Raw genomic sequence first — 144,179 nt, 5'->3', positions numbered from 1 at the left:
CCTACTTAATTGCAATGGTCGTTAAATCATAAAATAGACTGCCATACAATATTAGCTATAAATTGCTGATGGGTAATAAACAGTAAGATTTTAAAGCGGTAAGAGTAATTTAGTCCGCAGGTGATACACCAATTCTAATGAGTTTTTGAAGCACGCAGCTGGCAAAAAGTTTCAAATCATCGGCAAAAAGCAACATTCTTTGTCTATTGGATGTCAATTTAACGTTGAATAAACTTTAATCAACGAGCAATTTCAAATTTTGATAACTGTTTTAGAATACCGCCTTTTTACAGATTGAAACGGTGAAGACTTTACATTCGTGGACCCCAAGGCAAAATATATTTCACATCCTTATACATCTCATTAGAATTGTAGCCGTTCACACTTACTTGAATAGAAACTACATAATCGCTTTTACGAGAGACAATCCTTGTAAACTGCTCTTAAATACCACGATGCTCAATTCACTGCGTAACAGTGTTTCCGCTAATTCTACATATTTCGATACAAACTTGGTGAATTGATTTCACACTTTCTTGCATGAAAGATATGCAATGAATACCCTAAGTTCATACCATTTTAACATTTTTATCAAATGCAAAACTGATGTATAGCATTATTTAATCGAGTTAACATAAATCTTACTTTTACATCATGGCTTCAACTGTATCAATTCTCGTTAGCCTCAATGTTTTTTGCAGCCGTCGAGCTACATCAGCTTGCACTGGCCTAACCTTTCCATCAGCTGTTTTGTTCTGAGGGAGACAAAACTATCTTTGAATGACAGTACAATTTTGTTTTGCGCACGGCAAGGTTTTGTAATTCAATGGCATTTCATCTCCATTTGTGGGCTAAGTTTTTTGCATCAAAAAGGTGTAGCAGAACCCTTCCTCTCTTCAGCTATTTCAGCCAAACGAGTGAGATCGGAAAAAGCGACAATCCCAAGTCGCCGACATTTTTTCACGTGCGGTTTTTCTAGCTAACTTGGCTTCATCATTTCGTCGATCTCGCTCGCCTTTCTCTTCTATATAACTTTCTGTCCACTTCTCAAAGAGTCTCCTTTTGCAGCAGTTGAAGTTTGGGAACTTGTTCGTATCTACCAATCCCCACCCAACCACACATTCTTGGCGTTGTTTCAACGTATAGCGACGTTGAAAGAATGTAAAATCGACAACCATTGCTAACCGAAACACTTTACTAACTGACACTTTGTAAAGTTTGCATCAACAAATTTACAATAGCTTCATTTCTCGATCAAGCAACACTGTCAGTTCAGTTCTGATTGAGCTTTTCAACAGTCATGCCCAGTCTAACAGAAATAAATTCCAGATTGTAGGCTACAGGTTTGAGCTCGGTTTTTGAAAGGCAGTTGAAATAGAATGTTCGTGCAAAAACTTCTCTATTCATATTGTCATGGAAACTACGCGCTGCTGTTCTGTTTTAACAAGGTCTTTCTTTTCTTACTTCATGAAAAAATCCTGCAGCAAAATTTTAGCTTCTGACTCCTAAACAATATGAGATCTGTGCAGCAAAGATCAAGGCAGCAAGGAGTTTCGCAATGGACCGTACAAATCTTTGAACTTGACATGGGTCGATAAACTTGAGTTTGCCAAATTTCTTCGCTAGCGCGTTAAATCTGTGTTCAACAGCGTCACTATAACTCGTTCGGCTTGTAATTTGTAAAATGACGTAATCACTAATAGGGCTTGCTCGTCTCTATTCAAGTCAATTTATCAGAGAGAAATCGTTGCCACTTTTTTCATTTATCTTGACACTGTTGGGTGAAACATGGAAATAATTTCTAGTAAAAACGAAACCGTCACAAAAAAATCAACTCAAAACGAAATAAACTCAAGATAAAAAAAATTTGCTTGGAACAAAACGGCATCATCATCATCAGACATGTTTTGCCATATTTTTGAAAAATGTTTTGCTGACCAATCTGAAGCTCAGAAATGAGACAAACATTTGATGTAAGCTTTGTTTTCGTTTGGAGATCATGACGAATTTTTGTTTATTCAAAATAATACAAAAATCAGCAATAATGTACGGTACTTCGATGTATGTTTAGAATAGTAATCGAGAAAAAATTGATGAACAAAATTTCACGTTTGCACTAGTGGTGTAAGCCGGTTGACAAACCACAAAGGAATGTTATGATATTACTTCTAACTTGAAATCGTAAGAGAAACTGATAACTAAAGTTATCAAGCTTTTTTGCAAGAAATTGTCTAGCTCTGCAGCATACGTCATAAGTCAGTAGCGTCGCAGGGGGTCCAGGGGTACATTTGTACTAGGACCCAGGATGATTTCAGGGGCCCGGGACCTTTCCAAGGAACCCTGGAACTTGAAGAAATCACCTGGTATTTTTTTTCCCTTGATTTGGGGCTCAAAGGTCTAATTGGAACTGGGCCCAAAATATCCTCTCAACGGCCCTGGTCATACGCTATTGTTACGATCAACCACCCAGAAAAGAAATCAGCTTTTTTTGACGACACATTACATTGGTTTATTTGAATTCTGGCGGTGCACAGATTTGTATAACATGCTGGAGGAACAGACAGCTCCCAACACATCCAGTTAGAAAACGTTTAGCCCAGGCGGAAAACTTGAAATGTAAAAAAACTCTTTCCTGTCTCTGGGAGTGTACTGGTCGTGGGTGTAGCTGACTGGACAGAGACGGACCAATATCTTCACAAAAATTAAAACTGTTCTTTTCCGCAGTCGCTAAAATTTTGTGTCAATATTGCAATGTTGCATTCAAATACTTCTAGGCTCCTTTTGCTATGTTTCCTCCTGATGGCAAACTTTTTTGTTACTCCTAGAACAGTTTGAAATAGAAATAGCCATGGCCACCTGGAGATGTGGCCTGATTTGTCACATTTTGCAGATTTTGATTACAGCTACTGCTAGTGCTTGACTGACATTTTTTGAGATGTTTTTACTTTTTGCGGTTTTCTAATGACATAAAACTTTTTTGTTGCCTTGGGGAAGCAGTAGCAAATGAGAAAAAGTAAGTTTAAAAACACAAAATCAAACTGTTATTGAAAATTAACAGTCTGACTAAAATCTTCGAAATCAAATTTGCTTTGTTTTTCAACATGTGAGGATGTTAAAACCTATTGTGTCATCTGGGGAAAAGAATAAAGAAAGCGTAAAAATCGAAATTTTAGAAAAATTTATTTAAACGTTCGCCCAAAGTTAGAAAAACCTGGAAGTTTCTGCAAAATGTGACAAATCAGGCCATATCTTTAGGTCGCCATGAAATAGCCTAGGCTATATCGAATTTTCAAAACATGTAGACCGGGAGCCTGCGACCTTCACCCTAGGTGAAAAAGTTATTAATCTTTATTTCCATATAGAGATTTCTTTTCTCTACAGAGATGCCCGGTGGTATGTGGGTAGTTGGGTACTCATAATCTGGAAGTCCGCCGGTGGTGGGTGTGGGAATGGGGGGCATTTTTCATGAGGTCACTTACATAAAGTAAGTGACCTAAAGTAACTTACCTAAAGTAAGTGACCTCCCTAACTTGAGCTAGGACAACTGAAATAGTTACCAGATAAAATCGATTGAAAATTTGTCTGTGAGTGTAAAGCTTCACAAAAATGTATGTGACAGACAAATTTGATGGTGGGTGTCTCCTGACAGACGACTTGGAGTAGGCCCAGTTGACCTTCAAGTTTGCACTAAATCAATAGCAGGAGCGTTGGGTGATTGAAAAGGCAACCGGGCCGCATTCACCACGTTATCATACTTGTAGGTTACGTCGCTGAGTTGAGATATGATCATATTTCAGTTTAGCAGTTCAACACGCCATAGCCTTAAGAAGAGGGGCTATTTCTTTCTAGAGCAGTGTACAATTCATAATCATGAAAGAAATCAAGGATTTCATCTTCAGGGCTACCTCACACTGTCGGCATGCTTTTACGCGCCTTGCCAAAAACAGTGCTTTTGAGCAGTGTCTAAGTATCGAACGTCGCTCTCTGGCTCTCACCACTTGACTATGCAGTATGCAGACGACATCATATTTAGTAAGTTGAATTATAACAACGCCTGCGCGCAGCCTGTTCGGACGTCGTCAGTTTATTGCAAGTATAATATAGCCGGGAGGTAGCCTTCCGATTGCAGTGTGACTCAAAAGTGCACCATTTAACTTCTCCCAACACCTGAAAGTCTAGTCGAAAACTACCTTGCATTGGTGATGCTTTTTTTAACGTCAAATTCATGTAACAGAAGAGCAATAAACAACTTATTTCAACAATGTAACTTAGTGCATTAGCGTGGTTTCATAGATGAAATCTCCCTAGTCCGTATTATTTTTAGCCACTAATGGAAGTATAATATAATACGAAGGACTATTTTTGCTCTGGTATGTTTTAACCATTGGGTTTTGTGGATTAAAATCATGCAGATAAAAACTGTTGGGTGTTTTGCACCTGCGAAAAATAAATATTAGATTAATCCCATTATATTTTCCCATTGCCAGTTTTGACAATGTCAATCATTACACAGAAATATTTTTGAAAGAAAAATATCACTATGACCACAAATCTTTGGTGGAGAATAAACACCAGTTCAAGTTTCAAGCAAAATCTCACCTATGGTAAAACAAATTATATTTTCAAATTTCAACAACGTTAATTTATCTTTAAATTAAGCATGACCAAATCAAAATAAACCCAATAAAATTTTGATAAAGAAGTAATGGTTGAAATCATGGTTGAAATACATACATATGAAATCAAACAATGGCATATAATCATACATTACGTATTCATTTCATGTGTTTGTCTGTAGAGCTTGTAGCCTATTTGTATTTTTTGTTCATTTCATATCCCAGACAGAAAAATCCGTCGTTTTACATAGTAATAATGAAAAATTAGGGTTTAGATTTGTAAAAATTAGGGTTTTGTGCTGACGGGGTCATGCATGTGCAATTGCATACCAGTTCTTCAGATGCTTGACAAGGGCTAACACGTTGTATGGCCGAAAACGTTTACAATTTTTAGTTGATTTCGGTATGTTATTTTAAAATACTGCTTTATTGTTTGATTTTATTCAGGCCTACTTGTAAAATCAAAAGTGCTTGTCAATTAAAGTTATAGGTGTCTACAGAGAAAGTAAATTCTTGAAGCTGAAAGTAAAAGGCAGAAGTATAGCTTATATGCAGTTAGCACTACAATGGTGTTTTGCTTTTTCTGATAAGAGACAAGGTACCGTCGTCGGCTCGTTACCACTTCCATGTCTTCAAGAATTTGTTGCCGCATGTAATACTTTTTAAAGAGCCATTTTATTGAACAGTTATAAGCGTAGTCAATAGCTGACGCTACTCATAAGTCAAAGCTAATAAAGATGTCTGACAATGTGCAGTTTAAATTAAAAAAGTGACCTTATGATCGAGAAAGTATTTCGAAAATAATTGTTGCTTTGCATTAAGAGCGGCTAGAGGTTAAATTACGATTTAATTGTTCTTTAGAGTGATAAAAATTATTGACTTTATTGCAATTTACCTCAAACCAGGGCCGTGTTAACCGACTGAGGGCCTACCTCTAACTAGGAGCCCATTCATATTTAGTTCGTGCAGCGTTTTTCGGCTTGTAAATTCACAAATTTGTTTTCCATTTTTGTGAAATTTTCCGCTCTTTGCTCGCTCAACCACATTTTGTTTACCTCGGCGATATTGGGCATGCATAGTTGGGGGAGTGAAAAGTTTTTGTGTCTAAAAAAAGCTAACAAAATGATGCAATATTTCGAAGTAAACACTGCTCTCTCAAATAGCATAGTTAATTAATAATATTTAAACTGACAAATTTTAGTGTGAATCGAGATAGGTTATGAAGTGAAAATGTTATCTGTGAAGGTGGGGACACCGCACGTAAAATTTTCGAAGTTCTATCTCGCTGAAAGGCTACAACACTAGGTTATATACAAACTTTCAAGATATAAATTATTGAAATCTTTATGTGGTCGTAACTAAAAAAAATCTGAAATGGTAGGCTAACTTAAATTTTAATCCAAATCTTCTACCCCCAATCCAATTTTAATTTGATCAATTTGGTTACATACAAAGTGTGCATCTTGATAAAAAAAAACATTATTGCTTTTTAAAAGTTACCAAAACAAGATAATAGGCTATTGTCAAAATTTTTCGGGGGACAAGCTTCCAACACTCCTTTTTCGTTTTACTTTTTCGGACATTAAGTTTTGTATTCTTCATTTATGTTATAAATTTTACTTTGTCAAAACTCTGGTCTTTCACCAACTTTTTTCCAGATCCGCTACTATATTATCGGTATGGTCTATGATCTATTACAAAATCTTAAAAATGGTTTTTTCTTTGCTAAAATTATGAATGTAAATTTTTCCCCACACTGAAAGACTATGCGGCCCTAAGCGTTTTCTGGTCTTATTTTCAAGACCAATCACTAAACGTAGGGTCCACTAATGGATTTCTGGGGGTAGGGCCCACTAGTTAACTTTTGTGGTTTTGACAACTTTTCCTTTTGTTGATTTTGTTTATGCTCTCTATTATAACATTGTTGTTACTGTTTTATTCCGACAAAGAAAAATAAAATTGAATTTTTTGGATTGCAAGTTGAAATTTTGTAAATGTGGTTTAACATCGCAACCTAGCGGAAAAAGTGAACTGTACATTTCATGATTTATTTTAGTTGAAAGTCTTTTGAGACTTCAGACATATACACGAATTGAAAAGCTAACAAAATTGTATTGCCTTGCTGTAACTTTCGAATTGCCGCTTCAAAGAACTATCGCCTAAATGTCGTACGCAGGAGTCAGGACTAGGACACAGCATTAATCTACAAAGAGTCCGGTCTGTTAGTTTAGTTGGTTAAGTGCCCGACTTTGTACACACAAAAAAAAAAAGATTAAGAGGCGCTGGTTTGCTGGTAAGAGGTTCTGGTTCGGAAGTGAGCTTGAGCAACGCGAAAGGGCAGCTCTTCATTCAGAGATAAGTGTACCTCGTGGATGGAATAGCTCACAGACAACAACTCTTCGACAATCTACATCTTCTCTGTCAATCGCGGTGACCTAGTATGCGTCAGTGGTTCAAAGCCTCTACGACAGCCCACCTTTTTTGTTGTTATAAAATTTAGTTTTTATGGTACCGGTAGGTTACTAGTTTTTTTGTATACTTGCAGATTATAACGTAATAATTCTCACACAACAGACAAAACGTTTTTTCTCCTGCAGAAGAGATGGCTTCAGCAGCTTTTCTTTGATTAAACCCGGCGAGTGTCGTCTCGTCTCGTCTCAATGTTCGATGCTTCCCACTTTCCCTACGCCCGTAATTGATTGATCTGATTTTTATCCTCGGGCTGGGAAAGCTTCTTTGAGAGCTTAATCCTGATAGTTTTGCGTCCTACTTGTAGAGGCTTTGAACCACTGATGCAAACCCAACCACCGGGATCGACAGAGTGAAGTTTCCTCTTGTGTTGAAGCAGTGGTGGCCTTTGGGGTGGGAGAACTGGGCGACCGCCCAGGGCCCACAAAACATTAAGGCCAGCACTGTGTTGAAGTGTTGCTGTCGGCAAATTAGCCTATTTTATCCACTGAGTGCCGCTGAATGGAAAGCAGCTCTGAAATGCGTTGCTTAAGTGTACACCCCGAGAGCTGAACCAGCGCCGCCTGATCTTGAGTCGGGTGCGTAACCACGAAGTTCAAGGGGTGGACTTCTTTAAAACGAGAATTGTTTTCACCTTGATGGTTTGAAATAGCTAGCCTACATCTATGGATAAGCTAGCTATAGTGTTATTTTGAACATCATTATCATCAACCAGCATAGCCGTACGAGACCAAACCATTTTTGGGGGGCAGAGCGTAAATTTGCCCAAATCTGCACGCTTTTATAAAAATTGCCCAAATATAATGTATGCGGTGCATGATAACAGTGAAAACTAACATAACAAGATCACCAGCTAGCTAGAATTTCTTACCCAAGTAATCAAGATAGAACAACTGAATTGGTAACTTTTTTGGTAACTTTGGTAACTTTAACTTTTTTTGGAGGGGAAGAACAAGCACCTTCTCGTGGTCCCTCCCGTCAGTACCATATCTTTAAGAAAAAAGATATGCGAAGCGAAGCTTGTCACACTCGAGCTCTCATACGCCATCATCATCATCATCAACTGAATTCACTCATGGCAAACAAAATTCCAGAATTTTTTTTACATGGATAGCATTCTATCCCATTCGTTGAAACACTAAAACTTGTCCAGGATACTTTTCGAACAGTTCAGGATTAAAATCTTGTGTTGCAGTTTCCCCTTGGCATTGCTTTTTGTTATACAAACTTAAAATCGGCTGCTGAGGACCTTCTGATATTGTAGCATTTGTTGTAGTTGTAATTTCTTCCTGATCATTTGACACACAATTTTCAATAGAATTATTACTTTCTGCTTCGTGGCTTAAATCCATAACTATTAGTTCTTTGTTTATAATCTCGGCAGATAATTCTTCCTCATGCAAATCATGATCTACTATTTCTACATATCTGGCAGATGTCAAATTTACAATTGATACATGAGTGGCCTCAGTATTTTCCATATCCTTATCAGTGTTTGCTTCATTAGCCAATTGTTGACTCTTCATCTGCTCTAAAGCTTGTGTCACTGCTGGAAACATTCTGAGCTCTTGTTGTACCGATACTGAACGTTAACTGCCGTTGCTTTGGATCTTCATTGACTTTTATAAATTTAATGTTACTATCCTCACTGTGCATCCTCTTCAGGTGTTGTTTTTTGTAATCAGAGTAAAACTTTTTTTGCACACTGTACACTGTACAGTGTACATTCTACCTTATAGGCTATCTGTACGATCTTTTTCTAGAATCCATTGCTTATCTTAGCCGTGGCCGAGTGGTTAGCGCGTTGGGCTCGCAGTCGAGAGCCTGCATGTTCGACTCCAGCCACCCGCTCTTGCTGTTGTTTCTCTGGGCAAGAAACTTTACGATAATTGCCTTTACCTAGTGATCGATTTCGAGTAATGGGTAGTACCAAATTTAAGTCATAAGTATAGTAGACAACCGGAAACAGACATTGCCGTCGGCTGCAGCGTGGGTCAGGTGTATGTCGGAAGGCGTACACCGATGCATAGCGCTCAAGTCCGCTTTCCCGCAATGCAGGATAAAGATAAACAAACAAACAAACAAAAAAATCTTAAAAATAACTTATCTGTGTTAAAACACCTCATTGAGGATGCATTCAAGTGCTTTAATTAATTCTCCATTGTATAATATCTATACCAATGAGGTAATATCAAAATTAAGATAGGCATACACATCCAGATATAATGTTTTAGGTATGTTGCTCTCATAGTCAAATTTCTGCAGTACTGCAAGCGCTTGCAAATTGCTGACCTCAGAACCAAGGGCTATAGCCTACATCTGCAGTAAACTATAGTATGCTCCACATAACCAATGCATGCCATCGTGCAGCAGTAACTGTTCAATGCTTGAGCTAAAAACTATAAAAATACGCTTTCTACATTATCACAAGAAACACTTTCTATGCATGCAGCTTGCCAGCATTTTTTTGCAACCAGAAAAAGCAGGTCAAGTTAATGCAAACAACTGGATCTGTCTCCACAGAACAGAAGTCAAGATACTATTGAAAAAAAATGGAGCTGCCATGTTTCACACAAGATCTTGCAAAGCAAATTTTTTGCCAGCTTGCATGGCAGGTTTTGAGTTTGGAAAGCTTTGAAATAAATGAATAGGCTATATTATGATTGGTTTGAGATTATTTATTTCAGCAGTAGCATTTTAAATGTTGGTGAAATTAGCATGACACAGTTGCATAAACAAACCAAATATATATTTTTTTTATTTTGGAGCGCAACTGCATCATTTTAATTTGGGTAGTTTCATAGAAGTAACCAAACAAAGCTAAGCAACACCACAACATTAACATTACATTTAACAGGTATATATAGCATTTTTTTGTTAAATGTTGTGGTGTTGCTTAACTATGTCCGTTTATGGTTGAAAAAGTACTGTAACCTCTCCACCCGAATTGTTTCATAAAAGTATTCACCAGATTTATATAAATTCATATTTTGTAGTTGCCCAAATGAAGATGATGCATTTATGGATATTATGAAAAAAATTAAAGACTTTGTAAATTTTGATACCGAAGCAACTGCATCATGCCAATTTGGGCAGTTTTATAAATAGACTATGGTCAGATAATTTCATAGCCTATTTCTTTGTTGCCCAAATCTAAACGATAGCCTACAGCAGGGGTCACCAAACTACGGCCCGCAAACTGATTTCATCCGGCCCACCACGTGCTGCGGAAATAACAGCTGCACTACAACTGTTAAGGAAAAAAGTTACCAAACTTTTTGTAAAGGACTGACGTTGCTGTTTATCATTAGGCCACCACAATTAGGGACAACCCAGGCCAAATTTGGAAAGATGTACCGGTAATGTTTTTTCAAGAGCACGATGCCCTGTAGTGTATCACAGCAGGAGATAACTTTTCCAGCAACCTTTCGATTTTTATTACAACTTGCTGTTCCACCGCTGACTTTGTTATTTATTGTGCTCAATTTAAGTCAATGGAGATTCTAAATAGTTGTATATCTTTTCGCAGTTTGCATCCGGCCCGCAGCTGTTAATCTCGCAGCAATCCGGCCCTCAGAGAAAAAAGTTTGGTGACCCCTGGCCTACAGTAATGTTTATGGAAAAAAATAATGAATTTGTTCTATTTAGGGAAACTGCTTCACGTTAATTTGGGCAGTTGCATAAACAGACTAATCAGTTTCATCAGATAATTTCATGTTTTCAGCTGCCCAAATCAACACGATGCATTTGTGAAAATTAATAAAATTAGCTATAGAGCAAATTGTGCGTTTTGATTTGGACAGTTTCACAAAAGTATTAGAGACATATTTTGGTGGCTGCCCAAATTGGCATGATGCAGTTGGTTTAAAAATGCATTTCGTACTACAGTTTGATCACCATGCAATACAATACATCAAGACGGATGTGCCAAATGAAAATTTTGCAGCACATTTCTTGTGCAAATAAGGCTGTACTTAGTTTGATAGGTAAAAGATATTAATTTATAGTTTTTCTTAATTTATGCAATTTTGTAGCTTTTCATATAGCAATTTTTGCCCTAATAATTTCAAGATTTTTCCCGAATTTGCGACGTTTTGAAACAACAGGGGGGTGGCTGCCTCCTGGCTGCAACAGCTATGTCAACCAGTCACGCTACCGCCGGCGGATGGCCTCCACATAACTTTCCACACTATTCTGTCTTTTACCGTTCTCATCCATGTGATAACTTAGTAAGGCGAGATTCACACTGAACATAAGTTACAAAATGCTGTCTTCAGCATACAAACAGGTTGCGCCAGAAATCGTATTGCTGGTGTGAGTGGTAAAAGGAAACAAACATGCGCCATTTTTCGTGCGACGTTATTGTGTGCAGTGAAATAATGCAGTGAAATAATGCAGTGAAATAATGCAGTGAAATAGAACATCTAGAAGCATCTCATAAGTCACTTGAATTACACAATAAAGTTAAACAGCTAACATGTTTGAAGAAAGTTGAACAAGCAAACAGATGCATCATGGATAGTGGAGGAAAAATGTTATATGAGGAAGAAGATATAAAGAGTAGATTGGAAGAGTATGTAACAGAATTATATGATGATGATAGAACATGTATGCCTGAAATTACCAATAATGAAGGAGAAGAAATATTGATATCTGAAGTTGAGAAAGCCATTCAAGATCTGAAATGTAATAAAGCTGCAGGAAAGGATAACATTTATCCAGAAATGCTAAAAGCACTCAATGACATAAGTTTAAAACGCATACACAAATTATGTAATGAAATATATATAACTGGATTTATACCTAAAGAAATGAATGAAACTGTTTTTGTCAGACTTCCAAAGAAATCCAAAGCAAAGAACTGCAGTGACTTTAGAACATTAAGTTTGATCAGTCATGTCATTAAGAAATCGAAAATCTATTGAGAATGAGGTTAGCATGACTCAAAGTGGACTTATAATTGGTAAAGGAACACGAGAGGGTATACTTAACTTCAGAACAATTTGTGATAGTTACAATGCAGTAAATAAAGATGTATATGCATGTTTTATTGATTATGAGAAAGCATTTGATAGAGTTAACCATGAGAAACTGATTCATTGTTTGTCCAATATTGGTATGAATGGCAAAGACTTACGTTTTATTATCAATTTGTACTGGAATCAAAAAGCATTTATTAGCATGGAAAAAGATTTGTCTAAAGGAATTGATATCAAGCGTGGAGTACGCCAAGGATGTGTACTTTCTCCATGTCTTTTTAATTTATATACAGAAATGATTTTTCGACCCATTGATGATATGAAAGGAGTAAAAGTTGGTGGCTTGAATATAACAAATTTACGCTATGCTGATGATACTGTTCTGTTGGCTGAATCACAAGAAGATCTTCAAGAAATATTGGACAATGTTAACTCAATTGGTAAAGAATTTAATATGAAAATTAATGCTAAAAAGACCAAATCAATGATAATCTCAAAATCACCAGACACTCCAGTACTCCAAATTATAACTGACAATGAAATTATACAAAAAGTAAAATCTTTTTCATATCTTGGTCATTTAATAACTGAAGATGGGAGATGTGACCATGAAATTCTTAGACGGATAGAAATTGCAAGAACTACATTTGGAAAAATGAAAAATATTTTAACCAATCAACGTTTAAATTTATCAACTCGTCTCAGGATCTTAAAATGCTATATCTGGTCGACCCTATTATACAATTCTGAAACTTGGACAATGTCACAAAAAATGGAGAAACGGATCGATGCCTTCGAGCTCTGGACATACAGGCAAATGTTAAAAATTTCATGGAAACAAAAGATCACTAACGATGAAGTACTCTCCAAATTCAATTCAAGCAAAATGCTCTTACAAACAGTCAAAAGAAGAAAATTGAAGTATTTCGGACACACAATAAGGCAAAATTCATTACAAAAATCATTAATAGAAGGGAAGATAAACGGTAAAAGAAGTAAAGGCAGACCAAGAATGATTTGGACAACAAACATCACAAAATGGACAAAATTAAGTTATGAATGTGCAGTACGCACAGCTCATGGTCGAGAACAATGGCGCATTGTATCCAACCCTCCATACGAGGAAGGAACAAAATGATGATGATGTTATTGTATGCTGAAGCCAGTTTTGTATGTTCGGTGTGAATCTTGCCTAATATGCTACCCAATCTTTTCTTCAGTATCATTCCATCATCTTCTTTTCGATTTCCCTATAGTTCTTGTACTTCTGTTTGCATCTTTCGGCTGCCGTCCAACAGTCCATTCTATGGTTATTTTTGTCCATATGTTGTCTGTCCTTTTTTCTGGTTGCTAATGCTACATTTTCGAAAAATGCAACAAACATAGGCTAATAACATCAGCCACAAAAAATGAAGACGTAGGCTACTAACTCAAACCAATCAAACTAGAACCCTCTTGAAAAACATCATCAAGCGACAAATAAGTTTTTTTGGGCATATCATGAGGAAGGAGCAATTAGAACACATAGTACGTTTTGTGGATCAAAGGGAAACGAGCTCGTGGAAAACAGCAAAATACTTTTCTCAATATCCTCAAGGTCAAGGTTCATCTTCACGTTCCAAACTCAACAATTTTTAATACAGTTAAATGCCGGGATAACTAGAAAGAACTAACACCTATAGGCCTACATGAACGCCGAAGCCTGGAACTGGCATGGTAGGCTATACAAGGAAGAAGATTGCTACATGTGCCGCCTCCCAATTGCCACTTTAGATTTGTTGTTGTTTCAATGACGTCTTTGATAAATGATAGTCATGTGTTTTCTGTTTTGATTCTGATAAACTCATTTCTAAGCTTGACTTTTCTGGTTATGTTTATTGCTTTTTTACATGACTCTGGAAACTTATGTACGATTTTATGTATATTGCAGATTTAATTCCTGATGAGGACACACGTACGTCGTACGTGTCGAAAACGTTAGAGTTTATTTTAATTATGTTATATTTTGGTGTGTAGTAAAGTATGTTAAACCCGCTCAGGCATAGCCGTACGAGACCAAACCATTTTTGGGGGGCAGAACCTAAATTTGCCCAAATCTGCACGCTTTTATAGAAATTGCCCAAATAGCCTATGCGGTGCATGATAACAGTGAAAAACTAACATAACAAGATCACCAGCGAGCTAGAATTTCTTACCCAAGTAATCAAGATAGAACAACTGAATTCATCTTTGAATATACCTTGCTTGTGCATTGCTCGATGCTTCTGCACTTTGGCATGGTAGGTAGGAGTAACATTTAGTAGTAGGCTACGTATCATATACTTCAGCAGTAGCATTTTAAATGTTGGTGAAATTAACATGACACCAGGCGCGGATTTATGGGGGGGGCCCAGGGGGCTCGGGCCCCCCCCGAAATTTTGTGAAAAATTATAGAAATTGTATGTTTCCGCATCAAATGGTTTGATATGCTTCTAAACAGCTGATATTAGTCCCTCGGCATCACAATTGATGAAAATGGTTGTTTTAATGTCTATTTTATAGCATATCGTATATGTCGTAGTATCATTGTTCATATATGTTTAGCTTTTTCTTTCTTTTTAATTGATTTTCAAATTTTCTGGCCCCCCCCGAAAAAAACTCTTAGATTCGCGCCTGCATGACACAGTTGCATATACAAACTAAATATTTATTTTTTATTTTGGGGCGCAACTGCATCATTTTAATTTGGGTAGTTTTATAAAAGTAACCAAACAAAGTTAAGCAACACCACAACATTAACATTACATTACATTAAACAGGTACAGTAGAACATTTTTTCGTTAAATGTTGTGGTGTTGCTTAGCTATGTCCGTTTATGGTTGAAAAAGTACTGTAACCTCTCCACCCGAATTGTTTTATAAAAGTATTCACCAGATTTATATAAATTCATATTTTGTAGTTGCCCAAATCAAGATGATGCATTTATGGATATTAGGCCTATGAAAAAAATTAAAGACTATGTAAATTTTGATGCCGAGGCAACTGCATCATGCCAATTTGGGCAGTATTATAAATAGACTATGATCAGATAACTTCATATTTTCTTGTTGCCCAAATCTAAACGATACAGTTAATGGGAAAAAATAATGAATTTGTTCATTTTGGGGAAACTGCCTCACGCTAATTTGGGCAGTTGCATAAACAGACTAATCAGAAAATGTCATGTTTTCAGCTGCCCAAATCAACACGATGCATTTGTGAAAATTAATAAAATTAGCTATATAGCAAATTTTGTGTTTTGATTTGGGCAGACTCACAAAAGTATTAGAGCCATATTTTGGTGGCTGCCCAAATTGGCATGATGCAGTTGGTTAAATGCATTTCGTAGCCTACTACAGTTTGATCACCATACAATACATCAATACGGGTGCGCCAAATGAAAATTTTGCGGCACATTTTTTGTGCAAATAAGAGGCTGTACGTAGTTTGATAGGTAAAAGATATTAATTTGTAGTTTTTCTTAATTCATGCAATTTTGAAGCTTTTCATATAGCAATTTTTGCCCTAATAATTTCAAGATTTTGCCCGAATTTGCGATGTTTTGAAACAACAGGGGGGGGCAGCTGCCCCCCCTTCCCCCCTGGCTCGTACGGCTATGCGCTCAGGTAACTATGTTTTATTTCTCTATGGTTCAACAAAGCAAACTCTCTACCCAAGCTTTATAATGCATTTTGAAGAGCAAATTTAAAAAGGCCAAATTTAAGGCTAAATCTAAAAAAAGGCCAAATGTATAATTTGTAAGGCCAACAGACTCTTAAAAAAGGACAATCTGGCAACCCTGTTTCTGTAAGCTGTATGTATACTATTTGTAACTTTATCATTTGTCAGAAGCTTGTCAAACAAGAGCTAACGAGACTGTTCAGCGCAAGGTGGGTAGGAGAATGCCCTTTTCAGGGCACAGCAGTGCTCGCACTGTCGAAAAGTATCGGCGACCCACCGTAGGCTACTGCAGCTGAACACCGAGGACATCACGGCCAGCAAGCTCAGCATCATCGAGCACCTGGTCACCAAGCATCAAGCCCTCATCATCCTCCTCCAGGACTCCAGGAGACCCATCTTGCGTGGGTCCGGCTTAACCAGTGGCGTAGCCAAGGGGGGGGGGGGGGGGGGGTTGGGGGTTACAACCCCCCCCTTTGGCACGCGTGTGACGTCACGATATTGAGAATGATGCTTTCAGTTTAAAAAAAAATTGCCTAATTTTAAACAAAATTGCATTAAAAGAGCGAGTTTTGCCAATACCAAACATTCAAACATCTCAGCCAGGAATTAGCAACAAAAAATCACAGTGACTTAGCTTTTTTTCCAAAAAATGCCGAAGAAAACATGATCTTATCCTCTTGCTATGCTACCGGACAACACCATTTTACAGGAATATTCGTACCCACACTTTTGTTGAAAATGCTCTCAGAATGCACCAAATTCAAAGTAATTTTTCAAAATTTTCTGGAGGAGGCCCCCCAGACCCCCCGCCGTTGGGTGGTCAAACCCCCCCCCTTTCAAAATTTCTGGCTACGCTACTGGGATTAACCACCTACGAACCGGCGTCGGTCGCTTGCGCTCAGACATGTGCAGATGGGGCCTGACTTCCTCACCGGGATGCAAGTGTGGTGCCACAGACCGGACAGTAGACCATGTCGTCCATGACTGCCCAATCCACTAACCACCACATGGAACGCTTGGACTGAAGGCCCTGGATGACGAGACTGTCGACTGGCTGATGACCTCATGCCCAAACATATACAGTCGACTCCGCTTAATTCGAACACTTTGGTTCCGCTCACTTTTGGCCGAATTAAGCGGAGAAACGGCTTTGTCCGAATTAAGCGGAAAATCAATTGTTCGTTTCATGTTAGGCTATGCGTAAAGGCAGACAACGCATTAAAAATACCGTGCTGCTGTTGCGTAATAAATAAATTGCAGCTGCGCTATAGGCCTACTGCAGTAATTGGCACTGATCGCATAAAACGCACAAGAATTATCCCTTCTGGTTAGTTGTATTCACTAGCGTACGCAGGGTGGGCCATTGGGCCATGCCCCTCCTTAAAAATGTTTTAGTAACTTAGTTAACGACGTAGATAAAGGCATTTAATACGTTTTGGATTGCACTCTCAAAGCAATTAACAATGTTTTTCTATAGTATAGACTAAGCCAATGCGAAATACATGGCCCAATCCACCAACCCCACCCCAAGTATGCCAATGTAGCATAGTGTTCTGTAAGCCTATTATAGTGAGAAAGAAAAGGATAAAGTCTAAACTAAAACCATACTAGGATATCATGAAGACGTCTGAGATATCAATGGCCAGTGGCGTAGCTAAGGGGGTTTGGGGGTTACAACCCCCCTTTGGCACGCGTGTGACGTCACGATATTGAGAATGATGCTTTCAGTCTATTTATGCTTGGGAATGATGCTTTCAGTCTAAAAAGACTTGCCTAATTTTAAACAAAACTCCATTAAAAGAGCGAGTTTTGCCAATACCAAGCATTCAAACATCTCAGCCAGAAATTAGCAACAAGAAAACATAGAGACTTAACTTTATTTCCGAAAAATGACGAAGAAAACATGAACTTATCTATTTGCTATGCCACCTGACAGCACCTTTTTACCGGAATATTCATACCCACATTTTTGTTGAAAATGCTCTCAGAATGCACCAAATTCAAAGTAATTTTTCACATTTTTCTGGGAGAGGCCCCTCAAGCTTAGACCTCCGCCGCTGGGTGTCGTTTTAGGCGAAAACGCCGTCGGGCTTCGCCCGTCGGTCGCCAATCTCCCTCCCCCTTTCAAAATTCCTGGCTACGCTACTGTCAATGGCCTCCCCCTTGAGAAAATCCTGAGTACACCACTGGTTGTATTGTAGCCAGGCCCGCAACCAGCAAATATTTTCGGGGGGGGGGGGAGCATTTAATTTTTATCAAAAAACAAACATTAAAATGATGCATTGTGACATTTTTATGTTAATGTCCACGCCCATTGATAGAGTGTGTGGCACTACCATGTTACGGTTCAGTGGTCATAACTTATGTCAATCACGTTTTTGTTTAGTACAGCATTAAAGGAAACTAGCCTTTGTAACCTTTTCTCATTTAGCTATGACTACCAGTACCCAAGGAAGAAAATTACAATATCACAGTAATGTGTTCAGTTGGTTACAAGTAAAATACAACATCTGTAGGCTACGAACTGCATTGGCACGACTGGAGTCATAAATTAATCAATAACATATATTTACATCAACATAAACAAACAGATACATATGAATAAACTCAACACGGTAATTACAAATTACAATCCTGAAACATTTTGTTGGCTCAGCAAGTTTTTATGTTTGTAGGCCCAAAGAAGTTGACTTTGCAAATGCAAAATGACATTTTAATTTAGAGCATAATGTCTAACTTTCTACTTGATTTGGCAAGTTCGTATAACACCAATTCCGCGCTTGGAATTTGAGTACGATGGATTTGCATGAGAGCTGGTCCAGAAAGCCTGTCCTGCCCCATAGTGCTTCTAAGGTAACTTTTCAAGCGTCGTAGACAGCTAAATGTTCTTTCTGCAGAAGTAATTGTGACTGGAAGTGTAGCCAAAATTATCAAGAGTTTGTAAATGTTTGGATAAAACTCTTTTTGGGATTCTATTGCTGACACCGCATCAATCGCACTTGCTGGCCTTTCACTTTCAAGAATTCATTTAAAATCAGATTTACAAATGCCTAAGCCCAACTGAGTAGCTTATTCACCACGCTATCGCAGCTGCTTTTGATCTCGAATTATTTAGTTGTTTTTAAACGCTTTTTATGGTGATGATGGATGCTGACATTATGTATACGCTAACGAAACAGATAATGATAAATGAGGATGCCAGCCTAATTTATCGAACAAAATTGTTAGTAGCCTATAGCTTCCAACCAGCGTAGCCTACTTTCGGTTTCGATAGTCTACACACTCTACACTACTACAGTACGTGCACGGACATTTTGCCGAAAGGACATTTTGCCGAAAGACATTTTGCCGAAAGACATTTTGCCGAAAGGACATTTTGCCGACAGGACTAATTACCGAATTCTATAATTTCGTCAATTTGTCTAATCGGCATTTAGTCCTTTCGGCAATTAGTCTTTCGGCAAAATGAGTTTCGAAAAAATGTCTATTCGGCAAAATGTCTTTCGCCAAAATGTCCTTTCGGCAAAATGTCCTTTCGACAAAATGTCCGGGTACTCTACAGGCCTACAGTATGGCTGTACGTGTACGGCGTATAGTAGGGCCTACAGTTCATTAAAACGCTTAAAAAATTTTCAAAAAATTTCGGGGGGGCAAATGCCCCCCATGCCCCCCCTGGTTGCGGGCTTGATTGTAGCCTACAGTATTTCGATACCAAGAGATTCAACGAATATATCACTGTGTAACACACACATATAAGGTTGAAATAGTAGGCTACAGTAATTCTTCAAATACTGTGTCCTGTGTCCGAATTGACGGGAGTTTTTTACTTGCCATTTTTACTTTTGTTCCGTTCCCTACCAATTTGGCCGAATAAAGCTGTTGTCTGGGTTATCCGGTGTCCGAATTAAGCGGAGTCGACTGGAGTCCGGAAGAACACAGCTCAAGTCATACGACGAAGAAGAATACTTTATCATTGCTATCAGGCGCGATACTAAGAGTTTTTTTCGGGGGGGGGCCAGAAAATTTGAAAATCAATTAAAAAGAAAGAAAAAGCTAAACAGATATGAACAATGATACTACGACATATACGATATGCTAGAAAATAGACATTAAAACAACCATTTTCATCAATTGTGATGCCGAGGGACTAATATCAGCTGTTTAGAAGCATATCAAACCATTTGATGCGGAAACATACAATTTTTCACAAAATTTCGGGGGGGCCCGGGCCCCCTGGGCCCCCCCCATAAATCCGCGCCTGATTGCTATAGCTATTCGATAAAGAAAAATTAAATTGAATCGCGAATTAAAAAAAGTAACTGCGGTCTGTGTTGATTATATCAAAACAATTTCCACTTGAGACGCGCGGTCTCTGTGGCGCAATCGGTTAGCGCGTTCGGCTGTTAACCGAAAGGTTGGTGGTTCGAGCCCACCCAGGGACGCGGTTTTTTTGAAAATGTCGTTTGTGCTGTACTCAATTTCTTTTTTTTTTGTCAGAATGCAGAAACATGTAATTGTGAAAAAAAGTAACAAAACCAACAAAAGGAAAAGGTGGCAAATCCTGTATAGCTTACATAGACAGCCAACGCAACCTCCACTCCATTTCTCGTAATCTCTGCTCTCCATCTTGACATAGAACGTCGATTGCAGCAAGTCATAACCACAGAGCCGTGTGAGTAATATCTCCCCCCCGCAAAATCCCTATGTAGGGCTGTAGGGAACCCAGCATGGGGCTAAGGGGGCTCAAGCCCTCCCTAAACCTGCCACCAAAAATGAAGTTTTTCTATATTCCCCTTTTATATGAATAAGGTTAGATATGAATAAGACACAACAATACAACAGGGCTGAGCATTATAACAATATATTTTAAATATTTACAAATAGTTTTAATCGTCGAATGTTTTCGGCATAATTTGAGCCCTTATCAGGAACCTGAAAATAGTTATAAAAATGCAATAAATTTCAACTTCTTGAAGGTAAAATTACATTAGGAAGGAAAAGGCAACTACATCATAAATAACTACAGAAAAATTGCACCACAGAGAACGTGATAGGCTACATCAAGAAAATGTTGAGGAGAATGGACGCGACTCCAGCAAATAATTGTTTAAGTCAGGGTGGTCCAAGACTGCAAACATGAAGGGCCACATTAGGGTCTGAGAAAAACTTCACGGGCCGCATAGTGAGAAATGATAACGCGTTGCTGAAAGTAGAAACGTTGTTAAATAAACACTTAACTAGGTTGCGATTTTGAACTTCTTTTCTATAGATTTCGATCTGTTTTAGCTACATTCTTACTGTTCGCAGGCTATGAACATTAACAAATCTTGTCGCTGACAAAATACAGTTGCAACGAAAGGACTGAGTTTGCTGTTCTGATCGACCTAATGTTTTGCTGCACGCCTAACTCACTTTTTAATCTCTGCTTGCGCCTCAAAAAGTGATTTTCAGCTAGTAAAAAAGATACGATACAATGGATACATAACACGTCAACAAAATAGCAAACCAAAACAATTTATTGTTTTTTGCTTTTGCATATAGTGTCGATCTCTGGCTTAAATTCAGTGGTCGACAGACGTAAGCACGCATCCAGGGTTTCATCAGCCATTCTGTTCCGTGTGTCGCTTTTCAATCGCTTCATAACGGAGAAAGTGCTGTGCTTTCACATATGTAGCCTATGTGCTACCAAACATGGAACATATACGTGAAAGAAGAAAAAGGTCTGACTGCAATTCACATAGTTCTTGCTGAACGTAAGATGGTTGGGACTCTATGACTATTTCCATTGGATTGTTGAAAAGCTCCATTTGTGCTTTCAGAAAATCAAAGTCAGCGAATCAGTCGTTAAACTCATCGATGATGTCACCAATTGTGTTATAAAATGCAGAAAAATCGATACTTTTTCTTTCACCAAATACTTCACTGCATGCAAGAAAATGGGTAGGTCTGACCAGTGGCGTAGCCAAGGGGGGGGGTTTTGGGGGTTACAACCCCCCCCCCCTTTGGCACGCGTATGACGTCACGATATTGAGAATGATGCTTTCAGTCTAAAAAAAAATTGCCTAATTTTAAACAAAATTGCATTAAAAGAGCGAGTTTTGCCAATACCAAACATTCAAACATCTCAGCCAGGAATTAGCAACAAGAAAACACAGAGACTTAGCTTTTTTTCCGAAAAATGCCGAAGAAAACATGATCTTATCCTTTTGCTATGCTACCGGACAGCACCATTTTACAGGAATATTCGTACCCACATTTTTGTTGAAAATGCTCTCAGAATGCACCAAATTCAAAGTGATTTTTCAAAATTTTCTGGGGGAGGCCCCCCAGACCCCCCGCCGTTGGGTGGCCAAAACCCCCCCCTTTCAAAATTCCTGGCTACGCTACTGGGTCTGACTGCTTCATTCCTTTGCAAAGAAGCTTTAAATACCACAAGTTTCTTGCGAAAACCTTCAATGTGTCCAACCAATTGAGAAATATTTTGTTTCCTACCTTGCAGTTTCATGTTTAGGATATTGAAGTGATTACTAATGTCTATGATTACTATTGACCCGATTATGCGCGACTTATTTCCGGTTGTGGCGAATGTAATGTATTTATAAAACGTAGGTGTATTTTTAAACCTTGGATTTAGCACTGATAATTGCGGCATGCACAAAGTGTTCGCGGGCCGCACAAAAGCTTCACGCGGGCCGAATGTGGCCCGCGTGCCAGGGTTTGGACCACCCTGGTTTAAGTTATTTAAATTTGGGTTGTAGCGTTTCATGGTTTGACACTGCTTCCTGAATTTTAGTGTCAAATTGGGATTTTCCTTTTTGTAAAATTTTAAATGAGTCAGCAGAGAATTTTTGATCTGTGCAAAAAGAACACTCTATGCAGGCGCGGATCTAGGAGTTTTTTTTCGGGGGGAGGAGGGGGGTAGAAAATTTGAAAATCAATTAAAAAGAAAGAAAAAAGTAAAACAGATATAAACAGTGGTACTACGACATATACGATATAGACTTGGACAACTAGAATTTTTGTAGTCTTTCGAAATTAGATTAGAATTATAATTAGAGTAATTTAAGCTTTTACAAATTAGACTAGGATTAGAGTTAGAGCTACCCAAGTTTTCACAGATTAGAGTAGAATTTAAACTAGATTAGAATTAGTGGGCACATATCTTTTTTTAGTTGGATAAAAACGCCAATGTGGCAACTTGGAATCAAAGTGTCATTCCACCATCACAGCGCCAAAACCACTTAGCCTACGTCATAATATACATTGTAACGTCAGTGAATTGATCGAATTGTTCATGGCTTAGCTGCTTAGCTCAAGGAATGGAATGACACTTTGATCTTGATCGTTTTATTGCATTTTCTTTGAATAACGTTGCTAAGACCGCAGTATCCTTCCTTTTGCCAAAAAATACTGTTGGACAAACTAAAATTTTTAGAAAAACTGGAGATTGGATAAGAACTACAACTGGAGCAAACAAGTTTTTACCGAATTAGAATTACCGACATTTCGCTCTAATTTATCGAATTAGGCAACTAGAATTATCCAGTTGTCCAAGTCTGATACGATATGCTACAAAATAGACATTAAAACAGCCATTTTCATCTATTGTGAATGATTAAAAAATAAATTTAGCTTGAATAAAAATTGGTATGCTATGCATGCAAAGTAAACTTGAAATCTGGTTTGAAACCATGTATGCAGTGTCCCTGACCAATTGGATATTTGTATGTTTGCAGGCATTTTATAGCCTACAGTTATTGATTGAAATTATAATAAAGACTAAACACTATAAAACAGCCATTCAAAGTTTCAGATTGTTTCAACTGACGTCATTTGGTTCAGCGTTGGTCAGTGGCAGATTTAGGGCAAAATTTTAGGGGGCGCCAAAGAAGTATGGAACAACCTCGTCGCAAATGGGTTGTGAGAATTTTTTGCGTTTTTTATCAATAAAATTGCCTATCTAAGTCAGGTAGGCTACCAGTCATTCCCACATGACAAATCAATAGCCTACCACAAGTGACAATCAGTTGTAAAGTTGAAGCAATGCCATAATGCCGCTCGTGGCAATTAAAAGCAATAACGAACGTGAAATGATAATTTAGGTATTTTCCACTAAAACTTTAGGTTATACAACAGTGATTGCTCCAAGTGAATGAAAAGGGGTAACTACCAAAATCCATTTCAATAATTTACCAACCTAGAGTGCCTGAAGCTCACTGGTGCATAGCCTAAAAACATGCATTATAAAAAACATTCAAACGGTGAGGCCTAGGTGTACTTAGTACAAGTGAGTGGTACTCAGCTAAGATATTGCGGATAAAAAAATAATTCAAATATGAACAAAGCGCTAGAAGTGATAGCGCCGTCAACTATTTTGCCGATTTTAAGTGTCAAGCGCTATGCGTCATTTTTTGTTTTCATGGAAAATCTCGTTTCACAATAAGAGTTTCACAATGTATTCTGGCCAGCGCGATTCATCCGAATTACTCGCTTTCGCGTCAGTTGGAATGGCTCCATGGAATACAAGCGGAAGAAGTTCGCAAAATGGTGATCACTCATATCGTGAGCAGTATCGAGAACGAGGGATCAGAGAGAGAAAGCGAAAAATCAGTGAATATCATCGCGGAGGTTGAAGATATTTTATTTCAAGAGCTCTATGCCTCTGAAAAGAGCGATGTTGTTGCAGTGGACCTAAAGATAAGATTTAAAATAAGATTTAGGAGTCGGCTTATCAGGGCACACTCGCTTTAGCCTGTCTGGTGTCTAATGTTTTTTGACTGTGTAAAAAATAAAAAATAGTAAAGAAATAAATAGTACAATAGATATACTCAATAAATAGCTAATTAAATCATGCAAGGCCATGTTTAGGCTAGGCTATCTATGGTATCGGGGATATTTACATTCTATATCCCTGTATGATACTATGTAAATACGTCAAACGAAATTTTGAGTTGTTATGTGAAAAACCCTATTCAAATACAAAGTAAAAACGGGAATAAATCTTGTTTGCAAAACAATGTTGTCGTTATTTAATCTCAGCACTTTTTTTCACTTTCACATGAGGGCAATACAGAGTCAAAGCAATAGGAACACATGGATTAAACATTATAAAAACAATATCAATCAATCATCAATCATTTTATTTTTCGTCATTAACGCGTCCGGGACGAAAAAGATACTAACTACAAAAATCGATATAAACCTACCAGCACGTTAACGAACGGGAAAAGGTGGCAAAACCTTGAAAGGTTTAAAACGTGCCTGAATGAAAAATTATGCAGTAGGCTATATATCAGTAGTTAGCACGGCCACAAAACCCAAAAACATGAAGGGGCATATGGAGATTGATTGAATATGGAATGTGATAGTGGAAATTTTTATTCTCTATTCTCAGAATGAGTTTTTTTGGAAATATAATCCTTGCAGTTTTGCACACTTGTGCAGACTTTAAACCGCAATCTAGGCTATAGCCTACCCGGAAATCGGAGCCACAATACAGACCTAATTGACAGAGGGAAATTGTAACTTGAAGCGTTGTTGACTTAAGATTATTTCTCTTCGCGACCACTCTGGAGGTATCACAACTGATTCAGCCCTCGATGAACAATGATGTTCTAGAATCTAGAATCTCGTTGGATCGATCTCGTGCGCCTTGTCAAAGTTAAACTGTTTGATGTATCGTTGAAAATTATGTGGAAATGTAAATCTTTGAGCTCCTTTTCGCCGTTTTCCGCGTTAACTTCTACACTAGAAGTCGTTGAATAAAAAAATATCTTTTAGTTGCTCAAGCACACACACCAAGTGTTGAAGGATCGCTATACGATTTTACAGACTTTTGTTTGCAAAGCCGGATTCTTAATCGTTTAAATGAGGGATCCGGGAAGACATAGCTTTGGCGGTAAGTGGCTATTGGTATTTTTTGACTTCCTTTTTCTGAATGAGCCATTAGTGATGAGTGATGACTCAAACTAACTTAATTAGTTTCGTAAAGCAAAAACGTTGTTATAAAAAACTATTTCGTTTCTTTTAGATGCCAAATTCTTCGTCTGGGTTTTGGTTTCAAATTAAACTTTCTCTCAAAATTGGCTCCAAAACTATGGCAACCTCGACGCGGCACGTTTTGCATGTGAAGTTGGGATTTTCCTTGACAGGGCCTCTAGCTTCCGAACGCTTGAAATAAATGCATCTGTTGCATGTAGTGCAGTAAATCGAGCTCCCACATCCTAGTAGCCTATTGACTCGCCGGCATACACGATACACCCCACATGGAAATTTTTAAGAATTTTCCGATTATTTCCCACCTCGGTCGGCTTTTTTGCAAAGCGCTGAAAGCAGCCTAAAAATAAAGCAAAGAAGAAACTTTCAATCCGTGATAAACCAAATTAATATGGTTCTGGTAACAAGTGACCTGTTTGCCTGGAGGCGTTTTCTACCTACCAGCTATTAGAATTGAGCTAAACAACACGTAAACAAATATGATATTCTAGAAGATTGGAAACAATCGTAAACTTTGTTGACGGAGTTTTCGAGAAGGGTCAAGTTATTTCAACATGTTTTTTTACGTTTGCACCATATGGTAGAACTAGCATTCTGCGGCTGAAGTCAATAAACATTGCAACAAAATTTTATTAGGATTTTATTGTCATCTGTTACATTTTGACATGTGGCAATGCTTTTTATAACATTTCATTGGTAATTGGTCACCAGAAAACAACCTTGGGTGAATTTCCGAGGTATTTTTTGTATTAGGTTATGTCTGATTAAAGCTCATTCAAAATGAAAATTGAATCAAAATGTTAATCAATCAAAATGTTAAGCTTTTGTAGAAAGTAATCATTATCGCATTGCTACGCTAGACACATACAAAGTGCTTTCTGCTCGGCAGCTAACATCACAACTCTTACAACTCATTATAACGCACGACGGCAGACCAATATAGCAATTGGCAATTGTCTATCACGTTTTTTGTTTTCTTAGGCCTATGGACGCAAATTTGTAACTTTTTTTCTATTTTACATGTGCTTTAATTTTTTTAATTTTTCAAGGGGTTGCAACCGTGCTAAAATCCTTGTAGGCCTATTTAGTAAGTCATTTCTCTCTCGAGCACGCTTTAACGTTTGCGTTTTGTCACTTCTACCTTTTTCCAGAGTCCTACTAGGCTATGTCATGCCAAGTAATATTGTTTCTTTTTTGCTTTGATGGTCGGAAACAAGAAACATCATGATGATGATGATATAGGTCTAAACACTCATTTATTAGCATAACAAGAGACCAAGGGCTATTCTACACCAAGTTGAATTTTTTCAACCTCCATTGAGTTTGCATGAGAAATCAAAGTATCCCTAAGCAGTGACAAGGAAGATTAATACCAAACACTATTTCCAAAACAATTAGAAAATTCTCAAAAAGAAAAGAAATCTAAGAAACGTTTTCCCTCTTGCATCAATCAATCAAGTTTATTTTAATGCACAATTGCACGAAATATAACATTCTACTTAAACAATAAATACTATTAATACTACAAAAAGTAATCAATGCCAAGCAATAAGGCCAAGCAGAGCAATCAATTACATCAAATTCTATTCGAATAAAGACCTTCTGATGATCTCCCTTTTAGGGTGAAACATGGGTAGAGGTTTTAGAAAGCATTAACTATATTTGACGTAACATATTTATTACTTATATTCGCATGGAAGCTACACCATGAAGCCACCGAATGCGGTTATCTAAGTCAAGGTGCTCCCACGGTATAAAAGGATTTCCCGCCAGCTAAAGTTAAATGTATTTTTGCTAACTGGATTCGCCCCATCGGTAAATTAGCACGTGTTTCTTAGAAGATCACTAAATAAAAAAAATATGTGGAGAGTGGTGGCCCAACTTCATAAAAATTTAGCTCAGGTCTAATTTCTGCAATGCAAGCTAAACGATTCGAAAAGTCGCAAAAACGTAAATCATTTGCAATTGAAAATCGAACACGTGGAACCTGCAACACGTCAGCAATTGTTATCGCTTTCCTTCTACTCACATTGAACTGCGTGTCACTTATGATTACAGACACACAAATTGTTAATGAATTAAAACTTTAAGTTCCTCTAACTAAGCCAATGCGATGCAAATTCCCCGTTTGGTTGAAGTTAAAAACTACCCGATTGATATTTGTCAGGTTTTCTGAGAAGATTAGAAAAATATATCAAAATAGCTTAAAAGCGTGACCACATGCAAATTGTGGTTGGACTTAATACGTTGTAGCCTACTGGTTTGCAAAGGCTATGTTGTGTATTGCAGCCTAAGTCAAAGATTTTCAAACTGGGATGAGCTAACCTTGCAGGGGTCCGTGAAATAGTTCCGGGATCCGAGATAAGTTTTTTAGATAATAATGAACTATCATGTTGAATGTAATTGGGTTGGGTATACCCAAAACCCAAACTAAGTTATAAAACACTAAACACCTACACTGAGTTTTTGTAAGCCAGGCCGCAATCTAGCGGCTGTTTGCAACTCACTGGTGTGCTTGTCTAAAATTATGTCACAAACTGATCTACGTGAGAAAAGACAACAGCATCCTTCCTTCTAAGGAAGTTGTTTTGTGATTAGCCTTCCAAAGACTAATTGTGTCAAAGAGCGTTAGCTCATATTCATACGGTGTGACGTAACATGACAGGTATGAGTAATTAGAATAACTGCAACGATTAACATTTTTTTGGTTTGTAGGCTAATTAAAAAAAAAATTCTTGCGAGTCCGAACACTGTGCAGTACATTGTGTCACAAATAAGGGTCGATGTTACAGCCTGTACGCGTTCATGTGCTTTGCCAATCAAACTCATTTGACATCATTTGAATACAGCACAAAACAGCATTTTTTCAATTAAGGTAGACTGTACACAACTTTACCCCACCCACGGCCTACTAGAACACGGCCAAGTATGTTGCTATTTGAGAAAATTTCTAAGAGTCTGAATTGTTACAATTATAGCTATGACAAACCTGTCATCTTCCCATTTCCAGAAGTAAGTAAAATGAGCAATATTTGCACCTAGACATATGTTTGGCTTGTTTAACCGGAGATTAGGTATGTATGTTAAGCACAACTTATGCAATAACAATGTAAAAGATGTAAGATTTTCCAACTGCAACCTGGAGGTAGTATCGTTTGGTGTGTCGCTTGTGGTGAAATTGCATGTTCCATTTAAAATATCAAGGATTTTGTGTGGATTCTATGTTGTAAGCTGTTTATTTGATGTGCTAATTTAAATTTTAGTTCGTTTTGTTTTCCACCAAGTTTAATTTTGCAAGTAAAATGTGGCTATTGGCAAAAAATCCTGCTATACAAAAAACCTAACGACTGTATGATGAGACTACCTCCAGGATGTAGTTGGAAAATTTTACATATTTTACATCATTATCCCATAAGTTGTGCTTAACATACATATCTAATCTCTGGAAAAACAAGCCAAACATATGTCTAGATGCAAATATTGCTCATTTTACTTACTTTTGGAAATGGGAAGATGCCAGGTTTGTGATAGCTATGATTGTAACAATTCAGACTCTTATAAATTTCCTCAAATAGCAACATATTTGGCCGTGTTCTAGTAGGCCGTGCCCCACCCCTTTTTAATTTTAAGACAATTTTGCGCTTCCGAAATTCGTAAATGTATTTTTCGTCTGTCACACATGAGCAGTTTTCTCCTGTTAATAAAAAGCTTGGAGCAACGACAGTGGCGCTTTGTAGGATCAAAAGCCTCTAAAGGTCAGTCCGTTTTTTAAACAATGTAACTTATTGAAGAAATAATGTTTACGACTACATGAAGAAAATCACGGTAAAAACAGCTGGTTTCGCGATTGAAAATGAAGTGACGTGCCAATTAACTAAAATCACAACAAAATCATGGCGTGGTTTTGTGATGCTTTCTCGTTCAAGTGCGTGCCTTCACACACGAAACAAATCGTCTAGTTGCAGTGTGGTGAGTGCACAATAAACCTCAAAGTTAATCTCTTACTTATTATTATCTTTTCACCGGTGCTAGTATACTTAAGTTTATGTTTTACAGCCAGCACAACGGGGACTGAGCATTTAACTTAAAAGTACTTTTGATTCTTTCTTAGTTCCCTAGAGCTGAAAGAAACCATCGCGTATTTTGTGGAGTCTTCTCGATCCAGTGGCAGATCCAGGGGTACTTGATTACTAAACAAACATGTAATTTTTCCATTGTTGCAAAATTTTCTTGCTCGTTTACTCGCTCAATTCTAATTCTTCAATCAAGTCCGCGACATTGGGCACGCATAGTTTCAGCTGTGGATTCACGACGCAGCAGCGGATTTAGAAAACAAAAATTGAATGGAAAGCACCAGAATTTTAACGATGCGAAAATTCTTAGGGAAGTAAATAACATAAATCTTTAGATCCTGAAAAAGGAGAGACATATTGCAGATGTACTTCGTTTTTTTAGTTTATTAAACCCTAATAAATGGTCGTCTCAGACAAGAGATGTGGGTTTGTGCTACCTGGATCAGCTACTGAGGTTGAAATATTTCACGTGCCCCTCAAACTCGAAGGAAAAATGAAAGTATTCCGAGATAAAAACATTGCTCACGCAATTGGTTAACAAATAAATTGATCGGTTATGATTTGAACCAGGCTCAGACTAACCACTTTACTGTCTTACAGAGAACTGATTGTGGTTGCACGACAAGTAGCTAAAGCAATGTAGTTTATTTGGTTTTTTCAAGCGTTTTTTAGCGGTAAAAGCGAGGAAAACAGCATTTATTATCATTTATTTTCAAGCAAAGGAAAGAGCAATATATTGTCTTTGCAAAGGACCACACATTAAAAGTCAATTCATTTTAATGGTGGCATTAAGATAATCCTGGTATTTTAAACGATTCAATTTGCAAGTTTACAAAATATTATTTTTGTCTAATAACTTTTATCATTGCAACATTTCTAGACCAATGTACTGTAACTATGATAGAATGGTAGTAATGGTACACATTTTTACCTGGGCGTGTAAATCTCACCATTGTTTGTTCTAAATGAAGAAAAAGGCTCGATCAACCGGTGACGTCAGTATGTGAACAAGTTATTTAAGTCGCGGATGGCAGCAGCATTGTTCATTCAAAGCGAAAACTAAGCCAGAACTAAGCCAGAAACCGAACAGCAAATTGTGAAATCGAATACTCAGCAAGCAAACATGGCTTCAACAAGAAACAAACGACCATGTGAGTAGTGCTCTGCTCTGCTTCATGTTTAAACTTCACAAAAACGATTTGAAACTTTTTATTTATGCTTTGTTTGGAGAATGTAAACACAATAATGCAATGTTTTGTGCTAGTTGAAATGGCAAAATGTAGATGTATTTCAGCAGAACTGTAATATTGCTAAACCTACTTTTTAACTTAATCGTTCAAGTAGCCTACAAGTTGCAAGCTTGCCTAAGTTACATCTCTATCGAAAACGTGTCTAACTTTGTCTTGTACGTTTAGATAAGTTTCCCACAACGTTTTGACAACATATTGATACAAAATGTCGTGACTTATAGCCCATTTAAGACGGTAAACATCAATTTAATATTTCGTTTTTAAATTAAACTGTTGATTTTTTTACAGCTCAATCAGCCGTTGTAGAAACCGATGGGCTCTGTGCAAATTCAGTAGATGACCATGGTCTTAAAACAAGAAAAGCACCAAGATTGTCTCAAGATAACAAAAAAACATCAATTTCTACTTCGATCCAAGATCTTTTTCTCGAAGCAGAAGATGTGGCAAATGGCTCAAACCCAGACCTCGTCTTTGAAGAAGAAACGAAGGAAAACAAATCGAAACCATACAATGACTTGCTCAATACAAAGGAAGCAAAGCGAAAAATGTCTCAATATTTGCAAGAGGAATTCATTGACAACATCAACGAAGAACCAGAAAAAGAACAGATAGTTGAAGATACCATTAAACCTTCGACAGCTGAAGAAGTAAAAGCAACTGTCGTCGAACATGGCACGTGCAACGTCACAAATTCTACAACCAATCAGCAATGGACGAAAAGCAGAATTTTAAAAGCTGACATCGGAGCAACGGATCTTTTTTATTGGAAACTTTATTCAACTATTGTCGGTATGGACTGCTACATTTTCGGGGCTACAATCAGGGGTTCCACAAAATATGTCACCCATCAAGCTGAAGGAGCGGCATTTCAATTTGAGGCCTCTGCAGTTCCGCCACAGGATATAGATGTGGACAATGGGGGTGAAGCTAACGACCTAAGGGCGTTTTTTTGGGTAGCTGGTAAAAATGGTGATGGTGGTTATTTGCAATTGGCCTCTGACCGAAATCTTGCAGCACGTCTTGATGCGTCAAAGAAACCACCTTTGGTCATTGCCGACACACTCGACGGAGTTCCAGATCAATGGACATTGACTCTTTTGACCCTTTTGTAATTTATTCTTAAAAGTAAGCGTGATTGAAAGGATAAAAACCATGTCATTATTATTTTTTCGAGAACATTTTATTGGCACAAGTGTTTTAGTGTATATTTTATTGTTTATTTAAATTTGCCACTGCTTCAATGTAACCTCCTCACTACTGTGCTTTTATCGCTCTTCAGCTCAAAGCAACTCTAGTATGAAAAGTGTTTAAGCATTTTCTTAAACATGATTTCAAAATATTGATCAGCATCAAATGAGTGTAAAATTTAATTTTTAATTTGAATCACCAAAACAACTAGGTCAAGTACAAGTTTAAAGTCTTCTTTACTTTATGTAATGTTTATTTAATAGGCTGTATTTAATTGATTATAAAACGTTAATAATCTTGCAAAAAAGGTTAAAGTCGTAAACATTATCACACTATAAGCGTTGCCTAAAAACGTTTTTCTATTTTTGTATTGTTTCTGCAGTATAAACAAGTAGTTTTATCTTATTTAACGCTGCGAAAGTTTTGTTTGTTTATAAAAAAAACTTTTTGTAAACTGTCATGACATTCTTATGTGATATTTAGCAAGTTTATCATATATGCGTTTTTTCAAGTAATATTTTGTTCTGATCAGTTTTTGTAGATTTTGTGGATTTCCAATTAAAAGAAAACAAAAACCGCATTGGATAAAGCGTCACTATTGTTTTCTTGCGGTGCAGATTACTAAGTATAAACAAGGGTCATGTCTGACACAGAAGCAGTCATGCGAATAGGCAAACATCACTTGCAGTTATTTACTTTCCAACTTTTCTTCACAGTCTTCTTCGTGCTTATTATTCCTTTTCTTGCTTTGGTTCAGCCCACATTTAAATTTGAGACCAATCTACTGTGGATCACCTGATGGTTGGAATTAGTTTAAATCTTTGCCTCCATCGATACAACTGAACACATCAAAACAAAGACATTTTGGCGTAGGTATATGTGTTTCAGCCATCAGAAAATACCTCATAAGAAGCCGCATTCTTTCTGTTTGAAATAAGCAGCCACCCACACTCTACGAAGTGTACTTACAATGCCTGACTAAACATTGGATTAGCCATTAACTACCTAGCCTATTCTATTTGACAAACAGTAACGCTCATTCAATTATTTTTATGAAACATTAAACACTTGATGTTGTAAAAATGCAATTTGATGGTTGAAGACCAAGCCTTGTGTAATGTGTAGGCTACAAATAATGGATTTACGAATTTATAAGGGCAGCTTAAACAAGAAAAATGTTTGCTTCCTAAGGCCTTGAATGTGCCGTAGAAATAATAAGCAAAGAGACACACAAATCGTAGTTTTAAATCCTGAAACAATAAGGTAGCACTAGCCCATCGGCCAAATTTGAAGCAAAAACTCACTTGAAAAAATGATAATCGGAATGTTTTATTCTGCTCCTATTGCGACAACACACGACAAGAAGCAGCGAAGTTACATTTTAGTTTTCAAGCCAGCTCCTCTCCTTATTTTGGCACACCATTAAGCGTTTTTGCCAAGACACATCCACGTGCTCTTGAGCGATCTAAAACCTACGTTGCTTCGAATGTAGCGCAGACCTTACCGCAACGCAGCCGAGAATTCAAAACTGACAGTTCATTTGGAAGACAAAAACGCACAACTTTGTTTCTTCATTGAAGATAGGCTGTAAACAACTAAAGGAAAATAAAGTTTTCTTTAACCTAAAGATGATTAAGGCTCAAGAACCTTTTACACAACCTGTTTACCTCCATCTCCTTTTTAATTTTACGACGATTTTGTGCTCCCGAGATCCTTATGCTTTTTATTGCGAGTTTTCAAAATTGCAAAGGAACGGATTTATTTCTAAAGAAATCAAAAGTGAATTTTTTAACATAAAGCATAAAACATAAAGTGAGTTTTTCAACATAATTTTAAGAAAACCAAAACAAAAAATAAATTTCAAAGGGACTACATTTGGTCTCCACATCGCCGGATGGAAACTCCAATACAAATTAACACGATTACATCAATAATGCAATTAGAGTAATGTCGACCATACTGGAACTGAAATTTTAACGAAAAGAATTTGCCACGTCAAAACCTTTAATATGTTTCTGAGTCAATATGCAAACAGTTATCATTTATCAATTGAAAGCGATTGCAATGGGTATTCCCCGTTCGGTTAAAGCCATAAGCCGTCCGTTTGGTATTTGTCAGGTTTTTTAAAGCTGTAATGATGTGATGCAATCGCTTTGGTAACTTTTCCAAATTACTTTGTGACAGGCTACATTTTAACCGGGCATGTACTGTAAATGTTTGTACTAGGGTAAGCTATCTTCTGGTTCGAATCAACTTTTTGCGTTCGAAAAGCAAAGAATAAACATCTGTTTTGCTGACCACTTAACTTTACCTTAATTTTAAAACTTAGGATAATATGCTAACGCTTTGTTTGAAATTCTTGACCGACAAATTCCAACTGACTTATCGCAGAGACACTTAGCGTTTCGATGGTTGCTGAGGGACCGTCTGGAGAACAACTTAGACCTAGTGGCCAACCAATGAACTCCATGTCCTTGAAACCAAAACATCTCCACAAGACACCTTCTCAGAAAAGAAATATTCAAAAAATGCTGGCACAGGCAATTGCGCACAAGGTAATCTCTTACAAAAAGCATAAGTTGTCTCGAAATAATGAATTGGATGCTCCACAGTAAAAAATACGCGGTATTTTGTTTACCCGGTGTCCTTCAAAAACGTATCGGTTCGGAAAAATTACTTCCTGCCTGGGTCGAAAAATATCATCTAGACTAGAGTCTAGACTAGAGCTAGACCCTATCAGTATCACCGCGGTCATTCGTAAAACACATCTTGTTGGGCTTGAGATTCACTACGTCTGAAGCTTTGCTTATCCGTTTGGGTAATTGCAACCCAAGTATAGAAAGTTTGGTCAAGGCCTTAAGGTTCAAAGAACCAGATTAGAGGTACACTATGCAGAAGTTATTCTAGCCACTTTAATCCAAGCTACATTGGTTCAAACTTTAAAGAGTATTTTGCGTTGACAAATGACGATTAATTATTTACTATAAGTTTCACGCTTTAAAACGTTTTTTTTAGATGCATTCTAAGCAATGTAAGCATGCCTAAAATTACGGAACATTTCTCATAAATGTTGGAACAAATTTATTCATCCATTAGCGTAGGCTACTTTGTACTTTGTTTTAACTGTATGTCATTAAACAAAAATGAAACGTTCTTTGCGGATTTTCAAACTCAATTGTTGATAACTAAAGTGTAAATTTGCCAACAATGCAGAAACGGCAATTTTAGGTTTTGAGTTGTTTCTTCAAGTAAAAGTTTTTGCTAGAAATTCGGCCAGTGGGCCAGTGCTATCTTGTGGTTCCTTAAGGATTTAAAACTACAATACTGTAAGTGTAAGCCTACATGTGTTTTTTGAATATTTTTTCTATGGCGCATTCAAAGCCTTATGAAACAAACATGTTCTTTATTTTAAGAAACTACTTTTTGTACACAAGGTTTTGTCTTCAACATTCAAATAGCATTTTGACAATATCAAGTGTCTAATGCTGTTTAAAACAATTAAATGTAAGTCACTGTTTGCTAAATAAACTAGGTGGTGAATGGCTAATCCAATGCTCAATTGAGCATTGTAACTAGTCTTCGTTGACTTTAGGTGGTCGCTTATCCAAAACACTAACAACTGGGCTTCCTATAAAAGATATTTTCTGATGGCTAAAGCACATATTCTTCCGCCACGTTATCAGCTGATCGGGTTTATCTCAACATTAAATGTAGGCCTAGCCCGTGGCCAAGTAGTCGAATGTACGAGTAAACATAAGTTGTCCAGTTTTTGTTTTACTTTATTCCGAATTGTGCAGACCAAATCAACAACATCCAATCATACTAAAATAAACATGAAACAACGCACAAAACTTTTAAAATACTTACAATTAGTTAAAATTACAAAAATTTGATGCTTTTTTATTTTTTTTTTTACAAACAAAAATTCCTACAAAGTTAAAAAAATTAAAATTACTTGTTTTACAACAACGATGCATAAATAAAAAGCGTTTTTAGGCAATGCTTAAAGTGTAATTATGTTTACGACTTAAACCTTTTTTGCAAATTATTAGAAGTAGTTGATCAGTTAAACATAGCCTACTAAATATTTTTTTTGCAAACCAAACAAGTAAACTTTAAACTTGTACTTGGTTTCGTTACTTCAGTATTTCACTGCATCATAAGATTCAAAATAGCAAGCAAATTTTACACTTTTTTGATGCTGATCAATATTTTGAAATCATGCTTAAGAAATGCTTAAACACTTTTCATACTAGAGTTGCTTTGAGCTGAAGACTGAGTGAAGAGCGTTAAGAAACACACTAGTGAGGAGGTTACATTGAAGCAGTTGTAAACTTAAATAGACTATAAAATACACACTAAAACACTTGTGTCAATAAACGTTTCTCAAAAGAACAGTAAGAACATAGTTTTAATTTAGTCTATTTAAAGTCAATTTCCACTGATCTGAAACTCCGTCGAGTGTGTCAGCAAAGATCTCAGGATTTTCAGGTGGTGTTGATGCATCAAGGTGTGCTGCAAGAGTTTGGTCAGAGGCCAATAGCAAATGACCACCATCACCATCTTCAGCAGCTACCCAATAAAACGCCCTTAGGTCGTCAGCTTCACCCCCATTGTCCGCATCTATATCCTGTGGCAGAACTGTAGATGTCTCAAATTGAAATGCCGCTCCTTCAGCTTGATGAGTGACATATCTTGTGGAACCCCTGGTTGTAGCACCAAAAATGTAGAAATCCATACCGACAATGGTTGAATAAAGTTTCCAATAAAAAAGATCCGTTGTTCCGCTGTTAGCTTTCAGGGTTATGCTACTCGTCCATTGCTGATTGGTTGTAGTGTTTGTAACATTGCAAGTACCATATTCGAAGGCAGTTGCTTTTACTTGTTCAGCTGTCGAAGGCTTAATGGTATCTTCAACTATTTGTTCTTTTTCTGGTTCTTCGTTGATGTTGTCAATGAATTCCTCTTGCAAATATTGAGAAATTTTTCGCTTTGCTTCTTTTGTATTGAGCAAGTCATTGTATGGTTTCGATTTGTTTTCCTTCGTTTCTTCTTCAAAGACGAGGTCTGGGTTTGAGCCATTTGCCACATCTTCTGCTTCGAGAAAAAGATCTTGGATCGAAGTAGAAATTGATGTTTTTTTGTTATTTTGAGACAATCTTGGTGCTTTTCTTGTTTTAAGACCATGGTCATCTACTGAATTTGCACAGAGCCCATCGGTTTCTACAACGGCTGATTGAGCTGTAAAAAAATCAACAGTTTGATTTAAAAACGAAATATTAAATTGATGTTTACCGTCTTAATGGGGTATAAGTCACGAAATATTGTATCAATATTTTGTCAAAAAGTTGTGGGCAACTTAATCAAACATACAAAGCAAAGTTAGACACGTTTTCAATAGAGATGTAACTTAGACAAGCTTGCAACTTGTAGGCTACTTGAACGATTGAGCCAGAAATTAGTTTTAGCAATATTACAGTTCTGCTGAATCACATATACATTTTGCCAATTCAACTAGCGCAAGAAATTGCATTATTGTGCTTACAATCTCCAAACAAAGCAGCATACTGTACATAAAAAGTTTCAAATCTGTTTTATGATATGAAGCAGAGCAATACTCACATGGTCGTTTCGTTCTTGTTGAAGCCATGTTTGCTTGCTGAGTTTTTGATGTCACAATTTTCAATTCGGTTTACTTGCTTTGTTGGTTGGTTTTCACTTTGAATGAACAATGCTGCCATCCGTGATTTAAATAGCCTGTTCACATACTGACGTCACCTGCTTATCGCCCCTTTTTTCTTTATTTTCAACAAACAATATTATGATGGCATTTAGACGACTAGCTAAAAACGTAAATCATTCTATCATCGTTACATCATACTGTAATGTTGCAATGACAAAATGAAAGTTATTAGACAAAAATACTTTGAGTTCCAACGCTGGAACAGGAATATGTTGGAGTTTTTTTTTAATATGACGTGGAATATGCTGTTATTATTTTGTAAAGTGGCAAAACGAATCGTTTAAAATTCCACGATATTTTCTATGTACACGTCATAATGCACTCGTTAAAATAAATTGACTTTTAATGTGTCTGGTCCTGTGCAAAGACACTACATTGCCACTTTTTCGCTTAAAAGCAATTGATAACTAATAAATGCTGTCTTCCTCGCTTATACTACTAAAAATAGCTTGAAATAACCAAGCAAACTACACTTACTCGAGAAAGGTCACATTGCTGCACTAGTAAGTTTGTCATGAAAACACGTAGTTTTCAATCAAAACAAAGTTATTTCTAATAAGACAAAGGATCTTGAGTGAAAAAAATCGATGCAAACGGTTGATCAAATACAGTGGTGAATCTACAAAAAAATTAGGTAATTTTTCTTTCAAGACCACAGAAAAATTTCAATGCCGCAATTTTTATGTCGAAGCCTTGCATGGGCCAGTGTTTTGTATTCTTTCAGTAAAAATGCTAAACTTTGCAGAAGTGGCTCCCCTTGCTTAGCCCATAATGTATAAGGCATATTGTACCTCATAACTCACGCACGACAGTAGGTCAATTTAATTGTTAACTAATTGAGTGAGCAATATGTTAACTTCGCAATATTGCATTGTTTTCTTAGTATTTGAGAGGCATGAAAAGCGCTTCTTTCTCTTTAAACCACTGCTAAAACCCTGCGTGCTCAACGCCGCTTACATAACGAATTGGAATTGAGCAAGCAAAGCGAGAAAATTTTGCAATAATGAAGAAAAATTATATGTTTTTTCTGTGACGATCTTTCCTTCCTTCTCTGGATCCGCTACTGGATCAAGAGGACTCCACAAGAGTACGCAGTGGTTTCCATCCAGGAAAATCAGGAAAGGAATCAGGCTGTTACAATCATCCAGGCTGGGATTTAAAAGTACCTTTAAATCATGGTAGAGGTCACCATGCTTTAAATGCTCTGTCCACGTTGTGCTTGCTGGCTGTAAGACATGAACCTAAGTATACTAGCACCGGTGAAAAGATGATAACAAGAAAGATGTTAACCTGTTAGATTACTTGTACACTCACCACACTGCAACTAGACGATTTGTTTCGTGTATGAAAGCACGCACTTGAAGAAGAAAGCATCACAAAACCACGCCATGATTTTGTTGTGATTTCAGTTAATTGGCACGTCGCTTCATTTTCAAACGCGAAACCAGCTGTTTTTACCGTGATTTTGTTCACGTAGTCGCAGTGGATGCTCATTATATAATCTGTTATGTGTAGCTTCAAGTGTAAACTCTACTTGCCATGAAGTAGCAACAAGTAGTTCCAAATTGTGCCAAAAAAGTTTATTTTCCAATAATAAGTTACACTCATACACTGTTTAAACGTTCAAAAAATGGACTGACCTTTATGGTCTGTTAATCCCACAAAGCGCCACTGTTGTTGCCAAAAGCTTCTTTGCAAATGCAAAGTTGCAAACAGGAGAAAACTGCTCATGTGTGATAGACGAACAAAACAAAATTTTACGAGTTTTCCACAGATGTAATTTTGTAAAGGTAGCAATTTTATAAACAAGGCTACCAAAACACTATTACTTGGCAAAACATCTGTACGGCATATGTCAAGAAAGTCATCCCTTTTGTTAATTCACATCATTAAAAAGCTAAATATACACTGGTAAAAAGATTAGAAGTACCTCAATTGACAAAGGAAGAAAATATTTCTCAGCAGATGTTCATGTCTTGTCTTGGTATGTTCATGGCTTCCGTGGATGACTCAATGTGTCTTCTGGGTTTATTGTTTACCACAAAATATTCTAAAAACAGGATTTTTGTTGAGTTTTTGTAACAGCATTGTGGGCTACTTGTTGCGTGATGGTTCTGTGTGGTGAGCGTACATTTTACTTTCAATAAACGAAATGTTGAACATGTTAGGAATGCCAGAATTGAGCCAAAAAGTGTCGAACAAGCTTTCTCACAATACTATCCATTAAATAACGCATGTAGCCTAACAGTCTGTCGCACGCTCAAAATAACGGATATGCTAACCTTCAAGAAAAATACGGGTTGTAATTGCATATGACCTCAGTGTGCTTTCAATTCATCACAACAAAAATTTCCACATAAAAATACAGGTGATCTGGTCTGGAAATTTTAGTTTGCTTGATTATGGAGTACTTACTTTAATTATTTATTTCTGTACTGCTTATTTGTTAGTGAATTACAACCAGATTTTGACCGTAACAACCAAGGCCAAGAGAGTAATTTGGACGTGGTACGAGCGAAGAACCAGAACCATCAAAACAAGTGATTTAGGAAAAAAACAATAAATCTCCAAAAGTATTTGGTGCTTTTTATATTCTCAAGGCCTCTGAATAAACTTTGGGTTTTTAAGGGATTCTGAGCCTGAGTATAAAAGCATGCTCTGGATCCCTGGTCAATGTAGCCTAAATGACAATAATAGATGGGCTAATGACGAAAATTACGTGGCAAAGTAGTTGAAGCATTGAAGCTTAATTCTGTACAGTGGACAATAACGAACAGGTATTGTGTTGTTTTTGTGATTCATGACATTACACACGTTTTACGTTATCGATTGTGCAATTTGAGCGTTTTCCTGTCTAGTAGGAAGAACTATTGGCTACTGCACGACTACTCTTCATCGTCAATAAATAGCTCAGAAATTTACTGTAGGCTACGTATGCTTAGTGGGTTTTTATCAAACCTTCAAATGTTTACACAATTTTTTTCATTGGTAGACAGTTAGTAGGTAGCCTACTGCTAAGCTTCCATTTTGGATCAAGTAACATATTGAATCATAATTTTTAACTGTTAAAAACGCGTTTTTCTCATTACTTTTGTCTATGTTTTCTATTGAATATCACGAGTTCTGGGGTTGAAACAACTCGGTAGCTACCCTTAAACATGCTTTAGTCTTTTATCACGAAGTGACCTTTGAATCGAAACGACAAGTGATGATTTCAAACTACGCCAAAACATAACGAGCAACTTTAGTTCTTTCGTTGCTTCCCTGCTTCAAATGTTAATTTGGCACACACTTAGACTATTCATAGATCTTTTCCTTGAAAATCGTTTAGATAATTACTTTTCGTGTCAACTTGCTGAACAAGAATTGCTGTACAATGACTCGTTTGAAAGATAGATTGATTTTGAATCTGTATCCTTGGACTGGAAAAGCTTCTGATAGAGGATGTCTGGTAGTTTCGCATACTTGAAGAGGCTTTGAACCACTGACGCAAGCTCGGTTACCAACATTGGCAGACTGAAGTTTTGCATTCTTGAAATGTTGTTGTCTGTGAAATTTTTCTTCCACTAAGCGCCTCTGTATGAGGAAGCAATCTTTAAAATAAGTTGCTTGAGCGCACACCCGAGAGCCGCATGAACTCTATTTGATCTTGCGGTTTCTTCATACACGTAGTTGGGTGCTTAACCAACTGAGTTTTGGACAGACAAGATATATTGTACTTTCAGTAAACCTGCTAGATTAGCATTAGCACGCCTTTAATTGCGTGACAAAATACTTTAAAAGCTTCTTTTTACTTTCGTTCATCAGCATTCTATCATTACAGTAGCCTACTGTTTATTTTAGATGTAGAAACCAAAGTTAGGTTGTTTCAATGTTTGTAAATGTCACAAAAACGTAAATAGGCTGGGATCTGAAGTTTTCAAATTACAACAAAACTTTCTTTTGCAGGAAGTCCAACAAAATTTAAATGTTGCAACATTAAGTTTTAAAATTAAAAAAGGAAGTGAGAAATTGTCATTTTTAACCAAACTATTTGCAGTTTTGCGTAGTTTGTAGCAAAGATTGTCTTTATTTTCCAGTTATTGCTAAAATAATAAAAAGCGATCGTCGTAAAAGAAATAGTGCTTCTTGCTGTCAATAGATTTAAATACTTTTTTATTCCTGTGTCGTCACTATGTAATTTTTGAAACGTCATAATTGGATTTTGTCTTGTCCAGGCAGTAGCCTATAATTCTGAAACGACTTTTATGGAGCTGGTAAAAAAATGTGTAAACGGGCTATATGACGTCCTTTTGCAGAAAGATGTCAATTCTGGTAATTTTGACAAGCAATTTGAAAAAACGCGGGAAGTTTTAAGAAACAGGCTTGTTTAGGCTACATCTAGTTATTTTTGATTGTTCCAACTAACGTTTAAATGAGGTAACTTTTGAAAGTAATATTAAATAGGACTTTTAAAACCTTATAAAAGTTACCGAAAGAGGGGTAAATTTTCTCTTTACCAACGCTCCACAAATTCTATTTAAATACGGTATTGAAGAAGGGACTTTTACGATGGTAAAAGCTTTATCAATGAATTGTACTGGTTTTCGCACCTGGCTGGTTGTATTTGCTTGATCTGTACGGTGTCCAGTCGTTTGGTGGCAACTTAAATGCAAAATCCTTGCAAAGTTATAATTCTCTGCCACATCGAGAACACACATGTCAAGATCCACCAGCATCTTCGTAATTGCACACGAAAAAATTGCAAAACTGTAGAAACAGGGACAGCTACGGAGAGCTTAGGAGAGTAATTATTTAATGGCCCCTCAAAAAATTTTTCTTGACCCCCCAAAAATGGTTTTGAATGCTATTACAACGTTTTAATGACATTGTATCACATGTTGAATGACATTTCATAAATGCGTGGCTGCATTCAGTAGCTATATTTTTAAACAGATTTTTTGTTTTAAGTTAGGCCATTTGCGGCAAAAATTGATGTCACATTTCGCGAAATTGAGTTAAGTGCACATTTGTAGTCAGGAAAGCATAAAATATGATCTGTCAGAACTTTCAAGTTGAAGTTTATTTGAATTCGACGAAAACGATGCCGCCCATTTTTGGCAAAGTCGAATCGTTTTTGGGAAAAAGCTGGTATGTGCGTAGGGTTGCTGTCAGAAAAACTAATGTGGCTGAGTTCGCCAAAACAAAGTAGGCAGTACAAACATAATTTTAGATTTTTCAATATCTGTAGAGCAGGAAATTTCTATGGGATGTTTAGAGTAAGCTAATCAAAGTTGTTGCGCTTTTGATCTTGAATTACCAAAGCAAAAATTAAGAATATTAAAAAAATGATCACAATCTGTCACCTTCTTCTTTTTCAAATCCATAGACGTGGCCAACACGCTAATTTGCACTCAGTTGTGATTTATTTAATTACTCTATGACGTAACTATTGTTTTTGTCTGTCCTTTAAAATTTAAATGGCATTAGCAGTAGCTTAGGCGGCCTAGGCTAAGCGGCCTGCACATAAACAATTTACATTTCAAACTTAAGCGTGCGCGGCAATTACATATTTTGAAGATTTTATTTCAAAGTAGGCAAGGCATGCGTTTAAAACCATTGCAGTTGCTTCGTGTCAGACCTGGCCATAGCATGGAACTCATTAGGCTGCACCATGACCCGTGACAAAAACGTACACCCTGACGTCATCAGCAAATATTATTATTTCAAATCGACACTTCGGTTTTTTGAGAAACTAAAATGGTCAAAAATTCTTCCGATACTTTTTTCCGTACATTTTAAATGGTTCAAAGGAAAGTTTTTGAAAAAAAGTTCATACGAACTTTTTTGCATAAAAATTATTAGGTAGAAAGTTGATATGTGAAATTTTCGTGCAAAAAGTTGATGAGCCGCAACATAGGGGGAAAATTTGATAAGACCACATTTTATTCGAATATACACAAAAACTACAGCATCTAAAAAGTTAAAACTTACACACCTAAAATGTTAAAATGTATCAAAAATCTTCGTCAAACACTCATACTCTCAGTAAAATCTTTAAATGTATAAAATTGTTGAGCATTTCATTGAAAACTTCAAACGTCGTTTTCTCAAAATGCCAAAATGCGACATTAACTTTTGCCGCCAACGGCTTCAAATATTAAAATGTTTGCTCTTCACCAAAAGTTGCTTTTGCTACCTAAAAATATTCTTTCTAGCTATGTCACTGTGTAGAAAGTTTAGAGTTTAGAAAACTGTGTAGAAAGTTTAGAGTTTAGAAATAAAGTCGACGTCTTAATCCAAGAATAGGTTGTTTTCCATTGTTTCCAACTTTGCACCTCGCGATATTTGAAGTTTTGCAGATCAATGTTAAAATCTTTAAAGTAGCCAAGTTGAGAGATTGTCATTTTGCGGCTCTTACTTAGGTAAATAATACGAATTTAAGTTCAATTTTGAGTTTGAAATGCTGATTTCAGTAGTAATTATGTCAAATTGCTGTGTTTTAACATAATTTACAATTGTACTAGATTAATTTTCACATTAGTTACTTTTTAATTTAACCAGTTGGTGAGCCATTGACAAGCAAGGTGTAGGCCAACTGGAGTAAAGCGTGTTTTAAGACAACAAAATCCGTCACTCTTACATTGATTCAACGTTGTCTGGGATTGCTTAAGAAGATACTTCGCTTTCAGTGGACGTTACATTTACAGTTTATGATGCTGATTGAAGGTTGAAAGACGTTAAAGTTGGGTTGGCCTACCCCTTTTCGTTTCGTAAGATTTTCTCCTATTTGTCGAGTTAGTCTTTTGACAAACGGAAATTGAGCAAACATACTTTTATCTGGAATAAAACAAAACAATGTAAATTCCTTCTTGAGAGAAAGGGCTGAAAAAGCTTATGGAGTGTCATGCATGGCATAACTCGTCGCTTTTCGAATGTTGCATAAGATAAGGCGAAGAAGACGTAATTCTTTTGAAGCTCGTTTCCACGTGCTTGAAAGAGACTTTCTCTTTTGTGTCACTGTAGGGTCAAATTTTATTCCCATAATGTAATGCTCAGCAAACTTGTGGCTTATCTATTGAGGGCATACAACTTGAAAAACCCAAGTGTCTTTAAGTATCCTACCACTGTGTTTAAGTTAAAACTAGAAAAACATTACCTCACAAAACACTCTCATTCCATCTTTGTTTTGGGTAATTATCTTGAAATTTGATCTGCTTAAAAGGCACTGCGTTTGCGCAAGATCACGGTCTGGCTTTTGACATAGCTCTCGCTAGTAAAAAGTTAGATAATTTATTAGTGCATTAGCCATTACTTAACACAAAACGGAAAAATTGCAACTTTAAACGTACAGAATAGTTAAAAAACGTTTCTGTTCATGCTTGGTTTCATTCCAAGCTCATCAAAATCTCGTTGGAAAAACCCTCAAGAAGGCCTTCAATAACAACTTCAGAATGTTATTTACGATTGTGGGCTGTTTTTACGCTCATTGAAAAGAAGAAAGTGTGAACCAAACATATTGATTTCTTGAGCTTTAAGTGGAGACAAGATTTCACAGGTGTTTTTTTTATGACGTTCAACAAAAAACAGTGTAAGAAGATATTTTTATTTTCAAATAGTTTGTGACGACTTTAGCAAATTAGTTTGCTCGCATCGTTTGGTTTTTTGACAATTTCTAATAAATTTCCAAAAATTTCTATAAAGGATGCTGGAAATTTAAAAATAGTTACCGTTCTATTATGCAATAACCAAAACCTAATAGAACTGTATATAGCACTTCTGATTTGGCTGCATCAAACGAGCATAAATAACTTTTAAAAATAATGTTTAAATATATTACTCATTACATGGGGCAGCCAACCGCAAACAGGAAGGGCTAGCGCCTTGCGTTCTTTTTTTGGTTGGTCATTCGCAAGAGCGGTAAATTCCCTCGAAAATGCAAAGACTTCCTGCAAGTTTAATAAAATGCAGAGCCATACGTAAAGTCTGCTAAGTTCGTCATTATAATGTCATATTGTTTACGTGCGACCTGTGTATGTAAGCAAGGGAGATTGATGGCACAAAAATTTTTGACGGTTAAAAACTAAAATTATGATGTATTTGCGACTGGAGGTTTAAAGGGTTTTAGACAAATATGGATTGAAATTGTCCATATTGTTCACAGGCCTAATTCACTGTCGGCAAGGCATTAATCTATTTAATCGGTCAAAGCTTGTGGTCATAATACCATCATCGTTATCATTGTTATTATTACCAGTTACAAGAAAAGAGTCTGCATATTTTTTTTAAATTACTTATTTGAAGATTCCCAGTGTACGTTTTATGTTGCCAGACCAAAGGAAATTATATTTAATGGCATATTTTCAGACACATTTGAAAAAATATTGTAGTTCTACTAAACATGTGAAATCTTTACTAGAACACATCGGGCTTGTCCAGGACCGGATCCCAGAAGCAGCTTTATGAGGGAAGGGACGATTTCAATAAAACATAATGATGTGTAGGTGCAGTAATCCGACTTTGCAAATATACCGTGAATAACGTTACTTTTTTTGTGGGGGTGGGGGCGATTACCTCATTAACCCCCTGGATCTACCACCAGACTTTTCTCAATACTTTATCTCGGAACAAGGTTTTGCAACGTGCGTATCAGAGCGTTCGAAATTACTTCCTTCTCTGATTCAGTTGGCCCAGTTGTGTGATTTGTCGAAAAACACACATAGAAACAGTTAAAGCAGTGGTTTGTCGTGGTGTTCTAATGGTTGCCTTAAAAGGCCTTCTCCGAGAACATATCAAAAGCATGTAGCTGCAGCCTAAAAATGCACTTAACGACAGAAAAGATTGGCGTTTTTTCCTTTCCGTGCGCTGAATCGAAATCTTCAACAAGCAGACAGTCAATAACATGAACACAACAATTAAAGAAACAAAGCTATTTTGAAATTGTAACTTTCCTGAAACCGATACGATCAAGATGGAAGTTCACGCTTCATTTTGCGAGCTTTGTAAAACTTGTTCGAGTAATTGCACGATTTGGAAACAACTTCTGGTATTTCCAGTTTTGGTGGGAAATAAACTACTTTCAAGTTTTCCACAAACTTCAAAAGAATGTGACGAAATAGGGGTTTGCGGCAATGACTTTGATGGCGCATTTGGCTAGTGCATCACAACGTCTACTATAAAAGTTTTATTTGGCAACCAATAGCAGTAAGTGAGCTGAAAATCAAGGCATATTTTGCACTGTCCCTTTCGGCTGCCTCCCTAAATGGGCTGTTGGCCAGGTAGACTTAAAGAAGTCGGCCACTCCACCCAAAAATGAAAAGTTCCTATCAATAAATTAAAACAAGGTCTTTGCTCGATTTTTGAATTAATTTCGTACTGTAACGAGTTTTCCCTTTCATAACTGTTTTGAACGTACCCTGTAACGCCCTTGTACCGCCCTGTAACGAAGTGAACGCCCTGTACTGTACTGAACGCCCTGTACTGTACGTACCTGTTCCGCCCTGTAACGTTGTGAACGTACCCTGTAACGCCTTTGTACTTGTACCCTGTAACGTACCCTGTAACGCCCTTTTGAACGTACCCTGTAACGCCCTTGTTTTAAAAAAAGTAGTACCCTGTTTTTGAGTAGAAAACGTTAATTGGAAAAAAAGAAGAGTGTACAATAAGTGTACATACATAGAAATTAAACTGGGGTTTCCTTAGGGGACTAAAACAATTCTCCGGGCCGCCTTTAGGTCCCACATAGCATGGCCCTGAGCGACAAGCTTTCGGCATGATTACTAAATATCAATCGGTTGCAAGTAAAATTTTTGTATATTTCACTTTCAGTTCCACAAATTGAACATTGGAAAGTTTTCAAAAAGCACACTTTCCGCTTTCATCTCACTATTCTATATGTTTCCTGGTAACGTAGCCTAGTCATGTCTGCGCTTCAATCGCTAGTCCCCCCGACCCACAAGGGCGAATCTGCCCCAAAATCTGGTCAGTGCATAACTGCATATCCGTGCTCGTTGGCTTATAACGTCAACACTTTTTCCGTAGGTAAAGTATACAATATATTTGTACCATGGCGCCTTCTATTATAGCTCGCCGTGATTTGTACTTACGTTTCTTTTTTTTACACCAATTATTTGAACCTTCGCTCCAGATTTTAAAAAATTTTCTTCTCCCACGAGAGTTTAAATTTTCCTTGTAGCTAAGCTTCTCTTCCTCGTGGGAGACCCCAAAGTTTATCCGCTCTGCCTACGGGCAGACCGGGTATAGGAATCAAAGCTACCTGTGTTACGGTCACGTGATGGAAACATGGGCGCTGCTCGGCTTTAAACCTACTGTCGGTACCAGTCACCCCACACCGGATCCTTTTGCATTTGCGGAAAGCTAAGCCCGTCTCCCTGGCCCGCTCCGCCACTACAAATTTTGCGGACGAGTCCTATAAAAATATTTGATCCACACTTTCCTTCCACAGGTACCTAGACTCCCCAGCCTGGCCCCCGCGACCTAAGCTGGTGGACTTCCCTTTCGAGTGCACCTCCACACCAAAATCGCGCCACGCCCGCCTCCGCGGAGCGTGATAGGCCTGTTTTTTAAAGTCCGACGTTGCTATGTTTATTGTGTTCTTCTCGCCGTGTCAGTTATTTTGTACTCGTGCGCTATTGATCAAAATAAAACAGTTCATCACCGTAAATGACCGCCACGAACCGTGGATCCCATCCTGCCATCCCAAGTCCTTCCGAAAGTCTTCAACAAACTCCCACCCTTGAGAGAAGAGAGTGGTGCTGCCAAATAAAGCCCGCTGCGGAGTCGGGAGAAATAAAAGCAACCTTTTCCGACGGAAGATGATTCCTGACCCAATGTGTGATTGCGGCCTAGACAATCAGACTATGAAGCACATCCTCACCAACTGCCCTCTTAGCCCTTCATGTGATGACAACGACCTCAGAAACATCACAAACAATGCTCTCACCTGGTTCCGACACTGGCGTGACAAGTTATGAATGAATGAACGAGCCGTGGACAAAAAAAAACAAAAAAAACGTTGATTTGGATTAAACAAAAGTTCTCAACTGACCCGCTGTCCAAACAAAGGTTTCAACATTATAATCTAAATTACAAACAAATATATTATAATTGAAAAAAATCAACTCAAACGTTTTCGACACGTACGTGTGTCCTCATCAGGAATTCCTTAAATCTGCAATGTACATTAAATGAAAATTGTAAGATGAATATTGACTATGCACTAGGCTATAGCTGTAAGTAGTTTTTGTTTGTCTATGGTTCAACAAAGCAAACTCACTAGTCACAACCTAAGCTTTATTATAATCTAAGTTATATAAAAAATTAAAAAAGTTAATAACAGTAGTATAGTGACTGCTTTAATTTATCTGAAAAGAATATACGCTAACTTGGATTTAATACGATGATTTTACAAAAGGAAAACATCCTTTGAACCTAGTTTCGATAAAAATTGCCGTTTTCACAGAGGGTAAAATTCCAGTTGCTTTTTGATGTGCCAAATTAAACATTAACAAATCATACCAAAGACAGGAAAATCAACTTCCTTTACTAAATTAGGTCTTCAGCAGAATTATTATTCATTGAGTCACGCATTTTAGGTATCTTACGTTAATCCGTGGGATGAACATTGAAAAAGTGTACTGAAATGTTGGTATAAAGTCCAACATCGCAATAGGATTGCTTGAACGGTTTAGAAACTTAAAGTAGAAGTTTCGCTGATTGCAATTCGGTTTCATGTGACAAGATATGAATGACATATAAGTTTCCTTTTGCCAGCTTCCTTTTGAACAGGTCACGCAGAGCGATATGCCAACAATGTGTGCCATAAATTTAGCGCAAATACAATTTCCTTGTGGCATTATGATTCTTTAACTGGAAAAACCCACTCATGCCAAAAGAACAGACACAATCTTTTGTTGTATTGTGTTTGTGGTAGTCCTGTAACGCATTCGTAACGGTTTTTCTTTCACTTGCAAAAATGCTTGATAATTAAACGATAATAACTTAAACGCAATGCGGCTGCAGGCGTGTGCAAACAGGACAAACATGAAATGCATTACGTACGCAGTGTTCTAAGAATGAGCAAGCTATCTCATTATGAGCCTCACTAAACACGTAAGTGCCGGTAGAACCATAGCCGTAGGAGAGTAAAACATTTTGGGGGGGGAGAACAAAGTGTACTCAATTTTGTCGTTGCAAATATACTTTCAAAAATGCAACATTCCCCACAATCTCTGAGATGGTGTAGCCTATAGTCTAATACAGGGGTCGGAAATTTTTAGGTGAGAGAGCCATAAAAGCTACATGTTTTAAAATGTATTTCCCCAAAAAAGATATACTGCTTTAACACTTGATACTACTAACATGTAGCGGCAGGTAATGGTTGTAAAAGTGGAGCCATATGTTCAATGAAGATGCGAAAAGTAACGGGGGTCGAGGGTACCTCCCCCAGAAATTTTTGAAAAAATGCAATTAATTTGGTGCATTCTGAGCGTATTTTCAGCTTTAACTTGTAATTAAAAGTTAGACAAAGTTTTCTGTGAGCATGTGCGTCGCGAAGAGCCATATCTGCCTCTCGAGCCAAGGGTTCCCAACCCTCTGGTCTAATAACTCCACAGTCATCAACTTGGTAGTGTATGATACACAGGCAACACAGGCAACAAAACGTTCAACTTAGGTAAACTAGGCGGACTTCACTTTAGGAATATTACAGACCTGTCTGTGTCCCAATTGCCGTAAATAAACCAATAAATTGATTCTTTCTTGTATCAAATTTGCACCATTGAACAAAAATACTTTTAGTCTTTGATGTAATATTACAATGAAATCTTAGTCAAAGTTCTTTCAGTACCATCGTTACGTCAATAATGACATTTTTGCCCAAATATATTTGCAAATAACTGCATTAGTAAGATATATAGACAAAAAAAATCAAAAAATCTAAGCAGGTTTCCTTTGCTAAAGCAGAATCCGTATAAGGTCACCAGTACCCAGGCGGCTTTCAAAATTGTACCGAAGAATAAATGTAGACTAGTAGGCCTATAATGCACGGTGCACATGTGTCCTAATGGATATCTAAACTAAGCTTAGGCCTACATGTGTTTACCAATTGCATTCTTTTACACTTAATTTCTGCAGATACTGCATCGAAGCTTAATATTCTGCGTAAATTGAAATACCAAATGCAAAAGCTTTCAAAATTGATGATGCTACATTTTACATTCCTAGGAAAGTGTCAATGTTATTGAAAATACAACACAAAACAAAGTTCCTAAACTGGTAAAATGTTGAAAGCTCATGGTAAATATTGATTTGTCCAAATAACTAGACATTTTTGCCAAAAAATTTTTATTAATAACCGCAGTAGTTAGTAGGATATAAAAAAACGCAAAAAACTCAAAAGGTTACCAGTGCCCATAATGTATTTGATAACACATTTTACATTCATTGGAAAATATCAATGCATCTCGTAAATTACAACAATTATGTAAAGTTTGTAAACTGGTGAGATGTCAAAACATCATGGTAAGATTGATTTGCCCAAATAACTGGACGTTTTTTCCCAAATTGGTAACGTTATTTTTCAGCGGGGGAGCGATCCCCTTTGCCCCCCATCTCCTACGGCTATGGGCAGAACTGATCAATAGCAGCATAGCGTGGGCCATACCTGTTTAATCAGCTTTGAACAAAAGGAAAACAAGATTTGACCGCTTTTTCTGACCCCGGGAGCAGAAATAACCTACTCTATAACACTGAGCAATATCCGATGTTTGTTTAGACTATTAATCATGTATGCGCGAGCTTATTAGAAAAAGGTAGGAGGTCAAATTTTATGTATACAAGCTATATCTTTATTTTACATTAATAGTCGAATGTTTTAAAAGCGGAAAAAGCTTGAAGCCCAAATTATGCAATATATGATACCATAGCAATTTCCATTTCGAAATTAGTGGCAACTGAACCTAAATGTGCTTTCTTTCTGTCGAGAAGAAAAGAAACTATACCACGTTTTCTTTATACTGCATAGCTTCCTTCCTGCTGTCAAATCATGAATCAGGAAAAAGAAGCTTCTCGAATCTATGGAATTACCAATAGAAGTCGTGTTTAGAATCGATGTTTAGTTGCGCTGACTAACATTACTTCTAATTAACGCCGTCTCTTTGGAATGTTTTCTCTAAAAATATTTGTGATGTAATTGTTTTGTATCTTTTGTTCTGTTTGGAATTCGGGTATTTTTTGAAATCTGCTATGATTCAGATTATTTTTAAACAGATAGCTAGATCTGAAAAACCTGGAATAATAAGACTTAAAGTCAATATTACTGTAGTCTATACCATCATAAAGTTGACAAGATTTGAATTTATTCAATGGAATTAATGTAGTTTATGCGTAGCCTATGCTTGTTGAATAATTGACTTTTTTTGTTCAATAATTTTTTTTAACTTGTTTCGTCATGGTGACGTTCTGAACCATTTGCTTTGCAATACGGCCTGTAAAAAAGAATTCAGTTTGTTTGCAAATGTTTTATAGTGTTCGGTAATGGTCTATTGTTAAACCTGATTTGCAGACAAACCATTACACACCGTACCTCCCTCAAACCGGTTGACGTCGGTTTATAAAAAAATCATTGGCAACTTTTTCCACTTTTTTCCGATTGTCCACCATCACTCGCTAAACCAAAGGTTCTCGATTGGAAGGAAATTTGCCGTGGGAATAACTGTATTTAGACACAAAAAAGAATGCATTATGACATCTAAATTCTAATTCGAAAGTAGTTGATAAAGGTTAATTACTCATCATGGGGTAAATGTGAAGAAAGAAGAAATCATGATGTAGCTTGTGCTTGGATATGTGCGATTTTTAACCTACACTGGAGCATGTTCTGGTCGTCTGCCAACTATACTTTTCTATTTCCACTCATGAAATTAGTATAATTTTAAAAACTAATTTTAATAATCGTGGAAAGTATCTTGTTCTCTATAGTTGGTCAGATTTGAAAACTCTCTTTAATTGATTTCAGTTTTGCATATTGTTTGGCAGCGGAGCAATTTAATAGATTTTATTGTGGTTTGGCGACGAAATGTTTGTAGATAAACGCTTTGGTTATTCCTCATACTCTCCGTGCAGACAATAGCTCTAGCTGCACTGTTTCAGAAACTAAAAAGTCCCCGCAGGCAGTGGCGTAGCCAGGAATTTTGAAAGGGGAGGGGGGTTTGTCGGCCGGCGGGCGAAGCCCGACGGCGTGTTTGCCTGAGACGACACAGAAATTTTTGAAAAATTGCTTTGAATTTGATGCATTCTGAGAGTCTTTTCAACAAAAAGGTGGGTATAAATATTCCTGTAAAATGGTGCTGTCTGGTGACACAGCAAAATGATAAGATCATGTTTTCTTCGGCATTTTTCGGAAATAAAGTTAAGTCTCTATGTTTTCTTGTTGCTAATTCCTGGCTGAGATATTTGCATGTTTGGTATTGGCGAAACTCGCTCTTTTAATGCAGTTTTGTTTAAAATTAGGCAAAATTCGTTTTAGAGACATAAAGAGACTGAAAGCATCATTCTCAATATCGTGACGTCACAAGCGTGCCAAAGGGGGGTTGAAACCCCCCCAAAAAAAACCTTGGCTACGCCATTGCTTGAGGAAAAACGGGCAGTAAGCAGGGCCTCCAAGAGCCCTGCCGGGCCCCGGTGCAGATGTTGCTGCCGGGCCCCCCAGCGCGACATGTCGCGTGATATCTCACCAATCACAAGCAAAATTTGCGGTGCGCGTTCTTACAAAAGATAAATTAGGTTAAAGTATTAACACTCCATTATTTCACAAACAATGCACTATTGTAAATATAACTTTAAATTCACAGATGCACACCAGTTATACACAAAGATAAAATGCTGTAAAATGCTAAAACACTACATAGTGTAAATATAGCCTGAATAGCGTTGTCAGATATGGAATTCTGCCCTAATTTGAGGAAAAGTTTATAGCTGTTGAAAACAAAAACTTGTATTTTGGATATTTTTTTTAGTCCTGGGCAAAGATCAAAACCCTAACCTTTCCTAACTCTAACCCTTCCTAACTCTAGCAACACCTGATTGTAACCATGGCAACAAGTGGGTAAAATCAGCCATTTCGAAGATAAAAATTGCAATACTATCCGACATGGCTGACATAGCTTTGCATATGCGTGCTTACAGCTTTACATTAACATACAATACCATTTTTGACCTTGAAATCTGCAGAGACTTGGGCAGAAAACTTAGGATGAATGCGTTGCTTATTGTTCATGACATTAAGAAATACCAACTTCAATATAAGAAATACCAACTTCATATAAGAAACACCAACTTCAAAATATTAAAAAAAATTTATGCGAAATTGACCTTAACACGTAAATTTAAACATTTTATTGGCCCCCTGAACGCAAAAAAATGAAGATATTGTTGTTCTAAAAAAGGGCATACCCATCAGAGGGCCCATTCAAAATACAAAACTAATATTTTTACAAAAAACAATATTTTATGCAAAATCGACCTGAGCACGCAAATTTAAACATTTGGTCGGGCCCCTCCAAAATTTTGTAATTTTAAAAAAGGGCATAGCCTAGGCTATCCATAGGGGGCCCCCATTCGACATACGGAACTAATATAAAAATAATATTTTATGCAAAATTGTTGAAATCAATCTTTTTATCGCGTGAATTTAGACATTTTGTCGGGCCCCCTTGAACTCACCGGGCCCCGGTGCAATGCACCGGTTGTCTCCCCCTCTTGTGGGCCCTGGCAGTAAGTTTCAAATACATGTCACCGCAGATTTAAGTAGGCTAACCACCTTCACAGTTGCCTGCTAGAGCCTTCATTTTTATTCTCAGTAGAATTGGTTTCAATGCTAGATCCGGTCACACTTTGTAGTTTTAAAAAATAGTAGGTTTTTTTCTCTTTCGAAAATTTGTTTTGAAATAACCTTAGTCGACAAAGACGAATCAGCATCCCGAGAAGTTTTCCTTTGATGTCAGTATCCAATGCACAACGAAAAAAGCGTCAAAGTTGAATATTGGCGGATAGGCCTACTTGAGCAGTTGAAACGCTCATTCTGGGTAGAGCTAACGGATCCACAAAGTTACTGAACCTTCTAATCTTCCAATTTTTTACGTTTATGAGAATGAAGCTCTAGACGCCAGCTAGTGGCGTTATTTTGCATGACAAACAACAAAAAGAAGCAAAAACATATTCCAACAGCGAACAATTTATATATTAAACAACAGCACGGTCGCACCCTGATACTTTGGCAGGTAGGAACTTTGATAAGCAATTTTCTGTTACGGTTTATCGTTAATATCAAGTTCTTCAAAGAAGCTATAACATGGCCATAAGGAGAAGATGTTTGTCAAAAATTTTCTACTATAAGCAATCTAACATAAGGAATCCTTTAATAGAAGTGTTCTTCTGAGCCCTGATTATGGCCGTTTTGTAGCGCTTCTTGGACTGGTAGCCTAGCCTGTAGGCTATATTTTCACCAGACCGGGCAGACCTACTTTTCCAACCTGATTGATTGACTCGTTGTAGTCAAACTGAGGAACCTTCTTTGAAAGCTTAGGCTAATCCTGGCAGTTTCATATAATTTTAAAGGCTTTTAACTTGGCTACTGGCAGGGCCGGATTTAGATAATGGGGGCCCGGGGCACTTCTAGATCGGGGGAGCCCATGTGCAAAAAAAATTTTGCGCCTATGGCGCAAAAAACTACCTCTACGTCTACAATAGCATTAATCCAGCACTGCACAGCATTTTGCAGAAACTTTAAAGGCTGAAAGGGAAAAAATAACACAAAATCACATTTTTTTCACGTAGGAGAGCACTTCAAAAGTCGGGGGGACCGGGGCACCTGCACCTTCTGCCCCTCCCCCTAAATCCGGGCCTGGCTACTGGCACAAGCCTGGTCACAGAAGCGAATATTGAATTTTGAAGTGTTGTCCTTGAATTGTTTCATCTAAGGCCAAAGTGGCGCTGAATAAGAACTTTCCTTGAAATTACGTTGCTCAAGAGCATACCCAGAAAGTCAAACTAGCAACACTTGATCTTGACGTTTCTCATTGACGAAGTCGAGAGCTTAATAACTTCAGCAATCAGGACGGACTCAATGAAGATTTGCACCAGATGAAGTGGGTGTCTTGAAATAGCCTATTACAAGTGATGACTCACGGGGGCTACGTGTAAAAGTTGCACCTCTCTTGTATTTGAAATGTTGTGTCTTGCAAGTTGCAAATAATTCCAGGGATCATGATGTCATTTGCATCATTTTTTTTCTAAAACACGGAAGGTTGACTGACATCGATTGGTTGATTTGACCTTTATCCTCGGACTGGGAAACAGGGTATGGGATGGAATGGAATGGAAGACGTTTTTTCCATCTTCCATCCTTAGATTTTCTTCCATTCTATCTCCATTCCATCTTAGAAATCTTCCATTCCATCTCAGAAATCTCTTCCATCTTCCATTCCATTTTTACATTTTGTGATCTCCGCGTTGAATATGCCACAAATAAATCTAAAAACCATAAGCTAAATTCAAGCTAAAAATTTAACAGCAGTATTTTTCTAAGGATTAGTACGATGGAATGCTGTCGAACGTCAAGAAGTTTTCTCCTCTTGGGAGAAGTGTGAATCATTTATTGCTTTCTGATGGGCCAATTCTGCCTAACGACAGTAGGTTTGACAAATAGCCTACGCGTCAAGCAACAGTCCCGTTGGTTTAATACGAACCGAAAATCGAATTATTTCAGCAAGCGACGTAGGCTAATATTTTGCATGTCTTGATAAAGCGTTAGAAAGTTAATGATGGAATTGGGATGGAATGATGGAAGATTGTCTTCCATCCCATCATCAAGATCTTCCATTCCTTTCCATCCTTGTCATTTTCCATCTTCCATACCAAAATCTGTCTTCCATTCCATTCCATCCGATCCCATTCTCTGCTGGGAAAGCCACTTACTGATTTGTTGCTAGCTCAGTCGTTAGCCTACTTGCTCAACTGCCATTTGCTTAATTCACAATTGCTGACTTGTAGGAAACTCCATGATAAGAGCTGACATGGTGTTCAACTGTTCATAGGAAAATGTAGTTTTTTAGTAGTAGGCATAGTGGTAGTAGGAGTAGTAGTTTAAAACTTTTAGTTTATTTCTCTAGGACTAGGCTATAGGCTACGGCTAACTTGCTCTAGCACACGAGCACGAGAGTCGAACCAGCGCCTCGTGATTTTGATTCAAGCGCGTAACCACTGAGCTAACAGGCCTACCTTACATATATATATTTATAGTTTGGTTTAGTTTTGAATCTTTATCCTCAATGGAGAGCAGTCCGTAGAATGCGTTGCTCAGGGGTGCCGGAACGGTTTTTGATTGGGGGGGGCAGCTTTTGAAAAAAGTGCACTTTTGTTGTTGAAAGGCCAATTTTTTTTGTAAGTTTTAAGATAACATAGGCTATAGCCAGTGGCGTACGCAGGGGGGGGGGCCATTGGGCCATGCCCCGCCCCCCCCCTTAAAAATGGTTTAGTAGTTAACGACGTAGATTAAGGCATTTAATGTGTTTTGCATTGCTCTGTCAAAGCAATCACTGTAACAATGTTGTTTTATAGACTAAGCCAATAGCAAATACATGGCCCAATCCACCTACCCCACCCCAGGTATGCCAATGTAGAATAGTGTTCTGTAAGCCTATTATAGTGATTAGTGAGAGAAATGGATAAAGTCTAAACTAAAACCATACTGGAATATTATGAAGACGTCTGGGATATCAATGGCCAGTGGCGTAGCCAAGGGGGGGAGGGGGTTGCAACCCCCCCTTTGGCACGCGTGTGACGTCACAATATTGGGAATGATGCTTTCAGTCTCTTTATGCGAATGATGCTTTCAGTCTAAAAAAAACTTGCCTAATTTTAAACAAAACTGCATTAAAAGAGCGAGTTTTGCCAATACCAAACATTTAAACATCTCAGCCAGGAATTAACAACAAGAAAACATAGAGACTTAGCTTTATTTCCGAAAAATGTCGAAGAAAACATGATCTTATCCTTTTGCTATGCCACCTGACAGCACCATTTTACAGGAATATTTATACCCACATTTTTGTTGAAAATGCTCTCAGAATGCACCAAATTCAAAGTAGTTTTTCAAAATTTTCTGGGGGAGGCCCCCAGACCCCCCGCCGCTGGGTGTCGTCTCAAGCAAAAACGCCGTCGGGCTCCGCCCGCCGGTCGTCAAAGCTTTCAAAATTCCTGGCTACGCTACTCTCAATGGCCCCCCCCCCCCTTGAGAAAATCCTGCGTACGCCACTGGCTATAGCGATAATGCTCATCCATCAGCTCATCATCGAGTAATGATACAAGTGTCCGGTAGCCTATACAAAGAATAATGGCAAGGAAGATCATAATGCTATGTTATAATGATGTAGGGCCTTGTAGGCTAACCTACTGTGATACAGGATTTTGTGTCGTGAATATTAATTTGAGGCAGAAATGAAAGATTATAATTAGGCTAAACGCAAGTAGCTGAAATTATTACAGTATGTATTGTATTGCAAAATGTGCAGTAGCTTACATAACCTTAAAAGAGCACCATTGCCCCCCTGACCCCCCATCCACAGAAAATTTGAGTGCTAGGGGGCAGGGTTGCCAGATACTCAAGCTATAGTAAGGCCAAATCCATTATAAAATAAGGCCAAAAAAAGGCCAAATTTTTTATTTACTTCTAAGGCTAAATAAACGCTAACAACTTAATTGAAATAATTTTTTGAAAATGTCATTTTACAATCAAATATGACAGATAATAATTTAGCACTGTCAGAGCATAATGACCGGTTCGTTTGCATAATTTGATTAATGAAAAATTACTGTAGTAGCAGATAAACTAGAAACCACTATTACTTCAATTCATGAACAGTGCTATTCGGAACATCTAGCTAAGCAATAAGCATGAATTTGTCTTATTGAGTATATGTACCAGGGATGTCTACAACTACAGGATTGGAAACTATTTTCAGGGCTATACATGAATACAAAAGAATTATTAAAATAAAACACTGTTTGTATCAACTAAAGAATGTATAAAATTCAATTTTGCAATAACAATATAAAATATAGTCTTCACTCACATCAAAACTTATTTGCTGGGTTTTTTTTTTTTGGTCATTTATCAGTCATTGACCGATTTTTTAGCAAAATGTCCGAAAAAAATGTAGTCAATTTGGTCAAAATGTCCGAAAATATATATAGTCAACTGACTATTAATGACCAAAAATGACTAAAAATGATCGAAATAAATAAAAAATGACCGAATTTTTTCAAGCCATTTCGGACAAATGACCGAAAAGTCTCAGCAAAAAAAAATCCCAGCTTATTTGATGTATAGAAGTTTAAAACCACAAATCTAAAAAATCAAAAATAAACGAATGCAAAGATTTCCTGTCGTTCTGTAGCATTTTGCGTATTGCAAACCGGATCAGAAGTACGGTAAACGTGGAGTGTTCAAAAATCAGTGAAATGTGTTGTCGTAGGCTTTTATAATAAACTTATTCACAGACCAACCCAGTACGAAATCAATACGTTTAAGATTTCATAAGAACTAAAACTAATACTCGGTTTTGAAATTATTTAGCAGCAAACAAAATACGACAAAATTGAACAAATGGAATGCAAACACATCACATTAACAAACAAGGCAAGTGTATATTATACTTTACGGTTTACGGCAGGTGCAACTTAATAAAACTGCCCTGTCCACCGCTAACACATTCTCTACTCTCTACCAATGTCTCTACTCACTAATTAAAATTAAAACGAATATAGGTCAGCCTCTAAGTGATGATAAGTGATACTTTTATATTACAATTGAAATTGAATTTCCTTAAAATAATACTTTCTAAATCGGTCAAAACTTGCAGCCATAAAAAGGGCCAAATAAGGCCAGATTTTCTGGCCTTATTTGCATCAATTTTTGTAGGCCAACTGCAATTTAAAAAGGCCAGTTTTCTGGAATTTGGCCTAAAAAAAGGCCATCTGGCAACCCTGCTAGGGGGCATCCGCACGGGTAGCCACTTTAACAAGTCGAAATTCTGCCACTGAAATTGACTACAATGCAAGCGCCAACCAATCAGAAAGTGTTATAAGAGGCTACCGTCCAATTGTGACCCTTCTAGCACTCACCCAGAGAGTTAATGCTTGTTTTGAACTTTATTTGGTAATTACAGAAGAAAAAGAGCAATAGCAGTGGTGAGAATCGAACACGCGTCAATGAAATTATTACTTTCTATCCCTAACCCTAACCCCTAAGCCAACCAGCTGACAAAAAATCAATCACTTAATTTGCTTTCTATGATCTTCTTTTCGCCATTTTTTACGTCACTTAAACCGTAGCTTATGATTGGTTGGCGGTTTCATTCTAATCAATTTCAGTGGCAGAATTTCGACTTGTTAAAGTGGCTACCATCCGCACGAGTCAGTGACTCTGTCTGGGATTCTTGGAAAAGTTGCCAGTTCCGTGGTTTTCGAGGAAAATTTTAACAGTTGTGATTTGTATGTATCTCGGCAGCCGATTGTAACATGAATTCACAGTGATAGACGCCGGTTTTTCAGTCATGAGGCTGGGATCGTTGGTATTGCACCACCTGATTTATGCCACAAGAACTTTCAACTACCGCTGTGATTGATTCATCTGGTTTCCCTTTATTTTAAACAAAATTTTATTAAAAAATGTCATATTTTGTAGAAATGGTTGTTTTTGATAACTTACTTTGCCCAAAATTTTTTGTTTTGATATCATTTTTGTGTCAACCAACCTACTTTTAGGCTTGTTTTCAACTTTTAAAAAAGTGCTTTTGATAGTCCGTTACGTAATTTCAATATGAGTGTAACTGTGTACCGGTATATTAGTTTGTTTTTGTGATGTTGGGTTAAGTCGTGTTCTCATTGCTTTAAGAATTGGCGCTCCAGTTGTTCCAGGAACGAGGAGGCGACTGATTCTTAAATCTTAACTAATTCATCAACTTATTTTAAAGTATCAGGTTTGGTGGCCGTGCTTAACTATATTTATTGATGCATACCGCAATATTAGATCCATTCATGCACGTCTTAAACCATTAAGGTTTTGCCCCCTTTTCCTTTTGTTAGTTTTGTTACTGTATTTCTTTTTCACAATATCATTTCTTTTGCATTCTGACAAAGAAAAATAAATTGAATTGAATTGAATTGAATACTGCAGCTTTTCAGAAGCCATATTAGGCTAAAAATTAAAAAAAATATCTGGCAACGCTGACTGAAAGTGTTCGCAATTTTTGTGAGAGATTGTCAAATCAGATTGGACATCACAGGATGTCAAGTTTTCACTTCACTCACTTGTCAACTAAATAACTAGCATAGGCTAAATTAAATAGCATAGGCTGTTGAATAGTTGATCTGCTTATTATTACGATTTTATTGCAAACAACATTGTCCACAGTAGCCTAAACACACACCAAGCAGTGTAGTTAATTAGGCTAGAGATTAACACTTACCGGTACTGTTTGTCATATACTGTTTTTTCGTTGTGATGGTCAGAACTAAAAACAAACTAAACTAAACGGCCACAAAAATGCGTAGCCTAACGATTGAGTCACTTCGGGTTCGAATTTAGTTTAAAAATTTAAGAAACACCTCTTGGTGGTATCGAACTCATATCCTTGGGAGTAAGAGCCAGACAAAGATTGCACACGCCACAGATTCACTTGGCAAAAGCGGTTGAATTTAGAAGTTATATATGCACTTTTTTTCATTTGTTTTTTCGAGAAAGAAGAAAAAAGACGCACCAGCGCGCATGCGCAGTAAAAGCGACGTAAAGATTAAAAAAAGGCATGGAACGGCTGTACGGCGCCGTAAATGGCTTTACGGCGCCGTAAATGTAGCCACTTCCTACTTTGTTTGCCCCAATAGCTCAGTTGGTTAGCGCTTGAATTCATGAACGAAGAAGCTTCAAGACCAAGTGGCGCTGGTTTGACTCTCGGGGTGTGCGCTTCAGCAACGCATTCTACAGACTGCTCTCCATTCAGCGGCGCCTAATGGATAGAATAATTCTCCGCCAACAAGACTTCAACAATCGGAAATTTCACTCTGTCAATCTTGGTAACCGAACCTGTGTCAGTAGTTCAAAGCCTCGTAATAAAATACCATTGCAGGGGTGTATCCGGCGAGTAACCTTGGAAGGGACGATTTCAACCAAACGCAATGATATGTACGGTAGGTCTACATTAATTGTCTCTGAGGTTAATTATTGTTGCTGTGAACAAAACCTTTATTTTATTTTAAGGTTAATTCATTCTTTGACTGATTTATTAACTGTAGCAATCTTTACCTTCAAACTGAGAAAGCTTTTGTATCGCCTAATCCTGGCAGTTTTGTATACTTGTAAATGCATTAAACTACCAACAGTCCAACACAGGCCCTCAGCCGTCACGGAGATTTTGTGAGTATCTGCTTGTTAAAGCGTTGTCTGTGAATTATTTCATTCTACAATGCATTGTGTAAATGCACACTGCTGAATTGCTTGTAAGCATCCATTTTTATGCGTAGCTTTTGCCTATCAAGTTTAGCTTTGAAAAGCACGTTGAATAACAAGAGAAGTTTGACCCCTTTTGCAATCGCCAATACAAACTTGTTCATTGATTTCATCATTGTAGTAGGCTATTAACGTTAATTTTTTTAGATAAATGTTTAGGTCAATTTGTATGAATTCCAGTTATATAATTCAACAATCATGAAAAAATTCTTTGCACAAACTCCAGGGAGTGAGTTTTTGGGGAAAGTATTAAGGGTGTCGAGGTACCATGTCACAATAGAAGAAATTTTAGCTGAAGGTGGATTTTCTGTTGTATTTTTGGGTAAACTTTCTTCTGGCCAAAAAGTTGCCCTTAAACGTATGTTTGTCAACAATAAAGAAGCCCTGCAGGTTTGTCGAAGAGAAATTGATATTATGAAGCAGCACAATGGTCACAAAAATATAGTTCGTTTGCTGGATGCAAGTATCAGTTCTTCGGGCGGTAACAGTGGCATTTTTGAAGTTTTACTTTTGATGGAGTGTTGTAGAGCTGGCCATGTGGTGCAACTGATGAATTTAAAATTAGATACCAAATTTTCTCAAAATGAAGTGCTAAAGATTTTTTGCGATGTAGTTGAAGCTGTTGCAGCATTGCATGGATCCCAACCTCCAATTATTCATCGTGACTTGAAAGTTGAGAATGTACTTCTAAATGATTCTGGAAACTATGTTCTGTGTGATTTTGGAAGTGCTACTACTGAATTACTAGATCCGAAAAATCAAGAAGCAAGGCAAAGGGTTGAAGAAGAAATTACAAAATACACCACCCTTTCTTACCGGGCCCCAGAAATGGTAGACCTTTTTATGGGAAAAGTCATTGGAACTGCTGCTGATATTTGGGCTTTGGGATGTTTACTTTATAAACTATGCTTTTTTGATCTTCCATTTGGAGAAAGCACCTTGTCTATTCAAAATGGATCATTTACGGTTCCTGATGATTCTAAATTTAGCAAGGAAATTCATTGCCTAATCAGGTATATGCTTGAGCCCAAGCCAGAGGAAAGGCCAGACATTTATCAAGTTGCTCATTTTTCTTTTCTTGCAGCAAGGACCAAAAATCCTATAAAAAACATTCATAACTCCAAAATACCTAACCAGCTGCCATGCCCACTGACTTCTAGTCAAGCTGAGGCACAAAAAGAACTGCTTAAGAAGGAAGCTCAAGCTAAGTTAGGAATGTTGAGTGTGGATACTCCACGAGAAACAAGTATTGCTCCTCGGAAACGACCTCAAGGAAAGCTTTCAATGCCTCATGCTTCTACCAAGCCTTTGCCTGAAGCAGCTTCAAAGAGGGAGCCTGCAAAATCAGTGGTGCAGCAGCAAAGCCAAGCAAATGCAAGGCACCAACAGCCACAACCAGTCTCTAGAGAAAACCCCACTCAAGATGTAAACATGACAAGGCAGATGGAACCTATCATGTTCCAACCACAACCTCAGCCACCTGCTCAGAACCTGACTAGTGAGTTCAATCCTAAGCTTGTATTGCAGTTGACCAAATTAATGGAAGAAGAGCAAAAAATCATGCAACATCTTGGGCCCGTCAGTCAGCGCATTCTGGTCACAGCTCAGCGAATGGGAGCCCTGCAGCAGCAAGCGACTCAGCAACCAGCCCTGATGCAAGTGATGCAACCTCAAATGATTCAATTGCAACAAGAACATTCTATTCTTACCCAAAACTGTCAAGAATTAAAAATAAAGCTTGAGCATGTTCAACTTTCTATATTACAAATTAAACAATTGATTGCCCAACAAGCTGCTAACCAATTGCAGATGAAGACCATGAGTGAACGTCTTCAGCAACAGAAGCGAATTCAAGAACAACAGCTTTTGCAAGAAAAGATGCGCCAAGAGCAACTGCTAAAACAAGAAAAGGCTCAACAAGAACAACTGTTAAGACAACAAATGCAGCAACAATATTTAGAGCAACAGCAACTTCTATCGCAACAACAAGCTGCTTATGCTCAAGCAGTTGCGCAGGCCAAAGCAAGTCAAGCAACACCCAATAAGCCTCCCCCAACAATTTCCAGGGGGCAAACACATGGGAACATCAATCTCCTGCCTATTACATTTGGTGGGGGTATCACAGAAAATGTCGTACAAACTCCTCCTGTCATGGATGATAGCTTGAAAAGACATAAAAGGTCACAAAGTGATGTTCCAAGAAGTGTTGCTCAACAAAAACAAAACAGAGAGTCGTTGAGTGTTGAAAGAAATTTAACAATTGTTGATAAGCCAAGAAGTTCAAGTAGTAATAACTTAACGCCAGAACTTCAAACTTGGAACCCATTTGATGGTGATAGTTTTCAGGAAGTTAAACAAGACAGTAGAACTGATCAGGAGTTTGATGATTTTCTGACTATGCGTCATCCATCTACAGAGAAAAGGCAGCAAAATCCTGTCATTGAGAACACTGGAGAAGCTCAATATTTCCAAACCAACACAGCTGAATTTGGAAGTGACAATTTTGTTTCTAGCATACCTGAAGCCGATGAAAGTTTGAAAGAACTTGAAATTGAGCAAAAATCTGTGGATATCAGACTTATGCAAAATATTCTTCAAGCTGGAGGTGATGTTACCACCCCAGCATTTCAGCAGGAGCAAGGGCTTGAACAACAGCAGTTCCAAAAACCTCAGGCAGACACTTCGGTCAGTGTTGCCTCGGGAATGACTGCTGATGGATTAAGAGTATTTGGAGTGATAAAACAAGATGAAAATGTGCAGTCACAACATTCAAATTCACAAGAAGAGAAAAAAACTTCAGAAACTGACTGTTTTGGAGAAAAACCATTTGCTGCAATGGGAAGTGATGATATTCCTGCTGTAGCGCATCCCAGGTCATTGTCTAATGGTTCTGATATCTTTAGCAATGCTCCTTTTCCACCAACAGATGAGAAAAATGCACCAGATTTATTTGGTCTTACTCCTTTTGATTATTCATTGAAAGAAGATCAGACATTTCCAACCTCATCAACTGCTGTTGAAACACAACCCCATAATCCATTTGATGCTGCCCCTTTTAAAGTTCAAACTCATGAAAACGTTATGCCTAAAGCTACTGAAAAAGACTTATTTGGTACATCCCCATTCATGCCACATAAAGATCTGGATAATCAGACTCAAAAGTTGAATCGTAAACCAGCTATTCGTCATCATCCAGACATAAAAAGTGCATCAACAAGTTCCATAGACTTTGCGCAACAGAAAGAGAACGTTAACTCTCAATACCGAAGAAATCGGGCGAGAAGGCCTTCCCGAAGTAGTAGTGAAAGCAGTAGTGGTGGCACAACTCGCAGGTCAAAAGTAAAGAGTGCCAATCAAAAAAACAGCCCGAACTTGCGTACTGCCACCAAAGAAAATGACTTCAGATCATCCGATGCTGCACAATCTTCTGAAAGCACCGATTTATTTGGATTAGCTCCATGGTCAAACAGTGATATTAATGTTAAATGAATACAAATTGTTGGTTTTTTGTTAAGCCATCAATTACCTGAATGACAATTTAGTCGTTTGTGATTCTTATTCTATTGGCCAGTTTAATGACTTAACGAATGTTAACAATGCTAGCTGTGTATTTTTTCCTGTTAATTTTGCTGCTTATTCTATTTTATTGTTAAATAACCAAGCTGTGTTTATGTAGGCTACTTTCGTTGCTCATTTTCCTAAACAAGCAGAAAATGATAAATACGTGATGCTTATCATAAGTTAGAGTTTGAACAAGGCGTCCTGATGCAAAACTTATTAAAATACTGTCTGGAATGTACTACAAACATAAAAACAATGTTAAAATTTTATTGTCATGTTGTGTTGCTGTATTCATGACCTTACCAAATGATCTTTTTTACAGCTTATTATGTTGAATTGTACTTTATTATTTGATTGATGAACATTATTCTGTCACTGCTTTCTGCCAGTATGGTAGTAAAGGCATTACTTGTGCCATTGTGTGCTTTAAATGCATGGGATATGAAATACATATTATTTATATTATTAACTATGATAGGCTACATCATCAAATATGATTGAGATGATTTCATAATATGTTTTATCTCTTTTGTTATCTCTGATACAAATAGGGAAACTAAGTAATATAACAGCGGTGTGAAAGAATTAAACTTTTTTCTGGTTTGTTTTGATTTTCTAACTGTTGTTTTTCGTAATGGCATAATTTATTTGATTATTGGATTTTTTTCCATGCGATTGGTGGTTTCTGAATTTAGGGTACCTGAAAAGCATTCAGTAGGTTTGTGAAGACATTAAGTTTAGGAAAATCACCAACTTAAAAGTGTAGTAGTTCACAGACTTGAAAGTTTGGGGAAATATAATTTCAATCAAATTTGAAATATGCATTGTTTGCAAACCAAGCATTTCAGACTAAAAACTTGACTTAACACAAAACAAGAAAATAACTTTGATGAGATGCTTTATTCTTTTTCCTTTTATAATAATTTCATTAAAGTTAAATGGACTGTCCTTCTCAAAACAAATATTTTTATGTGAGAGTTGTCAATGCAGTTGTGAGATATATATTGATCGCTCTATGCTCATTTCTTGATTCATAAACATAATAAATTTGAAAAAAAGGATTACATTTGCAGGTTCACTCAGATTTAATTCTACATATATATGGTATGTTTTCAACTGCTTTTTAAAATAAAGACATGTTGTTCTATTTATACATTCTTCACACATGTTCAGTTGGTTGTAACCATTCTTTTTCATTGATTCAGTTTATTATATATATAATCCATATATTTTGATTTTACTGCAACTATCCTTGCCGTCACAAATCCATCTGCTCAATCGCCTCATAAATTTATGTCTAGTTGCTTGCACAGCCCTTGAGATCCTTGCAAAACAGATTTTTTTTATTGTTTTTGTGTTGCATGCTATGTATTTCAATACATACATATACAGGAAAATCCTGCAGAGAAATTTGCATACCGGCTACTTTATCGCAGTAGGATTATGTTGCTCAAACAATTACAATTCAATTTGCAAGACTATTTTAGCCTAATCTGATTAAATCCTCCATTAACTATAATGCATAAAAGCACACAGAAAAAGCGAGGAGTGTATTCATGCAAGCTATGCATTACTAGATAAAAAAAAATCACCAAACACCTTAAAGTACACCTAATTTCTTCCTTCATGGCGGCAATAACTGCGTTTTTGCGTTCTTGGTTAAAACACACAAGATTCTTTACAACCTGTTTTTCTGATCAACTGAATTCGTCTGCAAATGAAATTGAAACTTCATGCTACCTGCAAAAAGATGTGATTAACTGATTATGTGTATAATGTCACACCATTTACTGATAACTATTTGAATGCATTGTGTCTATTACTGTTGGTGATGACGGTTTATAAAAACGAAATTTAAGGTGGTAGTATTTGCATTGATCACATGCCATTACTTTACTGTTTGTTTGAGAAAATATGTTAAGTAAGTTTGCTTTCATTTTTCAATTATTTGTTTTCAATTGTAAAGTAGAAGTTATGTCAAAATTGCATTATAAATTTTGATACAACACATAGGTGGTGTGCTATATGTGGATTGTGGATTGCACTAGAGAAGTTTTGTAGTCAAGTATTTTGATGCTAAAAATGTAATTAACAATAACAAGCTGTCCTGATGAAGTCTTAATATTTAACAATCCTTGTGTTTCTAAAATTTTTCGTTCATTTTCTGGTATGTTTAGCTATGCAGCCAACATAAGTCTAAATGTTTAGATACAGTCATCGTTAGTTATAGTCACTTCATAACACAAGCTGTCATTGCTGATATGTATACTCAATTATGATGTTGTAAGGTGGGCTAAGAATAGATGCATACAGCATAGGTTACATTTATTTCTTTAACTTTTATCAGTATAGATAGACCTATGTAATGTATACCGTTAACCTGTTTAGTAGCTGACAGCCATGCTGATTACTTGGGTCTGCTACTATTCGGTGAGCTCCTAACCCCTAACCCTAAAACGGCAATGATAATTAGGCTACAGTACCCGATAATTTAAAAATAAAAAATTGAAAAAATCACCGAATAGGGATCAAGCTCACCGAATCGGACTCACCGAAACGGGCCATTCCGTGATTACTCATATGCAGATATATTATATATACATACACACACAAAAAGAGCTAATTAGTGTGTGTCCATTAAAGCATCAGTTGTTGTAGGCTACTTTCCAGTAAAACTTGGTGAAGCAGTGTCAATGCTCATTGCTGTTATTGTGTTTGTGTACGATCGTTTCATGAATTGAAATCTTGAAGTCTTGAATTGAATAAACAGATTGTGTGGCAGCTGATACATGTGCTCATGAAATTGTTGCTTTGAAATCAACACAGCTCATTCCTTTCACTTTATTGTAAACATCTTACAATGTAACTCACTCGTTTCTCTAATTAAACCGGTTATAATGAATGATAGGCTGTACAATATATAGGTATGGCTTTTGCTCAATAAAATTATTTAAATTCAAAAGAGATAAGGACAATTAACAATGAGTTTATTTATTGCATTTGATATTTGACTACATCCACATAACTGTTTCATGAGAATTGAATTGCTGATCAAAATAGAAAGATGTTTATTTTGAGAGTTTCATTGTTTTAAGCACCCTTGTAGATGATAAGAGTGCTATTTTGTGAATATTATATGGTATATAAAGAGTAAGTTTAGCTTTTTAACAAACGCAAAATCGCTTACTGGTATTTTTTCGACAAAAAACAGCTGAAATGTATTTATTTGGTAAAAGATTTGTACTAAAATTCTACCTGTTCTGATGGTAATTGATCATACCACCCACCTGGGTTCACAATGCAACTCAGACCAGAAGAAATTTATTTTCTTTTTTGTATGCTTTGTTTACATTTATTTTATGAAATCGTATAGTTTGTTTTATGTCAATGTGATAAAATTCAAGCTTCCAACTGTTTAGTGCTTTTCTGCTTTACACCAGTTGAACAGCTATGTGCATTGTGCATACACTTCTGAGCATGGTGTAAATGCATCTCAGAAGACATTCGACTGTTTTGAGTACTTTGTAACTGCTTCTGTTTCTTTGTTTATATATAATTGAAATCTTTTCAGTTCATTCAACGTTATTTTTTCATGTACAATACAAATTGTTAACTTGCTTTCTGTTTCAACTGTTGCATATTGTACCATCTTTTCTCCTATGTTTCGTGTTGTGTTGAACCCTTGACATTTACCGTATATAATTCACATTCACCATTACATACCGTACATTATATAATGTTGACGACTTTCATACATTAGAGTTGCAGCATTTTTTTGACATTAAGCGTTACGTTGTATTAAAGGAATTTATGGCTGACTCTGCTCCTTCAGATGAAGCAAAGGACTTTGCCAGTATGGATGATGTTCCTTTGCTCCCATCACAAACCTTTGTTAAGGAAAACAGACAAAGGTAAGAGTATGAAGATAATTGATTTTTACCATTTAACTGTAGGGGGTTGTAAATTGGACACTGGGTGCTGATTGAGTTTTGCAAACTTTTAAATTGCTCAGGGCACATATAACGGGTCTGCTACTATTTGGTGAGTCCGATTCGGTGAGTTCGATTTGGTGAGTTCCTAACCTCTAACCCTAACCCTAAAACGGCAATGATAATTAGGCTACGGTACCCGATAATTTAAAAAAAAATTGAAAAAATCCCCCGTTAAGGGATCGGACTCACCGAAACGGGCCATTCCGCATATAACAGACCATTTATACTCTTTACAGTATCCATTCCAGCAACTTTTATTTTCTTTTAAAGAAAATCATTTTGACTTAGAATAAGTTAGCTATAATATATCTTTATTTTTAGTTATATACAGTACATTAAAAATTCGAAGACAAGCAAATTATATAGATAGTGTGGTTTAGTGCTTCAATATCAAACAAACACAACTACTACAATAACAATCAAATCACTTTGAAAAAAAAAGTTTAACATTTGTAAGCATTTTCATAAAAATAAACCACTAGTCATTGTGTTGTTTTTTGTCATCTTAATCATACAGACTAACAACCCTGCAAGGTGTAGTGATAGATTGTGTGTTGAAACAATTCAGAGGGATGGAAGTCTTGTTGATGTTTTAGTGTCATGCTTTTACTCACAGTTTTTTTAGCATGTTTAAAATTGGATTCTACTCAACTGAATTTTTAGTTTAGTGAATCCTTTCTTTTTCTGATGACATGCAACTACCTAAAAGTCAATGCTAAACTTGTTATTTTATTATTAGTTTATTTCCAAGTTCAGTTTCACCGTCGGATTTATGTTTTCATGAATAAAACTTGTCTCAAAAGATTTTTGTTTCTTTGTGCAACAAACAACCTTTACTTGAAGTATTCTTGCCATCTGATTGGTTCAAACTGTATATATGTAAGTAAAAAAAATCAACTTTGAAAGTTAATTTATTGCGTTGCTGAGGTAATGTCTTTGTTTCATGCAATGGAGTACACTGCTCAAAACACGTTTCATGACTGCTGTGGGACAATGCCAATTGTCCACATTTTTTCTCAAACTTTCAATCTAATGGTGTTTTCAATGTTGGTTCAATGTAGAAAACAAGCTATGAGAAAGATGCTTCAACGTATATGATGGGAACTGTCAGACATTTGTCGATTATATGCCAAGATTTCTCTCAGACTTTGGAAACGGAAATGCATGACCATGGCAGATTGGTGCAAAGTTCCCAGGTAGCAAATCAGTCGCTTTTGACATTGATTCAACGTCTGCAGACGTTGAATCAATGTCAAAAGCGACTGATTTGCTGGCTGGGATGTTGTCATCAAACTCCAACAGAAAATTTGTGAATGTCGTAGTTGTAACAAGGATTAGTTAAAATTTGATATACCAATACTGAGACAGTGCTTGCAGGCAACAGTTTTTATTGAAGAAAAAATACAACCTGAATCAAATATTAATCACTTTGTGCTGTGTCTTTGTCAAACCTACTTCTCAAAGCTGTAGCAAAAACCACGTGTTGCACTATATTGTATGAGTACTGTGGTAAAACCAAGTCGTTTATTAAATAAAGTTTTGCACAAAAAGATGCTTTGACCATCAAACTACACAATTTTTGAATTGACTAAAATATTTAAAATTGTAAATTAAGTTTGGAGTCTTTAAGCTCTAAGTCTCGAACTCCGGCATCCTTTAAGTTCAGCAAGAGTATGCTGACATCCTCTATTGTACTCTTCCTATGTTATTGTGGAATAAAACGTCAACGGTATGCTTAACTTTGGTGTTTCATCACTTTGACACTGTACAGTGTACACGTCAATTATTTCTATTTTAACTTTAAATCAACTTGCTTAGCAAAGATAGCTACAAATATTGGGACTTCCACTGTTACTTGAATATCAAGTAACGCTAACCGGGTAGACATGAGAAATAGTAGCGACTCATAGCCTGCAGTACATTGACCTGAAAAGGGATTGCATGATCTTGGTATGTCGTAGGTACATAAGCTTTCCTCACCTGGTAAGCTGACTTGTGCTGGTATTAATGTAATGCAAACATTTCAACGATCTTGTTTGTTGTTAGAGATATGGTTGCTTCTTATATATCAGTGTTTCCCAACCTGGGGATAAATTACCCCCGGGGGGTAATTTGCCTGTTTTCGGCGGGTAACGAGACCGGAGGTTGTAAACTTTATAAAAGCGAAGGAATGGAACAGTCGTCTTTACAAGGAACTGTGCAAGAAGATGGGAGAAATATACGAAGTATTACTGTACCACACAGAAGTACGATGGCTGTCTCATGGCAAAGGATAACCCGTCTGGTCGAACTTCGTGAGGCTGTCCATGTTTTTCTGATAGAAAAGAAGTCCGACTTGACTGAATACTTCTCTAACCAACAGTGGATTTCCCAGCTGTGCTACCTGGCTGATATCTTTGGTGAATCGAACAAAGGCAATCTTTTAATTCAAGGCAAGAATGTAACTGTGATCGACACCAAAGTAGCCGGAGCAGCATTTATCGCTAAGGTTAAATTGTGGAACAAGCGAGTTGGAAGAAGCACAGTTTTAGACGTTTGACATGTATCTCGGAGGCAATGGACTTGAGTTGACAGCGGCGTTGAAGAAGGACATAGCTGACCACTTAGGCCAGCTAGCCAAGAAGATGGACAACTACTTTCCGAGTTTGAACACGGCTAGTTTTCAATGGTGCACTGAGCCCTTCACATGTGATGACAGCCAGGTGGATGATGACGACTGTTCGGCCAAAGAAGAATTTATCACTCTCCGAATTAACAAAGCGTTGAAACTTGATTTCAATGGGATAGGCTTAGAAACCTTCTGGTTTAGCAGACTCCAGGACGCACCAACATTAGCGACACGGGCATTAAATATCCTGACATCTTTTTCAACAACGTATCGCTGTGAACAAGGATTTTTAACTGTCTTGGGAAGGAACACAAAGAATCGCAATCGCCAGGATGTCGAAAGCGACACAAGAATTGTCCTCAGTAGCCTACCACAAAGCCCAGGATCACAAAGCTGGCGCCTGAAGTCCAGGCCTGACCTTCGCATTGAATGTTTACCACGCATTGTTATCTTGTATTCAGTATTGTATTGCATTTTGATTGTCATAGTAAGCCTTTTGAAATACATAGCAATAAACATTTTTGTTTTTGAAAATTGATCGTGGGGGTAATTGGCTCACTTCAGGGTGGAGATTAGGGCAACAGCCAAAAAAAGGTTGGGAACCACTGTTATATATATATAATAGTCTTTTTTTATTATGTTATATGTACTTATAGTATTCTTTTTATTCTTTTAGCAATCTCGTCATGTTTCTCTCATCAGCTGTGATGTTGCTTGGAGCCATCTCTACAGGAGCAATGCTTGGTCTGTCTTCTCCTCTCATCCCTAGCATCCAACATGACACATCAACATCAGCTATCCCTATTGGGACAACTGAGGCTTCGTGGATTGGAGTGCGTTGTTAAATTAGCACCGTTCTTGTTGAAATATGTTTTAGTTTACTTTTTAGACTTTAGGATAACAAGTTTCAGTGGGCGTTCCGTGCAAGTTGCAGCTACAGTGTATTAATTAAGCATACCTAGTGATCGTAATGACTTGTCGGCAGACTTCTAATTTCCTTTGGGGCGTGCAATCTTGCGGTCTTTCATTCCAATGACTGGGTTATCTACTGATAGCTGTCCAGTTACTGAGGGTGACTGTGTAAAAGTAGTTGCTGGTGACGAGAAACGGGAGCAAGTCTTTTAGGCGCAGACAGTTGGGCGCCGGTCAAATCGGCGCGCACACTGTGGCGTCTGGATATTAGGTGCGGAGCACTGTGGCACCCGTTTATTTAGGTGCTATTCCTAATAAAGTCTGCAGATTGTATCAGCTTAGCAGGTAGGGAAATGCTTTTCACACAAAATATTAACTTGAACAGAAAAATATGTTGTTTTGTTAATGCGCGTGCATTTATTTGTTGTTAGTCACGGCTTCACTGAGTGAAAGCTGTTTCATCCGGCAATACTTCACACAAAATGTTGTGTTGAACAGAAAAATATGTCATGGCTTGGGTGAGTGAAGCTGCTTAAATCGGCAATGCTTTTCACACAAAATGTTATATTGAACAGAAAAATACCGATATTAGATATTTGTAGCATCCCTTTTTCTTAGTCCTTTTTGTGTTTTGAATATTTATTAAAATACTATAGCTATGTAGTATCATATAATTGTTATGAGGTACCGTATGTTACATAACAATGAATTGAAGTAATTAACAATGTATAACAATGTTACATAACAATGAATTGAAGCAGTATTAACTTTATACATTTATGAATAAAATGACTTTTAAGAGTCTCCTACAAGTCAGCAGTTGTGAACTGAGCAAGCGACAACTGAGCAAGTGACAACTGAGTTAGCAACTTTTCAGCAAGTGGCTGAAGTTGGTAAATGATGAAACTGTGTAAGTAACAACTGAGCAAGCCATAACTTGGCATGTCATAACTAAATCAGCAAATTCAGTTTTCCAAGCGATCACCAAGCAAGTCCGACGTGAGCACGTAAATCTTATTTGTCGACTTGGTAGTAACTGAATTGCTCAGTTGTCGCATGCTGAGTGGCCCACCGACCGATCTTTAAAGTTTGTATTTTTTTCTTTACATATTTCATTGAAAACTAGCTTACTTTTTTAGTTTGTAAATTGTGCTCTTTGTCTTAGTCTCTGGTGTCTGTCGGAGGAATAGCTGGTGGACTGACGGCTGGTCTCGTCATGCAGTGGCTGGGAAGAAAATTTACATCTATTCTATCGAGTATCCCTTATTTGGGGGGTTTGCTGGTGAGATCCCACGGCTATCATATGATAGCTTTCTTTATGCATGTGCCGATTGTGCTGCATGCATCTTACACTACTGTAGTTTTCACTTGCTTTTGAATGCTGTAAAGTTTAGGAAATGTGTTCGCAATGAAATAAATTAGCAGCAACTTTGTTTCAACAACGTAAACTCTCTTCTCTCCCCCTTTCTCTCTTTCTCTCTCTCTCTCTCTCTCTCTCTCTCCATTTTGCTTTAAAGAAGCCTGGTTTTCATCCCGAAACATCAGGTTCGACCAGTTGTCTGTAGTGACTCCTCCATTTATCTTTATTGTTGACATCTTCAGTTTTCAAGTTTCCTTTGGTTCCAACAACATGATGAAAAAACAAAATGGTACTACCTGTAAGTTGTGGACTGAGGACGTACAACCATCTGCCAAGTAGGGCCTTTACAATGCCCACTCTATGAGCCAAAATAAAAACCACCAGTCAATATTCAAGCTTAATGTTAACATGATACCTTTGTCTTTCAGCTAATAACCTACGCACAAAACGTTTGGATGATATATATTGGGCGATTCATCTCTGGTATCGGAGTGGCTTTCACCAGTCTTGTCGTTCCGGTAAGGCCGACTGACCTCAAAGTTACAAGACAAGCTTGAATTGTTTTCTACTTTGATACTGTGACCTTTGCCATGCCTTTGCTTATTATTCATCTCTTTCCATAATAATTATTTAAAATTTTGTATAAGTTCTGTTCTTCGTCTATTGAAATGATGATACATATTTTCTCGACATTCCAAGCAGCTCTCTTATTTTATTTGGAAATTAATAAACGACGTAATAAAAAGAAAAACTTAACAATATTTTTTGTGACATTTCTAGACCTATGTGGCAGAGGTGTCTCCACATGCCTGGCGTGGTTTACTTGGCTCTTGCAACCAGTTGGCGATCACACTCGGAATATTATTGGTTTATACAATTGGTAAGTTGAGCTGCACACTATCCCAGACAGCAAATTCCATCATTTTTATATTATTTACATTCTGCAGACGTTGAATCAATGTAAAAATAACGGGTTTGTTGCCTGAGTGTTGGTAGCTCATTTGAATTGAATGATGTAATATGGTGAATCACTGAGATGTGACATTTAAAAGGTTGAATGAAGTGTTCAAAGTAAAAAAAAATATTTATTATATATTATTATTGTAACTGTCTCCGCCGCCAGTGTAGCCAAATCGTTTGGCATCCGCTGGCTTCGATCAGTCTTTCAACAAGGTTGATAGGATCTCCATTCTGTTTTGTCCTTTGCGATGTTTTGCAATCGATGGAGATGTGGTGTGCTGAGCAAGGATCCCAGGCCAGCTTTTCTGATGTCAGATCTCAGCAGTTGTAATAAATTGGTACGGTGACGTCCGGTTCGGCCTTGGTACTTTTTGCTGCCAATTATTGCAAATTCAAGGGCTTTCTGAGGAGGTGAGTCCTGGTGAAGTCTCAGAATGTGTCCAAACATGTTCCATCTCATGGTGGAGATCTTGCAAGACAATGGTTCACTGTTGCATATTTTGTAGAGATTTTTGTTCGAGATAAGACTGTTTGGCCAAGTATGACCAGTTATGACACGTAAATGTCTTCGATGACAGGCATCCAATCTTTCAAGACTTGCTTTGGTAACAGACCAGCTATTACAGTTGTAGATCATAATTGGGATGCAGTACGCGTTGTACAATCTTAGTCGCAACTGTAATGGGATTCTCGATCTCTTGCTCCATAGTTTCCAGTGTGATCTGAAAGCGACATTGCCTAAATTGCAGCGGGATTTGACATCGGCAGTGCTGCACAATAATGATCCCAAAAGTTTGTGTGTACGCCATTTTTCGTTTCCTCGAATCGGTAGGCTATCAGTATCAGTTTCATTTGTGTCTGCAAGAAATATGTGGGTGAATTCAGTTTTAGTCTCATTCATGAAAAGATTGTAGTTTTTCAGGTTCTTTGTAGCAATAGATTGTAGCATATCAAGTGGCTGTCTTTCCTCATCCAGAAACTCAACATCGTCTGCATACTCCATTTCCAAAGGCATGCATGTGTCAGATATAGGGGGGTTTGGTCTGGAGGACTGCTCTCGCACTGAGCTCAATGCTGCAGATAGGTAGCAGGTGAAGAGTATTGGGGAGAGGCTGTCTCCTTGAGGGGAACCGATGGTAGTCTCAAAGTTTGCGGACATTTCGTTGTTAATGCGCACATACAGTTTCGTGCCAGCTAGCAGGGCGCGGGTTAGTCGCAGTTCATCTTCATCACAGCCAGCTTGGTCTAAAATTTGAAGGATTTTTTTGCGTTTGATGGTGTCAAAGGCTTTGGACATATCTATTCCCATTTTGTGGAAGTCCCATTTTCTAGCCATTACCACTGAAACGAGCATACGTTGTGCCCAGACAATGTCAGCACAGCTTCTGCCACGTTTGAAACCGCTTTGGAAGGGTCCAGTGAAGCTGTCAATTTTGTCTCTAATCCGATGCAAAATGATGATGGAGAGGATTTTTCTGATGCTATTGAGGAGCACAATGGGTCGAAGATTAGCTGGTGGTCCTTTTGGTTTCTTGGGTTTTGGTATAGCAATTAGTATGCCTTCGCCGATGGTGTCAATTATATAAGCTTACATTTTGAAATCGACTTTTTTCAAAGCTTAATTTGATTAGATTTTTTGATGCTATCCTAGTAACCTAATACTAAAATTTGCAATCAAGTTTCTGCTAATAGCTGCACTGCTGCAGTTTTCTCTGTTACTGTATATAAACTACATTTATTCTTTTTACTAATTGGTAATTGCCCATCAGGGATAGCGTCCGCAGACGTTGAATTTGTGTAAAAATGGCGGATTTTGCTGTTTGGGTTACCACTGGTTTGCTCAGTTGCACAATCAGAGAGTTGAACTATTATTACTTGATCTTTTCATTTACTTGTTACATAAGTACATGAACACATTACAAACAGCATCATTTCAATCTAACACAAAAATGAAACTTGCCTAACCCTTGCTTTGGCATCACAAGTCTTATGCCAATTTAACCAGACTAACTAGTAACTATGCTAGATTTCTAAAGAAATTACTGACTCTTGGGAGTAAAATGGTTGGAAAGCCTGATCAATCTGATCAAAAAGTAGAGTTTGCTAAACATTATGAGTTCAGTATCTACATTGTGGGCTCTTTATTTTTTGATCACTGACTTTGTTGTGAAACATTGGGTGTTTTTATTAAAATTTCTCAAAGTTTTGTGTTTGATTATTCACAAATACACACACGGCTTTTGCTTTGTATTTTGGCCATTTTTTATCATTCAAATTATTATCAGTAACTAGAAATAGATGTATGATTGAGTAGAGTGACAATGAAACGCAGTTTTGTCAAACTGTTTCGACAAGAGAAGGATTCCAATACTATTTTTTACCTTTTTGATACGTTTGCTTATATCTTGTTAACGTTGTCAGGTGGTTTTTTAACTTGGAGATGGTTGGCTTTGAGCTTCGCGTGTATACCAGTCCTGTATGCATTTCTTTGCCTTTTCATACCGGAAACACCTCGCCACTTGTACATGAAGAATGAAATAGACCACTCCAAGGCTGTATTGCAACGTCTAAGAGGCCAAAACGTAAGTTTATTGTGATTTGAACGCTCAATTACGCGTTATGCTTCCTTGTACGCACTATCATTTTGATGTCACTGTTCCCAGTCATCGCAATTTCCTTTTTTCCGAATGATTCTCAACGTTGAATCGATGTTAAAAAACAAATATTGTTTGTTAAGTGCAAGATGCACTTTGGTTTTAATCAAATCAAACTGTTGGTGTATTTCAGTAAAGCAAACAATCTCGTTTATTTGGATCCGCTGTCGTATTTGTTTTCTTGTTTGTTTCTGCAGTGGCATAATGGCGAGTTCCCGTTCTATGTTTGTCATTTGTAAGTGTCATGTGAGTGTGAAATTATGTGTTCTTTATATGCAGTGGAATAAACACTGCCAGAATTTCTGCGGGTCCTGAACTGATTTGAATGTGGTTTAGTGTAAAAGACTCTTAACTAATTTGTATGCTCGTTTGTTGTTGCACAATGGGGTTGTGCGATCCACTCGGTGGCGCTACAACTGGGTCCTAGCAACACGCTCGCAGTGATTGCTTCAAGCTTTAGCACGCTTTGCGTAACGCGCGTATAGCTGATATGGGTGGGATGGGAGTGCAGTGTTGTGTTGATGTGAAGGCAAGAAGGTGCATATTACAAAGTTTGATACATTTTAGGCTTGATTAACGTTGCTGTGGCTATAAAAGCAAATAAGTAAACAGGCTTTTCGAACACATTGCATGACAAGGTATCGACTTGTGGTGACAGGCAGAGAGGGAGACAGAGCAGTTTTTGAAGCTATAATCCTTTAATAATGTCCTTGAAGTCTATGATTGTGCTGTCCCTTCCTTGTAATAATAAATTGAGATGATTTAACTCCGTAAACATGTCAGTTAAATAAGCAAGATTTTCTTCAAAATTATCAGCATTCATCACATCAATCAATTTTTTTTCAATCATGCCATTTTGTTTTTGGATTTGTTTGGCAGTTTGCTTCTTTTGCATTTCACTATCAATTTTATGCTGCATAAATGCCTTTACTTCTCTTCTTAGCTGAAATAATCGATTCAAAGCATTGCCTTTTGATTCAAAGCATTTGTCTTTTGATGACATTAAATAAAAACTCTTCTTTAATGTCATCTTTTATTTTGTAATGGACGTAAACTAGCATCTGTGCACAAGATCGAACTCCAGTGGACTCATCCACTGCAATGCTGAACAAGCCAGATTCTTTAATTTCCTTCACAACAGTCTCCTTAACATTGTCTGCCATTTCAAAAATTTGTCTCTGCACTTTTGTTGGATAGTGAAACTTGCATACCCTGCCACCACCTTTTATATAGGCTACCAAGTACTTATAGGCTACTTGCATACAACCATTTATATAGGCTACCAAGTAGCCTACTTGCATGTTTAACTGTATGATGATTGATGAATCAACCATGTTTGATGGGTGTGCGGAGCACACACTCTGAATATACGCCTCTGCAATATCCAGGGTTGCCATCGACATGGACCCCAAAATAAGGACAACAGAAAAATTAAATTTTCATACAAAATAAAACAAACGTTTTTGAACAAATCTCAGCATTTATACGAGCCATTATATATCACATGCCATATTGTTTGCCAGAAACAATGTGTTCCAGCAACTCATTGTTCGTAAAAAAATACTTTGTGCATCTCACGACAACTCAGGTCTAGGTTTACTTTTACTGTAGTGGGGATTTGGCTGTCATTCTGCTAAGTTTATTCACTAATTGTTGAAAATAAGGACTCAAATCAAAAAGAAGGACATTTCCTAGCAATAAGGACAGTAATATTTTCTAAGATAGAGTTCTTCAAAATAAGGACAAATCTTAGAAATAAGGACGGTATGGCAACCCTGGCAATATCCCTGGAATGGGGTGATTTACCGATTAGGTCCGTGTTGTGTACCGTCTTCCTGGCGTTCAATTAAAAAATGGTTTTCGATTTCGCCATTTACTCGACAAACCTCCTAAGAAACTCTGGTTGCTAAGCGATCTGTTTCTGACGGCCCTCCCTACTGTACACTTAGTTAATTACAAGCACTTTTGCAACTTTATGAGATGTTTTCTTTATTTTTATATCACTCTTCGTTCCAACTTTCTAAAAACAAACATGTTTTGATAACTACAATGCATATCCGAATCATATTTTAAGTTATTCTTTCGCCCACGTATAACCAAGCGCTGTACAACGCATCGTCTATATGTTGCGCAAGGCTAGTTCTCGTCTAGAAGGACCCAGTTGTACCGCCGCTAGTGGTTTCGTGGTATCCTGTCGCACAACCCCATTGTAAAGCTACAGCTTTTTCGTACAGTTTTCGAAGACGAAGAATTTTCAAATGTTTTGTAAGCACTAAGCACTAATCAGACTATCTATTATTAGCCATACTTCAACAATCGATGAATTATATATCTGCAGTTGTTTAAACTCTAAATATGTCTTTTCTTGTTGCAACAGCTCTCCCGTGATTTGTCACAACCTAATATCCGCCATTTTCAAGTTTTCGAGATAAACGACTTTTTGTGTTTATAGCTGTAAAATTAACAAGGTAAAACACTCGAAGTTGACCTTTGGAAGGCTGGAGCGGACAACCAAACAAAATTTTTAAGAATGAAATTTGAGCCAGGTTTTTGTTTGTTTATTAAAATATGGCTTATATTTGGTTTTGCCAGATAACTAGTTATAAAAAAAGTATTATGTTTGTATGATAAAACCTAATATATACTTTTGATGTTGACTTTAACCGCCTTATTGGCTTATTTAATGTTATGTTTTTGTATGATAAAGCCTCATATAAGCTAAATGTTAACTTTGACCACACTATGTTGGCTTTGTAAGCCTAAATCAAACCTAAAGTACCGGTAAGCCTCTGGATTTCTCTCAGAACTGTGTATCATTTCATCACTGTAATCTCTAGATGACTTTGCTGATATCACAAAAGCCTGCTAGGTTAAAGGCTATCGCTGATTCAAAATTAGTTGCTGGTAGCCTACTTAATAACCATACCTTCAGTTAAGGCAGAGGTGACGAACCTGCGGGCCGCATGCGGCCCGTCAAAGAGTTTTGTGAGGCCCGCAAAACGATTTGACAATCGCTCATGCATTAAAGACAAAAGACATCTCAAAGCTGTTTTATGCATTCACTGGTACACCTTTCCTTTGCTATTTTCTTGCCCTAAACACTAACTTTCAGGGTTTAAAGTTAGAAAATGGGAAAGCTATAAGGCAAAGTTGTTAACACTATTTACCAACTTCACCTTGTATTTTTGGTCGATTCCAATCTATGACGTCATAGAATTTTGACAAGCGCTAAGTTGTGTGGCCCGATAACTCATGTGTAATTGACAAAGTGGTCCGCGACCGCAAAAAAGTTCGTCACCCCTGATTTAAGGCTACCGTACTACATTGGCTGCACAGCATCTGGGACGGTTGATTAAAAATGACCAAACACACTGAGTAGCGTACTCACGGGCCTCTGCTTTAAAATCTTAATAATCATATGCAAGCTAAGTTATTTAGCGTACCGTAAAGTCAACTAAGCCCTCAGTAGCCTATACACCAGTAGGCTACGAAAAATCAAACTGATCGGCGAGACGTAAATGATACGGCATTTAATGAAAAGAAAAGCTAGTGTGTTCGGATGGACATTTTTAGGCTAGCCTACATAATTAAGCTTACTTAGTGCTTGACAACATTTTCGCCCAATCTACTTTATCAAACGCTTTTAAATCCGCTTCATGCAACTCAAGAGATGTAAGATGTTGTGAAATAGCCTGCTGCAATTGCTTCTGAAATTATGGCTGTCACGTGACGATATCCTGTTACGTGATTGGAGTAGATGAATATGTTAGGTTTCAGAAAATTATTCTTGCACAGATTAGAATATGTTAGGTTTTACCCACCAATTATCTCGAAAACCATATGATACTACATTAGAGCACAAATTTTTGTCAGGAGATGCATGAAGTCTTTAAACGTAGAAAAATGCAAAAAAGTCATTTTCGACAAAATGGCGCATATTAGGTCTACCAAAATCACGGGAGAGCTGCGAAGGTGATTTGCTGAAGAACCCCCAAAAATATGCAAATCAAAACATTTGATGCTTTTCACAATAAGCTTTTACTGTCGAACAGATTTGAAATTTATGTTTTTCTCCGAAAACAATGTTTGATGATTCTAATTAACCGAACAACGCCAATTGGCAGGAAACAATGTTGCAAACTGACTGTTGGTTCACTTATGGTTTCACATGACCTATGATTCACTGCGTTGTTTTTGTCTCAAAACTTTTTAACATCCTGTATGCTAGATGCCACCGCTTTCTAGCAACATGAAAATACCAGTCGTGCTGACTGACGAATCTTTATAAAAATTGGTTGTATGTTTCATCATATCTTTAAGGTACCAAAAGATGTTACCTTCACAAGCTTAGTTGTACCATGAAAAACACTACTTTTTTGTTGTTGTAGCAAGTTGGGATTGTAATATGACAAAACGTAACTTTGAGATTAGTCGACAGTCAGTTTACTTTTATCTTGGGAGAATGGGAGAAGTACCCAACCATTTCATCTCTTTATTTAGTTTATGTTTTTTGTGTATTTTCTCACCATAGGATTAGGCCAGACTGTCCTATTTAACATGAATTTTCAATCTGTAGCAAGTGTTGGTAATTGTGGCAACGTTATGTCCTAGCCTGAAAATGAAAGTCTTTTCTAAAGCTTCATCCTGCCATATGCCATACTTGACTATCTACAATCCAGACAGCAAGATTTGTCATTTTTACATTTACAATGTAAAAATGACGTGTTTTGCTAGCTGGGAAACGTTAGTACATTTTGCATTGATCGAGATTGACAATCTGAACTATGCTTTCAATATGAATATACTGTACATACAATATATACATTTCCATCGATGAACTTAAATAATTAGGTTAATTGTTTTTGCTTAACTACACGCCCCTATATTTTTTTGTGGTTTGATCTAGCGCAGTCCGAGCTTCACCAAAATCACCATTGCAGTAGAATAATGAAATATCATCGGTGTTGTGGGCATGCTATCTACTGGCATGAACCTCATTCGTTTGTGTTGACTCTTACAAGGTTTCATCACATTTTCCTGGCGTAGTAAGTTGGCATCTGGTGCGGTACATACTTATGTTGCATGTGGTACCTGGTGCAGTAGATATGTTACGAGTGCGTTAGTGGCGTACAATGGAATAAAATGATAATCGATCTAAAACTTGTTTTACCCTCAACACTCAACAGGCTGATATCGAGGATGAACTGCGGCAGTTACACGAATGCGCTGCTGCAAACTTCACCGAGGCCACATGGGCAGAGCTGGTGACGAGCAGGTCAATAAGAACGCCACTGCTCCTCTCATTAGGAACAATGTTTTTCCAGCAGTTCAGCGGAATCAATTGCATCATGTTCTATTCTCAAAGCATATTCGAGGTACAGAATTACCTTTCTCGTTTCGAAGCGTGGAACAGTTTCACCTCTTTAATCGAGTCTTGTCTTATTTTATCATATGCTATGTAGAATATTATATGCTATATTTATTCAATGTAAAAACGACGAATTTTGCTGTGTCTTGGCATGTCGTACCGTTGTAGCTTTTCCTGAATAGAAACTGCGTCTAGATTGAGGTTGAGTGAAGTTCCGGATGCCCCATCAGGAAGAGATGATGAAAGATTTAACGACTCCGAAACCGAGACGTAATGCTTTCATTGCTGGCTACGTGACCTAGTGGTGTGAGCAATTTCCCAACGCTTGAACAACGTCGGTTCGATACTCACCCAGAGTACTTGCTTGTGTCTTGAAATGCGGTCAATGTTTACTATGCATTTTCTCTTTTGCATAATCCTCACTGCTCGACCATTAAACTCATTTCACTTTTAATAAAAGGATAGACTCTCGGCCCCAGACGCTCACACGACGACGACGACGACTTTTAATCTACCACGTTGTTTCATAGTTAATTGTGTGCTAAGTGAAAATTGAGCTTTAATTGAAAACACATTCATTATCTTTATCGTCTTTGTTTAGGAAGCTGGCTTTAAAACTGCCGCACAACTCCATACCTCGCTTATATTGGTGGCCGGAATACAAGTGATCTTTACATTAATTTCTTGCATCCTTGTTGATAGAACAGGTAAGGTTAAACAACTGTTGTGGATATGTTGTTTCTTGTTTTGTGGTTTTAGGTTTCACAAAACACCCACTTACTCTGGCCGGTGCGTTAAGGTTATGTATTTCAATGGTTTTTCAATGTATCATTCATTCGTTTGTGGCGTTTTGAAAAGCGCTTACTGTGACTATTTCTTTTGTTCAATACAAGCGAAATATACATAATCTGCTGCCTATCATAGCCTAACTCATATTTTAAAGAGGCCATTTGGTCAGCCAATGCGTTAAAATAAACTAAAAACATTAAACCATGACCTGTTACATTTTTAACGGCCTTGTTTGCTTGTACAGTATGATATTTTGAAATAAATAGTTACACGTTTAATTTTGTAGCTCTAATGAAGCTCTTCTCCAAACATGCACCATATCTTGTTTGTTAGACCTATCTTGCTGTACGTACTACCCTAAATTTGACCACAGTGTGTGTTATCTGCGTGCTACATCGAAAATCAAGACAAGATTTACTTTTGAATACAACGTCCAAGTTTAAAAGCTATTCAATCGCTGGTGCTGTGTGTCGTTTGCTCGGTCAACTCTGGGTTCGGTTTAACCGAAGCGCAGTCTTTGCATGCATTAAGTTACGTTTATTTGATGTAAAATAACGTCGTATCAGTTCAAATTTACTAACAACACACACACACCTAACCCTACAGGCCGCAAAGTCTTGTGGACGGTGAGCTCGGTTGCAATGTGCATCAGCATGGCTGCTTTTGGGACTTACTTTCAACTCAAAGCTTCTGGGCATCAAGGTGAGCTATGCAGTTGGAGACTAGTTCGCCGAGGAACTAATTTTGATGAAGAACAATATCTGCCGACGGCGCCGCTGTTTCGACCTTCTGTGCCTCTTGGGAGTACTGATGCCCCAGCTAACAAAATTGGTCCTTTTTACTTTGAAACAACGTCTAGACGTGGTACCAATGTTAAAAGGGCTCATTTGCTAATGTGCACATGCGAAAGTGAGGAATGGCTGTGTTTTCCTTCGATGGTCAGTTTTGTTAACTACTTTTTACCATTTGCAAGCTTTATGTTCTGGAACTGCACAAGTTCCAATTATTTTGGAAAACTAGTCTTTTTCGTGGAGTGGCTATTTCATTCAACTCTTTTGTCCAAATAACGTTGATTCAACGTCTAGTGACGTTGATTCAAAAGAAAAACTTTATTTTGTTAATTGCAAAGCAGAGCTGTGGTTATGTCACTGTCGTGGTCCTGCCAGCAAAACGCCATCCTTTTTGTATTTATTCAACGTTGAATCAAAGTTAAAAAAACAACAGCTGGCAAACATAGTTACCAGAAATGCGCTGATTACTAACAAAACATTTTGAGCGGAGTTAAAAAAGGTGCCAGGAGAGAGTAAATAAACCACTATGGCAGCGATTATAATAATTCAGTTAAGAGGCTTTACATGTTGTTGTCCCTTCTCTACCATTATAATGAAGTTGATAGATTTGTTTGTTGACTTGCTTGAAGATTCCACCTACAAATTGTTAACTCCTATTTCTTCATCACTTCCCAGACAGCAAAATCCGTCTGCAGACGTTGAATCAATGTAAATAGGACGGATTTTGCTGTCTGAGTGGTTTGTCTTTTGGAAATGTTATGGGTTATTTTGATATTTGACACTGGTTTCAATTTGTGGTTAAGTCAGAAAATCGGTCCGTTTTGCATTGGTTTTACGTCTTCAGACGTTTAAGTTTTTTTGATTTTGACGTTGAATCAATGCAAAAAAGAATTGATTTTTTGGCTGGTGAGCTGTAAGATATGAATTCTTTTGCATCAGTTTCACATTCCGTCAACTGCAAAGCAACATTTTTTTTTGCAGACAACTTGTCTTGGTTAGCTCTTGGTAGCTTGATGACCTACATGGCGAGCTTTTCCATCGGTCTTGGTCCCTTGCCGTGGCTTTTGATGGTGGAGCTGTTACCACTACGAGCCAAGGGAAAGTGTGGCGGAATCGCTACTATGTTCAATCTTTTGTTTTGCTTTATTGTGACGAAAGAATTTAATGACGTACAGGTACGAGTACGACGCATATTTATGTATAATTTGGCTACTTCTTGATTGCATTGTTTTGAAATGCAAGAATAGAACTCGCTATCGTTTCTGCGTGCACGTATATTCAACGTAAACTAACATAAACGTTTAATTGCAAGGTTCTTTTTGTCCATCTTATCAAATCCATGTTTGCTACACCATTAGGCAAGTTCTGGCTCTGTACGGTGTACAAGTTTCATGTTGTAATATCTGGACTCTGCACTTTACTTCTGTAATGAAATAAATTTCTTTTATTTCAAGTTTACAGAGGTTAGGGCTTGGACATAACCTGCAGTAGTTACTGCAATTTTCCCACTTCCACATGCTTGTCATTGCAGCCATACGTTTGAAACATTAGTCATTGAATTTGCTGTTCATTGAATTATTTTAATAGGGATCTAGGTAGATTACAGTAATCAATTATCTGATGTAGTTGCAATTAAAGTTTAATCGTAAACTATCAGCAATCGTCACGTTTAAAACGCATTATACTACGTCAAACCATGCGTCCCACTTTTAGGCTTCAATGATGTTATTTAAAAGCTAACTGAAATGTTTTTCAGTTTATTTCTGATCTGATCTGCATTTGTCAGCTCGCTGACACCAGACTCCTTTAATGAAGCTTGGCACAGTGTAAATTCTTAGCCGGCTTGGTACAGTGACGTATTAATAAACAACAATTTGTGACGCTAAGCGAATTGCTTGCCCTTAAACGTTTGCTACATCATTGGCATAATTGAGCTCGTTTCTCCGATATTGCTTTAAAAATACGTGCTCTTTAAGTGTGTTGCACATGGTCTGCAAGATGTTAAGAAGACGACATTTCAATAAACGTTTGTACTCACAAGCTCTTAGGCCACTGGCCACCGAAAGAAAATACCGGTTTTAATCAGCAACAAACTGTTTGTCTTGTTTATTGCAGCGTGTTTTCTCTTGGTTCGAAACTCGAGAGGTTATTAGTTTGAATCCATGCTTGGTTGTTTTTTTTTCATGCTGACGTATGACCGCTCCTGTCATGCAAAACGAAGACAAACGCTGATGAATTTTTAGCTTAAAAAGATAAGAGCGGTGGGATGCGATTTTTGTCGCGCCCCTTTCTAAAAAAAGCTTTAAAAATATCTCACACACAAAGTTAATTTATCTCAGAACTTGATAACCACGCAAGGGACATTTTGGCTTTTTGGAGGAATCTGTCTAGCCTCTGTCTTCTATGGAGTCCTTCTGCTTCCGGAGACTAAAGGAAGAAGCTTGGAGGAGATTCAATGCCATTTCGATAGTGAGCAAGATGAAAACACCCGACAGGGTTATGAGAAGATTGGGGATTAATTCTTTCAGCATTGCTTTGGGTAACCCGAGAAAAATCAAGGGCTAAAGTGCTTGATTTTTAACTTCAATTGATGCCACATTACAACTGTTAGTTCCTGGTAGTTTATAATTTGCAACCGTGTTACCAATCTCCTTTCTATTTATATTAACTCAACGTCTTTCCCTATGGCGTTCTGCATTGTTTTTTCTGAGCTGAGCAAGAGCAATTAGTTTACCTGGCTGATCTCAGATGCAATTTTGAAAGGGTTTGTCAATTAATTTACAACGTGGGTCTTGTAAAGCAAACTCAATGTTGTTCAGCTTTTTTTTCTGGGCGTGGATTGTTTCTCAAATGGAATTAGACAAAATGTTCTATAACCACCCAGTGGTCCCTAATTATTAATTTTTCTACGTCTTTAAGATGTTTACTAGCATAATATTACACCTAGTGCAAAATAATTTCCGTAGCATAGTTATCCCAGCTAATAAAATCTGGTCTTTTTATTGATTCAACGTCTGCGGACGTTAAATCGATGTAAAACGTGCGCCAATTTTCATTACCTCTCCAATACAACTGTTACAATCGAGCATGTAATGTGTTTTAGTGCCGAAACTGCGTTGCTAAAAACCAGCCGACCTAGTAGTCATTTAACACTAATGCAATGTCTGAGGACGTCTTTTTGGTTTGGCGATAGCAGTATTTCTTGTGTCATTTTATTTGATTGATTTCAGTCCGTGTTGATTTTTTCGTTCTACCTCAGTTTTTGTGCATGAATTCGTGATCCAAAAAACTTAGAAGCTGTTTTTCATTATATTTCTGTAAATTTCTGTAAATATATCAGTTTGTTAGTGTTATTTTCTTCTGCTTTTTATGATTTTTCTAATTTTTTTCTCTCGAAATATCAAAATTTTTGATTAACACCCAGTAGCCAACGTTGCCATTTCTACATCCCTGGACTTTGAAACGGTGTAAAAATGGCAAATTTTGCAAACTTGGTCTATGCAAAGTCTTGTTTCCACCCGTAATTGGGTGGTGTTGCAATCCAAAGATTCTGTTTCTTCGTGTAAACTAACCAGACACTAATTCAATGTAAAACATAACTGATTTGCTGTCTATGTAAAAAGTACATCATCAACTAACACCAAAATTTCCTCGCTAAAAGCAGTCTTTGTGGTACAGTTGATCGTTGTATAATTGGACACTTGCCCTTTTACTTGCAAGATCAGCTTTTTGGTGACGTTTATAGCCTGACGTCTTTAAATCCAAGAAAATGTGCTTACGAAGTAATGATGTGGCTTGGGTTCGTTGTAATTAACAGATGGCATTTCGTAACCTTCTAAAAATACAAAGTCCAGTGGCAAATGAGCAAAAGGTCATTTAATTCGTTAAGTAATGTATTCTCTTTCACGTCACAAAATATCAAATTTTAGTGCGAGGATATTAAATTACATTCACGTCGTTTTATGATGTTTAAACAGCTTTTAAATGGTGGAAATGACTTCAATAACTTCACTCAGATTTCACAGGAATTAGGTTACATTATGTTACAAAGATTTGGCTTCAGTTGTTGGCAATTACGTAATAGAGTAGGCCCACTTGTCCTCGCAACCAGATTTACCCAGTCATAAAACCGAGTCTTTTTTACATTGATATGACGTCTGCAGACGTTGTTTCATGGTAAAAAAAGACTATTTTTTCTAGTTGGGTACCTCCTCATTCATCCATTAGATTTGTCTTCAGCATGAAGTCACATGCTTTTTGTATATCACGTGGTGTCTACGTCATATGTCCCATCATGTTATGACTGATTCTGCACTTTCTGTTGTATGTTGCAATGTGGCGCATTTTTAGGTACTGTAACTTGTCTAAAAAATAGCATTACAACATTGTTTTATGCTATTTTAGCGTTTGTTTTGTTGTACCAAGAAACGCTTGCCAAGAAAATACACGACGTGCAACCCACAGAAAAGTGATGATTTGTTTTGTGCAAGACTGACTTGCCCACCAATTCTGAATCTCAACATATTTCTGCTATCCATTGTTTCCTGTGACGTAGCTGCTTACGCAGTAGCGGCATACGCAATGCAAAGGCGTTACCTGCATGCTCTGTACCAACGTATGCACAACATGGTATTTCACTGGTGTGTTTGGTTTTTTGAAATTGCGTTTTCATCATCAGCTATGCAAGCGTTTCAGGAATTTTCTTCAGGTAGTAATTTGAATGGTTTTGAAGCTCATAAAACAAACCACATTTTATGTTATAGTAACGTCATATCACGTTGAAACGTTTTAACTTTACAACTAACAACAAGTATGTCCTTTTGTTTCAAAGTAGTCTATTGAAAAACATTACGTTGTGGTATCCGTTACATTTCGACCCAATTGCAACCTAATTTCTTGTTGCTCCTCATAACGTTGCATCTAAACAATTACCTAACCCGCTATTGCAATCATTAATTATTTGAGATGTTTGATTTCCGCACCAAGGTATTATGTCCTTTATTGTATGATAACAGTTTGCTAATAATTTAATACGTTTGACCTGCTTTGGATGACTGTGATATTATTCAAAATAAGGTGGCATTGTTTTTACTGTGTCCATACTGATGCCTAGCAGTTAAATTATTATTTGAACGGACGGGAAGCAAATCTTAGCATGTCACTGGGATGTCTTGGCAAGAGGCAAACACGTACCTTTTGTAGGTGTCGAACCGGCGACCTTTTGATCGTTTGTCAGATGTTCACGTCACTGGTGAAAACAATGCTAACTAAAGTACAGAACACTGAGTGAATGATTAAAGTGTAAAAATATATGCATTTTGAGTACCTGCTGTAATTTGATTTCATATTTTCTGCGAATTATGATGTTGTAACGTTGTACATGAGTACTGGTCAAAAGAACAAAATTCTGTTATTGACTTGGTATTTATTTTGTGGCTGGTTTATTTGTTTGCAAACGAAACATGGCTATTGATCAGGAAGTCGTGGTTCACTTTTCAGTCCAGCCTAATCGTTTTGAAATAAGCGATGGATACTTCTCATATTTCGGTAATCATCGCACTGCAATAAAAATTTCAAAAATATTTTTTAGGAAAATTAAACTGATTGTATTTGAATTTAAAATTTATTTCAAACATTTTCAGCAATTAACACTCTTGAAGATTTCTTGCCATATTATTGCATTTCAAATTGTTCTGTGGTTATTCTAATTTAACATTTCCTTAACAAATTGGTATCCTTTTTAGACATTGAAATGCCTGATCACGCTGAAACGATTGTGCATTCATAATAAACTTGAGACTTGATGTTTTTGAACTGCATTTTGACTTCACCAAATGTTTTTCATTTATTTAATTTTTTACGTTGAAGCTAATTTACTTTATGGTTGGTTTAGAATCTTTATCCTCGGACTGACAAAGCCTTGATTGGTTATTTCTGGTAGTTTCGCATACTTGTAGAGGCGTTTGATGCAGAGCCGGTTACCGAGATTGACCGTGAAGTTTTCGATTGTTGAAGTGTTGTTGGCGGGGAATTATGCCATCCACTAGGTGCCGCTAAATGGAGAGCAGTCCTTGTACGCGTTGCTCAAACGCACACCGAAAGCCGAACCAGCGCCACTTGATCTGGAGTCGAGCGCGTAACCACTGAGCTAACTGGGCGGGCCTTTATCTTTGAATTGAAGATCCGAGGTGTGTTTAATGCTGTCGCTTATACTTTCAGGAAGTCAAAAATAGCTGTTTTCACTACTTAACCATTTGCATTACAAAGATATAAGTTTAGTGTTAGGTAGCCTATTTCAATCTTTAATTGTGCACTACTTTCATTGCATAGTATCTCTGTGTAGTGCAACCCACAAGGCTCCATCCTATTCCACGTATATTAAAATGATCAACCAAAATCCCCAACGCACGCAGTTTCATCTATGCCGGCGTCTTCTGCTTGCCCAATCAACAAACTTCCTTGTGAGCGAATAGACCGGTAACAAAAACGCTTGCTGAGTATTCCACCTACCGCAACTACTGGAACTTAGGCTACGTTGCAAAGTCTTTGAAAACCAAGCTAGCGCGCCTTCACATGAATATCCCTCCCTTTTCTCCAGGGACAGGGTGAAAGGGATTAAAACAATTGCTGCGCGGAAACAATCGGCCACCCCCACTAGTGGGGAGCAAACCGACGATGGATTATGATGATGATAATCACTACCAAGTACCAGGTATACAATATAGGCTACCCCCTTCTATCTATACATTGCGTAGTACTGGATAGGACCTTGTTCTAGAATTGAAGACACATCTGGTCTCAAAACGAAGTTCTGCTCTTTAGCCTCCCGCAAAAGATTAGAAACTCGAACTGGGAAGATAAAACAAACAGCTCCATGCTCCGACTGGGAAATGCTGCGCTCCGGTGACTCAAATCAAGCAACACAAAGTTATGACCTTTTGTCAGGATAGTTCTGCTCAAATTGACATCCTTGAAACCTCAACAGAATTTACTCTTTGTACTCATCCGTTTTGCTTTACAACGCTTTATTACGTTCCTACGCAAAGCGTAAATTACAGGAACCCGGCCAGCAAAAGACCATTTTTACAACTTTTGCTCACTGGAAATATCTCAGCCGCCTTACATCAAAGGATGACTATTCGAAGCTGCTAGGACACTTCAACAAATAAATATTGAACAAGCGAAGAGAAACTTCATGCACCCCAGCTAGCAAAACCAGTTCTTTACACACTTCTAAAGAACGGAATTTGCTGACTTGGGTAGAAGTTGACACAATTGACTAACGGGTAATACAATTAGCACCGAGTCTTAGTAAGCAGGAGTATCAGTGTGACTCACCCTTAATATAAGAAAACACTTGTTGCAGGGGAAGCGAAACTGGAGTGATAGAAAACAAAACCGCGTTGATGACTTGCAAGATAATTTGAAAATAATTTTCTTTTACATACAAAAAAAAACTTCAGCAAAAGTAAACATAGATTTACTTCTTTTTAGCAAAAATGTTGGCAGAGCAAATAAAATGATACAAGGAAATGTAAGCTACTTGGCCTAAGTTTAATTAGCTACGGTACTGGAGATGTCATCAAGCGAAACCAGACAAAGGCGTTTTTCGTCGAAACAATTTTTGTATTGCCAGGCTTTTACTAAAGCTTCACAAGCAGAAGTGAAAGCCTGATAAGAAAAAACTTCCAAGTGCAAACGTTGTCAAGGGAAGATAAACGAAAGACACGTCCATTCATAACGACTGTCCCTTCGTTACATCAACTTGCAAAAATACCATTTCCTACCTTATACCTCAAGTACGGATGGAAAAGTGCAACATTTTTTAATGGCAAACATAAAACTGGACGGAAAAAAGTGCCTGAGATTCTGTGAGGAACAGAGTTGTCCTACAAAAGTTAAAAACAGTGTGCTTCTGAACCGAAGGATAGGCCAGAGGAATTGAGGGTAGGCTATAAACAGGATGGAAATACCAGAATTGAGAAATGTTTCAAATGATGTGTGAAAAAACTTTGAAAAAAAACAATTAGGAACGAAAGAATCCCAGAAATGACTCAAGTACAAAACAGCCATTAGTTTCTCTGAAGCTACAATTTGCGTGGTTATGGTCATGTAGCACACATGACTAATGACCAGGCTTTGACGATGGCAAAGAAGACTTTTGTGCAGCCGAAGAAAGTTAGCAAACTAAAAAAGTGATGGACAGAGTTGGTGAGATAAGACATTAGTACAAGGAAATCGAGTAGTGTGGACGACCAGGAAGCATGGCAAAGGGGCTGTAAAAACTGGCGGCTCCCTGCTGCTAACGAGGACAAGTGCCAAAGATGGCACAAATGGATGATAGTGATGATCATTTTTTGTGCAAACACGTTAGTTGTCGATATCATCATCATAAAAACATTGAAACGTTATTTCACCACCTAATGACAAGTGGGGTAGGATTTGCACAAGTTCCATTTGTTAATCCCTCACCTTAGCATTTAATTTATAAATTGTAATGGAAAACCCAAATAGGCTACATGATAATAACCGGCATCTGGAAGGGATGTTGTCTGGAGGCAAAAAAATTGTCAGTGGGTATTATTTTTGCCAAGCCAAATCTCCATCATTAGCCAACTTATTACAAAAAATACAATGATTTAACCTGATATTTTGCTTTTGCATGTTCAGTTGGAAATAGACTGAAGTTATTGAACAGTGCGGGTAACTTCAATGGGCACGGTAATGCAAGCTGAAGGAACTTACAACCTTCAGGCTGTCAGCATTTTAGGCTACATGACTTATGGCAAGTCCAGACGTTATTTCAACATCTATAAAGGGCAAGTTTTATCATCACCTAACCTTAAAACGAAAATGAGTTTAAAAAAAATAACATTGATATGAATATACAGTAAGGAGGGGTTCCTCCTTATTTCATTTACAAAAAGGCGATGCATAAAAAGTTGGCTGACTTGGAGAAAACGAAAACGACTTCAAACTTGCATTCATGATTGCAGCGATAAGACAATCATGCTGCAGCTTATGAAATCACAAAAATGCATTGGCATTTGGCAATTACTTCACAAAGCAATGTTTGTTTGTTTAATTAGTGAATGGCACTCATTCAAGCTGGCGACTGCAGGAAAGTCAGAGTCTGCTTCACGTTAAAACATAGACTATCACTTAAATTGCTCTTTGATACAATTCAATAAAAGTTGGTCTTTGTGCAGAGAAATGAGAAAATAAATTAAATTGACAATACTGTACGACATAAAACTTTAACGTTTTGTCTTAACAACTGCAAACCCACGACCATTATTATTTCATAAAAACTTTTCATGGTACAATTAACTTTTTTGACCATGATGAAAATGTTCAAAAGTTTAACGCTGAGTTTAACAAAAATCTGTTACAAAAAACTTAACGCAAGACGGACAAAACATTGCATCACGAAAAACACAAACAATGTTTATTAAAAATACAACACTACTCCACATTTTTACATTAAAAAAAAACACAAAACGCTAAAATTGGCAAATGCATCAACTGATTAATAAAAGAAGTCAGAAGTCAGACTTTTACTTCAGTGCAATATATGCTAAAAGCACCCAATCTCCATCGCGTAAACAACAGGTTGCTGCGACGTTTAAAAAAACGTTAGTTTGCAAAACCGAAATCGTTTCTTTTCACCTTGGCTTCATCTTCGTCGTCCGGTATGCAAATAGTTACGGCCGCGGTGGTCATGGCTGTAGTCTGGTAAAGTTCCTTGTTTTCTGAGCCATGTTGCTTTGTTGACTGATGGCTGCCCGAAGGCTTTGATTTCTTTGACCTACAAGAAGACACTTGCATTTCATGGTGAAGGTTTAACACATCAAGCCAAGAACAACCCAAAACTGTTACCAAAGGAAATACATCTGTTAAGAGTAAAACGATTTTAAAAATTTGAATGCAACAATAAAAAGAAAATTATATTTTTTGCTGCTTTTCGGATCTCATGCGACTGAGAAGATTAGAACAAGATCATATCTAATCAAAAAAGATAATAAAGAGCCTAAAATGTAGATACCATCATACTCATGTTCAGCAAACATTTCTAAAACTGACCTGTTTTTATCCTCAATGCTACTACAATGATTTAATAGGCTAGTAGCCTACTGAAGATGAGAACAGTTTAGCTTTAGAAACGTTTGCTGAACATGAGTTTAGCAATAGTGTCCACATTTATATTTTTGATTAGATTAACTAGGCGTTCACACCATTCTGCTCCTAAGATCTCACCTATTTCGCAACTCTGATGAACTTCCCAGCTCGTTGCTTGCCAGTGTTTTCCAAATTGCCGTCTCCGATACGTCTTTACTCAAATTTACACGATTGGAGCTATCCGGGCTGAAATTGAGCAAAAAAATGAGTCAACCACACCGGTGCGTGTGAAACCAGCATTCGAATTTTGAAAGTCATTTTTGCATGCCGCAAGATGGCTTTTGATCAAAACTACTAAGGACAGGTGATATTTGGCTTACTATTGGTGGTTTTGACGCGTAGAAACGAAAGCTTGTCCTTTGCAACTGCTCTTCTGAACCTAGTCAACTTTTTTTTCAAAACAGACTAATAGCGTCACCTAATTGAGCATTTATTGTTTCGCGCTACACTTGAAAAGTCTCAATTCAAGATGATAAAATTTGCTGGCTGTGGTCCAGGTACTTACTTGTACTTTAGCCCAGCGACAGGGATCTTCAAAACCTTCCCTCCATTTATTGGGACATCTACTGTCCCGGGACAATGTAACGCCATCTGCGAAAAGACATCAAAATCTTTTTTGTTTTGTTTATTTGCATGTTTTAAAAATGGCGATGCGCACATTAAGCATAACGACAAAACGTACTTTTTGGAAACCATACGTTCCAATTGTTCTAAAAAGAATTCTTAGAAGAAATTGTCTCTTTGAATCTATTTGTCAAAACGGACATTTTGCAAATGGAAAAAACAAAGAATATGATATGGAAGTATGGAACCATTGATGCATTCTGTTTTGACAGTCAAAGATTGTTCATTTTTGGTTGATTGAGTCATGGCCATCTGGAGATGCGGCCTGATTTGCCACATTTTGCAGATTTTGATTGCAGCTACTGTTAGTGTATAACTGACATTTTTTTATTTTTTTTTTACTTTTTGCTGTCTTCTAATGATATAAAAGCTTTTTGTTACCTTGGGGAAGCAGTAGCAAATGAGAAAAAGTAAGTTTAAAAATGCTGAAACAGACTGTTATTGAAAAATTGACAGTCTGACTAAAATCTTCGAAATCAAATTTTCTTTGTTTTTCAGCATCTGAGGATGTTACAACTTATTGTGTCATCTGGGGAAAACAGTAAAGAAAGCGTTAAAATATATTTTAGAAAAATTCATTTAAACAGTCGCCAAAAGTTAGCAAAATTTGAAAATTTCTGCAAAATATGACAAATCAGGCCGTATCTTTAGGTAGCCATGATTGAGTTTAGAACTTAATTGGTAACATATTCACCTTTTTCACGTTGGACTAACGTAACATAACAGTTAAAATCAATTTTATGAAGATTTCAGATTACAAAAATATTGTTGCTATAAAATTTTACCTTAGCAGTAAGTTCTTCTTTCTCTTTTTTCTTACGGGCATCCTCTTTCTTCTTCTTCGTCAGCTCCGGAATAATATCATCCAGCCACATCAGATCTTGCTGGGAGAAGATGACATAATCAAACGCCTTTCGGATTCCAACCAAAGCTGCGACCTGGAAACACACAAAAGCAGTACCGTAGCTAAAACATGTATCTTGTCCATAAAATACATATTTAGATACATTTGTCCTAAAAATCTTACCATCATTGGGAATATGATAGACACGGGGGATGTGGACTTGATTACCCATAAAATAACTAATCCGGTGCCCTGAAAGGCAGTGAAAAGATACACTTTTGGAAGAGGAACATGTCTCAGATAGATGAAATCCGGTTGATGCTTAGGAGGCATCAAAAAGAGTTTCAATCTGTCAAAGAATTGGACTCCTGGAAAATAAAAAAACACGATCTGGTTAAAAAGTCAACATTTTATTCGCATCAAGCAGTAATTTGAAAAAGCGCACAAATCACAATGTTTCTTTTTATAATAAAATAAAATTGATTAAAAACATCGCATATCGCAAAAATATGCTCTCTCGAATTTATTCAACGTCTACCCAAGCACAAATTTGACAAAAACATCATCTTACCTTTCAGAGATGACACTCCCATGTATAAAAACACACCGTAAAGAACTGGCATCGGGATGTATGCTAAGACGGGAGTCAGGAAGACTGATAATCCGATCATCAGGAAGATCATGATTCCTGTGACTCTTTGCTCCCGGACTCCCAAGAATTTAGCCGATTCTCCAGGAGCGGAAGTCTCGGACTCCATTTTCAAGGAGTTAACATGGGTGATGCTAAGCACAGTAGCAGCTACAAACCAGGGAAGACCCAACACGGAACAGATGATGAGCATGATGGCAACCACGAGAAGATCCAAGTGATACCCACATCCTTTCTGTAAAACAACACTTTCTCTAACAACCTAAAAATACTTCTAGTTATCTCAACGTAATAAAATACCACTTTTGATCTGATGCTCGCCCTTCATTTCCGAAGATGGCAAATGATACTGAATCAAGCTTTAGTGTAGGCTATGGTCAGTGTGCATGAGTGTGTAGATGACTGATGAGGCCTATCTGTGCGATGAAGCTTCTGTTGCAGGATGGACACGGGAAGGATGGTTATTGAGACAGTTATTGAATGATCCAGGATATCGAACCCATGTCTTTCCATCTAGAGGGGGAGTCACTAACCACTAATCCACCGAGCAAGTAAAGCATGATAATTTAAAGGGAATTTCCACACTGCTAGTGTAGCGGATGCAAAAAAAATACGATCCAAAAAACTCTCAATCCAATCTTATGTCGCTAAAAAGAATTCGTTTATGCCTTAAAACTTCTTCGTTAATTTGAAATTATTCTGATCAGCCAAATTTACATTTCGTTTTTCTTCTACTATAAATACTTGTAGGCTTACTTTATTCTGGCGATAGCTCCTGTAGAGAGTCAGACGACAACCTGCAACTTAGAGCTACCATGAACATTGAGCAACCATCTACTCACAATCTTCAAGTTTTGTGCCACCAATCAAGTCTTCAAAAAGCCAATGCAAAATTTTTTCACAGCCTACCTTTAATTTATTTTCTTTCCTGTTCACAATAACGGCAGTGATCTGTTGGTCCATAAAGATGAGAATGGTGGCCAAGAGGGCTGGTGCGATGGCCACTATAGCTGACCACCACGGGTTTTTGCCAAATGGATCTATCGACCATTTGCGATCTTCTCTGGTTGGCTGAAAAGAAACATTTTTCTGTGACGTGAAAAAATATTTAACCTTATATTAACCACTGTAGCAAATCTGTTGTAGTATTTCTTCAGTAAATTTTTGTAACTCTGTATTAGCTTTGCTTTTCCCTTATTACCCAATGCAACAAAATTACCACGAATTAGAATGGAGGGGTCAAGCATCCCCAAAAAGTTAACTGGTGGAAATTGTTTATTGTACCTATAGTAAAAATATTTCTCTGAAGAAATATTTCTTTAAAGAAATATTTTGTATCCAATTATAAATTTGTCTGGCAGCGTGTTATATTTATAAGCAATCAAAAAGTACCGCAGTCTACTTTGGAAGTGGTCCAACTGACATTGCACCTGTCAGTTCAAAAAACAAGCCTCACCCTAAAGGACTCCGGAACGATCAGCTTCGAAGTGTTGATACCCATCAGAAGGTCAAAGACCACCATCGCAGCAATACCAATCGTTACAGCAAAGTCACTGATGATTGAACGAATCTGGATGAAAATGCAAAATTTAAAAGAAGAATGTAGTTGAATGAGTTTCGCTTTTAGCAGCATGATCGTTGCTTACTTCACAGTGTAGATTCAAACGATCTGTTATAGCCTGATGCTGCGGGTTCTTTTTGGCAATATCAAATTACACTAGCTTTCGGAACACAGTTCCCTTGTCATGTGCTATGACGAATGGTGTTGAAGTCAGTGAGTGGTTTTTTAAAGTGGCTCTTTGGTTTAGCTTGAGGCTGCCGGCTGTTGAGTTTCTGTGCTGTTAGGCGTTATTGCTGTGAGGTTTTGTTGGATCAGTTGATTAGTAGATTAGGTGACGTAGTTCTTCCCTTTCGGCGCGGTTGTTGATTTTAGGATTTTGTTTGCTAATGAATATGGCCTCTTTGAAACGTAATTGTACCGCGTCATTTTTTCTTCCAATAATTTTAAACTCAAAGTCTGCTTGGCATTGTTGTTGGTGATCAAATACCGAACTTTTATCCGAGCTGAGATGTTCTTTGAGCTGAGTTCCTCAAAGAACATCTCAGCTCGGATAAAAGTTCGGTATTTGATCACCAACAACAATGCCAAGCAGACTTTGAGTTTAAAATTATTGGAAGAAAAAATGACGCGGTACAATTACGTTTCAAAGAGACCATATTCATTAGCAAACAAAATCCTAAAATCAACAACCGCGCCGAAAGGGAAGAACTACGTCACCTAATCTACTAATCAACTGATCCAACAAAACCTCACAGCAATAACGCCTAACAGCACAGAAACTCAACAGCCGGCAGCCTCAAGCTAAAACAAAGAGCCATTTTAAAAAAAACCACTCACTGACTTCAACACCATTCGTCATAGCACATGACTAGGAACCAGCTCAGTGGCCGAGTGGTTTCGCCTTCGCCTCTGGTGCTGGTAGACCTGAGATCGATTCCAGGTCGGGTCAAACCAAAGACTTTAAAAACGGTACCGATTGTGTTCTATCCTGCATAGCGCAGTGAGAATGAGTCGGGTAATAATGTGATAACATCGTAAACCTGATACAAATTAAAAAATGAGCCCTGTCGCTAAAAGACCTTAGCTGTTGTAGAGCGACAATAAATAAAACCATAACATTACATGACTAGGGAACTGTGTTCCGAAAGCTAGTGTAATTTGATATTGCCAAAAAGAACCTGCAGCATCAGGCTATAACAGATCGTTTGAATCTACACTGTGAATTAAAAGAAGAAGCTTCCACACGAATCGGTGTGTGCGTTGATCAAAAGTGTGTGCTCTGGTGCAAAAGAAAAAAAAAAGAAGTTTTTTCTAAGAGAGGTGGAGAACTACTGTATGCCATGTACCTTGGTTGGAAAGTATCTTGTTGTTTTAATGCCTTTGAGAAACATTGAGATGGTGAAGGTCCCGAAGAAAAGGATGATGGACATGAAGATAGCATCCGGAGTGTAAGGACAGGATTCTCCAACCAAAGAGCCGCAACTATAGCTAAGGCATTGCTGAAAATATTGAAAATGATATCGTGTTACAAATTGCTTATCACCGCTCATAAGTCTTGCTCCCCAATTCCTATCTTAGTATTCATTGTAGGAAGTCTTCTCAAGCAATCTTGCTGCACAACCGTCTTCAAACTTTATTCATAAAACCCTGAATACCAACACCAGCTCAGGGGTGCATGGTTTCAGTGCTCGCCTATAAATTGGTAGATTGGAGTTTGATGCCCCATTAAGTCATATAAAAAACTTTAAAAAATGACACTGAATCACGTTCCTGTTGTAACACTCAGCATTGAGTGAATCGGATTCCATGGCATAATGAGACTGTTTGCCAGCCGTAATGGCGCACTTAAAAAGAATCTGACCGCTACTGCTAATCTTTTCGGTACCCTATGTACGTTCTTTACACATTCTACTTTGTAGAAATTTGTATCCTCAGACTGGCAAAGCTTCTTTCAAGCTTAATTAAAGCAGTTTCTCGTACTTGCAGAGGCTCTGACAACTAACGCAGGCCCGGCCACCGAGATGGACAAATGAAGTCACTGTAATCTTGCCATTTCTTTGTTCACAATATAACTTGTCGCTTAACCGTATGAGCTATTTGCGCAAACTGTGAACTTCAGAGGTGTGCCCGCGTATGACACAGATTATTTAAAGTAACGGTTAGATAAGAAATCCATATGATAGATTACATATTCACTAATGACAGGACTAATTCTTTTCCGACTTTTATTATTATTTTCATATTAGGAAAAAACCCACCGTTCTCGTTGCATTGTCCCAGGAGATAGAACTGATGTCAGAGACGTCCGTTATATTGTCGTGGTAAACACAAAAATAGGAGGAAGTATTATCAGTAGTAAAAAGTAGACCTGAAAAAAATTTGTGCTTCAAAAATTTTTATAAGGGGGCTGGGAAAATTTATTAAACTCAGGGCAGAGAATTTTGCCAAATTAGCCAAAAAAGAATCAGCCAAATTAGTCAAAAACTATTAACTTTCTACCAATTGACTTTCTGTGGCTTCTTGTTCATCCATTGTTTTGCTGCAAATCACATTTGTAGACAAAAATGAAGCTCAAATTAGTAGAAAGCTGGCTGCGTCGAAATGCAATCATAATTTAGGCTTTGCTCCATTGGAGCAACACATACTGTGTACAATCACCAATGTTGCCTCGAAGGAAGAAAATTGTCACGAAAAAAGCAGTCAGTGACGTGGCTAGAAAGAATATTTTAGGAGGGCGATTGCCCCCAAGCCCCCCAAAAGCTACGTCCCCGAAAGAAATGAGACGTAACGGTAAACCTTACCTGGCTGGTATCGTTTGTGAGAAGCGGCTAGTTTATCATTGGATTGCCTTATCATATCTGTGAAGTTGTTGCTATAGGTTACATTCAAGGAGGTGATGTTTGGCGGATCACACTCGCAGCTGAAATGAAATGGACTTGTTTCAGCTGGCAGAATATAAATTATTGAACCAATTAGACATTAAGCGTGATTCAGATTCGTTAACTATATTCAGAAACTTCATCATCATCAGATGAAGAAGACTCACCCATAGTTGATGATCTGCTCCGGATCCCAACCATACCAGATCTGTAGTTTATCTCCTTCGTGAACCAGTTTCTATAAACAAACAAGACACGGTCAAGAATTTGAAGTGGGACTAAGCCAAAAGGATTTTGTTTTACAAGGTGAGCTACAAATAGCAAATCCTTGTTTCAAGGTTGTTGGTTTGCTCAAAGATGTCTTACCGTACAAATACTTAATTCGTTTCAATCAATTAGTCCAAATACAAGCTGATAATTATGGTCGATGTAGCCTAATACGATTAGCCTTTAATAATCTACTAAAAACTACAGTGAACCATAAATCCTTTCTAATTTTGCTTTCTAATAGCGAATTAACCTTTGGCATTATTTTCAGATGCCGTTGTGTAGCCTACATGATGACATCACAGTTTTATGATATCCCAAACTTACCTTAAACGCTTCGTAAACGAAAATTAAGGAAATAAGCGCGGAGAAAGATTCCTCTGTGTAGCGTGTGACGTAAGAGATGAGACTGCTAGCGTCAGATGCCACTACAAATAAAATCTTTTGTTACCATTTTCTTTCTAATCTGTGCATATAAAATATTATGCTAATCTTAAGAAGCGGAGGATTAGAAAAAGCTTGTTCTGTCACTCAGTGCAAACGTTATTTGACGTTTTAAAGATAAATTTGTAAACACGATACTAAATAACGGAGAAAATGCCTGAGACAAGGCAGTTGACTTACCTAAAAGAATACATAAAATCCCGGTCCAAACTCCCACCCACAAACGAAACGAAATATACTCCAAGCCAACGAGTCTGTAAAAGACGAAACATTTTGTAATGCAAACGGCTCTAACCAAAAAGAGGTAATGTATGATATACACTACAGTGTATTTAAATACTAACAGTGTTTTTAAATTACAGTGTATTTAAAATACTACAGTGTTTTTAAATTGGCTTACATTTATAACACTGAAGATGAAGACAGTATAGTTTTCGAAACGTTTGTTTGCTGAACATGAGTTTGGTATCTACATTTTGGGCTCTTTATTTTTTGATTACACTACAGTGTTATATATAATAATAAACATTATGTTTCATTTAATGCACATTGTGACAACATAAAAGGCGGCTACTCATATTATGCAACATAAAAGACAACTGAAACGAGCGAAGAGATAAGTAATTATTGAGTCAATGCAAAGGCTTCGGCTTATTACTGACAGATTTTGTTCCACCATATACAAATATTGTGCATCACTAGATGTCGCTATGAACACATATGACATTATCATTCTGCTACGACCTAGTGAAAGCTACTGTGAAAGACTGTGAAAGCTAGTTTGTAGTAGCCTTTTACTGTATCCGATTCTTGCTGTTTCAGGGTAGGTAATTACAAGGCAGTGAGTTTGTCATTACGAAACTTAAAACATATCTGGCTAGTAAGCATGAAAAATTCCATCCACAATGTATTATAAAGTATTTTAATGTCAAAATGCATATAGTGATTAAATTCCACATAAATAACCCACTTACCCACAAATTTCAAACATGATTTTCTCAAACACAAGAATGGGTCCTGTGCTTCCTATAATGGTCAAAGGTTGACCGGCGAAAAGGTGAAACGCTATTCCTGAGATAGCGCCACCAAATATTGACTCCATTGTACCCTGAAAAATCACAATTTTTAAATGTAGGCTATGTTATCAATATACATTCGCATGGAGAAAAAATTGTCTAAGCATGTAATTCTGCACTGTTGTTTCTCACATCTTCAAATGAGCATGTTCAAAATCTATGCTTCGTAAGTAGCACACAATGCACAAGTAAATACCCTACGTGCTGAAGTGGGGCTCAATATGTAATCACACAATTTTTTTTATTCTGAAACATGCTACGGATTTAGCGTGTGCTTACGTTTACTGTAGGCTAAGCATGAATCTAGACTGTCCGTACATAAATCGTATTTGCTCTGTCATTTACGTTACACAAATCTAATTAAACGAAAACATTTTAGTTGCAACATAAATTTTTAGAATAATTTCTTCACAATAGTAATAGCCCACGCTCACTTAAAAGAAATTTTTTGGACTGACTGTTGCCTAAAAAGTAGTGAAAACGAAAATAAAATCGTCCCACGCCGAGATCTCAAACGTAACCAGGCTTACTACATTTCAAAAACAAACTCACAATGTAATTTTCCGTAGCGTCTCCCAGAAGACCCCCAAATGTGACAATGGGGGTTAAAATGGCGAAATAAAGAAATATGAAAGAGGCAAGGCACTGGATGCTTAAGCAGTCCGTGAAGTCAGACAGGTAGAAAGGAGCTTTCCTTTTGATGTCATTGATCAAACCTCCGAACAACCTAAAATAATATAAATTCCAGACTTTATCGTAACTTGGTGTCTATTTAAGCAACCTAACAACACAAAGTAATGATATTTTGGCATTTTCAATAAAGTAAAATTAAGTTGTTGAACTCACAAAAGCAGATAACTGCCCTAGGACGTTCTTAAATCAGATTTTGTTTAATTTTAAAACAACCAGACTAAACAGAGTAACTGGAAGCAAATGTAGGCCTACAGAAGTCGTCAAGTAACTGTTCATCGGCTTGGAGGCATAGGCTATACGTCATAACCAAAATAGTACAATTTCAATAGTGCGGTCATCCATCACTTCAAAAAGGCTGACATCAACAGGTTTGGGTAGGACAGACTGTTTGCAACAACTTGTAACAGATATTTATGAAATATGACGAACATCGATGACATCACAGCTGTAAATATTATCAAGCGCTGTCAAAAAGCACCATACGACAAGTAAACAAAACCTGTTTTTGATCACGTTTAGTGTAAACTAAAATTATACACCATATGCCTGTAAACAGTAGCCTTGAAAAAAAAACTGTTCTTGCTGAATTGATGGGGGTAGCCTTTATTAACCATGGCTATTTGGTGTGACTCTCTTCAGAAGATGAATATTTTTTTCTTACCAATAATTTGTTCCTGACATATTCTACCATACTCTAGATGGGGATATTCAAAACACAAATATTCGATATATTTAAAATTTCTAATAATCATATAACTTCGAAAATAATAAAGTACTTTTGCTGCTCCATTAATCAAACGCGTTATTGACATCCAAGTAATTGGGTCGACATGTATATTGTTATTCGAGTTCGACCCAAATACTTTGTTTTCTGTCATGTGTTAGTACATTACTGTTCACTGCTGTGTTACATACTGCTAAGTTATAATTACTGTATAATTCAATAATGTTATGAGATGTTTCTCGGTGGATGTAATTTGCGTTAAGCGGTGTACTGTATGTTGTTACAATGGGCGAACAATGTAAAATGATGACTAATTTATTGACCAATGCTTGCGCTTCTTTTCATATGTTTAAGCCTCTGGGGCTGAGGATCTGCCCTTTTTTCATCCTTGCTGTGGATGGGAGAGACATTGAGACGCTGTGAGGGAGCAGTCTAACTCTGATCTTATGCTTTATCATGCTATTTAAACAATTTTCATCAAAGTTGTGATGTAAAGTAGTTGCACGCAATTATTGAGCCTATGACGATACAATACGTCAGAAGCAAAGAGCATTCAAAGATGCTGCTGTTTTTATGCAAATATTCGCCTTGACAAAATGCACACCCCTGCATGACTAAATTTACACTTTTGTCATTAAAGTTATCGTTGATTTAATCTCATAATCTGTTGTCAAACTAAATGACTTGTAAAAACAAAGCAAACAGCTATCAATAAATGGAAGGCATTCAGATCAAATATAAGGGACTTTGGCCACAGAACACATATGTTGAAATAACTGGTTTTGCTTCTCAAAGAATTTTATCAATTAAGTTACAAATACGTTTTTATTTTTAAGCAAAAATTTCAGGCGGTTCTTTATTTTTGAAATTTGGCAACTCTGAAAGAGGCGAGTGTTTTTATGTGGATTAAATAATTAATTGAAATTATTTAATTTCTGCTCAATAAATCAAATCATATTTCAAAATGATTGATTGAACGTCATAAAAATGTCACTGATGTATAAATTGCATCACTTTCCGTTTAGCAACTTTATTTATAACACAAAACCCGGAAACCAGGGGCATTTGAAATTACGTCACTTTCAGTTTAACAATTCAAATCCTAGTAAAAAAATTGTACCTTGTATATTCCGCATTTAAATTGACGTGTTTTTGAGCAAATTTTAGATTCATTTTCTTGGTAGACTGACATGCATTTCTACGTTGATTTGTATGTTAATATATATTTTTCTATTTTTCAAGTTGTTTCTTGTTATAAGGAAATTTGTCAAGACTCCATCTTTGTGACGCTTAGTAAAAACTGTCGAGTAATTTGCACTTTGGACAAATATTCGTCATCAAGGAAAGGTCTCTCACAACAGCACAAAGAAAAGATCGCTTTGTTTGGGATTTTGTTTCAAATGTCAATGTAGCATGTCGTTTAAGATGTTAATTGAATTGAAAAACTTGCCAAGCAAAAGTATTCCTGTAAAATTTACGATGAGGATTTTTGGCTCCAATGCAGGCTATAAAGTTTATTTTTAGAAGTTTCAAAATGCTTGTTCACAAATCTGTCAACGATGACTTCTGTGTAACCCTTCGTTTCATTCGTAAACAAGATGCTAAAGATGCCAAACAAAGCAAAAATTCCATCTAGTAAATACTGCCATTTGACATCGTTTTAAAACGTTAAAAACGGCAAGTTGTGATAGATATCAAAATATTTCTGCCGAACCTTCCTGTACTTTGCAATTCTGGTGATACACCATGTCCCACCGGTTCATCTTTGTCCTCTCCTGCACCTCCAGCAGCTCCATTTGCATTGATCATAAGACGTTGTTTCTATGTCAAAAAAACAAACTACATTTGATGAAGAAACTATATACAATGGTTGTATTTTTCATTTGATTAGAAATAGTTTTATTCGCTACTACTGGCATCCTGACCTGATTGCCAGGAAGATCTTTCGGAGGCTCGATTCGGATGTTGGAATCCCACTCGCCAGGAGGAAGGACAGTAACCTGATCCAAGAACTCATCTATTCCAGAGAGGAGATCTTTTCTTGTCTTTGCCTTGTAGGCGACTTCATGAAAGACCTGGTGCAAAAATTAATTTCTAAGCTGAAAGGCAACATTGCTTGACGGTTTGTGCATATTTCTTTGAACAACTAGAGCTTACTTGACTTCATTTTTTCAACTGCATGATCATAAGATAAGAGATAAATATTCCATGGAATTTCCTTCAATTTTTCATGCAACAACATTCGAAATTATGTAATAAGGTATATTGGTAGATTTCATCAAAACGAAAAGCTGTTTAAATTTCTGCTGCTTGTAGATGACTGTGCTAACAGAAGCGGATTTGAGAAACTGACATGAATTTAAAAAAAAAAAACGGAAAAAGGTATTTGAAGAAGTAGTTGAAAGATAAAATTTAAATGTAAACAAAATAATATAACAAAACATTTGGCTTCGTTTCTGCCCAACATGTGATTTTACATGCATCAATAAGTCGCAAGCGGGCCGAATACTTTAAACCCAATTAATATATATTTGAAACCTAAAATAAGCTAAGAGTCCAAATTTTATCGCTTGCTTATTAAAGTTTTGGTGTCTGCAGAAGGTTTTCTTCGCTCTATGCGTCCGCACATTCATGCAAAGAAACTCAAATCCAGAAGCAAAGTCGAGAGTATGAATTTATGCCTAAATCTGGCTCGAAATTTTTTTCAAACAAGCCCGAACCGAAAATTTTGACTCATTTATAAGTCTGAAACACGGTGTTGCCAAGCGTTACCTCATCAGCCATTAGTGTTGAAATTGAACGACCGATTTCATGATACTGTTTGTAGTTTCCACTTGGCCCAAGAAGCACAAAAATAAAACGAGATGGAATGGGCACTTCTGCCAAGCGACCTGTCAAGAAGAGTAAAAAAGCAATTTACTTAACAGATGTGAAATCAATTAGACATTTGGCTCTGTTGTTGATCTAAGATTGGTTTATTTATTTAATGAAAACATCTAGAAACGTAAAATAAACATCAAAATTCTGCTTTTAAAACTAAAAATGTGCTACCAATATTAGAACCGCTGACAAAGTTAAACAATTCCATCTAATTTTATTGTACTCACAAAAAGCTTTAAATAGATGTTAGCACTCAAAATGCTGACACCAACAGCAACCAAACAATGTAAACACACAAGCACAAAATTGCTCACATAAGTGGGTGCTGTCTTGGAGTCTCACAAAAGCCACAATGCGTTGTTCGAGAAAGTCAACTTCTCCCACCATTACTGTGAATGCCTCAGCACCGCTAGGAATTTTCTTCATGAAGTACGGGACCTGAATAAGTGAATATATTGATTAATGATTAGTCATGACGCTGGTCCACAAAAAAATCACTTAGTTTGTTTTTTGCTTTTTTTTTCATTTTTACATGCAGTCACAAAAAGTTAAATAACAACATCAGAATTTTTAAGTTATTTTGGCAGCCGATTGTAGCATCGAATAGACAGCGATAGACACGTGTTTCGCCCATGAGGCTGGGCTCATCAGTATCGCACCGTATTCTTGCCACTTGAGTAATCGACCGCCGCTTTACCAGTCAGTTTAACTCTTATCTTTGTGGAAAGAAAGAGCCAACAAAACCAGCAGGTGCCAGGGGTAGGTCAATGTGAAGAAAGGCGTTCTTCCCGGCTATCAGCACAAGGCTGATTACTCACTAGCACAGCGAGCTGCAGTGACGCTTCGCTAACCAGAACGGTGTAGCTTCCACGCCAGCCATTGAGACCTCCAATTAAACGTTTAAGTTCTTCACATTGACCTACCCCTGGCACCTGCTGGTTTTGTTGGCTCTTTCTTTCCACAAAGATAAGAGTTAAACTGACTGGTAAAGCGGCGGTCGATTACTCAAGTGGCAAGAATACGGTGCGATACTGATGAGCCCAGCCTCATGGGCGAAACACGTGTCTATCGCTGTCTATTCGATGCTACAATCGGCTGCCAAAATAACTTAAACGTTTAATTGGAGGTCTCAATGGCTGGCGTGGAAGCTACACCGTTCTGGTTAGCGAAGCGTCACTGCAGCTCGCTGTGCTAGTGAGTAATCAGCCTTGTGCTGATAGCCGGGAAGAACGCATTTCTTCACAACATCAGAATTGATGTTGTTTCTTCACAAAGGCAAGCGAAAAATGAAAAAACAATGCTTATAAATAGGACCGTCCGGTTATGGCTTTATAACTTTACGTAACTTTATGTTAATAACAATGTAAAAGTAACACGTAAATTACCGATGATTTATACTCCAACAGATTTGCAAACTTGTGTCCTTTCAGAAATTCGAAATACATAAATCTCTAACTTCAGTTCATTACACCGCATAAAAACGTTAGTATGTTAAAGAAATAAACATCCAACCTTGTTCTTTTTATCGTTGTCAGTAAAACTAGAATGTTCTCCGTTTGCCAGGCCAGTAAAAGACGAATTATTTCCACTGGCGAGGCTTTTGTTTCGATTCATTAACGAAGGCGCAGTGGTGTTATGGGTTAAACCTATGCAAAAATACATTGCTTCAGACTCCACAGGCATAGCGATGTGTAACGTCTAACCCTGACAGCAAAATCCGTCATTTTTACATTGTAAAAACGACAATGTAATTTATGATTATGTATGTAAATTTTTTATGTCGTAAAAGTCTTTTTATAATGTAAAAATGATGGATTTTGCGGTCAGAAATGCAGGCTAAGGTAAGTTTAACAATGACGAAGCTAAAAAACTGTAAGGCCGAAATTTTCACGGTAAAACAGTGATATAGTCAGTTACTTTGTTCGGTTTGTAGACAGAAATCATGACTTTTTCAAGTCATAAATACAGTTCAGAATAATTGTCACACTTTGACAGATCTAGATTTTTAGTAGAAACGCAACAGTTATACTAACTACCGAATCCAGAACTAAATCAAATGCTCCGTAAACATATCCAAAAGTTCCAGGTCAAATTTCAGCTTTACTGAGATCCCAGCAAGCAAAAATCGCCTTTTCAGACTGATTTCCTATTTGTAGACGTTAAAAGAGGCAGATTTTTATAGCTGGGTTAAAGCCTTGAATGCAATTTGCAATTTGTTTCTCACAAATCAAGCAACGTTTTGCTTTACATCAAAACTCATCGTTTTATGTCTAACGGACGTCACAATAACAAAAAGCTGATGAACGTGGCATTCAATAGAACACTTACCGTGTGTTTTAAGATGAGATTCAGAATCTTTTCGGGCCATAAAGTCAGCCACGGATTTGATGGCAGTGACCCCCTTCTTTTTCTCTCCTTGGTGCTCGTGGCCACTCAAAAAGATCGCTCGAAGTTTATTCATGACGTCATCATCATGAGGGAGTTGCCCTTGGGATAGCATCTGTTCCAAAATGAGATCTACAAAGAGAGTGATACAAATGATAGCAAAAGAACTGCAGATTTGTCTATATCTTAGCATTTGCATGTACTGTATTTTACCAGCTAACTACATTAATTTGCAGCTAAATTATGCATTTTGTTTACTGATGCAGTGGTCAATTGAAAGTTGCCAATAGGAAATTAAAAGTAATATTGAGTTAACGTGCTCCTGGCAACTACAACACCAAAAATAAGATAACGGTTCTAATTAGATTAATAATTCCGAAATACCAACTTTCGTTGTGAAGCAATAAGCATATGTTTTTGTAACTTCTGTAATCTATTTTTGAAACCAATTAAATATCAGCTAAAACAACATAAGCATATTAGACATATTAACACAGTTAAGTTTGTGATTTAAATACATCTCGGTCAAAAGTTTGGATTCAACCAGCAAACAATTAAACTTCCGCTTACTATCCGGTTAAAATTGTGAAACACAATATTTTCATGAATTCCCAACGGGGGTGCTTGTTATTATTAAAAACACTACTCAGAGAAATGTCTTCAGCTCAGTCATTTTCAGCTCACAAAATCAGTTATTTATTACTTGAAAACAAGGTCCACTAAAAAGAGATTCCTCGTACATTGGTGATAATTTCTTAAACAGGGTGCTAAGAGGTTTATGTTTGGACTAACTAGCTTTTTCAAAGCTGTTCTTGTTAACAAAGACGTCGCAGAGTGAAATAAAATACCTTTTACAAATGAATGCACTTTGTTTGTAGATCATGCAAGATCTAAGCCTAAGGACATAGCTTAAGGCCGTAGCAAAAAGTAAACTTTGCTTTAAAATCATCAAGCAGCCTCAGTTCTGTAAACGAATAATGATATTCAATTTGACAAATCTGTCATCATCATCGTTATCATTATTCTCATCCTTTGGTAGCCTGTTTCAGGCAGTGAAGAGCGAAGGCCTCCTCCTTTTCTTTAAACGGCTCTGTAAATTGCATCAAATCTTTCTCGGTTCAAAAAGCTAATGAGCTCGTTTGCCTCAATTAGGAAAATCTAAAGTAGAATTTTTCAAAGCAAAAAAACTATCAAGATAAGATGAAGGAGTAAACAAGCTCATGGAACCCTCAAGACAAGAAATAAAGAAAAAACCTAATGACAATCTCAGTCACTCGGTTTTTGTTTTTCACAAACTCTTTGCCAGAAAGCTGCGATAACCGTCGCAGCCATTTCAATGCAGATGAAATATTTTATCAAGTCAGCCAGAAAGAAACACACCTCGGAGCAACTCAGTAGACCAGGGCCAGTGCTTCCGTTGGGAAAAGAGTAAATTGGGCCGCCAAAGATTATGGTTTAACCACACTGACTTGTAGCGGAAGCCCTATTCCCTACGTGTGCTTTCTAAAACAGTACAGTATCCCTATGTTCTGACATCATAATCAATTGCTTTCATTTGAATCTGTGATACTTGGAAACATTAACTTGGAGATGCTACCATGACGTCATGGTAAGGAAGCAAATCACATGGCAACTGCAAGGGCAATATGGTTGTGAAATAAAAATTAAGAAAATCCTGAATATTTGTGTATTTAGTGTCGTAAACGAAGGTCGCAAGTAATATTCATGTTCAAAATTATTCTCTTATGGTCCGTTGAACTCTTTTGATTTCAAAACAAGTTTTCAAAGTGTGCAAATATTAGTTCTTAGGGGACAAAATAGAACAAAATTCGAAATATACGAGTACGGTACCTGCGATTTGTGTAAATTCGTTTGCGGCCATGTCCAGTTGTACCACGCCATTCATCACGCATGAACGCAACTCGAAAAGGCTGTGCAAACTCAATGTGGACACATGAGGTTTACTCCATCTGTCTCCACCTTCCTCCACGCATTCTTCAAACTTGATCCATCTTAAGATGAAATTTAATGTTAAAAACATTTATCAAGATGAAAAAATTGCAAAAAAATAAACCGAAAACGTTATTGCGACCACAGTTAGCAAGAATTTTGTATTTATTAGGTTACAACAGACATTGATCCAATTTATGTTTTTGGTATGAACAAAGATTACCAGCATCATGCAAGCATAGAACAAACGCTCAAATAAAAAGCTTAGTTTGAACTTTGTCTACATCAGGTCAAACTTTATTCCTCTTCAACTTAACAGGGGAAAGAACGGTCCCATAACAAACTAAATTTAATAGAAAACTTTCTTCCTACAAAATAATGACGACTTCGATGCCATTTCCAGAGCAATATGAATATTTGGAGTAGTTTTTCTTAAACATGACATCTTGTGTTTTAGACATTTTTTAAAATTACTTTGCATTTAATGAAAATTAGGATTGCATAGATATAGTCCTAAATCACCACAAATATAAGTGGCTTCAGTAACTCAGCTAAAAACGTTCTCCAGCCTTTTCGGCAGTCTAATATGCCGTTGAATAGCTTGAGGCTGTGTAGCACGGTTCACTTTATCATTATATAATGGTGAGGTTGCAAATTGCTACGTCGTATGAGGGTTTTATCCATTCTTTACTTGCTTCCACAGTGTTTCGACATTAAATTTTAAATAACAAGTTATGAGAACTATTTTCTATGAGACCTAAGTTTATCGGTGATGTGTTGCTAATCCATCTCTTACAGACATTGAGTGAATGTACACTGTACAGACTACAGAATATAGGTTCAGTTCAAACAACGAAGTAAACACGACTTTTTGAATTTGCACTACAAACAATCTTTAAAATGGCGAGAAGGTTTTTCTAAACTCGAAGCTGCAGTTTTTCCTCTGACTCTTCAGGAGCTTGTAGTCAGAACCAACGTTAGAACGAGTCGTCAGAACCAACATTCTGACGTCAGAACCAACGTTCTGACGACTCTAACGTTGGTTCTGACGACAACTTATGAAGAGAGTCAGACAAAAAAACTATACTTCAAGCTCTGAAAAACCTTCTTGCTATTTTCAAGTTTTTTTTATCACTTACAACTTCTCAAACAATCTTTAATTACTATAACACATATAACACAATCAATGGAAATATTAACTTTTAACCTAGAATGTAGCCCTTGTGATTTTCACCACTTAAAACGCCTCTTTCTCTCACCTAGCTGTCTCCTTCCACATCGTCTCTCCATCTTCCTCAGTTTTTAACTGCTGCATCTCTGTGAAGAGGCACGGAGTCCCATCAGAATGGAGCAACCCGTCCATACCCTCGTCTCTTCCTTGATTCTCATTTCCAAGGATGAATTGGACTTGTTGGCTTGGAGGGAGGACTGAAAGAAAATGAGTTATTTCACTGTCAATGCAAGAAACATCCAAAAATACGAAGCTTAAATTACAAAAAAGACTTTTCAGGAAATGTTAATGGCTTTCACCTTTTGACATTGATTTAGAAAAACGATCACAATTTTTATGATAAAAAGACCGTTTATTGATAAAAAAAAGTACAGTTACTCTAAAGTATGGGTGTGAACAGCATAAAAGAAAAATCTGCGTAGAGTAAAAATTGTACAATTGCTTTTCGGGTTTGTTAAAAAAAAAAGGGCAGCGTAACATACAACAGCGTCAGTAGGCTATACTATGTTTGGTTTAGAAAGTTAAATGTATAGCTAAGAATAATTAATTTATCAAAGATACTTTAGACCTAAACCACAAGCCGATTAAGGATTCAGTATAAACATTTTGATAGCTACACAGTGATTAGTTCCCTGAAAACATTTCTTTTCTTTGATGAAAAATAAACTTTCTTTTACTCTTGTTAGGCTATCTGTAGTGCACGCCCACATGTAGATGAAGTGATCTTATTACTCAATAAATCTTCCGGATCCCGCAACTACAGCATGTGCAAGTCATCAGCAGAAGATAATTTTAATATTTTTTTCGAAAAGAGCGAGGTCGTTGAATGCTTTGCGAGTACGACAGGGTAACAAAAGCCTTCTCACTAAACTACACACGCTTTGTTGCTGTCAATAATACAAAAAGCTCGTCAGAACAATAATCTTTACGCGTTTTACTCCACTTTTGACTTTGCACAATGCCCATTACGCAGTGCTCTCAAAAGAGTAAGATAGTTCAAGAAAATGAAAAATCCCTTTTTGATACAAGCATGGCCACCTAAAGATACGGCCTGATTTGTCACATTTTGCAGAAATTTCCAGGTTTTTCTAACTTTGGGCGAACGTTTAAATAAATTTGTCTAAAAATTAGATTTTTACGATTTCTTTATTCTTTTCCCCAGATGACACAATTGGTTTTAACATCCTCACATGTTGAAAAACAAAGAAAAGTTGATTTTGTAGATTTTAGTCAGACTGTTAATTTTCAATAACAGTCTGATTTTGCGTTTTTCAACTTACTTTTTCTCATTTGCTACTGCTTCCCCAAGGCAACAAAAAAGTTTTTTGTCATTAAGAAACCGCAAAAAGTAAAAACATCTCAAAAAATGTCAGTCAAGCACTAGCAGTAGCTGTAATCAAAATCTGCAAAATGTGACAAATCAGGCCACATCTCCAGGTGGCCATGATACAAGTAAGATATGGCTAGGTGCAAGCACATAAATGGCAACACCATCTATCATCACTGTGTTGAAATGTCAACCCTATTTGCCTGCTCGCTGACAAGATCTCACAAAAATGTTAATACCAATGCTATGGCAGAAGCAATGATGTAAATTAATTTCTACGATGATTTAACGTTACCAAACATACATAAATATAATAATCTTACTCATTGTCTCTTCCTCCTCTTCAATAGGCTTATGAGATTTCTTGGACTTCCTCTTGTGATGCTTGTGGTGTTTATGCTGCTTGTGTGTAGACGGTAACCCAACGTATGCTTTTCGATGTTGAGCTAGAAGAAAAATAGTTTATTGAAAAGTCTAGTTTATTAATGTGCCCTTTCCCAAAAAGCAAAATGTGTCATTTTTACATTGATTCAACGTCTACAGTTAACGTCCGCAGACGTTGAATCAATTTAAAAATGACAGATTTTTTTGTGTGTGTCGTTGAGATACTTCAGCGTGCTCGAAGAATCCATGCAATAAATCGATTGCTTGTGGCTAAAAACCCACATTTACGGGTCATGTGGATTACGTCTCAACCTAAAAGTCATTCTATGTTGACTTAAATGTTTTCAATCCTCATGGAAGAGCAGCAATGACGAATATCCTGCGAGTCGGAAAGGTAAAGCTCAACGAGTTAGAATAGTTAAATATCAGCCAGTTGTAAAAAAAAAACTTAAGACGTGCATATGACAATCGGGCACTTTCATCAAAAAAACAATGATTAAAATTAAATAAATCGGTTATAGCAAACTGTGGGAAGATTGGAAGAAAATTTCAATCATTATTATTTTAGACCCAATCAAAGAATTCTGGCTGCACTTAAACTGGAGACTTGTATCGCCCCAAAAACTTCATTGATGTAGTATCAACGTGAACTAATGGAATTTACAGTAAAAAAATTGGCGAGTAAGCTTATACATGTTTGAGGATGTGGTATAGCACACCTTTCAGCCACAGCTACAGCTATTAATGATGCAATTGCCAGAAACATAGTCCCAACAAAATCAGCTGAAATAGATCGCATATTGACTTATGTAGATGGACTTTAAACATGGCACAGCCAAAATTGGGATGTTTTAGAATTTGAAAGTTGTCCTAACAAAAATGCCAAAAAACAAGCAAAAAATCAAATTTTAAATCAATTCAATGCAAGATCTTTAGTAATTTTATCAGTTGCCATAATCAAGACAAACTGATACATGAAATCGGAAAACTTGAATAAAAACGTCAAATGATTCGTTTCCTGATAGTCGCTCACTTCCAACAACTTGCAAATGAGAATATAACTACCACTTTGATGCCCAGCGCAAAAATGATAAGGAAAACTAAACTTTAGCAAATGAGTGCATTAATATGTTACAGTTTTCCAGAACGCAAGGCCTGCTATATTTCTTATTACGTCATAGAACAAAATTGCAACGTACGAAATAGTGCAAGCTACTGTATCCCGGTCGACAACAGATCCTTGAATGACCCTACAATGCCGTAAACAAGACTAGCTAACAACCATGAAGTCGAGTTCACACGAGCAGCTGGGGATTACATGAAAAGCCAATGCTGAATTTCTGAAATACGATTCAGTGACGAACTCTTCCCCACTAACAAATTTCGTCTTTTTCACATTGATTCAATGTTTGCAGATTCTTGTTGAATGTGAAGAACGATTTTTTATCTGGGTTCGTTATTATTCACACCTAGCCAAAGCAAATCATGCAGAACAAGACTTTACAAATTCCGCTGATTTTACCTTAAGTGAGTGTATGCCGACGTTAAATTTACGTATAAACTGTGAATTAGAAACTCATAGCTAAAATAAACTACAAACCTAGGGCATCGTCCATGTGAGCTTGCGAAGAGCGACCCAGATCTAAGATTGGTTGACTTTCGTGGTCCATTCTCTGCAATGCAATAGCAAACAAAGTAAAGAATAGTTCTTGATGAACATAAACTCAACTGAACTGCGCCAGTTTTACTTAAAGTTGCATAAAACAAGCAAAGATACGCTTCTCTCACGAAGCTAAACTAAAAAGCGTGACATGCAGCTTTTTTTTAGCCAGAGATTTGATATTGCTAAGGTTCAATTGGCGGAAAACACACGCCAAACATAGGGACATTACATTACGGGACTCGTGCCTCCGCTTTTCTGGCAACCTTAAAAGGGCCAATGGCTAATTTTTACGCCTTGCCACAAGTTTTCGTTCAACAAAAACATTTCAATCACTTAAAAACCTATTTCACTACTCATATAGAGCTCAAAACCAGTATATACAATATTTTGTAAATTAAAAAAAAAACGTAACTCTTCTACTGGGCGGATAAGTCAAAAGTGGATGTAGTTTCGCATCCCTATAACCTAAAATCCCAAGTGTGAACCGCAGTACAGCACAACCATTATGGTGAACATGTTAAAACTGCGAAATGCATGATGCATGAGTGACATTCAAAAAGCTACTGCACAACAACCACTAGTTTATGAAACGTCAACACAGCATTGTAAAAGTAATAGTTCGAGTGGTGATTCGAATTGCAAATGCATTCATTAATGATAAATAATTAATCTGCTGCTGCAACAAACAAAACACACGCAGTGACATATACGTATGGGAATTACGGCAAGACCGATATGCTCTACTTGCATCATGAGATTTGCACGAAGTGTTGAAGCTTCCATGGAAAAGCTGCTAAAAATAAATGACTCTCTTTTTTGCAAATTTCTCATCTGCATAATAGCATATGACTGACTACGGATAGCGGTTAACCGATTTGCCGGTTCGATATAGGTCGAAATAGGTGACTCGTGGCTGTATCTTGACATGACACTGTACGCTCTTGTAAGTGGAAACAACATTTATTTTCTCGCTTTAATCGTAAATTTAATTTAAATCAAGAAAACGAAAACAAACTCTGTGTTCCTGAAAACGCACGCGAGGTGTTCATCCAGAATCTTATCCACGGACAACAGCAACAAACTTAACTTTCGTTAACGTTCTGAACCAAAAAATATGACAAGTTCAAACACATTTTAGATTCTAAAATTAAAAGGCTGATGTTGTAATGGAATACACCAGAATAGTTTTACATCAGTTAAATCTACATGACCATTGCACAATGATCAGTCATTCACAAGCCAACTAAGGTCTTTTCTAACTGAAGTGTTCACGAGCAGGCTCAAACATTAACGGTACTGACAATGATGCAATAAAAAAATTTGTTTATAAAAAAAGGTGAAAATTTTTCTAAAAAGTTGCTGCTTGCTTTCAAATTATAAGACAAAAAAATACTCTATTAACCAACTCAATCGCACACTGAACCTCAATGGATGAAGTCAATCTAATCACGTAACAACAGAACCCTCAAACTTTATAGCCGATAAGTGATTCCGAAAAAGCAAATTAAAAAAATAAATAAGACTGGTTTATCCAAATAGCAAAACCATCCACTGTGACAAACAGCATCCTGTCTTAGTCTAAACATGCTCTTTTGTTGGTATAACAAAATGCTTGAGAGAACTATTAACTCGGCTTTTTATTAGAAAAAAGCTGGAAAGGTTTTGCAGTCGTAAGGACCTTTGCAAGAAGAGGGTGCTCTCTGATCTGTAACAGCTGCAGAAGCCCGCTGTATTAAAGATCGACTAAATTCTGGCTAGGTCTGCTTGAAGGACTAAATGCGAAATTTTTCTTACTTCCAAGCACGTGATGGCATTTGTTGGGGCTATTTTTGAACGTCCTGTAAAGAAAAGTGAATTTCATTGACCTATCGGGTGGAGTGACCGCTACTTTTGTATATCTCTTTGTACAGTGACTACTACTTTTCTTTACACAGTGGTTGTGTGTGACCAATATCCATTGCTACATCAGTTGCAATTGATGTCACACTGTCACAAAATCACGGATTTTTTGTGGTTTACATTTTGTCTTAACTTTGAAGTCTAGAACCAGATGCAAAAATAAAAAAAAGAACTCTGAAGCCTGCAGCCTTTGAATAAGTGAATACACAGCTGTAAAGTGTGCAAGAGCGATTCGTCAAGATGATTTATTGCTTTTGTACTGGCCAGGTTTGGTGGGTACAGTTCGGCAACTTTCGATCGCAAACGGTAGACAACAGATGCTTGTGTCTTGGAAACTGATTGATAAAATTTCACTTCTCAAACTTTGCAAAATTGAAGGAATGAGGCAAAACCAAATGCAGCAATGTACGAGATTCGTTCAGTAAGCAAAAAAACAATTTTACACAACACAATTTTAGCTAATCAAAAAATAAAGAGCCCAAAATGTAGATACCAAACTCATGGCGTTCCAACCATTTTGCTCCAAACAATTTTAGCTTTTGGCCAAACTGTCTTGCAATAAGCGTCTTGTCACGCGTGTTTTAACGTTGTGAAATTTATGTTACAAACAACTACAAATCAACGTTTTTTTACATTGATTCAATGGCTGCAGACGGTGAATCAATGTAAAAAAATGCTTGATTTGCTATCTGGAAAGATTGCAGAAGCTTCAATAAATTGCATTTAATACAAAAATTAAATGTTGAAAATGTAGAATACACATTAGAATTATGGACTTTGATAGTAAATCCGACATTAAAGTATGAGCAGAAAATACAACATGTTTCTATTTGTTTCTGACGTTTCGCACACCATAGTAATACGCACCTTCAGGGTAAATAATGCATAAAGTACAATCTGAAAAAACACTGTAGATTGTCCAAAACTTTTTTAAACTTACCTCTCGAAATGAGCCATCGTTATTGAAGCGGAACATTTTGCTTGTTCAATGTTGTTGCACGCAAGAGTTAAAACAGTACGGCAATACTATGAACTATTTTCAAGCTAGCAAATACTATCTAGGTAAAGCACTAAAACTAGAGCCAAAATAATTTTTTCAACACTCATCATCGTTATTGCATAAAATAGTCTTGTGCTAAAGTTATCAAACAAAGAAACCTTCAACTGCATTCTTTGTTTTTGCTTTATTTTTTTTTTTGGTAAAGCAAACTTTGTAACTGCGCTCTGCAAACGCACATAAAAGCCTTTTAAAAACTTACTGTTACTTTGACAATATGGCCAATTTAATGCTGTAATTTTCTGTATACAGATTGTAATAACTGTGCTGTTGCAAACAAAGCTTGACAGAAACCAAAAGTAAACGTAGCAACTAAAAAGGGCAGAAGTAGTTTTGGGAACAAACTCATTGCCTTTGGCTATATGACTGCCTATCTTTGAAATATCTCAATCAAGACTCAATTCCTACCTTAGATGTTGCAAGCAAAACAACAACAACCGATCACAGACTCACGGAAACGTCGCATTTGTAGAAATTGCGCTTGACTACTCTTTTGTGACATCTAGAGTTGAAAAAACTCAAAGCGAAAATGTTCTCTTGGATTTTAGCTGGTTTACTTTGGTCTCAATGCTCCTTTTTTCAACGGCAGCATATCGGAAGTTTGTAATGATTTTAAGCTTAAAAATTGTTTATAAAATGGGTTATACCGTAAACTGAAAGGTTGGTAAATCTACAATCAACTTCGCAATGCGGTAAATTGCCTGATGTTGTTTGTATACAGATAATTACTGCCAAGTTTTCATTTTGTCCGTTGCACTATGTGTCCATGCTTACACCTCGAACTGAAAGTTATAAAAATAAGTTGAAAAATAATCAAACTTATGTTAATGCGATTTTAAAATGTTTAGAATACAGTTAGAAATGTGTATCGGAAAAGTGCTTTATGGGTTTGCATTACTGTAATCAAGCATAATATGGCATTTTAAGCAGCCAGACCATAGCAATGTTAATTTATATAAACTTTTTTTCTGTTTACACGATCAATTAATCAACTGACAAAGATTCGTAAACAACATTTTCTCTAATGTCGTATAAGCCTTCTTTTTTTGTTCCAACAACAAAATAATAAAATTTCAACTGTAACAGCATTCAGCAATGGAGTTTTGCAAGTTTTTATGAGAATTTTTGTAATTTTGACTAATAAAGCGTTTTGAACATGAACATTAATTTGTCTATCAAACTGTTTCTATTCTGTTGTGTTTGAAAAACAAGGCAGTTTCACTGATGCTGCCTTGTACATGAATTCAATAAATAAGCATTTTTTTCAACAGAGTGGTATCATAATTTTTATTGTTTTTAATTATGTTTTATTGTGCTATTGCACATACACAAATGTATTACATAGCCTATGCCTGAATCAAAATTTTTGGAAGGGGGTCGTTAGGTTAAAATGGGTCGCGGTATGAAAAAGTTTGAAAACCACGGATTTAAATTGTATCCATGTCTGTCACTGAGTAGTTGCAGGTAATATTTTGCATGATGCTTTCCAGACACCAACCCAAACATACATTAATCCTTTAAAAGCAAGTCTGCGTTATGAATTCTTTTAACACAAATATCAGACCTTTAAATTTGAAAGTCTTATCAATCTTTATATATTTTGTTTCTTCTCAGCATGCTTTGAACCGCAAACTGGAATTCACTTGAAATATAAATCTGTAAGCAAGATGTTTAAGATTTTAGTCTTCTGTGCAATATCCTGTGATTTTAATTTGATAACTGTTGCCTCCGAGTGCATATTGTTTACAATGTGCCCAAATAACGATACAATTTTCAAAACTTTTACTTCGAAAAACATGGTTGCAATGAAACAGTAGCACAAAAATAATTTTCTTAAACTATCTGAACTCTGAACTTCCTGCAGTGTCTAGTAAAAACCTGTTGCTCATTTTTGTTCTGATCTTCTACGACAATGCACTCATCTCAACTATGCTACAATCAAGATCTATTCGCTATTTTTCTTTTTTCGAAGCGTTGATACATGCAAAAATCAACGTAATTCATTAATTGTTTTGATGAGTCATCAAAGTCGTACAACACCGCACCACATTGATCGCAAAATGACTAAGATCTATAGATTGACAAATGCCTGATACATATAACTTACCTCACTGGTTATGATAGCTAAATGTGCGAATCAAACGTGTAAACAAAAATTAATCCAACTTTGGTAACACCAAGACTTTACTTCAGGTAGAAATAACAATAGCGTAAACAACAGAAGTGGGCTGAAAACTGTGAAGTCGGAAATGAGTAATGAAAACTTCACACATCGTGAGTGAACTTTTTGTGCAAGTGCAAAGAACTCGAAAACTAGCTGAAGTTGACACCCTATTCAAGGAAGTGAAAATATGTGAGAGTGAAGCAATACATGCAAATAAGAAAGGGTAGAAGTTTGCAACGGCATTTTGTGTAGTTTGACATGCAAGATTTGTAGCAATTTGATAAAACTGCCTTCAATTTTTTGACAGATCAACAAATAAAGAAGACGCAATAAAATGTTCTTGCACAAATCAACGAACGAAGGCTATGTAAAATTTGATTAGAGGGGACTCTTGCTAAATTCAATACCATCGTTTTACCAGAGTTGCTGGTTAGACGTATTCTGACTCTGCAATTACAGCTCGAACCCCGGAAACATTAAATCCCTGCGAATTTCTGCAAATGGCAGTGGAATGGAATAAAAATATATCCAACTCTTACTCCAAATTTTAGTGTCGGTCTGTACCAGGTGCTAAGTCTTACAACTGTGCAGGCGAGCGTCTGGTCACATCAGACAAAATTCATAAAGGAATAGGCCTATTCGACATTTTGTAGAGGTTGTATGGCAAATGTTAAGTCAGCACCAAATGAAAATGTTCAAATCAAACAAAAGCGAGGGTGTTGATAATTTTTTTTTTCTTACGGACAATTTCTATGAACACAATTCGCCCCAACGATGAGCTTAGTCAAGTAGCCAGCAAGACAGAACAGGTTGATGACCCTTCAGAGTGTTTTCTTCTTGATTGGTTTGGTTTTGAATCTTTATCCTCGGACTGACAAAGCCTTGATAGGTTATTCCTGGTAGTTTTGCATAGCCTACTTGTAGAGGCTTTTGACGCAGGGCCGGTTACCGAGATTGGCAGAGTGAAGTTTTCCGATTGTTGAAGTCTTGTTGCCGGAGAATTATTCCATTAACTAGTTGCCGCTGAACGGAGAGCAGTCCTGAAATGCGTTGCTCAAGCGGACACCCCGAGAGTCGAACTTGTGCCGCGTGATCTTGAGCCGGGCGCGTCATCACTGAGCGAACTCGGCGGACAATTTCTTAAAATTGTCCATTGCGTGCGTGCAGGATTACATACAGCAACAATTAATCTTAAGTTTCATGCTATGATCAAACAAATTTTGAAATAACTTTACATGACGCAGTGGTTTCGTCTGAGAAACTGGTCTTTTTGTGACAAGATCGTTCATCCTATATATTTAGCTTGCGGAAAAGCACTGTCACAAATTGGAAGCCATCGTACATAGTCAATTCTCTGCAGCTGGTTCTCCATTGTCTACGTGACAATTCGAGTCAAGGCGATGCCACAAAAAGTGATCCACTGATCATCATCTACTTTGTGGTAAAACAAGGCTGACTTTGCACTAAAAATACAAGTTTTGCTTGAAGGCTTCATCCTCTATAAAGCGCTTTAAAAACTTGTAAATAAACAACTGAACATTTTTGATGAAGAATTGATAAAAAAAAAGCTTTTTCTGGTATCAAGTGTAAGTCAATTAAACCTTGATAAAAGGTTTACAAACTTTCGAAAAATTGCGTTGAACTTTGGTCTAATTAACTTTACTTTGTAAGGTCTGGACCAGATGGTCAAAATACGTGGAAACAATGCAAATGATATTATGGGTTCGTCAATGGCCCCTAAGCGATATTGATCCACGTTTAAAATTACATTTTAAGTCCATAAAGTAGTTGTGCAAAAAATATTGCTAAAACGTCGCTGGAAAATGAGCTACAATTTTTTGTGTGCGTTCACTTACAGGCATTGCATTGCGGAATGCTAAACTCCGCTTTTCTGCCAACATCAGAAGGGCCAAATCTCAGTTTAATTATTCTGACGCCTGATCACAAGCTTGCTTTAACAAAGAATCTTAAACGATCTCAAAACTAAAATTGCTTCTTCCATATAGCCTATAAACGTCTGCAGACGTTGAATCAATGGAAAAAAACATTGATATGCTGACTGGGTGGTGGTCAAAGACAAGGTCATGCGCTTTAAATATTTTTTTAGCAAGTATTTCTTTTGCTCGTAACTTAAACTTCTACGACAGTCATTGGCAAGGGATAGCACTACAAAAAAAAAGAAAATTACAAAATCAAGTAGATGCCATTTTTCATATGTTGTGCTAATAGCTATCGTTTTATAATGGACTATGTTTGCGTGAGGGGTAAGAGTGCAATCCCCTTCGGTTTGTGTAGCTGTCAGACCATCACATCAATGATCAAACACACAACTACAATAAATGATAGCCTACATAAAATCAAGAGGTAAAGGTAACAAAAACATCGTAAAGAAGTGTCCAAATTTGAAATTAGATCCCATTAGATCTCACGTCAGCACAGTTAGCCTACAATACTCTGACTGCTAAACATTATCACGACTAAACAACTTCAATATAAAACATTGAAACTCACATATAATCATTCTTGTATCACTTGTTCAGTTTGTGCTTTTCAGTCCGGAGTGTCGTTACAGTTGTAGTGCAACGTCAAATTTATCTTACAATTTTCCTTTTATGTATTGCAGATTTAAGTAATTGCTGATGAGGACACACGTAAGTGTCGAAACCGTTTGAGTTCCTATGTTATATTTTTGTGTGTAATACATTATGTTAAACCCGCTAAAGTTACTTTGTTTTGTTTATTTATGGTTCAACAAAGCAAACTCTCAACCAAAGCTTTAGATGTTAAATCAAGTACACACTGAGATTTTCTTAAAGATAACAGGCATAACAACTTATCTCAGAGTCTAGCAAACGGTGAAACAAAGTTCACACAAATGAGGCAAAAATTTAATAATTGGTAGAGGAAAATTTAGTTTATTGCTGAGAAAATATTGTCAAGTTTTATGGTTGTCCTCTCGTAATATGAGCAAGATGGTCTCATATATTCAGTAAGATACAAAGTCGCCATGCCATCAAATGCAAAGTCTTCACAAGAACAAAAGCTGGGTGTCTAGTTTTTTTCCTCACGAATGTCTTTCATTCATTCTGTTTATGGTCTTTCTTTCAGTACTGTAATTAGGCTCCCTTAACTAACTTATTACACCCTAAGTGGAGCGGTGTTTTAATATTTAACTAAATAAACAACAGAGCATCGAATCCGGTTCATCTCACAGCAACTGTTTGAGATAACCAAGACAAAAGTGCTATGTTTCATTTCATGCTACAGAGGTTTCCCCAAGGAAGATACATAACAACATACAGAACAATATAAACAAGATTGGTATACCCTAGTCAGTCTATTGCAGGTCTCTGTTTAAACCACAAAAGAAAACCTGGTCCCAGTTTGGTACCAAAGGTTGCGGTTGCTACTTTTAGTGTTGTGACCTGTGGCTTATTCACTAAGGGCCACCAAATAAACAGCTGCTCAGATCAGCTTCAGATATTGACAAAGATTTCTGAAAACAAAACTGCTTCTTGAAATAGAATAAAACCTGCTTAATTACACCAATCTGACTCTTTGTTTGCATATGGTTCGATTAAGTAGACTGCAACAGAATACTTTTCATGTGCAAGGTTAAAAACAGTACTTGCCTGGATACATTGTACTTTTTTTAAACGGGTTTTCTTCCAGTGATCTACACTAAAACATAATCACTCACCCAATTTGACGCCGGAGCGGATGTGGAAGTCGTACGGCTCCTCCAGCCTTGCCCTATGGAAGCCATCTTGTTTCCAATTCCAATGCTGAGCTTTTTCAAATTGGGCTGATCTTTCGACGTAGACGCGCTTCGAGAAGCCTTTCTTGCCTAGAAACGATATGGGGTTTTAAATATTCTAAAAATGGATTATTCAAACAGACTCTATTTGAATACGTTAACTGAAGATGATCTAGCTGCTAGCTGATCGAAATCGACTTTTAGCTGTTTAGGATTGAACTGACTGGCGTGAAAATAAATTCGTTCGTATTACAAAACTTGTAACCGAGTCGTTCATATCAAGCATTGTTGTGAGTTTGACACCTGTCAGAAGATACTTCATTTTCTTGACAGAGAACGAAGAGAATCACTTAAATTTAGTTTCGATTATTTAAATATTGTGATATCGGTAAGTTATATTAATTACAGAATAACCTTATGATATCTTATATGTAGACAGCATACGTTCTTGCTTCGTTTGAAAACAAGTTGGCTATGCTGGAGAAGTTACTTCTTTAAAACAACCGACAATAAAGTGTTTTCGTTCTTGAAGTAACCCTAGCCTTGCACATCGCAACCTTCTTTAAAACAATGAACAACATTTTTGACACACGTCTGCTTGAGTGGCCGAATCAGTCCTTTTTTGCATGAATTCAACTTTTGTAGACACTAAAGACTAAAGTATTCTGGTAGGCTATAAGACAATGATTAGAAGATCAACGCAAGAACTAACATGGCGTCCATCTGCATTTATTTTTCAAAACCTAACTTAACCACTAATGTTACTCAAAACAGCAAAACCAGTGTCCACAAATGACTGTTTTGAATCGAAAAGATCAGATAAGTAGACAAATTTAAACACAAGAATTCTTGTTACTCGTTTGTTTTTGTGCAGTGGCAGATAAACAATGTAACGACGTGTGTCGGCAAACTAGACATCCATAAAGTAGCCACTGTTGAACTTAACATGGAACTAAAACTCAACAGGGTCTTAAAGTTTATTAAACTACAGTACTTAACATATTAAATCGCTTTTTTGGAACAAAAGCAAAGAACAAACTACCTACATCAGGGGTTTTCAACCTGGGGGTCGTGAGCCGTTTTTCGGAGGGTCGCGTGGCGCCTGAAAATCCAGTGCATTGTTTTCAATTTTTTTTTGCCAGAAAATATTTAAAACTGAGTTTTTTCGCAATCGACCATTCCTCGGTATGAGGTTATTCCATTGTTTAAGTTCTGGTGTGTTGCTTTGTGTAGACTAAAGTTAACCACGCTATGGCAAAAAAGCAAGATTATTTAGAAATCTATGCAAAATATAGATTTATCAGTATCGTTTCTAATGGCATTGAAAAAGTTTAGTGTTGGCTATTTTGTTTGAAAGTTCTTTCAGCAACAGGTTACAGGTAAACGCATTGACAAGCTTAATTGTTAAAAATATGCAGCACCAACCATTGCACTGAAACTGATTTCAATAAATTTATAAAAGATTCAGGGCCGGATTTAGCTGATGGGGGGCCTGGGGCACTTTTAGATCGGGGGGCCCCAGTGCAAAAAAATGTTCGCGCCCACGGCGCAAAAAACCATCTCTACGTCTACAGTAGCATCAGTCCAGTACTGCACAGCATTTTGCAGAAACTTTAAAGGCCAAAAGGAAAAAATAACACAAAATCACATTTTTTCCACATAAGAGGCCCTTCAAAAGTCGGGGGGCCCGGGGCAACTGTCCCCTCTGCCCCCCTAAATCCGGGCCTGAAAAGATTGCAATTAATTCAAGAGGCGAAAATACGAAAATGTAGATCAGGGGTGGGCGAACTACGCCCGCGGGCCGCATGCGGCCCGCGAGACCATTTTATGCGGCCCGCCGGCACTTGCAGAAACGACTACTCATCACTTATTGTTTTAATTAAACAGGTTACATGACAAAATATTATTCCCTTTACGAGTGTGTTTTTCTCTTCACTTTCAGTGCGTAAACACACACACGTCAGTCGCGCATGTATTGCAACATGCTCTCACGCATTGTTTGATCATAAAATACAAATACGGTAGCGGCTACGGTAGGCCAACCAGTACTTCTACTTTCCTCCAAATAGCTTTTCATTGTTATTTGAGACGCACAGTTTAATGTTTTCTACTTCGACAGGATTTTTGTTAAAAAATAAAAGATTTATATTTTTACTCTGTTAAAATAATGAGTGCTGATAAGAAGCGAAAGATTGAAGACGAAAGTCGTGTTTTCAATAAGGGAATGGACTGTTAAATACTATTGTATCGAAATTGGGAATAAAGCAGTTTGCTTGTTGTGCCGTGAGTCCGTGGCTGTTTTTAAGGAGTACAATTTAAAAAGACACAACCAAACCAAAAGTTTGTGAAAAACTGTGAACAGTTGCACAAAATCTCATTAACTTTTGTGATGATGATTGCATAGCTTTAAACGTAACTGAGTGTGAAATAAAAAAATTGTGTTTAATATGAATATGCGTTTATTTACACACCGGGTAAATTTTCCTACTTTGTAATGAGAGTGTGCGGCCCCCCGGCTGCAACATTTTTTCAAATGTGGCCTTCAGTACAAAAAGTTTGCCCACCCCTGATGTAGATGATTCTCATTATTTTTTCTACTATATATGATCTACCCAGACAACCACTTCATTTGGCCTAGATCTGGTCTGATCCGTAACCGATTGTGGTAACCCAGACAGCAAATCAACCGTTCTTTAACATTGATTCAACGTCTGCAGACGTTAAATCAATGTGAAAAACGGTAGATTTGCTGTCCGGGAAGCGAAATTTTTTTTCCCACGAGATTTCTGTCTCATTGATTTTAGTCACTCTAAAAGTACGATTTTCCGAAAGTGTTTTGAGAGATTGGTTGATTCAGATTGCGAAATAACTATTTGCTAATGAAATTCTGCAATGATAATAAAATATAAGCTTTCCCTAACCCTACTTTTTTTGAAAAGCTCTTGTGCACCGCAAAAATTAATGTAAAGAAAAAAAAAGTTTGACCTCGTTCTCACGATCACTAGGCAGGGTATGAAGCCACTGAACCAACCGTGCCAACGAGAAAATGCTACATTCACACGGTTTTAATACAAACTTTTACCAAAATATGTAAATGAGACAGAAATCTCGTCGGAAAAAATTTTTCGCGTCCGGGGAAAGATCTGGAGCAGGTGGAGTGGCTGTCTGGGTGACCATCTTGATAGAAAATGGAAATAACAATCGGAGAAAATGTAATAAAAGCCGTAATAACATCTCAAAAATACGTTTTTGGTTTCAGAAGTTTACATTTTAACAGCAAAATTAAACATAACTGGTCGTCGGCATTAGTCAAAGTTGGTTAAATTTTGCATTAAATATGCTTTTGTTGAATATTTTATACGGGGTCGCAAGGCTACGTTGATTGTTCTGAAGGGGTCGCGGTGGAAAGGCTGAAAACCTTTAAGATTGAAAATGAGTAAGGTTATTGGTAAAAAGGTTGAAAACCTTTGATCTACATGAATGCCGAGACTTATGCCGGGGCTTATTTCAACAGAAAAATATGAATCCGTTACACCTAAAAACGTCATTAATTGTTTACATCTACTGTAGATATTATTGAAAATTTACTAATTTTTTATAGGTTACCATTCAAATTGTTGCCAACAATTTCTACAGTAGAACCTCGGCGATAACAAAAAGGCTCAAACTGTTGATAATAATCAAAACCAGTTTTATCATTGCCTTGCACTCTAAACAATTTTGCATAGTATTTTCGCCCTTTGGAGATCTCAAAGTGACAATGCTAATATAATACCGTAGCTAATTGATGATTATATTTAGTTCTTTACTTGTACCACGTATCAACCTTATTACAAACCTGCTACACGGTACCTTCATTTAACCACAACTCACATGCATGCAGTATTGAAACGTATGCACAGTGCATGTAAAAAAATCTTATTGCTTTGTTTTAACCCTGCAGGCAAATACATTACTGCATTTCAACTGCTTCATGCCGGTGTGAAACGCCAGTTCGGACAGCTACTTGTTGAAGTGTGAGATAAGAAAACGAACACTTGAAATATATATACTGGAAATGCACTGAGGGGACTGGAAGGTCGAAACGGTGTGCACTGCCTGCAGTTATGGACGCTCTTGGCTTATGCCGATTGAGCACTTTACTGGAGGCACCTTGCTATGCATTGCGCAAAGCTCACTGCTTGCAGTTTGAGCACTTTGGCAAGGTTGGCAGTAGTACTATTTTTGGTGCTTACGTACCACAAATAGGAAAATGTCACATAGATGTATTGTATGGCCATACCAGTCTACCTACTGCACTGAGGAGACCAAAAAGTCGAAACGGTGTGCACTGTCTGCAGTTATACTGTAAATAAGTATTTCAGTCTAATCTAGGAAACAACAAAAAATCAAGTTTTACTGTTTAAAGTTCAACCCACGTCGTTAATCCGCCCCGATAGCTCAACAATCGGAAACTTCACCCTGTCAATCTCGGTGACCGGGCCTGCGTCAGTGATTCAAAGCCTTTACAAGTATGCGAAATTGCCAGGATTAAGCTCTTCAACAAGCTTTCCCAGTATGAGGATGAAGATGCAATCAATCAATGCTTAACGTGACAAAAATTTACCTCCGTAAGTTTCAACTCAAAATGTATAGCCTTTAGGTAGAAAATATCCATATTAGTTACCTTTTTATCCTTTTTTGCTTCTTTTTTTACGTCAAAGTCTGCTTCGTAGCTTTTGTTTAAGTGTCCATTGTCGTGAACTCTTGTCAGATTAACATGGTTCGTTTGTTTTCTCGAAGGTATTTCAGCAGGGTTAGACACGATGCTATTTGCGTCATCAGAAATGTAAAACACTGGCAAAGTTTGCGGTACAGTAGCAACTTTACGGGCACGCTCAGCTTCAAAAACTGCGTCTTCAGAAGGAGCTTCACAGTCTATTTCACGTGGTGATTGTGGTGCACTATTGTCTTCAGCATCCATCACTGAATTTTGGTGTTACAGCGTGTCAAACAACTAGCAGCAAATAAGTTAGAAAAAAAATCACAGCAACAGCTGAAAAATAGCAGTTTTCGTTTAGGCTGTTATTCATCAACCTGGGTATTAAAAGCAGTGTCTGTTGAGTCAGCACGATAAAAATTCTGTGGTGTTTGTTAGATGGTTGAGTATGATGAAACGACGCAACACTGTGACAAATAAATATATTTAATTAAATATCACGTTTTGATTAAAGAGTTGTTTGCGAAATAACTGGCTTCACACGGAAGGGCTTATAAAAACAAGTAATTCAAAACAATATCATAAATTGTGATACAAAACGATTGAAACCTAGTAGGCTACAGTTAGGTCGGCCTCTACGCTGAATTTTCAAAGTTAACTTAGGCTACTAGCATATTACAGCAGTGCCCGTCTTAGGGTATTTCGGGCCCTGTGCGGAATATGCTTTGCTGGCCCCAATGATAATGATCCAATTCAATAGCGTAGCTAGGTATTTTAAAAGGGGAGGGGTTTGACGGCCGGCGGGCGAAGCCTGACAGCATGTTTGCCAAAGGCGACACCCAGTGGCGGAGGGTCTGGGCGCCTCCTCCAGAAAATTTTGAAATTAAATTTGGTGCATTCTGAAAGCAGGTTCAACAAAAATTTGCTTGTGAATCGAATTTTTTCCATTGGAAATGACAAAAATTACTGCATTTTCTGAGTAAATTGCGGGCCCTGTGCGATCGCACGGTTTGCACACCCCAAAGACCGGCACTGATTACAGGTTAAATCAGCTTGGAAAATGAATGCTGTGAAACAATTAACCGCAAAGATTGTTAATCAAAGATTGTTAATCAAAGATTGTTAAGCAGAAATGTTGATTCAACAGATTTTTCAACGTTTTTATGTTTCTGTCAAAACGTGTAATCAAGTTTTGTGGCATTGCTTTTTAAACTATCAACAGGCTACATTGTAGTATGCAGTAGGCTATAAAAAGACAACAAAGAGAGAAAAATTTAATTTCCTGCACTATTTACACTTTCTCTAAAAATATGCTTCTTTTTCAAGGTTCCAAGGTAACAGCTGGCAATAAGATACGCCCGCAGTTTTTGCTTACTTTATACTCTGCTAATGTCTTCATTTCATCAATATGCTCCTGTGATGTGCCATTTTGCTGCTAAACAGGTAATTTTTCCATGTACCGTATTAAATTAGCTTCTTTATAAGGTTAATCGTGCTAACTGACAAAACGACTGAAACAAAGCTGGTTGTCTTTCACAATGTTTTGCGGTAGCCTAGCACAGTAGTTGAGAGAAAAACGCAAAGATTTTAGAAAAGTTGCACTTAGAAGTTTAATGTTGCTAAATGAAGAAACGATGTAAAAACGGCAACTTTTGCTCGCTGGATTGCAAGGCTTTTTATCAAAGATCTTGATCTAGTCCTATCGTTGCATCAAAATACTGACTAAACTCCTCTTTTTGAACTCTAAGTTATGTGATTAGTTCGTATTACAATCAGAGTTCACAAACTGAGCAACCGGCAATTTTGCAAGTTTAGCAACAACTCAGTCATTCTATTAATTCAGCCAAACTTTGAATTCTATGATGTTCGACATGTTCAATTTTCGGCGTAAGGCCAGGGTACTGCCTTTCAACTGAAAAGTTATCACCCTTTGCTTAAAGTCGCCTTTTGAGCGAAATTATTTTTATCTCTGTTATTCCATTGTTAATGTATTAGCCTATGTGAAGTGCTGGGATTGTGCTATATATTATGTGTTAATGTTCTTAATTTTGGGTCTTTTGTTTAAATGTTTGGGTGGCAGCTGACTTTGGTGACCTTTTGGTCTTTCGCTGCCATCCTTGTTGTGCGAATTATTCGTGTTTATTATGTTTTTTTGTTTTTGCTTTTTGTGTTATTGTTTTTCGCCAATAAAACAAAAAATAAACTGAACTGAACTCTGCAAGCTGTTTATTGTTGCTTTTGAGACTGTCTTATTCTGAAGTAAGCCAGATCTCATACCATAGTGTTAGCACAATCAATAACTTGATTTTTAAGATTACTGTTCAGAGCAACTTCATACAATTACACTAGATGCGCTTCAACAAACTGCGGTAGACTTGTTTTTCTTGAAAACCTTTTGCTTTTGACGCCAAATAATTGTACGGCTTCAGTGATAATACGAACTGATGAAATTACGCAGATCTGCCAGACAAAGTTACAATCTTCAGAAATCGGACTTGCTTGTCGACGCCTGTTGGAGCTCAAAATATCAGTAAACCAACTTTGTTTTGGGTAATCAGCATGTGAGCAGCTCGTGATGGAAAAGGAAAAACCAGTTAAGCTCATAAACTTGCAAACCAGCAATAAACAAACTCGTTTATACACAGCACGAGGAGAAATAACTTAGTTAAACAAAATGCTAATGACACAATATCAACGAAAACATTTGCAATTTGAAAGAAATTGACATTCATACTTTTAAGATATGGTGCGTCATAGCCAGGTTGTATTTATAAACAGAGGCGTTGACAGGGGGGGTCTAGGTGGTACTTTTAGACCCGGGCCCGAAATATTTAAGGGGCCCGGATTTAAAAAATTCCCCGCGACTTTAAACATTATCAAGATCTTAATATCATCAGATCAAAAGGAATTGCCATCAGAAGTTAAAACAGCCATTTCAGCAGTCAGATGGTAAAGTACCGGCCCCCCTTCTGGGTACCGGGCCCACTTCAGCTTTCTGGTAGTAAAATAGCCATTTCAGCCATCAAACAGTATACTAAGAAGAATTTAGTCTAGCATAGTGAATAGTGATTTCACTAACCACGAATATTACCCGAAACGCGAATTTCAAAATAAATAGGCTAATATTTGTTCAAACTCAAAAACTGAAATGACACAGGTAAGAAGATTACTATCCCTATTTCTGCACTAAAAATTAGACCAAAACCACTTTTCAGATTGCAACAATCAGCAAATGTTTGACCTAGGCCCAAACACCTTTCCCAAATCAAATTGAAAATTTTCTGACTGTCTGCAGTTTTGTAAATTCTCTTCTGGTGAGCCTAGAATGACCAGTGAAACATCAATGGAATCGGAAAGTACTACTCTAACTCCATGTGACAAATAAAAGTTCAAAAAAGCAATCGCTAGATAGAGATAGTAAGTTTTGCGGTTAAAGAAATTTTAAGATTGCGCAAGATTTGTTAAATGACCATGCTTAAAAACGACATCAATAAAAGTTTGTACATAATCTTTATATTCATAACTTTGTCGAAGGGGGCCCGAAAATAAATTGGTACCGGGCCCGAGAAATCCTATCAACGGCCCTGTTTATAAACACTCTTAACATTTTGTGATATTTACAGAGTGTATAAAGTACTTGGCTCCTAACCATACACCTAGTTCAACATCCGGCTAAAATGGGTATTGAAAAACACCGCTTTCATCTACCAAGGGTGTAATAAATACATGGGTGTAAGTAATAAATACAAGGGTGATATAAAACGCAGTTGCTCCAGGAAAAGCGGCTGAGAGAAAGGAACTAGCCACCACTACTCTTGTTAGTACCGAAGGCCGAGTTGATTGACAACCAGGGCCTTTGAGAGAATAATTTGGGCCCAGTACCAATGAGATTCTTGGGCCTCAAATCAAGACAGTTCTAATAAAAACGCACTGTATTCGAAGGAATAGGCTACGTGGTGGTTTCTCCAAGCTCTTAGGGCCCTTAGTAAAATGCTTGGGGGCTCTTAAAATCAATACGGGCTCGGGTCCAAAAGTAACTCCTGGACCCTCCTGTCAACACCACTGTTGACAACCATGTCTTTTTAGTCCCTAGCGCTCGGTGACCAAGCATAGGACCACCTTTACCTTACAACCGATTTTGTTTTTTTTATATCACAACGTTGCATCAATAAATTAGACATTAGGTTAAATTTGCCGACAGTGAAACTACTTATCGCAACGATTAAATATGCTATCGGATATTTGAATGAACCAACAACTTGAAATTACCAGACCGAATCAGTAAGCTAAGCAGTGTAGCATTGCCTGTTCTTTTCGTGTTTTGTCTTAAACATTATCACCAATTTCCTGACAGGAACAATGTCTGTAGGCTATTGACTAACGAGATGTGTCAATCACCAATCAAATACCTTTTTGATGAAAGTTTGTGAGCTTTTAAAGTAAAGTGCACTACACATGAACCAGCTTATTGGCGAGTGGTTATCGCTTTAGGCTCTGGTGCTGGCAGATCTGAGTTCTATTCCAGGTCGGGTCAAACTGAAGACTTTGAAAACGGTACCGATTGTGTTCTTTCTTGCATGACGCAGTGGGATAAGTGAGATAATAATGTGATGACATCGTAAACATGATATAAAAGTAAAATGAGTCCTGTATCTGAAAAGACCTTAACAGTTGTAGAACAACAATAAAAAAAAAACTACAACAGTATTATTGTTGCAGTACTCGTGCATTCAGCTGTGTTGTCAAAATTATTGCTTTTGACACGATCAAAAGAGACAATTTCAAGCTTTGCACTGAAAAACCAAAATTTCAAGGTATTTTAAAATTTTACAACACATCGCCGCGCAATCACTGGCACTTGGCAGTGTCGGTACGAACTACTGTATTACCTTGTCTATCAGTAAGCATTTAAATTTCGTTTACAATATTGTGGCCTTAAAATAAAACACAAATCAGTTGTTGAAGCGTTTTCATGCATGAGTGATGTGTGTTTTTCATGCTTATTTTAATAAGCATTTTAATCTAATCATCAAATTTTATGCTAGAAGTAGGCCTACTTGTCTGTTCTTGACTCGTAGAGCTGACTAACAAATTCCTTATTCGCTAACCTGATCGCATATTCAGCTAAGCTAATCTGAGCCATAACGCCTTTGACCACATTGATCAAAGGCCGTAGTTAGGCATTAGAATTGAGTAGTTCTGAATGCGCTTGCATTCTCTGTAATTGCTCTGCAAAGCCTTATTCAGAGTTAATTTGAAGCATGACCTTTCAATGGGTAGCTTATTTCGGCAATAAAAATTCTTTTAGGCAAGCTTCCTCTGTACGTTGATAGGTTTATTTATATGTGTTATTAAAACTGGCTTCTCTTTCTGCTCTAATTCATCATCGCAGGTCTTTTGTGTGTCTTCACTGAAAGCATGTTGTTGGAGGCGTAAATAACAGACGCACTGGAAGCGAAACCTCTGGCAAGGTAAATAGAATAACTCCGTGCCAACTACGCCGATATCTTGAGTCGAAATCATAGCCATGGAGCCTGCTTTAATTAATTATTATAGTTTCCCGTTTTCTTGCAAGCTTTTAATTAATATTGCTCCTGCATGAAACATGCTAACCTTAAAATCACCGAAATTTTTTACTACGGGAATTACCAAGTTGGTTAATTGACCTTTTGCTATAATATGATGGAAATGTTTGGAAATAGCATTAAGCATGGCCAGTGGCCACCTGGAGATGCGGCCTGATTTGTCACATTTTGCAGATTTTGATTACAGCTACTGCTAGTGCTTGACTGACATTTTTTGAGATGTTTTTACTTTTTGCGGTTTCCTAATGACAAAAAACTTTTTTGTTGCCTTGGGAAAGCAGTAGCAAATGAGAAAAAGTAAGTTGAAAAACGCAAAATCAGACTGTTATTGAAAATTAACAGTCTGACTAAAATTTACAAAATCAAATTTTCTTTGTTTTTCAACATGTGAGGATGTTAAAACCTATTGTGTCATCTGGGGAAAAGAATAAAGAAAGCGTAAAAATCTAATTTTTAGAAAAATTTATTTAAACGTTCGCCCAAAGTTAGAAAAACCTGGAAATTTCTGCAAAATGTGACAAATCAGGCCGTATCTTTAGGTGGCCATGCATTAAGATAAAATAAGATAAGACAAATTTGATTTTTTTGCATGTTGTCCACTGCTGCATATCTGTAAAGTCGCACCTATCAAATATTTTACATCACATTTTTGTATTTTGGACTGCCTCTCAAAAACGACATAATTGCTTAGCCTACGTTGTAACAACAATACAACATTATCGGGTGGGAAAAGACGAGAAACGGAAAACTTCGAAAAAATTCAGTCGGACTGTTAGCAATAGGCCACTCTGCTAATGCGATTAACTGCAATCTGGAAATCTGTCATGAGTAAACTTTTTTATAACAAGTAAATATAGAACAATTTCAAGAAACCTGAAATGATTGGCCTGCTCTAACTTCAAGAATTCTGAAAGATTGTTTTCCTGCACCGTTTCAAATAGGCTAATGCCTGCAATCGTGCTATAGGTCTGTCCTTCCATGGGGAAAATACGCATAGTCAATAGTCATGTCACTACGCAAGCGATAAGCTGTGAGCAATACAACAAAACTACAATCTAGATTACCCTTCAATCACAGTTTCAATCAGTAGGCTAGCATATATTCGGAAAATTTGGTTGAATAAATCCGAAGCCAAAAAAGGGGTTCCACTAACAATTTTTAATTTTGGTCGTTCTTCAACATAACTGAGTATTGCTTTTCAGCTTTATTTACACATTAAAAACTTAGTAAATTTGCTGTTTGCTTCCTCATTAGCCTACGGATGCGAGAACTTGTCTAAGCGTCTGATCGCATTAAGGTAAGCCATTGACAAATGATTTCTTTATTCTCATTCTAAATTGGTAAAGCTGGCAAAGGCTGCTGTAGGCGGTTTACAAGTTTTGTTGAACAGAAAAAGATGTTTGATGTTTTGTTTTCCATGTTTTTGCAACATATTTTATCACTTTATAAATAATTTTTTAATAATTTTATAAGACATTTTGACGTCCGCTGCATCATCTCATTTTAATTGATCAATACAAGAAATAATACGCTACCTCGACATGCTTTTCATAACTCAGGTTTGACCAGTTTTCTGAATTACAGCAGTTTGTTAGCCAGTGATGGACTTAGGTAAACGAAGGGCATTACTGATACAAAGACTTGCCAGTAGGCTACCCAACCCAACTGTATTGCTAGTTTTGTTTATGATAAATATACAATTTAATAGAGCTTCGGTAGAGAGTTTGTCTTGTTGAACCGTAGGCATACGAAGCCGAGTAACGTGATCAAGTTTAACATCTTCAAGTTTATTACATATAGAAACACAAAACTACGCAACAAATTAAGTATCGAACGTTGTCGACATCACATCGACAGTTGTATGTATATTATTCCTGAAGAGGACATCTTGTGATGTCGAAAACGTTCGATACTTAATTTGTTGCGTAGTTTTGTGTTTCTATATGTAATAAACTTGAAGATGTTAAACTTGATCACGTTACTCGGCTTCGTATGCCTACGGTTCAAATAATTTAATTAAGACCAATAATTTTGGCATTAAATAAATTCGGAAGCGCTTATGCATAATTTGGCAGATCAATTTTTTGACATTACAAATATGGAATCGAATGCGTTTTGATAGCCAAGAGGCACAATGCCTTTCATTTTCATCGAAACCTTGTCTCGTCTCTGATTTTTAAGTAAACCCTTTTACAATATATCTTCGTGTTTGAGGTTTAAGTGTTTGATAACAAGCCGGTTTAATTACATAACTGACGACTTGCCGACATTTTACAAAGCTACAAACAAATTTACGGCCAGATAAACTGCAACTGAATTGACACCATTAAGCAGTGTTGCCATATTGGCTTTTTTCATAGCCAAATTTGTCGCCATTTGCTATTTCCAAGATGACTTGGCGAAACAATAATAAGGTTTGGCTATAAAGTTAAACATTTCTAATTCTAAGCTTGAATTTCAAAAAAAAAATCAGAATTTTTTTTGCGTGTCTTTCCAAAATGTATATAAGTGAACATGAGTTATAATAATTCTTGATTCAAACTTAAATCCCTTTTCAGTAATGTTTACACAAAAAATCATGCAATGTATGTTGAAACAACTATTAGTTAATATAAACAAATAAATTTGCAAATTTGGTCATGACGTTAACTTTTTGGCAATAAACTTTGAAACTAACAATAATAATATTATGGTTTTATTTATTGTCGCTCTACAATTGCTAAGGTCTTTTAACGACAGGACTGGATTTTAATTCTACATTAGGGGTACGATGTCATTACATTACGTTATTACCCGACTTATCCTCACTGCGGTATGCAAGAAAGAATACAATCGGTACCGTTTTTAAAGTCTTTGGTTTGATCTTACATGGATCAAACCATGCACCATACATACATGGATCAAACCATACATGGATCAAACCATTACATGGATCAAACCTTACATGGAATCAAACCCAGGGCTACCAGCAAAAGAGCCGAAGGCGATAACCACTCGGCCGATGAGCTGGTAATGAAACTAATTTGGCAATCTTCCAAATGTGGCAAAAGCAAACTCAGTGTTTGACCTGAAACACGAAAATCACCGAGTTTTGAGAAGAGCATTGCAAAATTATGCTGCAAGAACAGTTGAATTTCATTTCAAACTGCTGCAATGAAAAGCAGCCGGAAACGCTTGTTTTATTTTTAAAAAAAGCAGCTTACTCATGCTGTCAGACATAACCTATTACCCAGCTCAGTGGCCGAGTGGTTTCGCCTTCGGCTCTGGTGCTGGTAGATCTGAGATCGATTCCAGGTCGGGTAAAACCGAAGACTTTAAAAACGGTACCGATTGTGTTGTAGAGCGACAATAAATAAAACCATAACATTATTATTATTACATAACCTATTGCTAGACTTGGTGAAAAAATATCTACTTTTGACTGCCAACTGCGAATTTTTCATATTTACATCTTATCAAAGAAGGCTTTAAGTTTAAGATAATCTTTATTGGCAATCTATAACCATTTTTTTTTATAAGTCGGTAAGTCACGGCCAATGACAAGTCGAGACGAAATCTGTCACACAACCCTCTCAAAATAGGGCATTTCGGTGACAAAAAAAACTTTTCGAAAGCATGTTCTCAAGACCCTCATAAATGGTAGCGTAGATAAAGCTTTGTGCCAGTGAGGCATGCAGTACTTAGGTAGAGTAACCTCGAGGTAGGCGGACAACTCGGCATGTGACAACTCAGCAATTACATTTCAGCAACTGCCCATGCTCACGTCGGACTTGCTTGGTCATCGCTTGCTAAACTGAATTTGCTGACTTAGTTATGGCTTGCTCAGTTGTTACTTACACAGTTTCATCATTTACCAACTTCAGCCACTTGCTGAAATGTTGCTAGCTCAGTTGTCGCTTGCTCAGTTCACAACTGCTGATTTGTAGGAGACTCAAACTTGATGACCAAATGTTTAATTCAAATTTCATAATTTTGGAGCAAAATATCGTTAAAGAAAACCTGATGCTCAGTATTAACAGTTAGCTTGCATCCTTGTCGGTTACAGCCTACCCTTGGTCATCAGCTCACTATTTTGAACCTTGCCTTACTGGTAATAATGTTTCTAACAAGAACAGACTCTGCCTCATCGCTATACCTGTAGAGACATCTTGATCAATTTTAGCATCAGCTGCATTAAATGTGGAGACTATATTATACCGTATAAGACTGGGACGAAAAATAATAGCCTTAGGTCAAATTTTAAAATAATAAAACTGACTAAATCTGTAAATTGAAACTTTTTAAGTTTTCAACTCAACTCATAAACGTTCTAAACGTTGGCACAACAACAGCACAACTAATTGACGAATTCGCATTTTGTGACATCGACCATTGCTTGTTGCATAACGTTAATTTTTTCCTATGAAATATGAAAAGACTGTCATCATTTCTTGGACGTAGATTTTCGGACTAAAGCGCTTGTCTTGCTCTTGGCAAGGTTTATTTGACATAATCACGTATAATTATTGTCTTTTTGTTTACATTTATTCATGCTGTCTACCTTGTCAAGCCAAGCCAGCATGATTGGTTCTGTTACGACCTCAAATGTCGTGATAGTGCTTCTGGCTTCAGCATCGACCACAAACGACAGAGCTTGCCTGAAAATATTTTCAAAAAATTTCCGTAATGCATTAGGACTATAACATTATTATTATTATCATTTTTCGGTCTGCCATGGAAAATGGCAGCTGCAAGAGAGACCTGTAGTAAGATAAGACTCAGACTGAATGAGGTAACTAAAAATACAACAAAGTTAAGTTACTTTTAAATCAAATCAAAGCGATAGTTTTGCGCGCGGTATTTTGTCCAGTCATTTTCTACTTCACTTTTAGACGGGTAAATTTCCGTTGACGTCACAAAAACTGCTGCGAGACGTCTCATTTTACAAATTGCAACGTTTTAGTCGTGTTCAAAGTTTAGCTACCGGTAGGCCTACACTGTAAATTGTAACTTATTTGCTAAACTTAATTCTGTCATACAAGAGTCCACTTTTCAAATATTTTCATTTAGTTTTTCTGCAATTATAATCTCGTTCCAAATTTCATTTCAACATTTTGGAAAAGTTTTAGAAACAAAATTAAGTTTCACTTCGCTTGCAGCCTATGTAAAATTCCCCTGCCTTTAACTTTATTTCGAAATATTTTGTTGGAAACAATTTTGTTTAATTTTGAATCAATTTTCAGAGTAGGCTGATTTGGTTTCATTTAAAGGCAAAAAATTGTTTCGAACAATGCTACAGCTAATACAATCAAAGACTACTAGCCTACAATCTGCTTCTAGTCTAGTCTGATGTTTGTTCAATTTAAAACGACTAATCTGACGTCAAGCCATAGCCTACCTCACCCGGTGGCGCGCCCCCCCCCCCCCCTGGTATGGACCTGCCCCGGCCGACGAGTCACATTTAATAGAATTTGAACAGGAGTCGGCCGCTTCTATTCCAACATGCACAAGTGGGATATGGCACCTTCATCGGCCTGCGAGTGCGGCGCGGAGGAACAAACTGCTGATCATGTCGTTTTTGAATGTCCCATTTACAAGGGGCCAAATAGAATGCATGGCATAGCAGAACTGGACGAAGCTATACTCACCTGGCTTTCCATCACCTGCCCTGAAGTCTGAACAATCCTGTCTCACACGAAAGATGACCAAGTCGTAAAAGTAGATCAAGCTAAAACCACCTGCACAGAATACTGAAAAGCTTGAGTGTTCCATCAGGACAATGAATGTTTCTAGAGCTAGTTGCAACGTTCATCTGATGAAAGTGAAAGTAAAACCAACAACAAACAGATTGATTTATTTTAGGCAAGAAAAAATAAAATATTACAATAACGTTTTCAACTGCGTTCAAACATTATTGTAATATCGTCTCGAATTTCTGTTGGATTCCACTGCTTCAAATTTAGGTTTACTGTTGGAAGTTTTTACGTAATTTAACGTGGAAAGTAACCGCTCACACATCTTTGGCCAATCTTTCATTTTTTCTTGCCTTCAACTGCACTGCGGTATATAACTTTGTAAATTTTATTTTGTATGTTGTTCGCTCTGAGGATGCGCATTGTCATGGTGCGCGAAACGTCAGTGAAGCAATAAATCAATCTGTTTCTTGTTGCTTTTACTTTTACTTTCATCAGATGGACGTTGCAACTAGTGCTAGAAACCACCTGCACAGTTGATCACAAGAAGTCCATAGAGAAATGTGAGAAACAACAAAAACAATAATAAAACTTCATAACCTAAAACAGCAAACATTTGGTTCTTCGCTTGAAACGTCTAGGCTGAATGCAATTGATAAAGAACTGAAATTCAAACGAAGTCTAAAGTATTGAAAAGATGCTAAAGTCATAGAAATAATCAGGTACTATAAGCCACTTCCTCTATGGGCGATCACAAATCTAAAACTTCAACGAATTATGATATAAAACTCGAAAGTTTTTGCCATATAGCCTGTCATCAATCATTTCAAGGAGATAAAAAGTGACAATTTGATTAAATTGTCATGCACTGTTGGAGAATTCACAACTAGTGCAGAAAACTGAAGTCATTGAGTGTAAGGTTGAAGCAATTTCATGGAAGCTGGAATAAAAAAGCACAGCCTATGGTCAATTTTCGTGCTGAAATTACGCAAAAGAAAAATTGTTAGGCTATATGCAACTAATAAGTTTAACAGCGAATTCTGGTTCCAGATGTATGTTCTTGTAAATGTCACATCCGGTAGACAAGGCTACATTTGCCTTTTTGTGAACTGATGACACAGAAATACTAATGCAATGACTTGCAACAGTGTTGGATCAATATGAAACCACAAACACTTTTACTTCCTCAACAGCTATTGCTTATTTGCTTTTATAGCATTTAATGTTGCGTCCTAATAAAATTAATAGCATTGGCGTAGACAGAAATTTTAAGATCAATCAACCAATCATGGTCAAAACATTCGTGGGTCGAAATACCCAAGTTGTATAATAACCTATAGCCTACACTGCAAAAGTGGCACAAGTTCCCATACTGACAGGGAAACAACGAAACGACCATACGGTTTACTAGTCAATTGTCACCCTACGAAAAAGAAAATTTTGTCACTTCAGACAGTGCATTCAGTTTAACGTTATCACAATTGGTAAAGCCTATTCCACTTACAAGTGGCCTATGCAAAGCTGCAAGAATTCTTTGAGGCTGATCCAACAAGTAACTGGATCTGTCCCGATAGCTCAGTTGGTTAGCGCGTGACTTCGTGAACAAAGCTTCACGATCAAGCGGCGCTGGTTCGATTCTTGGGGTGTGCGCTTGGGCAACGCATTCTAAGGACTGCTCTCTATTCAGCGGCACCCAATGGATGGAATAATTTCGTCCCGGACGCGTTAATGACGAAAAATAAGATGATTGAATAATTTCCCGGCAACATCTCAACAATCGTAAACTTCACTCTGTCAATTTCGGTAACCGGCCCTGCGTCAAAAGCCTCTACGTTCTACAAGTATGCAAAATTATAAATAACCTACCAAGGCTTTGTCACTCCGAGGATAAAATTCAAAACCAACCAAGCTTTAGGAGGGGAGTGATTTGAACAAAACACAATGATGTGTATCTAGGATCATCAACACAATGATGGTCCTAATTAATCCAATCTTGCAAATACATCGTGAATA

General features: G+C 37.2%; 5 protein-coding genes and 1 non-coding gene across 7 annotated transcripts; 4 read left to right on the top strand and 2 right to left on the bottom strand.

Annotated features, from left to right (window-relative positions):
• The first annotated feature begins 20,131 nt into the window (after window positions 1–20,131).
• Trnan-guu (transfer RNA asparagine (anticodon GUU)) lies at window positions 20,132–20,205 on the top strand. Its single transcript has one exon. It is a non-coding gene; the product is annotated as a tRNA-Asn (tRNA).
• Window positions 20,206–30,885: 10,680 nt separating this feature from the next.
• LOC145768723 (uncharacterized) lies at window positions 30,886–32,850 on the top strand. The gene is made up of 2 exons (XM_082580302.1): window positions 30,886–30,983; window positions 31,371–32,850. The coding sequence occupies exons 1-2, from the start codon at window positions 30,956–30,958 to the stop codon at window positions 32,192–32,194; spliced, it is 852 nt and encodes a 283-aa protein (XP_082436428.1). The 5' UTR covers window positions 30,886–30,955; the 3' UTR covers window positions 32,195–32,850.
• Window positions 32,851–36,034: 3,184 nt separating this feature from the next.
• Window positions 36,035–38,032, bottom strand: LOC145769311 (uncharacterized). The gene is made up of 2 exons (XM_082580905.1): window positions 37,893–38,032; window positions 36,035–37,511 (listed from the first exon to the last, which is right to left on the bottom strand). Exons 1-2 carry the CDS (start codon window positions 37,918–37,920, stop codon window positions 36,682–36,684), a joined length of 858 nt encoding a protein of 285 aa, XP_082437031.1. The 5' UTR covers window positions 37,921–38,032; the 3' UTR covers window positions 36,035–36,681.
• Window positions 38,033–61,363: 23,331 nt separating this feature from the next.
• On the top strand, window positions 61,364–91,386 carry LOC145769366 (solute carrier family 2, facilitated glucose transporter member 8-like). 2 transcript variants are annotated; one of them, XM_082580981.1, is made up of 12 exons: window positions 61,364–62,259; window positions 69,944–70,050; window positions 73,416–73,572; window positions 74,817–74,933; window positions 75,440–75,529; window positions 75,792–75,891; window positions 78,393–78,553; window positions 83,812–84,000; window positions 84,595–84,700; window positions 85,389–85,484; window positions 86,555–86,748; window positions 87,913–91,386. In XM_082580981.1, exons 1-12 carry the CDS (start codon window positions 62,248–62,250, stop codon window positions 88,090–88,092), a joined length of 1,509 nt encoding a protein of 502 aa, XP_082437107.1. In that variant the 5' UTR covers window positions 61,364–62,247; the 3' UTR covers window positions 88,093–91,386. The 2 variants fall into 2 exon arrangements, with proteins under 2 accessions (XP_082437107.1, XP_082437108.1); XM_082580982.1 differs by lacking the exon at window positions 85,389–85,484.
• On the top strand, window positions 62,649–69,888 carry LOC145769365 (uncharacterized). The gene is made up of 2 exons (XM_082580980.1): window positions 62,649–64,003; window positions 64,055–69,888. Exons 1-2 carry the CDS (start codon window positions 62,777–62,779, stop codon window positions 66,065–66,067), a joined length of 3,240 nt encoding a protein of 1,079 aa, XP_082437106.1. The 5' UTR covers window positions 62,649–62,776; the 3' UTR covers window positions 66,068–69,888.
• A 1,201-nt stretch (window positions 91,387–92,587) lies between the features above and the next one.
• On the bottom strand, window positions 92,588–126,265 carry LOC145768491 (electroneutral sodium bicarbonate exchanger 1-like). The gene is made up of 27 exons (XM_082579996.1): window positions 126,154–126,265; window positions 117,271–117,343; window positions 115,610–115,732; window positions 113,988–114,156; window positions 112,630–112,790; window positions 110,722–110,910; window positions 109,906–110,039; window positions 108,708–108,831; window positions 108,286–108,404; window positions 107,439–107,588; window positions 107,228–107,334; window positions 104,649–104,823; window positions 103,995–104,128; window positions 103,201–103,274; window positions 102,904–103,004; window positions 102,477–102,547; window positions 102,232–102,350; window positions 101,689–101,798; window positions 100,777–100,929; window positions 99,326–99,439; window positions 98,779–98,940; window positions 97,792–98,104; window positions 97,404–97,588; window positions 97,162–97,314; window positions 96,258–96,343; window positions 95,831–95,938; window positions 92,588–95,381 (listed from the first exon to the last, which is right to left on the bottom strand). Exons 1-27 carry the CDS (start codon window positions 126,217–126,219, stop codon window positions 95,210–95,212), a joined length of 3,645 nt encoding a protein of 1,214 aa, XP_082436122.1. The 5' UTR covers window positions 126,220–126,265; the 3' UTR covers window positions 92,588–95,209.
• Between the last annotated feature and the right edge of the window lie 17,914 nt (window positions 126,266–144,179).

This window comes from Aplidium turbinatum, chromosome 4 (assembly GCF_918807975.1).
Source record: "Aplidium turbinatum chromosome 4, kaAplTurb1.1, whole genome shotgun sequence".
Taxonomy (NCBI): Eukaryota; Metazoa; Chordata; class Ascidiacea; order Aplousobranchia; family Polyclinidae; genus Aplidium; species Aplidium turbinatum.
This window is presented reverse-complemented; position numbering and strand designations above follow the sequence as displayed.

What these genes read in the sequence shown, in the direction of transcription:
- LOC145768723 (XM_082580302.1), top strand. Translation starts at nt 30,956, where the DNA reads ATGGCTTCAACAAGAAACAAACGACCAT. An exon ending in AACAAGAAACAAACGACCAT is followed by an intron (nt 30,984 to 31,370) that starts GTGAGTAGTGCT and finishes ATTTTTTTACAG; the next exon opens with CTCAATCAGCCGTTGTAGAA.
- LOC145768491 (XM_082579996.1), bottom strand. Translation starts at nt 126,219, where the DNA reads ATGGCTTCCATAGGGCAAGGCTGGAGGAGCCGTACGACTTCCACATCC. An exon ending in CCGCTCCGGCGTCAAATTGG is followed by an intron (nt 117,344 to 126,153) that starts GTGAGTGATTAT and finishes ATTGCATTGCAG; the next exon opens with AGAATGGACCACGAAAGTCA. An exon ending in GGGAGTGTCATCTCTGAAAG is followed by an intron (nt 97,589 to 97,791) that starts GTAAGATGATGT and finishes TTTATTTTCCAG; the next exon opens with GAGTCCAATTCTTTGACAGA.
- LOC145769365 (XM_082580980.1), top strand. Translation starts at nt 62,777, where the DNA reads ATGAAAAAATTCTTTGCACAAACTCCAGGGAGTGAGTTTTTGGGGAAA. An exon ending in GAGAAAACCCCACTCAAGAT is followed by an intron (nt 64,004 to 64,054) that starts GTAAACATGACA and finishes CCACAACCTCAG; the next exon opens with CCACCTGCTCAGAACCTGAC.
- LOC145769366 (XM_082580981.1), top strand. An exon ending in CTTATTTGGGGGGTTTGCTG is followed by an intron (nt 74,934 to 75,439) that starts GTGAGATCCCAC and finishes TTTGTCTTTCAG; the next exon opens with CTAATAACCTACGCACAAAA. An exon ending in ATTATTGGTTTATACAATTG is followed by an intron (nt 75,892 to 78,392) that starts GTAAGTTGAGCT and finishes TAACGTTGTCAG; the next exon opens with GTGGTTTTTTAACTTGGAGA.
- LOC145769311 (XM_082580905.1), bottom strand. Translation starts at nt 37,920, where the DNA reads ATGGCTTCAACAAGAACGAAACGACCAT. An exon ending in AACAAGAACGAAACGACCAT is followed by an intron (nt 37,512 to 37,892) that starts GTGAGTATTGCT and finishes ATTTTTTTACAG; the next exon opens with CTCAATCAGCCGTTGTAGAA.